Source organism: Geotrypetes seraphini, chromosome 3 (assembly GCF_902459505.1).
Source record: "Geotrypetes seraphini chromosome 3, aGeoSer1.1, whole genome shotgun sequence".
Classification (NCBI taxonomy): Eukaryota; Metazoa; Chordata; class Amphibia; order Gymnophiona; family Dermophiidae; genus Geotrypetes; species Geotrypetes seraphini.
Window position 1 is genome coordinate 50,515,902 of NC_047086.1, and position 124,421 is coordinate 50,640,322.

General features: G+C 47.7%; 1 protein-coding gene across 5 annotated transcripts; it reads left to right on the forward strand.

Annotated features, from left to right (window-relative positions):
- The first annotated feature begins 38,493 nt into the window (after positions 1-38,493).
- LOC117358224 (cyclic GMP-AMP synthase-like) lies at positions 38,494-104,691 on the forward strand. 5 transcript variants are annotated; one of them, XR_004538970.1, is made up of 5 exons: positions 38,494-39,278; positions 52,592-52,817; positions 72,513-72,685; positions 102,206-102,305; positions 103,640-104,691. XR_004538970.1 is itself a non-coding variant. In XM_033939898.1 (5 exons), the coding sequence occupies exons 1-5, from the start codon at positions 38,664-38,666 to the stop codon at positions 103,980-103,982; spliced, it is 1,512 nt and encodes a 503-aa protein (XP_033795789.1). In that variant the 5' UTR covers positions 38,499-38,663; the 3' UTR covers positions 103,983-104,691. The 5 variants fall into 5 exon arrangements, 4 of the variants coding, with proteins under 4 accessions (XP_033795790.1, XP_033795789.1, XP_033795792.1 ...); XM_033939898.1 differs by having other exon boundaries at positions 38,499-39,278; positions 72,513-72,740; XM_033939901.1 differs by lacking the exon at positions 38,494-39,278 and adding an exon at positions 39,688-39,923 and having other exon boundaries at positions 72,513-72,740.
- The last annotated feature ends 19,730 nt before the right edge of the window (positions 104,692-124,421 follow it).

Consider the following 124,421-nt stretch of genomic DNA (forward strand, 5'->3'; position numbering starts at 1 on the left):
CTCGATGGTCTCCGTACTCAAGGCCACTGGACCAGTACGGATCGTCAATGTCACATCAATCTGTTGGAACTCAAAGTGATTTTCAAGGATCTCAACGCTTTTCAACATCTTCGCAACCAGGTAGTCCTCATTCGGACGGACAACCAAGTCGCCATATATTATGTCAACAAACAGGGAGGGACGGGATTTGCCTCCCTTTGTCAAGAAGCTCTGAAGGTTTGGGACTGGGCAATCCGCCACAACACCTTCCTCAAAGCTGTCTACATTCAAGGGGTGAAGAATTGCTTGGCAGACAACTTGAGTCGTCTACTGCAACCTCACGAATGGACTCGACATTCCTCGCCTCTTCATCACATTTTTTCACGGTGGGGAATCCCCTCAGACCTCTTTGCGGCTCCCCACAACTTCAAACTGCCTCAGTTCTGCTCCAGGATATACTCTCCTCACCGCCTCGAGGCAGATGCTTTTCTTCTGGAATGGACAAATCTCATCCTCTACGCCAGGGGTGCCCACACTTTTTGGGCTTGTGAGCTACTTTTAAAATGACCAAGTCAAAATGATCTACCAACAATAAAATTTAAAAAAAACACAACGCACACTGTACGCATAGAAAATGTTAATTATCATTCCTATTCCAGGGTTTTTTAAAGAGGTCAAAGCAGATGACTCTATGCACTATCACCTCAGTAACAACCATACAAAAATAGACAAATATACCCCCCTCCCTTTTTACTAAACCACGATAGCAGTTTTTAGAGCGCAGGGAGCTGCGCTGAATGCCCAGCACTGCTCTCGACGCTCATAGACTCCCTGCGCTAAAAAAACTCTATTGCGGTTTAGTAAAAGGGGACCTTAGTGTAAAATATAGACAGCAGATATAAATTGAGACACATTTTGATCACTAAATTTAAAATAAAATCATTTTTCCTACCTTGTCTGGTGATTTCATGAGTCTCTGGTTGCACTTTCTTCTTCTGACTGTGCATCCAGTCTTTCTTCCCTTCTTTCAGCCTGTATGCTTCCTCTCCTCCACACCTCATTCCCTCCCCCAACTTTTCCTTCCTCTCTCCCTGCCCTTTCTTTCTCTCTGCCTCCCTTTCCTTTTTTTCTGTTTCTCTTCTTTCCTTCTGTCTCCCTGCCTGCCCTTTTTCTTTCTTTCTTTCTCCCTGCCCTCCCCCAAGACACTGCCATCGGGGACCCAAACTGCCATCGGGGACCAGGACCCAAACCGCCACCAATAACAGGCCCGAAAGCCGACGCCAATAACACGCCCAAAAGCCGCCGCCGCCCCAACCTCTCCCTGCTTCGGCCGACCAGCATCGCGAGGAACTGTTGGGGGAAATGCTGCCGGGTCCTGCCTTCGCGGAAACAGAAAGTAGGCAGGACCCGGCAGCAAGAAGAGGAAATGCTTCACTAACATGTCTCCCGCCTTAGCCCGTAGCGAACGCTTGCTTCAGGGCTCTCAACATGTGCGTGCAGGCTTCCCTTCTCCCCCCTCCCCCTCCCCGGGCATAACTTCCGGTTTCGGAGGGAAGAGAAGAGAAGCCTGCACGCACACGTTAGAGCCCGGAGCATAAGTTCGCTAGGGGCTGAAATCTCCAAGCCGGTTTTTTTGGGTTTTTTTTTAATGTTCAGCAGCGGCAGATGACAGCTGGGCGGACCGCCCAGCTAAAAGGCCCTAGGGAGAACACTGGAGAGGAAGGCTGATCGGCCCGTAGATCAGGACGGCAACACGAGTGCGATCGACTCGAGTTGCCTTCCTGAGCTACTGGTCGATCGCGATCGACGCGTTGGGCACCCCTGCTCTACGCATTCCCTCCTTTTCCTCTCATTCTCAAGCCTCTGGTCAAGTTGAAGAACGATCATGCCACCATGATTCTAATCGCTCCTCGGTGGCCAAGACAACCTTGGTACTCCCTTCTACTTCAACTCAGCACCAGGGAGCCATACCTTCTACCAGTTTTTCCTTCTCTGCTTACACAGAGTCGAGGATCTCTGCTTCATCCCAACCTGCAGTCTCTACACCTGACAGCTTGGTATCTCTCAACATAACTTCTTCAGTTTTCTCAATCTGTAAGAGATGTTTTAGAAGCTTCTAGGAAGCCTACCACTAGACAATGCTATCATCAAAAGAGGACTAGATTTTCTACGTGGTGTTTTTCTTATCATAAGGAGCCTCAGCATTCCTCCTTAGCTTCTGTTTTAGAATACCTATTGCACTTATCCAATTCTGGCCTCAAGTCTACATCTATCTGAGTCCATCTCAGTGCAATTGTGGCTTTCCATCAGTCTCATTCTCACCCTGGAGAATCAGCTCTTCAAACTCTGGACTGTAAATGTGCTTTGCCTTCTACTTGGAACGCACCAAACTACACAGAACTACTCAACTTTTTGTCTCCGATTCAAACAAGTTGGGGCGTCCGATTTCTAAGCGTACCATCTCCAACTGGATGGCGGCTTGTATCTCTTTCTGCTATGCCCAGGCTGGATTACCCCTTCATAGTAAAGTCACAGCCTATAAAGTCAGAGCAATGGCAGCTTAAGTAGCTTTCCTCAGATCTACACCTATTGAGGAAATTTGTAGAGCTGCTACTTGGTCCTCTGTTCATACCTTCACTTCTCACTATTGTCTGGATACTATCTCCAGATGGGATGGACAGTTTGGCCAACCAGTATTACAAAATTTATTCTCTTAAATTGCCAACACTCCCACCATCCCATTCTGAATAGCTTGGAGGTCACCCATATGTGAGAATACTTGCCTACCGTAACAGGTGTTATCCAGGGACAGCAGGAAGCTATTCTCGCAACCCACCCACCTCTCCTGGTTGGCTTCTCTGCTAGCTATCTGAACTGAGGAGATGCGCCCTGTGCTGGGCGGGAAGGCACTCGCGCATGCGCGGTGCGGGTGACTCAAAACGTCAAGTTTCTTCAAGCAAGTCTGCTTGCGAGACATCCGCATCCTAGCTCCGTCGATGATGTCACCCATATGTGAGAATAGCTGCCTGCTGTCCCTGGATAACAACCTGTTACGGTAAGTAACTGGTTTCTGGCACCTACCATTGATGTGAATTACACCTCTATAATAACTTTATTCTTCTATACTCCAATAATCAGATGACTTCTAGGCGGTTCACACCGAAGAGAGCTGGACAATCAGCGAATTACAATATGCATATTATTAAAATACAACATTTTACACAAGAGTGGACATAATAGCAGTATTAGATTTAGTGAAACTTCGGTTTAGGGGATAAATTTATTAAACAATGCAGTTTTCATTTATTTCCTAAAGGTGCCGTAGGTCAGTTTAGCTCTATTAATGTAGTTGCCTAACCAAAATTGCTGTTTACTTGCTTGGTACATAAGAGTCATCCAAAAAGGATTTGTATTTACAGCCATTAATGCTTGGGTATGGAAATGGGTTACAGTTTCCTTGGATATGCAAATTATTATAATTGCCTTGGTTATCCTTTTAGGACTATATAACACGAAATGAGATAGAAGGTGGTTGGGAGCTAGTCTCCAAACCAGCTTGAAACAGACGCAAGAAAACACTACTGTGGGCATGACAAGCGCTGGAAGTGACGTTAGGCAGACTAAAGTGCCTACGAAGCCTTGAAACTCAGTTAAAAATGTTTAAATGGTGTTTTTTTTTCTGAGTTTGGGTGCCTACCTGCTCCAGTGGCATAGTAAGGGGGGTGGTCCACCCCAGGCACCATGATGGTGGCACTGGCACCTCTCCTCCCCCTGCCTTTTCCCATTCCTTCCCACCATCTCCCCTTTTTTTATATCCAGCTTCTAATCTAACCTTCAAGATCATGAAGGGCATAGAAAAAGTGGATAGGGACAGATTTTTCAAAGTAAGGGGAACCACAGGTACAAGGGGGCACTCGGAGAAATTGAAAGGGGAAAGGTTTAGAACAAACGCCAGGAAGTTCTTTTTCACCCAGAGGGTGGTGGATACATGGAACGCGCTGCCGGAGGATGTGATAGGCAGAAGTACGCTACAGGGCTTCAAAGAAGGTCTGGACAGGTACCTAGAGGACAAAGGGATTGAGGGGTACAGATAGGAGTAGAGGTTAGGTTATAGGGACAGGATTAGAGATAAATTACAAAATTAGTCAGAGACCACTGTTCAGGCAGTGGACCGCTGGGCAGGATGGACCTCTGGTCTGCCCCAGCGGAGGCAACTTCTTATGTTCTTCTTAAGTTCTTTGATTTTTTTATACCAATTCATCCCAACAGGAGGGCTCGACTGGCTAACAAAAAATTAATAAAATTATACAGGAGATTAGAACAGAAACAACAGTATATCTTTTAGGCCAGAATTTTATCTTTAATGATTGATTATTTGAAAAAGAGGGATCATTAGTAAATTTCTGAAATAAATGTCTTCAATACTTTATGAAAAGTGGGTAGATGAGAGAGAACTCTAATTATAGAAGAAAGGTCATTCCAAACTTTTACGAATAAAAAAGAAAATGTTCAACAAAAATTGGCCATAGTTTTATCCTTTAACAGTGGAAAAGCCAAGTTTATATTTCTGAGCTCCTAGAATTAGAGATTTCTTGTGAATTAAATGAGACAGGAACCAAAGGAGAAAAAAATACCATATAGGATTTTGAAAATTACACTTGCACATTTAAATTGGATCCTCCAGTAAACAGGAAGCCAGTGAAGGGATCTCAGTAAAGGTGTTATCCCAGGACAAGCAGGCAGCATATTCTTGACTGATGGGTGACGGCACCGACGGAGCCCCGGTACGGACAATTTTAGAGTGATTGCACTCTAAGAACTTGGAAAGTTCTAGCAGGCCGCACGCGCGAGTGCCTTCCCGCCCGACGGAGGCGCGCGGTCCCCAGTTTCTTAGTTTCTGCGGAGCTAAGAAGACGCGTCCTTTTCAACGGCTGTTGAAAAGATCTTTTTCTATCGCCTTCCCACTCGCGAAAACCCTTCAGGAAATATAATTTCCTTTTTTTATTTTATTCTTTGTTGTTTTAAAAAAAAAACTATTTTTTACGGTTCGCCCCGGCGGGGCCTGTTGCCACCATCGAGGCCTCAACCTTCGATTTGGCAGAAGCCGTTTTTACATTCATGCCCCCCCAACCCGGGTTTAAGAAGTGCCAGCGGTGCGCACGGCCCATTTCTCTCACCGACCCGCATAACTGGTGCTTACAGTGCCTGGGTCCTGACCATCGGGCGTCCACCTGCACCCGCTGTGCCACTTTAAAAAAGAGAACCTTGAAAAACCGTCAGATCCAGCAACGGTTATTGTTTGGTGCCGATATGTCTGATTCTGCGGCACCGACATCGGCCCCGTCTCAGTTGGTACCCACCTCGTTGACACCGCGCCAGCGTCGCACCCTTCAGGTAAGCCGGTTAAGAAGCCTTCCCCGCTGGAGCGTCCTCCGGTCTCAGTAGCAGCGAGCCCAGTCCTGCCGACCTCGAGGCGCCCGCGGAAGCGCTCCACACCGATTGAGGTGAGCCCCTCGACCTCGGGTTCCTCCTCTTCGGAGTGTCGAGCGGCACCGAAGGTACCGCAGAAGAAAAAAACGGTACCGGTGCCTTCACTGGACGAGCGAATTGCTGCCGTCCTGCAGGTGCAACTCAAGGAGCAGTTGCAACAGCTCCTTCCCGCACTATTGAAACCGAGCCTTCCAGTCCCGGTCCGGCTGAGCCACCGGTACCGACAGTGGAGCAGCCCCTTTTATCTGCATCCACTTTGTCGGTACCGGTACATTCTGCTTCATCGGTATCCATGCCGATCTTAGCACCGGAACCGAGGTCCTTACACCAGGCTGTGCAAACTTCAGCACCGACACAGCCCTTAACATCTCCTGGTACCGCTTCTCTAAGGTCAGGTAAGTCGACACGCAAAACTCGACACCTGGAACCTTCCACACCGGAGTCCCAGGATCGCAGCTTCCAAGTTAGGGATCCTGATCTGTGGGGTGACTCCGAAGAGCCTCTTCTCTCTGAGGGGAGTGTTCATCGGCTGACGAGGATCCTTCTGTTTTAGATCCATCCTCTAAGCCAGATGCAACCTCTTTCACCTCATTTCTGAAAGAGATGTGTGACTCTCTCTCTATTCCCTTGGAGGCTGAGTCCAAAAAATCCAAAGCGTTTCTTGATGCACTGGATTTTGACCAGCCTCCAAGGGAATTTCTGAAATTACCCCTCCACGATATCTTGAAAGAGACTTTTTACAAGAATCTGGAGACACCTTTGACCATCCCAGGAGCCCCTTGTAAATTGGACTCCTTGTATAAAGTCATCCCCATTCCTGGCTTTGACAAACCGCAACTCCCACATGAGTCCCTCTTAGTGGAATCCACACTAAAAAAATCCACGGGAGCTAGTGTGTATGCCTCAGTCCCTCCTGGCAGAGAAGGTAAGGCCATGGATAAATTCGGCAAGAGGTTGTATCAGAATGCGATGTTGGCTAACAGGTCAGGGAATTATGCCTTTCATTTTTCTTTTTATCTAAAGCATCTCATTCAAAATCTGGCTGCTTTTGAAAAGTACCTCCCTGACCGCAAGAGAGCTGCGTTTCACCAAACTTCTTCATCTCTCCTACAGTTTCGCAAATTCATGGTCCGGTCGATCTACGACACATTTGAACTGACCTCTCTAGCCACGGCCATGTCGGTTGCCATGCGTCGTCTGGCATGGCTCAGAGTTTCAGAACTTGATGTCAACCAAGATCGACTAGCTAATGCGCCTTGCTTAGGCGATGAGCTCTTTGGAGAATCCATGGACTCCACTACACAAAAACTCTGCCCATGAGACTAGGTGGGATACTCTCCTCAAAACTAAAAAGAAGACCCCATCTACCAGGCCTTTTAGGCAGCAATCGGCCTACCAACGCCGCTATGTGGCTCGTCCTTTACCACCGGCTCAACAACGGCAGACTCCTAGGCCAGCACAGCAACAACAGGTAAAGCCTCCTCCACCTCAAAAGTCTACCCAACCCTTTTGACTTGGTTCTCCAGGGCATAGCCAGCGTTCTACCATCTGCCCATCTTCCACGACCCATAGGAGGACTTCTTGCATTTTACATCAGCCGTTGGGAAATCATCACCTCGGATCAGTGGGTCCTCAACATCATCCGCTACGGCTACTCTCTCAACTTTCAGACTCTTCCTACCCAAAGTCTGCCAAGAGAGTCTGCTTCGAACACTCCTCAGTCTTCCCTCCTTCTTCAAGACGTTCAATCCCTCCTCCTTCTGAACGCCATAGAGGAGGTTCCTCTGGATCAAAAGGGGCAGGGATTTTACTCCCGTTATTTTCTGGTCCCCAAAAAACAGGGGATCTCAGACCCATCCTAGAACTTCGCGATCTCAACAAATGCTTGGTCAAGGAGAAATTCAAGATGCTTTCTCTGGCAACTCTTTATCCTCTTCTCCATCAAAGCGACTGGCTATGCTCCCTCGATCTCAAAGAGGCATACACTCACATTCCGGTCAATCTGGCCTCCAGACAGTACCTCCGCTTCATGATCAATCATTGTCATTACCAATACAAGGTGCTGCCCTTCGGTCTTGCCTCCTCTCCAAGAGTGCTCACCAAATGTCTGATTGTGGTGGCTGCCTTTCTACGCTCTCACCACCTTCAGGTCTTTCCTTACCTGGACGAATGGTTAATCAAGGCCAATTCATCTCAGACAGTACTTCTGGCCACCAACCAGACCATCCTGTTTCTGCAGCTTCTGGGGTTCGAGATCAATCTACCCAAATCTCATCTCATCCCCACTCAGAGACTTCAATTCATTAGAGCGGTGCTGGACACAGTCCTCATGAGAACGTTCCTGCCGTCCAACCGTCTTCGAACTCTTCAATCTCTATTTCAGCAGGTGCTTCCACAACATTCCATCTCTGCCAAGCAAATGATGATACTCTTGGGTCACATGGCCTCCACAGTTCATGTCACACCATTCGCATGTCTCCACCTGCGCACTCCTCAATGGACCCTAGCTACCCAGTGGTCCCAAGCGACGGATCCTTGCTCACGACACATATTTGTGACATCATCTCTTCGTCAGTCTCTGCAATGGTGGTTGATGTCCTCAAATCTCTCCAGAGGTCTTCTGTTCCATCTATCTCCTCATCAACTTGTCATCACCACCGACGCCTCCCCTTATGCCTGGGGAGCTCATTTGAACGAATTCCAAACTCAAGGACTTTGGACAGCCCAGGAAATGAAACATCACATCAATTTCCTGGAACTCAGAGCGATGTTTTATGCCCTCAAGGCCTTCCAACATCTTCTCTTTCCTCAAGTCCTCCTACTGTGCACAGACAATCAAGTTGCGATGTACTACATCAACAAGCAGGGTGGGACAGGCTCTCGCCTCTTGTGCCAGGAAGCCAAGAAGATTTGGGCTTGGGCCACAGATCACCAATTATTCCTGAAAGCTATCTACATTCAGGGAGAACAGAATTCCTTAGCGGACAAACTCAGCAGAATTCTCCAGCCTCACGAATGGACTCTCGATCCTTTAACTCTACAGTCCATCTTCACTCAGTGGGGCACTCCTCAGATAGACCTCTTTGCAGCTCCTCACAATTACCAGCTGCCCCTCTTCTGCTCCAGACTCTACTCCTCACCGTCTGGCAGCGGATGCCTTTCTCCTCGATTGGTCCAATCTGTTCCTGTATGCTTTCCCTCCGCTACCTCTCATGTTACGAACCTTGTTCAAGCTCAAAAGGGAACAGGCCACCATGATTCTCATCGCTCCACGATGGCCCAGGCAACATTGGTTCTCCCTTCTACTTAACTCAGTTCCAGGGAACCTATACTTCTTCCACTGTTTCCTTCTCTGCTTACACAACATCAGCAGACCCTTCTACATCCCAACCTCCAGTCTCTGCACCTGACAGCTTGGTATCTCTCGGGCTGACTTCGAATGATACTCTTTTGTCTCAGCCCGTTCATTCTATTCTGATGCCTCTAGGAAACCGGCCACTGTGCAATGTTACCATCAAAAGTGGACAAGATTTTCTTCCTGGTGTCTTCTTCATCATCATGATCCTACGTCCCTTGCAGTGGAGACCTTGTTGGATTACCTTCTTTCTTTGTCTGACTCTGGTCTCAAGTCTACTTCCATCAGAGTCCACCTCAGTGCTATTGCTGCTTTTCATGAGCCAGTTCATGGAAAACTCCTTTCAGCTCATCCTTTGGTTTCCAGATTCATGCGGGGTCTTTTCAATGTGAAACCACCTCTTAAAGCTCCCCCTGTAGTCTGGGATCTCAATGTGGTTCTCTCCGCCTTAATGAAGCCTCCGTTTGAACCTTTGGCTACGACTCCTTTCAAGTTTCTCACTTGGAAAGTGGTCTTCCTTATTGCTCTAACCTCTGCCAGGAGGGTCAGTGAGCTACATGCACTAGTTGCGGATCCACCTTTTACAGTCTTTCATCATGACAAGGTGGTTCTGCGGACACATCCAAAGTTTCTCCCGAAGGTTGTCTCTGAATTCCATCTCAACCAATCCATTGTTCTGCCTGTCTTCTTTCCGAAACCTCACTCTCATTCTGGAGAACAGGCTCTGCATACTTTGGACTGTAAGCGGGCTTTAGCTTACTATTTAGACCGTACTAAGCCCCACAGATCATCTCCCCAACTCTTTCTGTCCTTTGATCCGCATAAATTGGGACGGCCTGTTTCTAAACGTACGTTGTCCAATTGGCTTGCAGCGTGCATTTCATTCTGTTTTTCTCAGTCCGGACTGACACTGGAAGGTTCTGTCACGGCCCATAGAGTTAGAGCTATGGCAGCATCTGTAGCTTTCCTCCGTTCCACTCCTATTGAGGAAATCTGCAAGGCTGCTACTTGGTCCTCAGTTCATACTTTTACATCTCATTATTGTCTGGATGCATTCTCCAGACGGGATGGACACTTTGGCCAATCTGTTTTGCAAAATTTGTTTTCCTAATGGCCAACCTTCCCTCCATCCCTCTTTTTGTTAGCTTGGAGGTCACCCATCAGTCAAGAATATGCTGCCTGCTTGTCCTGAGATAAAGCTCAGTTACTTACCGTAACAGGTGTTATCCAGGGACAGCAGGCAGATATTCTTGCGTCCCACCCACCTCCCCGGGTTGGCTTCTTAGCTGGCTTATCCTAACTGGGGACCGCGCGCCTCCGTCGGGCGGGAAGGCACTCGCGCGTGCGCGGTGCGGCCTGCTAGAACTTTCCAAGTTCTTAGAGTGCAATCACTCTAAAATTGTCCGTACCGGGGCTCCGTCGGTGCCGTCACCCATCAGTCAAGAATATCTCCCTGCTGTCCCTGGATAACACCTGTTATGGTTAGTAACTGTGCTTTACATGATCATATTTATGTTTACCATATATCAGTTTAGCCACCGTATTCTGGATAAGCTGTAACCCCCTCAAATTACATTTACTTAAACAAGCATAAAATGAGTTGCCATAGTCCCCTCTCTTTCTCCCTTACACCAATGTGTCTCTCACCCTCTTATCTTTCCTCCCTTTGTTGCCCCAGCCTTCACAGCACTTTGTCACTGGTTCATATATTGCTTTGTTTCTAAAATGTAGATTAGAACAGTGTTTCAACCTTTTCAAGCCAAGTACCCCCTAAGCCTAACAAATACCAACTGAGTACCCCTGCCCAAGCTCCAATCCAGACCCGCCCAAACTCCCCCATAATAGTACTAATTGTAATGCCATTTCTTCCATCAATTTTTCATATATACACACACAAAATATAATGTTAATACATAATAGCAACCACAAAGCACACTGTAGAGAAAATGTTAATTATATACATTTGGGGGTTTTTTCAAAGAGGTCAAAGCAGATGACTTTAAAATATGCAATATCACCTCAGTAACAACTATAGACAAATATAGTGCAAAATATAGACAGCACATTTTGATCACTAAATTTAAAATAAAATAATTTTTCCTATCTTTATTATCTGGTGATTTCATGAGTCTCTGGTTGCACTTCCTTCTGACTGTGCATCCAATCTTTCTTTCTCATGCATCCTTTCCTTCAGACCTCATTCAATTCCCCAACCAACATCTCTGTCCCTCCATGAGTCCAACTTTTCTTCCACTCTCATCCCCCCAGATCATGTGCACAGGGCCACCATCAGGGCAGTACTACCAGTCCTGCATTCAGGGGCCCGGTGCTGACAGGGGGCCCGGGCTTCCCCAGGGTCGCAAGCATAATCTCCTCTCCTCCTTACCTGCCCTGCTGCAGCACACAGCCGAACAGAAGTCTTCCCGATGTCAGCGCTGACGTCGGAGGGAGGGCTTAAGCAAAGCCCTCCCTTCCTCCGACGTCAGCGCTGACATCGGGAAGACTTCCGGTCGGCTGCTTGCGGCAGGACAGGTAGGGAAAAGGCAGTCGTGTTCCGAAGGGGGGGGGCGGTCCACCCCGGGTGCAGCCATGGGGTGTGTGTGCACAGCCAGTCAGGTCCCCTTAGCCTTGTGGTGCTTCCCCCAACCGACCGACAACAGGTCCGACCGACAAACCTCCCTGCCCTGTAGCAGCAAATCTAAATTATCTTCTTACAGCAGCTTCAATACTCCAGCTGCTGTAAGAAGGTAATTTAGATTCGCGGCTACAGGGCAGGGAGGTTTGTCCGACTGGGCCTGTTCTGTTGTCGGTCAGGTGGGGAAGTGCCACAAAGGTAAGGGGGCAGGGAGGGAGAAAGGAAGGAAAGGTGGAGTTGAGAAGAAAAGACGCTTAAGGGAAATGGGTAAAACTGAGGGGGGAGAAGGCCGCTGAAAGCACTGGGGAAGACAAAGGGGTGGAGAAGGACGCTGAAAGGACATGGGGAAGACAAAGGGGTGGAGAAGGACGCTGAAAGGACATGGGAAGATGGGGGGAGAAGGATGCTGACAGGACATGGGGAAGATGGGGGGGAGAAGGACGCTGAAAGGAAATGGGGAAGAGAGAGTGGGGAGAAGACACTGGCAGGGAAGAAGATAGAGATGCCAGACTATGGGGGGAGCGGAGAGAAGAAGATGGGTGCCAGACCAATTTGGGAGGGGGGAGAAAGGGAGAGGCACAGTAACAGAGCAAATGGAAGACGCAGAAAGAAGAGAGACAGTGGATGGAAGGAATTAAATGAGAACATGAGGAAAGCAGAAACCAGGCAAGAAAGGTAGGAAAAAAAATTCTTTTTTTTTTTTTTGCTTCAGGATAAAGTAATATATTAGTTGTGTTGATAAAAATTTATAAACATTAGAGGCTCTGGTAGAAACCCGTTTACAAAGTATGTATTCTTCCCAATTAATATTTCCAAATTAATAAAGTCTTTTTGCTTATTTTTAAATGGGTTTCTACCAGAGCCTTTAATTCAGTAGCATAATTAAATGAAATAACTATTTCTGTAGTTTACAGGGATGGGCGGGGACGGAGGGGACTCCTCGTGGGGATGGAGGGATTCCTCGCGGGGACGGGTGGGAGTCCTCAAGGGGACGGGTGGGATTTTTGTCCCCACGCAATTTAAACATGCACCTTTCTTCCTCCATCCCATAACACACACAGCCTGGTGGTGATGATTATCAGATTGATTCATTAATATATAATGATGTTATGAGTGTGCACCTCTTCCTTCCCATCCTCCTTAGCATGTCACTTACAGCATGTTACATTACACAAAGTCTGTGTAATGTAACATGCTGTATGTGACATGTTGAGGAGGATGGGAAGGAAGAGGTGCACACTCCTAACATCATTATATATTCATCCATAGGTGCATGTTAATGATATGCTCATATACACTTATTTATCATCATAACATATACATCATCATTAACATGCAGCTGTGGATGTGTAAGGACAGGCTGAGGAGGATGGATGGGAAGGAAGGAAGGTGCACATATCAACATATCGTACATTTTTAACATGCATGATGCAGCTATAGGCAAGCTGAGGTGGATGAGATCATACAGATGTATATGTTCAGATATGCGCTCAGATGTGTATGTTTAGATATGCGCTCAGATGTGTAGTTTTTTCTGATATATTTATTAAGCTTACAGTATTTATAAAAACACATTTAATAATTGTTACAAAAAATATTGTGCAATTGTGATCTACTTCTGGCCTACAAAGGTCAAAAGAAATCCTTAACTGAGATTTTACATTCAAAAGTGAATTATACCTACTAGCGCTATTATTTATTAGTTATTTATTATGCAGATGTTTGTTAGTTTGTTATTAGTTCAGTATTAGACATATGTTAGTTTAGAATAGATAGGTATAGATTAGTTTAGGTTATGTTAGGGCCCTGCTGAAAGAGTCTACCTTGACGTGGTTGCAGGCTTACAAATCTTTTGGTCAAAGAGTGCGGTGACATAGAAAAGTATGTGTGTATTCGGCCCATGGAAGAAGGGGGGTGGGGGGGAAGGGGTGCGTGGGGGGCCCAATAAGATTGCTCAGTAAGGGGCCCAGAAATTTCTGATGGCGGCTCTGCATGTACAGCATTTTTCACCACTGCCCATTTCTCCTCTCCAACACCATGCCACATTTCTCCCTCCATCACTATGCCCAACATTCCTCCCCCTTGCAGAGGAGAGCAGAGGAGAGGAGAAGACCAGCGCCAGGGTTCCCGTTGTCCCGGCCGAAGAGAGGAGCAGCGTCGGGCCAAGCACAGCAGGGGAAGCGGCGAGAAAGGAAGCAGTAGGCTTGGGGAAGCGGCGAGAGTTCGCTCCGCCCACCCCCACCGCGTCAGGCTGCGCCGGACTCCCCCTTGAAAGGGGAGGAGCCAGCGCGGCACACGCGGCAGAGGAGAGGAGAAGACCAGCGCCAGGGTTCCCGTTGTCCCGGCCGAAGAGAGGAGCAGCGTCGGGCCAAGCACAGCAGGGGAAGCGGCGAGAAAGGAAGCAGTAGGCTTGGGGAAGCGGCGAGAGTTCGCTCTGCCCACCCCCACCGCGTCAGAGGCTGCGCCGGACTCCCCCTTGAAAGGGGAGGAGCCAGCGCGGCACACGTGGCAGAGGAGAGCAGAGGAGAAGACCAGCGCCAGGGTTCCCGTTGTCCCGGTCGAAGAGAGGAGCAGCGTCGGGCCAAGCACAGCAGGGGAAGCGGCAAGAAAGGAAGCAGTAGGCTCGGGGAAGCGGCGAGAGTTTGCTCCGCCCACCCCCACCGCGTCAGAGGCTGTGCCGGACTCCCCCTTGAAAGGGGAGGAGCCAACGGCGCCCAGCCATTTGGCGCGCGGCGAAGGCTAGCGGCAAAGGCGCTCGCCTTAGCGAGAGCGCCTTTGCGAAGGGCCTCAAGAAGGGCCAAGTTACTACACCAAGAACATCAAGAAAGGACTGAAAGGTAAGGAAGAAGCGGGCGCAGAAGGAACAAACAAACACAAGCAACAGTAAGAAAATCTAGAGCAAAGGCAGCACACACAAGACAAAGGTAGCACACACAAGAAGGTAGAACACAGGCAGCACACACAAGAAGAAGGTAGAGTAAAGGCAGAACACACAGGAAGAAGGAAGCACACACAAGAAGAAGGTATTACAAAGGCAGCACACACAAGAAGAAGGCAGGAAACAGGTGCTGAGGGAAGCAGGCATAGGAGGAACAAACACATAAGCATAAGTAAGGTAAGGTATAGCAAAGGCTGCACACACAGGAAGAAGGCAGGAAGCAGGCACAGAAGAAACACGTATTATCCCAGGACAAGCAGGCAGGTATTCTCACTAGTGGGTGATGTCATCAGACAGAGCCCCGGTACGGACGTCTCACAAGCACGTGTTGCTTGTAGAAACTTAAAGTTTCTAGATGCCCGCACCGCGCATGCGCCGGTGCCTTCCTACCCGGAGATCCGGGCGTGTCTCCTCAGTTCTTTCTTTTCCGCGGAGCTGAGAAGTTCAACTTCATCATGCGCTAGCTGAATTCAGTTAAATTTGCCTTCCTTGTCCGCGTTTTTCGCTTTCTTTTAATTACAGTTAACAGTACTTTTCTTTTTCAGTAAAAAAAAAAAAAAAAGAAGATTATTTCCTCCGGCGGGTCGAACGGGCCGGCCACGTGGCTCAGGCCCACTGGCTTCGACCTCGCGGCGGAGATTTTCCGGCCTATGTCCCGGCCAATCACCGGGTTTAAAAAGTGCAGCAAGTGCCAACGCGCGATTTCACTCACGGACCCTCACTGGCGCTGTTTGCAGTGTTTGGGCCCTGACCACATCCCGAAATCGTGCAGGCCTTGCTCTACCCTTACGGCACGCTCATTCAAGCGGCGTTGCCTATTGTGGGAATCGATGTTCAAGATGGACGCAGCTAAGGATCCCTCAGCCTCCACTTCATCTGATACCTCCCCGGTTCGGGCGAAACCGGCATCGACCCCTCCTGCATCGAGTGTGGTGAAACCGGCATCGCTCGCCCCGACACCATCCACGAGCTCGACGTCGGTGCCTGCCCCGGTCTCCTCGGTTCAGGTACCTCTTCCTTCCACAGTGCCACCAATGGTCATCAAAGTGCCGAAAGCTACTAAGCAGAAGCACTCGGCCTCGAAGGAGCGCGATGTCCGTGCAGGAGGACCCCCTTTCGGTGCGGATCCCTCCTTATCGGCTTCGCTACGGTCCGTGCTGGAAGCTCAATTCGTTGAGCTCATGCAGACCATCGGACCCGGGCTCATCGCTGCCATACAGGGTGACCTCCCGGTACCGGTCCAAAGGGGCGGTCCGCCCCCTCCCCCTCCCCCACACCGTTCGACCTCGACAACCGACGAGGACGAACGGGGGAGGGCGGCGATGCCCACGCGGCAAGCCTCGCTTACCGACATGCCGCCATTAGAACCCATTACGCCTCCGCGCCAACATGGGACCAGACCTCCGATCGATACTCGAAGCCCTGGGCATAGTCAGGAAGAGTTCTGCCGTACTCCTTACCAGACTTGGGTAGCATCGCAAGAACCCGCATCGCAAACCCAGTTGCGATCCACCGCTTCCAGCCCTATCCACTTGGGGGCCTCGGGAGACCATGCGATGCACAGACGATCTCGATCCCCGTCCCGCCACCGAGACGGGCACCGATCGAGACACTCATCCTGGCACTCCTCACGCCATTCGGAGGTGTCACCGCAGAAAAAACTGCAACGTAGGGGATACTCCTCATCAGAGGTGTCCCCTCCGGGGGGCCCGGAGTACGAGGAGACATCGGTGCCCGATTCTCCTTGCCACTCCCCGATGTCCATGGACCTGGAGGCCTCCTCCTCCTCCAGCCCGTCCCACAGACCGACGCTGGCGGACCAATTGTCCTTCTCATCATTCCTCCGACAAATGGCGGATGATCTGGACGTGACCCTTGACACGGGCTCCCGATACTCCAAAGAGTATCTGGACACCATGCATTTACCTAACCCTCCAACGGAGTCGCTTCAGCTCCCCTTGCATAAATTACTGGACCAGACCTTCATGCAGTGCTTCGAAACACCGTATTCCATACCGGCGATCCCCAGCAAACTCGATGCTCGATACCGCATCGTGCACCATAAAGGGTTCGAGGGCCCTCAACTCTCCCACCAATCCCTACTGGTCGAGTCCTCCCTTAAACGCTCTCATCCCTCCCAGGTCTACGCCTCTGTACCGCCGGGCCGAGAGGGGAGAACGATGGACAAATTTGGTAGAAAATTCTACCAAAACTCCATGATGGCGTCAAGGGTGCTAAACTACAATTTCTTTTTCTCTTCCTATCTGGAGTTCTTCTTGCCGGTACTCCGCAAGTTCACTCCGTTCATAGACAACCAAGCTCGATTCGAGTTCGAGGAAGTGGTAGCCTCCCTCTCCCAATTACGCCTCCAGCTGATGCAATCCTCCTTCGATGCATTCGAACTCTCGGCACGCGCCGCCGCAAGCGTGGTAGCTATGCGTCGCCTGGCATGGCTCCGTACAATCGATATGGATCCCAACCTACAGGACAGACTCGCCAACGTACCATGTGCTGGAGCTGACCTGTTCGATGAGTCTATCGAAACTGTTACCAAGAAGCTGTCGGATCATGAAAAATCTTTTCAATCCATCCTGCGGCCCAAACCCAAACCTCAACAGTCTCGACCTTCCAGGCCACCCCTGATTTACCAGCGGCGTTACATGCCCAGACAATCGCCTGCTGCGAGACAGCCTGCGAAGAGACAACCTCCCCAGAAGTCTCAGCAAAAACCTCAGCCACCGGCTGTACCTAAGGCTCCCCAGCCCTTTTGACGCCCCTCCCGGGAGCATAACCTCGGCCTCTCCCATAGGGGGCCGCCTCCATCTTTTTTACCATCGATGGGAGGCCATAACCACGGACCTATGGGTCCTCACCATCATAAGAGAAGGATACTCTCTTCAATTCCACCGGGTCCCGACGCAGACCATCCTTCTTCTTCAGGAAGTCCAAACCTTACTTCAGCTTCGGGCTGTCGAGCCGGTCCCGTCAGACCAATTGAACCGAGGATTTTACTCCCGGTACTTCCTCGTCCCGAAGAAAACGGGCGACCTGCGACCCATTTTAGACCTTCGGGCCCTCAACAAGTTTCTGGTCAAAGAGAAGTTTCGCATGTTGACTTTGGCTTCTCTATACCCCCTCCTCGAGCAGAACGACTGGTTATGCTCCCTGGATCTCAAGGAGGCCTACACTCACATCCCCATTCACCCGGCCTCCCGAAAGTTCCTCAGATTTCGGGTGGGAAATCTGCACCTACAGTATCGAGTGCTACCATTCGGCCTATCTTCATCCCCCAGAGTCTTCACAAAGTGCCTGGTGGTAGTGGCCGCAGCACTCCGGGACAGGGGTCTACAGGTGTTCCCATACCTCGACGACTGGCTCATCAAGGCCCCGTCAGCCCCAGAGGTCACTTCGGTGGCCTTGGCTACAACCTACTTCCTCCAGAATTTGGGCTTCGAGATCAACTTCTCCAAGTCTCATCTACAACCCACCCAGTCCCTCCCCTTCATCGGAGCGGTCCTGGACACCACCCGACTCCGAGCATTCCTGCCTCTGCAACGCATGGAGTCTCTTCTTCATCTCTGCCAGTCGGTGTCTACTCGCCAAACCCTACCGGCGAGACAACTGATGGTGCTCCTGGGCCATATGGCCTCCACGGTACATGTGACACCCTTTGCCAGACTCCACCTCAGGATCCCCCAGTGGACCCTGGCATCACAGTGGAATCAGACGTCCGATCCACTATCCAAACACATCTTAGTCACACCTGCTCTTCGGCAGTCTCTACTTTGGTGGATGACCTCTTCGAATCTATCCAGAGGTTTGCTGATGCACTCTCCCCCCCATCAGAAAGTTCTCACAACCGATTCATCGAATTATGCATGGGGGGCCCACCTGGAGGGTCTCCGCACCCAAGGATTCTGGACCAGTGCGGAAAGACTACACCAAATCAATCTACTGGAACTCAGAGCCATCTTCAATGCGCTCCAAGCTTTCCAACACCTACTTCACGACATGGTAATCCTCATTCGAACAGACAATCAGGCCGCCATGTATTATATCAACAAGCAAGGAGGCACGGGCTCGGCCCTCCTTTGCCAGGAAGCTCTACGAGTCTGGGACTGGGCGGTGCGCCACAACGCCCTACTCAGAGCAGTATACATCCAGGGGGAGAACAACGTCTTAGCAGACAAACTAAGCCGTCTGCTACAACCGCACGAATGGACTCTCCATTCCAGCCCCCTTCACCAAATCTTCACGCAATGGGGGACGCCTCAGATAGACCTCTTTGCGGCTCCCCACAACTACAAACTGCCTCAGTTTTGCTCCAGGATCTACACTCCTCATCGCCTCGAGGCAGATGCTTTTCTACTGAACTGGGGGAAACGATTTCTATATGCGTTCCCACCATTCCCGCTGATCCAGAAGACTCTGGTCAAGCTGAAACTCGAACGGGCCACCATGATTCTAATAGCTCCTCGGTGGCCCAGACAACCTTGGTTCTCCCTCCTACTTCAACTCAGCAGCAGGGAACCGGTACCACTTCCAGTGTTTCCTTCACTACTTACTCAACATCAAGGATCACTACTTCATCCCAACCTGCAGTCTCTCCACCTGACAGCTTGGTTCCTCTCAACGTAACCCCTCACCAATTCTCACAAGAAGTGAGGGAGGTCTTGGAAGCTTCCAGGAAGCCCGCCACTCGACAATGCTACTCCCAGAAATGGACCAGATTCTCCTCATGGTGTGTTTCTAAGTCAAAGGAACCTCAGCGAGCTTCCTTATCCTCCGTGCTGGACTATCTCCTACACCTATCTCAATCTGGGCTCAAGTCCACATCCATACGAGTCCACCTGAGCGCTATTGCGGCGTTCCACCAGCCCCTACAAGGGAAACCCCTCTCGGCCCATCCGGTGGTCGCCAGATTTATGAAAGGACTCTTCCATGTTAACCCTCCTCTCAAACCACCCCCAGTAGTTTGGGACCTCAATGTAGTCCTTTCCCATCTCATGAAGCCCCCGTTTGAACCACTCAACAGGGCCCCTCTTAAGTATCTCACCTGGAAAGTGCTTTTCCTTGTAGCCCTTACGTCCGCTCGCAGAGTCAGCGAACTCCAGGCATTGATGGCGGATCCACCATTCACAGTATTCCATCATGACAAGGTGGTCCTCCGCACTCACCCGAAATTCCTGCCTAAGGTGGTCTCCGAATTTCATCTCAACCAATCCATTGTACTCCCAGTATTCTTCCCTAAGCCCCATTCTCACCACGGAGAATCGGCCCTTCACACTCTAGACTGTAAACGTGCCTTGGCTTTCTACCTGGATCGCACCAAGCCACACAGAACCACTCCTCAACTTTTTGTCTCCTTCGATCCTAACAAGTTGGGAAGACCCGTATCAAAGCGCACCATCTCTAATTGGATGGCGGCTTGTATCTCTTTCTGCTATGCCCAGGCTGGATTATCACTTCCTTGTAAGGTCACAACCCATAAGGTCAGAGCAATGGCAGCCTCAGTAGCATTCCTCAGATCAACACCAATCGAGGAAATTTGTAAGGCTGCCACCTGGTCCTCGGTTCACACATTCACCTCACATTATTGTCTGGATACCCTCTCCAGACGGGATGGACAGTTTGGCCAAACAGTATTGAAAAATTTATTCTCTTAAGTCGCCAACTCCCCCTCCATCCCACTGAGGTTAGCTTGGAGGTCACCCACTAGTGAGAATACCTGCCTGCTTGTCCTGGGATAAAGCAATGTTACTTACCGTAACAGTTGTTATCCAGGGACAGCAGGCAGCTATTCTCACGTCCCACCCACCTCCCCTGGGTTGGCTTCTCAGGCTAGCTACCTGAACTGAGGAGACACGCCCGGATCTCCGGGTAGGAAGGCACCGGCGCATGCGCGGTGCGGGCATCTAGAAACTTTAAGTTTCTACAAGCAACACGTGCTTGTGAGACGTCCGTACCGGGGCTCTGTCTGATGACATCACCCACTAGTGAGAATCTTAAAGCAGGAACGACAATGGAAGCAGAGGGGAACCAGAAGATGAGCTTTCCAGTGTTCTGCACGGACTGTCATATGTATGACTACCTCCCCTCGGGGAGACAGTCATACGTATGCGGTCGGTGCCAGGAGCTGAAAAGCTTGAAGAAGGAAGTCAAACGACTAGAGGACAAGATACAGGAGCTAGAAGAACTCTACACCATGGAGGACCCAGTCAAGACAGCTGAAGACTTCATGAGTGAGAGACACATCGAAGAGGAAGTTAGAGAACTCGAAAATTTCATTGAGGAGGCATACAGGAGGAGGGTGGAAGAGGATAAACTTCAGATGAAAGATGAAGATATACCAACACCAACACGGAAGGGAGAACAAGAAGCAGATGACCCCAAAGAAGACACCCACAGAGGAACACCACAAGAGGGGGAGAAATTGGCTAATCGATGCCCAGAAGAGGAAAGAGCAAAGCACACCGGGGACATTGACGTGAGACCGAAGCGAAAATTGAAGAAGGGAAAGTCAGCAATCCTAGTGGGAGACTCAATCCTAAGGCATGTGGACAGCCACATAGCAGGAGGGAGAGAGGATCGACTGGTGACCTGCCTCCCAGGAGCAAGAACCAAGGACATCGTGGACAAAATTGGGAAGATCCTGGAAGGAGCGGAGACGGAAGAGACCGCAGTGATGATCCACATCGGGACTAATAACTAAACTAAACTAAATCTTGGGTTTATATACCGCATCATCTCCACAGGTGGAGCTCGACACGGTTTACATGGTTAGGAAAGCAACGGAACTCCAGTGGATATATAGAAGTAAGTGAGAGAGAGGTTAGGTGTGATAATAATAGGGAGGGGACGGGTTACGTTTTGGAGAAGAGCCAAGTCTTCAGAAGCTTACGGAATGGTAGAAGGGGGCTCAAGATGCGGAGAGGGGAAGGGAGACTATTCCAGAGCTGAACGATTCTGAAGTGGAGGGAGGACCCGAGTTTACCGACGAGGGAGATACCCTTTGAGGAGGGGAAGGATAGTTTTAATTTTTGCGTGGATCTGGTGGAGAATGGAATTGAGGAATTCCAGGATAGAGGAATAAGAGGTGGAAGGATGCCGTGAAGCATCTTGAAGGTTAAGCAGGCACATTTAAAATGGACCCTGGAGATGACTAATGATGTCAGCAGGAGAGACTACAGAAGGAGCACACTGATAGAACAGTTCAAGATCCTGGGAATGAAGCTGAAGATGAGGACCCAGAAGATAGCGTTCTCAGAGATCCTACCGGTACCGAGGGCAGATGTGAAAAGGCAGGAGGAACTACAATCAATAAATGCATGGATGAGGAAATGGTGTGAGGAAGAAGGATTCCACTTCGTGAGGAACTGGACAACGTTCTGGGGCAAGAGCAAGCTCTACAGGAGAGATGGACTGCACCTGAGCGCGGAGGGAACAAGACTTCTATCAAACAATGTCAAGAGAGGAATAGAACAGGCTTTAAACTAAGAGGAAGGGGAAAGCCGACAGTCGACCTAGCGTCGATGATTCGGAAGAAGGTATCACGTGATGATACTAAGGGAATGCAAGGCTCGGAAGAAACAACGGACAAATTACAGGAGTCGACTAACCCAGAAGAGGTTAGAAGGAGTGTACCAAAAGAGAAGACATTAAAGACCAAAACACAGGGAAAGGAAATGAAGACACTTAAATGCCAGGATCTAAACTGCATATATACTAATGCAAGGAGCCTAGGAAACAAAATGGGGGAATTGGAAGCCGTGGCCAATGCAGAAGACTTAGACATCATTGGAATCTCTGAAACATGGTGGAATGAGGAAAGCAAATGGGATACAACACTGCCGGGATTTAAGCTCTATCGCCAGGACAGAAAGGAGGTGGAATAGCCCTATACATAAAAGAAACCATACAATCGACAGCGGAGACGACCAACAAGCTGGAATCGCTATGGGTTAAAATACCAGGTAGAAAGGGACATGAAATAAAAATGGACCTATACTATCGTCCACCCGGGCAAACCGGAGATATCGATAAAGAAATGGAAGCCGAGATGAAACAAGAATGCAAAAACGGTTGCACAGTTATTATGGGAGACTTCAACTACCCCGGGATAGACTGGAGTCTTGGAAACTCAAAATGCGCTAGGGAAACAGAATTCCTGGAGGCTACACAAGATTGCTTCATGGAGCAGCTTGTTAGAGAACCGACGAGAGGAAATGCCACTTTGGATCTAATCCTAAATGGGTTAATGGGACCTGCAAAGGAAGTGGAAGTAGTGGGACCGTTGGGAAACAGTGACCATAACATGATCAAGTTCAAGGTTGAAGCAGGAATACCAAAAGGAAAGAGAACCATGGCAACAACTTTCAACTTCAGAAAAGGAAACTATGAAGCAATGAGGAAAATGGTAAGGAAGAAACTTAGGAACACTTCCAAGAAATGGAGGATGGTAGAACATGCCTGGTCTTTTTTCAAGGACACGGTGAGCGAGGCGCAAAATCTGTACATCCCCAGATTCAGAAAGGGTAGCAAAAAGAGTCGAATAAAGGACCCGATATGGATGACTAAAATAGTGAAGGAAGCGATAAGTAATAAGAAAAATTCATTCAGGAGATGGAAAAAGGACAAAACTGAAGGGAACTGGATAGAGCACAGGAAGTATCAAAAACAATGTCACCGTGTGGTTCGAAAAGCCAAAAGAGAGTATGAAGAGAGGCTAGCTAGGGAGACTCGAAATTTCAAACCGTTCTTCAGATATGTTAAAGGGAAACAGCCAGCTAGGGAGGAGGTGGGACCGCTGAATGATGGAGTCAGGAAGGGAGTAGTGAAGGAGGAGAAAGAAGTCGCGGAAAGACTGAACATGTTCTTTTCGTCTGTATTTACGAACGAAGACACAACCAACATACCGGAACCTGAGCAATTCTTCATTGGAAATCAAGCAGAAAAATTAACATTCATGGAAGTGAGCCTTGAAGATGTGCGCAGGCAGATTGATAAACTAAAAATTGACAAATCTCCAGGTCCGGACGGAATCCATCCAAGGGTTCTGAAGGAACTAAAGGAGGAGATAGCAGAACTACTGCAGCAAATATGCAACCTATCCCTGGAAACAGGCGTGATCCTGGAGGATTGGAAGACGGCCAACATCACGCCCATCTTTAAAAAGGGATCAAGAGGTGACCCGGGAAACTACAGACCGGTGAGTCTGACCTCGGTTCCGGGAAAAATGGCGGAAGCACTGATAAAAGAAAACATCGATGATCACTTGGAAAGAAACAAACTTTTGATAACCAGCCAACATGGTTTCTGCAGGGGGAGATCGTGCCTAACCAACTTACTACACTTCTTCGAAGGAATTAACAAACAAATGGACAGAGGTGACCCCATAGACATCATATACCTTGATTTCCAAAAAGCCCTTGACAAGGTGCCTCATGAACGATTACTCCGGAAACTGAAGAACCATGGGGTGGACGGAGACATACATAGATGGATCAGAAACTGGTTGGCAGGTAGGAAACAAAGGGTAGGGTTGAAGGGCCACTACTCTGACTGGAGGAGGGTCACGAGTGGTGTTCCGCAGGGCTCGGTGCTCGGGCCGCTGTTATTTAATATATTCATAAATGATCTAGAAACAGGGACGAAGTGTGAGATAATAAAATTTGCAGATGACACCAAACTATTTAGGGGAGCTCAGACTAAAGAGGACTGTGAGGAATTGCAAAGAGACTTGAACAAACTAGGGGAATGGGCGACAAAATGGCAAATGAAGTTCAACGTTGAGAAATGTAAAGTATTGCATGTGGGAAGCAGAAACCCGAGGTACAACTATACGATGGGAGGGATGTTATTGAATGAGAGTACCCAAGAGAGGGACTTGGGGATAATGGTGGACAGGTCAATGAAGCCGACGGCACAGTGCGCAGCAGCTGCTAAGAGAGCGAATAGAATGCTAGGTATAATTAAGAAGGGTATTACAACCAGGACAAAAGAAGTTATCCTGCCGCTGTATCGGGCGATGGTGCTCCCACACCTGGAATACTGTGTCCAGTTTTGGTCGCCATACCTTAAGAAGGATATGGCGTTACTCGAGAGAGTTCAGAGAAGAGCGACACGTCTGATAAAAGGGATGGAAAACCTTTCATACGCTGAGAGATTGGAGAAACTGGGTCTCTTTTCCCTGGAGAAGAGGAGACTTAGAGGGGATATGATAGAGACTTATAAGATCATGAGGGGCATAGAGAGAGTAGAGAGGGACAGATTCTTCAAACTTTCAAAAAATAAAAGAACAAGAGGGCATTCGGAAAAGTTGAAAGGGGACAGATTCAATACGAATGCCAGGAAGTTCTTTTTTACCCAACGTGTGGTGGACACTTGGAATGCGCTTCCGGAGGACGTTATAGGGCAGAATACAGTACTGGGATTTAAGAAAGGATTGGACATTTTCCTGCTGGAAAAGGGAATAGAAGGGTATAAATAGAGGATTGCTACTCAGGTCCTGGACCTGTTGGGCCGCCGCGTGAGCGGACTGCTGGGCAAGATGGACCTCAGGTCTGACCCAGCAGAGGCATTGCTTATGTTCTTATATCCCCTATAATCTGTCCCTCTCCACATCCATATACATTTCACCATCTCATCCTTCTATTCCCCATGCATCTCTACCTCACTGCTCTCACTCTCCAAGCCCAATTTTCCTTTCCCCAAGTGTACCATCTCACACTCAACAAGTCTCCCTTTCTATTCCCTCTCCTCCATGACCCAAGTGCCCCCTTCCTCTCTCCATTCTGTGTCCCATGTTCATGCCCCCCTTTCTTTCTGTGTTGTTTGTGCCCCCTCCTGCCTTCCTGCCTTTGTCCCATAATTAAGTTGCACTGCCCACACACATCCTTCCTGCCCTGAAGCCAACCCGCATCAAAGCCTGTATGCCCCCCTGCTGAAGCCACCGCCGCCGACTCCTCCCTGCCACCTGCCACGCTCCATCCCACCACTGTTGCCACCCAACACGTTCCATCCATCCTGAAGCTTCCGATTTCTCCCTGACACCCGACACGCTCTATCCATCCCCCGCAACTCCAGGCAGGGACGGGCCAGCCGCGTGCAGCGATTGCATGTGGCCGGTCCACAAGCCTTCCCCCTGATGTTAATTCTGACGTCGGAGAGAAGGCTCCGGGCCAGTCAATCACTTCTCCAATGCCAGAATTGGGAAGGCTTGTGTGCTGGCTGCATGTAGTTGCTGCATGCACCTGTCCCGCCCGTGCCCGGAGTTGTGATTGGGGGGGGGGGGGGGGAATGGAGCATGTCGGGTGGCAGGGAAGAATCGGCAGCGATGGCTTCAGCAGAGAGAGATCACGGGTGGTGACCAGCCCGCATACCCCCTACAATATGTGTACCGCAGGTTGAGAAACATTGGATTAGAAGATCAAGATCATTTATTCAACTCAAAATATTCATATACATAATTCTGAAAATAAATTAGGAAATACAGTCCTATGAAATTAAACAATGTATCTGAAAAGATCTACCGTATTTTTCGCACTATAACACACCTGACCATAAGACACACCCTAGATTTAGAGGAAAACAAGAAAAAAACCATTCTGAACCAAATTGTGTACTAATATACCATCTCCCCTCACTCCCTGCCATGCTCTGCACCCAACCCCACACTCCTTACCAGGTTCTGCACCCTGTCCCCGCAACCTGCCAGGCTCTGCACCCTGTCCCCTCCTCCCTACAGGCTCTGCACCCAGCCCCCTTCCCTACCAGACTATGAACTAAACTAAACTAAACCTTAGGTTTGTATACCGCACCATCTCCGCGTGCGCAGAGCCCAGCCCCCTTCCCTCCCTGCCCTACCAGGCTATAGAAACATGATGGCAGATAAATGCCAAATGGCCCATCTAGTCTGCCCATCCACAGTAACCATTATCTTTTTCTCTCAGAGATCCCATGTGCCTAACCCAGGCCCTCTTGAATTCAGACAGTCTCTGTTCCCAACACCAATTCCATAAAAAAGTATTTCCTCAGATTACTCCACAGCCTATTCCACGCATCTACCACCCTTTCTGTAAAAAAGTATTTCCTCAGATTACTCTGGAGCCTATCACCTCTTAACTTCATCCTATGCCCTCTCATTGCAGTTTCCTTTCAAATGAAAGAGACTCGATTCATGCACATTTATATTATGTAGGTATTTAAACGACTCTCATATCTCCCCTCTCCCGCCTTTCCTCCAAAGTACAGTGGTGCCTCACACAACGAACTTAATCCGTTCCAGGAGCAAGTTTGTTATGTGAAACGTTCGTTGTGTGAAACGCGTTTTCCCATAAGAATACATGTAAAACAAAATAATTCGTTCTGCAGTATAAAATATGCTAAGATGACATAAAAAAAGATAAATTTTTGGTTATTATTTTTATTTAGATACATCTAAAAACATAATTGTTTTTTAAAACAACACACATTTTTTAAATTTAAAGACAGACTAAGTAGAGTCTAATTTTACAGTGAGAGGGCAGAGTCTCAGCGGCAAAAACTGGGACTTAACTGTTCATTTTTTTTTTTTTTTCTACCGTGTTTCCCCGATGATAAGGCAGGGCCATCAAATAAGACAGCCCCCCCTTTTTAGAAAAAAATGTAAAATAAGGCACCCCCCCGCAAATAAGCCACCCACCGATACCTGCGCTTACCCGAATCGGGTGGTACGGTGGGTGACTCCGTGTGGTCCCTGGCACCCCCGACACGATCGGGGCAAGAGGGAGCTCAAGCCCTCTGGCCCCCCCGACTCCCCGACACGATCGGGGCAAGAGGGAGCTCAAGCCCTCTTGCCCCCCCCGCCCCCCCGACACGATCGGGGCAAGAGGGAGCTCAAGCCCTCTTGCCCCCCCGACTCCCCGACACGATCGGGGCAAGAGGGAGCTCAAGCCCTCTTGCCCCCCCGACTCCCCGACACGATCGGGGCAAAAGGGAGCTCAAGCCCTCTTGCCCCCCCGACTCCCCGACACGATCGGGGCAAAAGGGAGCCCAAGCCCTCTTGCCCCGCCGATTCCCCAACTCCCCGACAATATCGGGCCAGGAGGGAGCCCAAGTCCTCCTGGCCACGGCGACCCCCTAACCCCACCCTGCACTACATTACGGGCAGGAGGGATCCCAGGCCCTCCTGCCCTCGACGCAAACCCCCCCTCCCCCCAACGACCGCCCCCCCCAAGAACCTCCGACCGCCCCCCCAGCCGACCCGCGACCCCCCTGGCCGACCCCCACGACACCCCCAACCCCCTTCCCCGTACCTTTCTGTAGTTGGCCGGACAGACGGGAGCCAAACCCGCCTGGGCCAATCAGAATATTCTGTCCGGCCAACTACAGAAAGGTACGGGGAAGGGGGTTGGGGGTGTCGTGGGGGTCGGCCAGGGGGGTCGCGGGTCGGCTGGGGGGGCGGTCGGAGGTTCTTGGGGGGGGCGGTCGTTGGGGGGGGGGGGGGTTTGCGTCGAGGGCAGGAGGGCCTGGGATCCCTCCTGCCCGTAATGTAGTGCAGGGTGGGGTTAGGGGGTCGCCGTGGCCAGGAGGACTTGGGCTCCCTCCTGGCCCGATATTGTCGGGGAGTTGGGGAATCGGCGGGGCAAGAGGGCTTGGGCTCCCTTTTGCCCCGATCGTGTCGGGGAGTCGGGGGGGCAAGAGGGCTTGAGCTCCCTTTTGCCCCGATCGTGTCGGGGAGTCGGGGGGGCAAGAGGGCTTGAGCTCCCTCTTGCCCCGATCGTGTCGGGGAGTCGGGGGGGCAAGAGGGCTTGAGCTCCCTCTTGCCCCGATCGTGTCGGGGAGTCGGGGGGGGCAAGAGGGCTTGAGCTCCCTCTTGCCCCGATCGTGTCGGGGAGTCGGGGGGGGCAAGAGGGCTTGAGCTCCCTCTTGCCCCGATCGTGTCGGGGAGTCGGGGGGGCAAGAGGGAACCAGGCGGAGAGAGGGCAGTTAAGCGCAGTGCCTGCGCGGAAGGATGCAGCTCGGGCGACTTCGTTGTGTGAAACGAAGTTCGTTGTACGGATCAAGACATAAAGTTCGTTGTGCGCAGCGTTCGCTGTGCGAGGCGTCCGTTATGCGAGGCACCACTGTATTCAGATTGAGATCTTTCATTCTGTCCCCATACGCCTTATCACGAAGACCACACACCATTTTAGTAGCCTTCTCTGGACCGACTCCATCCTTTTCATATCTTTTTGAATGTATGACCTCCAGAATTGTAAACAATATTCTAAATGAGGTCTCACCAGAGTCTTATACAGAGGCATCAATACCTCCTTTTTCCTACTAGCCATACCTCTCCCTATGCAATTTAGAATCCTTCTAGCTTTCGCCGTCACCTTTTCAACCTGTTTGGCCACCTTAAGATCATAAGAGTTAATCCAGAGAGCAATTATAGAGTTGATATTAGTCAAAACATTAATATAGAAATTATTAATTAAGTGAAGGAAAAGATCTCAGAGTTGCCACTCCTAGGATCATAATAATATCATCCAATGTGGAATAGTGGCGTGGATATCTTTCATAGATCATAAAAACCTTCACTCGTATTATATAATGATTTGACTAATTACGTCAACGTGATAATTAGAACTAAAACTCTCTACATCTTATTTAATAAAAAAGTACTTGAATAAAAACTATAAATAAAGTGACAAGCATTGGTTAAATATGTAAACTTTAAAGTGGCTGGTGCTATGACTGGCCTATTAAAGTGACTAATGCTATGATGGACCTAATTAAGGTGTCTAATGCTTTGTGCTACAAACTGTGCAAAAAAGGCTAATGCTGGCTTAAATACTTTCCTAATTATAAACTCTACAGTTGGAAAAGTGACTAGTGCGAAAATCTAACATAACCATACTGATAAACAAAGTGCAATAAGCTCATTCATTTAAAGTGAACTGATAAACACTTTGAAAAACTTGATAATATCAAATTTCACTAGCTGGAAATTAGGCTGTTGTTTAAACTGACACAATCCCTATGTTGAATCAAAGGTAACGAATATAATTGGAGCTTTTGCAAATGGCAAAAAATACAGTTTATCAAATGGAAGGCTATGCTTATAAGCGCCATTTTTCAGCTAGTAGAACCGTGTAAGAACGTCCTGATTTGCTTGTATTGAAGTAAGTTCGTTGTGCTTATATTTTAGATAAACTGTTTGTTGCATTTATGGTATGCACTACAATTCTTTTTTTGTGTCTTATTCTCTTTAGTGTGTTATCCAAAAAACCCTGATGAAGCCGCATGATAGCGGGATAAGATAAGATACACAGCGTTACACCGGCATTCAATCTTTTTGCCGTTTTTCTATCTTTAAAAGATAAGTGCCATTTTTGGCTTATACCGTTGGGCTGACTATCATATCAGCTTTTGGATTGATATTTGCTTCTACAGTTTTGGTTAGCTATTCTAGCAGCCTTCCATTTGATAAACTGTATTTTTTGCCATTTGCACAGTTTGTAGCACAAAGCATTAGTCACCTTAATTAGGTCCATCATAGCATTAGTCACTTTAATAGGCCAGTCATAGCACCAGCCACTTTAAAGTTTACATATTTAACCAATGCATCAGTCACTTTAACTTGTGGATTGCGCTTGTCACTTTATTTATAGGTTTTTATTCAAGTACTTTTTTATTAAATAAGATGTAGAGAGTTTTAGTTCTAATTATCACGTTGACGTAATTAGTCAAATCATTATATAATACGAGTGAAGGTTTTTATGATCTGTGAAAGATATCCACGCCACTATTCCACATTGGATGATATTATCATTATTATATGATCTTTTCCTTCACTTAATTAATTATTTCTATATTAATGTTTTGACTAATATCAACTCTATAATTGCTCTCTGGATCTTATGATTACCAGTTAATCTTTACTCTTTTTGAATCACCTTAAGATCATCACATACAATCACACCCAAGTCCTGATCTTCAGTTGTGCACATAAGTTCTTCACCCCTGTACCATTCCCTCTGGTTTTTGCAGCCCAAATGCATGACCTTGCATTTCTTTAATGTTAAATTTTAGTTGCCAAATTTCAGACCATTCTTCAAGCCCCTCTCCCTGCCAGCCTCTGCACCCTGTTCCCTCTCTGGTGGTCTAGTGGTAGGCCATGACAGTACAGGGCAGGTCTAAGTGGTAGGCAGTCCCGGCCCAGCCCCCCCCTTAACTTCTGGTGGTCCAGCAGTGTATCGGCAGGAGCAAGCTTTCCGCGTTCCTTCCCCTCTCTCGCTGGATGGCTGCCTCATTATCTGGGGGCCAGCGGCATACAAGGTTGGAGCAAGCTTTTCATGCTCCAGCCTGAGCCTGCACTGCTCCCTGAATGGCTGCCCTCAGTTCTCACGGGATCTCTGCCTGCACCCATGGGCTCTACTGCTGGTACGGTGGCATACTGTATAGCACTGCTTCAGCTTCCAAGGTTGCTTCCAGTTCACCTCCAGTTACTTTTGTTTCCCAGCCCTGACTTCCTGGCAGTTATGTGGGAGGCAGAGAGAAAAAGATTGAAATTGAATTGATCTCATAGAAAGATTGGGTTTGGTTTCCTTCAATTTTCTTTCGCAGCAATCCTATCAACTTTCAGGGCGACTGGGATAAGTGGTTGGAGCCCCTGGGCAATGGGCTAAGGCCTTCCTCCTCAACTCCCCTCTCGCCCCATGCCAATTTCACCTGTAGGAGCCTCAGCCACACCAGAAGAAGAGTGCATCAAGGTCTGCCTTCTGCCAAGTCCCTCTTTGATGTAACTTCCGGTTTTGCGATGGCTTTGGTGCAGGCCTATGAGGATTCACAGAGCGGTAAAGCACAGTTACTTACCGTAACAGGTGTTATCCAGGGACAGCAGACAGATATTCTCTACATGTGGGTGATGTCATCTACGGAGCCCCGATCGGACACTCTCGCAAGCAAACTTGCTTGAAGATCTTCAAGCTTACGAGTGTACCGCGCATGCGCGTGTGCCTTCCCGCCCGAGTCAGAGCACACGTCTCCTCAGCGTGGCCTCAGTTCAGATAGCTAGCAAAGAAGCCAACCCGGGGAGGTGGGTGGGTTGCAAGAATATCTGCCTGCTGTCCCTGGATAACACCTGTTATGGTAAGTAACTGTACTTTATCCCAGGACAAGCAGGCAGCATATTCTCTACATGTGGGTGACCTCCAAGCTAACCAAAAAGGGATGGAGGGAGAGTTGGCAATTTAGGAGAACAGATTACACAAAACAAACTGTCCGTCTCATCTGGAAAAAGTATCCAGACAGTAGTGAGAGGTGAAGGTATGAACCGAGGACTAGGTGGCGGCCTTCCAGATCTCCTCAATAGGAGTGGACCTGAGGAAAGCAACAGATGACGCCATCTGCTCTGACTTTATGCCCCGTAACCCGACTCTGCAGAGGGAGACCAGCTTGAGCATAGCAGAAAGAAATACAAGCAGCCAACCAGTTGGATAAGGTGCGCTTGGACATGGGACGCCCCAACCAATTCAGATCAAAAGATATGATAAGTTGAGGAGCCGTCCGATAAGCCTGGGTGCATTGCAGATAGAAAGCCAACACCCTCTTGCAGTCAAGAGTGTGGAGCGCCACTTCTCCAAGATGAGAATGGGGCTTAGGAAAAAACATAGGAAGAACAATGGATTGGTTGAGGTGACAATCCGAAACCACCTTAGGCAAGAATTTAGGATGGGTGCGGAGAACCACCTTATCATGATGAAAGATGGTGAAAGGGGGTTCCGCCACCAAAGCCTGCAGCTCACTGACCCTGCAGGCAGACATGAGAGCAATAAGAAATACTACTTTCCAAGTGAGATACTTCAGATGAGCCCAATCGATAGGTTAAAAGGGAGGCTTCAACTGGGTAAGGACAACATTAAGATCCCAAAACACCGGAGGTTTGAGAGGAGGATGAACATTGAAAAGGCCCTTCATTAACCGGGAAACTATCGGATGACAGAGAAGGTTTCCCCTGAAGCGGCAGGTAAAAAGCAGCAATGGCATTGAGGTAGACTCAAATAGAAGTCGGTTTGAGACCAGAACAAGACAAGTGCAACAGATAGTCCAGCACGGAAGACAAGGAAGCAGAATGCGTCTCCAGGCGCAGAGCCAAACACCAAGAGGAAAATCTGGTCCACTTCTGAGAATAACACTGTCATGTGGACCGCTTTATGGACGCCTCGAGAACATCCCAAACTGGAATGAGGCAGTCAGGTGCTGAGATATCAAGCTGTCAAATGCAGGGACTGCAAGTTGGGATGAAGAAGCGATCCTTGACTGAGAAAGCAGAAAAGGAAAAACTGGAAGAAGAGACTCCCTGGCACTGAGTTGTCTGGGCCACCGAGGAGCTATTATCATGGTGGAGTGAACAGACTTGAGAGTGACTAGAGCCTTCAGAATCAGAGGGAATGCATAGAGAAACAGATCCATCCAGTCCAGGAGGAACCCATCTGCCTCGAGTCGGTGCAGAGAATAAATCCTGGAGCAGAATCGGGGCAGCTTGTGGTTGAGGGGGAAGCAAACAAATTACTTGAGGGGTCCCCCACCGAGTGAACACCTGACGTAGAGTCAACGAACTGAGAGACCATTCGTGAGGTTGTAGAAAGCGACTGAGATTGTCCGGCAGGCAGTTCTGCTGGCCCTGAATGTAGACCGCTCTGAGAAAGATGTTGTGATGGATAGCCCAATCCCAAATCCTCAGAGATTCTTGGCAAAGGGAACCGGTAGCCCCCTGCTTGTTGACATAACACATGGCCACCTGGTTGTCCGTCCACACAAGGACCACCTGGTCGCGAAGCAGATGAAGGAAGGCCTTGAAAGGGTTGAAGATCGCCTGAAGCTCCAACAGATTGATGTGACAGCGTCGCTCCTCGCTGGACCAAGGGCCTTGTGTTCAGAGGCCGTCGAGGTGAGCCCCCCAAGCGTAGGCTGACGAGTCGGTTGTCAGTACCTTCTGCGCAGGGAGGGCGTGAAACAGAAAACCTCTGGAAAGATTGGAACAGTGCATCCACCAGCAGAGAGATTGTTTCAAGGAAGGAGTCACCACAATCCGGCAAGAGACTGGATTGTGGTCCTGAGGCCAGGGTCCACTGCGGAATGCTAAGGTGAAGTCTGGCAAATGGTGTCACATGAATGGTGGAGACCATGTGTCCTAACAGGATCATCATGTTGTAGGCCGAGATGGTTGAAAGAAGTGACACCCTCCTGCAAAGGCGGGTGAGAGTCTCCTGATGAGGTTGGGATAGGAATGAGCGGAGACGAAGTGTATTCAACACTGCTCCGATGAACTGGAGAGATTGGGACGGATATAACCATATTCCTCTCCTTTGACACACAAGACCCTACCACAACCGACATCCTGGAAAAAACTCTAGAAGCAGTGGAAAAATGGATGACAGAACACAAACTGAAGCTCAACCCAGATAAAACTAAATTTCTACTGCTTGAAAAGGACAAAACCCCTTCTATAACTGAACTAGAAATAAAAATCACCAAATATCCCATACAGCCCACTCTCAAACTCCTTGGAGTAACAGTAGACAGAGGTTGCACTCTTCAGGTGCAAATCAACAAAATCACACAAAAAGCATTCATCACTATGCGCAACCTTCGCAAAATTAGAAAATTCTTCGACAAAGAACAATTCAGACTCATAGTCTGGATTATTGCAATATCCTCTACCTTCCTTGTCCCACCTACTTAATAAAACAACTACACACCGTGCAGAACACTGCCCTCAGAATGATCTATTCCCTTGGAAAATTTGACCACATCACCAACGCCTTCCTAGATTCACACTGGCTTCCAATACAAGCCCGCATCCAATTCAAACTATACTGCATGTTATTCAAAACATTAAACGGAACGGCACCCACCCACCTAAACAACTGTCTAAACAGAAACCTCTCAACCAGACAGAGGAGAACCCAGTCCCCTTTCTCCTACCCCCCTTTTAAAGGAACTAAACGCAAAAAGATGTATGACAACTTACTAGCAACACATGCAGCTAAATTGGACCCCACCATCACCAACCTACTGACAGCTTCAACTGACCTCAAGGCTTTCCGCAAATAAATCAAGACCCTACTATTCAAGAAATTCACCCAAATGTCCTAACCCCTTCCTTTTCCCCTCTCGCCCCCTTTTAGCATCCTCACTTCAAAATTGTTTTAGACCTTACGCCTTTAATTGTATTCCTCTTCCTGGAAAAGTCCAGCTATCTTTTTGATGTACTAGGTCCAACTTCTAATTGTATTTTTCTTCCTGGAAATGTCCAATTATCTTTTTGATGTAATCCGCTTAGAACTGCAAGGTACAGGCGGAATATAAGCCATTAATGTAATGTAATGTAATAACTGGGATTTTGGGAAGCTGATCTCGAAACCCAGATGTTGAAGGAACAGAATAGTATGTTGGGTCGCTGAGATAACCTCCGATTGAAATGACGATTTGATGAGCCAGTCGTCGAGGTAAGGAAAGACCTGAAAACCCTGCGCCCACAGGGCTGCGGCAACCACCACCAGACACTTTGTGACACCCTCAGGGAAAACGCGAGGCTGAAGGGGAGAACACGATAATGTAGATGGAGATTCCCCACCCGAAATCTCAAGAACCGACGGGAGGCTGGATGAATCGGGATGTGCGTATAGGTCTCTTTCAGATCCAGGGAGCATAAGGGGGTACAAAGTCGGAAGAGAGCATGCAAATCTTTTCCTTGACCAGGCATTTGTTGAGAGCCTTCAGATCAAGAATGGGACACAAGTCTCCGGTTTTCTTGGGGACCAGGAAAAACCGGGAGTAGAACCTCGAGTCCCGCTGGCACACCGGGACCTCCTTGACCGCCCGGAGATGGAGGAGAGCCTGGGCCTCCTGAAGCAGGAGAGGAGGCTGCATTGGAGGCACATGCCGAAAGTGAAGAGAGTATCCTTCCCGAATAATGGTGAGAACCCAGGAGTCTGTTGTTATCAACTCCCACTGAGGATAAAAATGATGGAGCCTTCCCCCCGATGGGTAGGGGGAAGGCTGATGGACGAAGGTTTAGAGGGACGCTGCTGCTGCTGAGGCCGCCGAGGAGGCGGACGGGAGAGAGGCGGGGTGGACTTCTGTGGATAGCGCCACGGAGGAAGCTTATACTGCTTAGCAGGGGGGCTTTCGTCTTGGGCCCACCAGGGAGGCAAAGGATTGCTCGTGCTCCGAAAGGCGTTTCGTAGCCGCCTCGATCGAGTCATCAAAGAGCTCGTTCCCCACACAAGGGAGGTTTGCCAGGCGATCCTGCAAATTGGGGTCCATGTCCACGATGCGTAGCCAGACTAAGCGACGCTCGCCACCACAAAGGCCGTGACCCAGGATGACAGCTCAAAGGCATCGTACGCGGCTTGGAGCATGTAGAGATGGATCTAGGACAGTGTCTCCAGGAGACAGAATGCCGACTGACTGCAAGTCAGAAAGGAAAGACTGCAGAACCTTCAGGCAGTGCTTGAGATAGGAGGTGAAGGTAAAATTATAGTTAAGGACGCGGTTCGCCATCATCGAGTTCTGGTAGAGCTGGCGACCGAACTTGTCCAACGTCCGACCCTCCCTGCCCGGGGGACGGCTGCGTAAACTCTAGAGAGGTTAGACTTTTTCAGTGAAGACTCCACTACCAGGGACTAATGGGAAAGCTGCGCCTTCTGGAAACCTTTACACGGAACCGTGCAGTATCGAGATTCCATTTTGGAAGGGATGGCAGGAATGGCATAAGGGGTTCCAGGTTCTGGAAGAAGGTCCGTTTCAGAACCTGATTCAGAGGAAGCCGCAAGGACTCCCTAGGAGGATGGGGAGAGCTCTAACTCATCCAGATATTCCTGGGTGTACCGGGATTCAGACTGGAGGTCCAGCTGAAGAGCCTTACCCATGTCCAAGACAAACCTCGCAAAGGAGGAGGTCCAAGAGGAAGAAAGGACCTCGTGAGGCGAGGAAGACCCGGAATGTCAAGCCGCCGAAAATGACCGGGACGCTTCCCTAGAATACAGAGCAGGCATGTTCGAGTCTTGAGAAAAGGACAGAGAGGATGTCTTGCTCCAAAGTCCCGGGGAGGTAGAAGAGCGCCCATGACGTATCCTACCGGGGGGAAGAGCCTGGAGTATGAAGAATGGGAGAAGAGACCAACTTCCCCGATGGCTACGAGGGAGGGGTCCTCGACCTCGAACCCCCCCCGACCAGGGAAACCAACAGGGAGGGTCGCCTTTGAGAAGGAGAGGTGCATCTCAACCGCACTGAAGCCTCGAAGGGCCTCGAGGTCCGCGGGGCAGGAGACCTACCCCGGCAAGGCGAGTCCTTCGGCCGCTTCGAGGGCGGAAGCCTCAAAGAAGCAGATTCGGAGAGGTGCTTCGACCGAGGCGCGCGGGCCGGAGACCCAAGCCTCGAAGTAGCAGGGGTAGACCCACTAGAAGAGAGCCTGCAAGACCGTCGAGACCGCCCCCGAGGGTCGTCAAGCGGGCGCTTAGGCTGGCCTGCCGAGAGCGAGGTTGAGACAGGAGCAAGCTGGCTCAGAACCGAGGAGATCTGCGTTTTCAGGATGGCCTTGAACATGGCCTTGAACATCGGCACTGAGACCATTGGATCAGGCCTTACAGGTGCAGCAGTGCGCTCCGAGGGCGACTTCGATGAAGAGTATTCCTTAGGAGTTCTCGACGGGGCATGGCTCACCGCACTCCCCTGAGACCCCAGGGGAGGTTTCTTCGCTAGCGAACCTGAGGGAGGAAGAGGAGACTTACTCGAGGCCACAGGTTTCATTGGGGCAGCCACCGAAGACTTGGAGGAAGAGGCAACTTCGACGAAATCAAGGCCGATGTTGGAGTCGAGGCTGAGGTCGCCCCAGCCGCAGGATCCATGGCTACAAACAGTTTGAGGATCCATGCTCATCTCCTACGAAGCACCCACGGCTGGAGGGTAGCACAGCGCGGGCAGGATTCAGTCTGATGATTGACTCCAAGGCACTCAATGCACCAACGGTGGGGGTCAGTAATAGAAATCACTTTTTTAAATCCAGTGATAGGCAGGGACATAGGGTCGGAGCGTCGCTGCAGCCGCGCCCAGAGCTCCGGGTCAACAACGAACACAGTAAAGTTTTGGGTTTTTAAAAAAAAATTGAACCATGCCGCACAGCGACCCACCTGAAAATAAAAAAATTGAAGCAAGCCGCGGTGCAAGAGGCACTCCGATCTCGCAGAGCAGAGGAACAGGACTTCTGGCTCTGCGGAAAACGAAGAACTGAGGCCATGCTGAGGAGACGCGCACCCTGACTCGGGCAGGAAGACACATGTGTATGCGCGGTACACTCGCAAGCTTGAAGATCTTTAAGCAAGTTTGCTTGCGACAGTGTCCGATCGGTGCTCCGTAGATGACGTCACCCACATGTAGAGAATATGCTGCCTGCTTGTCCTGGGATAAAAGGCCTTGCTCCCATTCCTATAGTAAACCAGCTGCAATTTTTCCTGTTTCTGTGGATTTAATGTGGTTTGCTGCAATTTAAGGCAGGAGCCCACTCCCATGTCATTCTCTATTCAGAACAAATATTATGCAAATTAAATGCATGTTTTTTGTGTGCCCAGTAGCCCTATAAAAGAGGAAGGGAGCTGTGCCTGTACAGCTCCTGATTGCTGAAGCTCACAGTAGTTTATTGAAATGTTTTGTTTTACCACCCCACATGGACAAGTTGTTGTGCATCTGTTATGTGAGTGTGTATCTCACACCTAACAGATGTGTTCTGACCACAGTGCAGGACATACTCTTACATAATAAGCACAAACCAGCTTCAGATCTGCAGGAAAATTTGGGAGGTTATACAGTGTTTATTTTAATAATACGTTTATAAAAAGTTATCAGTAGCATCTACCATGATTGATAAAAGCACTCCCAATCCTACCCATAACCCCTTTAAGCACTGCTGGCAGAACCGTCCTGCAATTACAATTCGCTACTGTACAACCAGTCTTACTGGCACAGCAAGCCTAAAGCCTGTTTTAGAAAAGTTTCGTTTTCCCTGCCCAGGAACTGAAGTCAAGCTGTGGGCGGAGGAGCTCTCGGTTATAGGGACGACCGGCCGTCTCTGTCTCAGTAGGACGGGGGACAAGGCGCAGGGTAGGACTCGTGCACCGGATCCGGCGGGAAGGGGACAAGCGAGCACTGCCGGCAGGACTCGGGCACCGGAACCGGCGGGAAGGGGACAAGCGAGCACTGCCGGCTGGACTCGGGCACCGGAACCGGCGGGAAGGGTGATGGGGAGAGCTAACAGTACTCGAGCACCGGAACAGGCAGAAAAGAGAAGGGGGACGGGGAAAGCGAGCACTGCCGGCAAGACTCAGGCACCGGAACCGGCGGAAGGGGGGACGGGGAAAGCGAGCACTGCCGGCAGGACTCAGACACCGGAACCGGCGGGAAGGGTGATGGGGAGAGCTAACAGTACTCGAGCACCGGAACAGGCAGAAAAGAGAAGGGGGACGGGGAAAGCGAGCACTGCCGGCAGGGCTCGGGCACCGGAACCGGCGGAAGGGGGGACGGGGAAAGCGAGCACTGCCGGCAAGACTCAGGCACCGGAACAGGCAGAAAAGAGAAGGGGGACGGGGAAAGCGAGCACTGCCGGCAGTACTCGGGCACCGGAACCGGCGGAAGGGGGGACGGGGAAAGCGAGCACTGCCGGCAGGACTCAGACACCGGAACCGGCGGGAAGGGTGATGGGGAGAGCTAACAGTACTCGAACACCGGAACAGGCAGAAAAGAGAAGGGGGACGGGGAAAGCGAGCACTGCCGGCAAGACTCAGACACCGTGGCCGGAAGGAACGAAAGCCAGAAGGCGAGCGGGCGGGGACGCCGAGGACCGGGCTCAGTCACCGGTGAGAAGGAAAGGGAAAGGCGGCGATGGGGCGCCTGGGACTCCCTCGCAAGAACCAGGGGAAGAGAGAGGCAGAGCGGCGGGCGCTGGTGCTAAAACTCAGTCAGCGGAGCCGGGAGCGGCGGCGGCGGCCAAGGGCACAGAGGCCCCGGATCAGTCGCAGGCGGACGGCCGAAGGAAGGCAAGGGGGAAAGCGGCGCTCAACGGGGGCAGGACCCAGTCGTGCGAGCGAGACAGAGCGGGGCCGGCGGCGGCGATGTTGGGCAACATTCTTCCACAGCAACCTGGAGAGGAGAAAGGGAGGGGGGAGGAGGCGGGGGCAGGCGGGAGCCAGGACGCTGTGGACGCCGCTCAGTCAGTGAAGCCGGCGAGAGGGAGGAGGAAAGGGAGGGGGGAGGAGGCGGGGGCAGGCGGCAGCCAGGACGCTGTGGACGCCGCTCAGTCAGTGAAGCCGGCGAGAGGGAGGAGGAAAGGTGGGTCATGCCCTGCCCCGTGCTTCGCTGCTTTGGCCGAGACGCTCAGGCAGCACGCGGAGACCATTTCCCGCGAGGCGGCAGCTCGCGCGATCCCGCTGGTGAAAATGATAACGCACGACGCGTTCAGCCCCTTCGCGATAGTCTGCACCAGCTGGGAGGAGGAGATCCAGGTGAGACGCCGCCGTCTGTACAGTGCCTACAATAAGTTACTTCCCGCTAGCGGAATTCTGCCCACAGTGTTTCAAAATCCTGCAAAGTTTATTTGTAGTGTTTGTCACAGAAGTCCCCCCTCCCTCCCATCCTATCCTAAGGCCTCTTTCTCTCTCAGGCTCCAGCCTGTTCTGTTTCTTCGGGGGTAAAGCACGGACCTCGCGGATCTAAACCCGCACGCAGTGGCGTACCTAGGGTATGTGGCACCCGGGGCCCATCATTTTTTGACCCCCCCCTCCATGTAAAAAAATATTTTTTGTAATGACCATGAAACGGAATAAATGGTCAGAATAGAAACAGGCAGTGAAAATTTTCTTATATTCCAACATAACATAACATAACATAACATAAATTATGTCTGAATTGTCATGACATCAGAAGTACATATGGAGTAGTTGCAGGTGATGCTTGGGACAGTTCTGATTGTGTTAGTTCGGTTTTATGTGTTTTTTGAATAGAAGGGTTTTTATTTCTTTTTTAGTCAATGTTTATTTATTGAATTTTTACAAAATTACAAAGTATGGAATAAAACAATCCATAATAGTGGAAAACAAAAGATATGCCAATGAATGGAATCAACAAATACAGAAAATGAAATGCAGAACATGAACATGGATTCGTACATTCCTTAAGAAATTTTCTTCATAGCATATCTTTTTTTTTTTTAGTCAATGTTTATTTATTGAATTTTTACAAAATTACAAAGTATGGAATAAAATAATCCATAATAGTGGAAAACAAAAGATATGCCAATGAATGGAATCAACAAAAACAGAAAATGAAATGCAGGACATGAACATGGATTCATACATTCCTCAAGAAATTTTCTTCATAGCATATCTAATACAACAAACTGTATCCTAACTACCTAAACAAGCACGTTCCAGGTAAAATAAAGGGAGAGAGAGAAATAAGTGTGAGAAAGAAAGAGAAAAGAAAAGAAAATAAATAAACAAATGAATGAGTAAGTAGATAGACGAATAAGTAGATGAGTAAAAGAAAAGGGGGGAAGGGAGAAGAAAGACTAGAGAAGGGTCCACTCAAGGGAGAGAAGAGTGCAGGTAGAGTTTCAGTAGATTCCATCTGAACTGGAAACGAGGAAACCTATTGGAGGACTTCGCCAAATACGCTTCAGTTCTGTACATGAGACAAACGAGGTTCCACCAATGTGAGTGTGAAGCTTTGGATAAATCCTTCCAATAAGTGAGAATAGTCTTTAAGGCCAAGGTGAGTAAAATATCAAAGAGAAGATGATCGGAGTCTGAGAGATCACCAGATATTGCGGAAGATTTTAGTAAGAGCATTTGGTAAGTCAGTGGAATATTGATCTGGAAGACTGTGCAAACTGTAGCCCAAACTGAGGACCAGAAGGAGCTGATTGCTGGGCAAGAGAAAAGAAGGGGCTTAAGAGTACCAACTTCAGTTTGACAGGTCCAACATTTATTGGAGTAAGTGGGGTTGATTTTATGAGATTTGACTGGGGTCCACGGAGTTCTGTGAAGCAAGAAAAACATATGTTGAAGGATGGATGCAGAGCGGGACGTTCGAAAAGTGGATTTATAAACCATATTCCAGACTTCATCGGATATTTGAATCCCCAAGTCCACTTCCCATGAGGAGTGTAATGGGGTTAACGAGGAAGGAAGGAGGGATTTGAGAAGTTTATAAAAGTGTGATGCTGTATCTAATCTAATCTAATCTAAATCTTGGGTTTATATACCGCATCATCTCCGCAGATGGAGCTCGACACGGTTTACATGGTTAGGGAAGGAACGGAACTACAGTGGAATTATATAAGTATGAGAGAAGAGAGGTTGGTGTGAGAGTGCCAGGAGCGGGACGGGGTTACGTTCTGGAGAAGAGCCAGGTCTTCAGATGCTTACGGAATGGTAGAAGGGGGCTCAAATTGCGGAGAGGGGAAGGGAGACTGTTCCAGAGCTGAGTGATTCTGAAAGGGAGGGAAGAGCCAAGTTTACCAACAAGGGAGATGCCTTTTAAGGAGGGGTAGGATAGTTTTAATTTTTGAGTGGATCTAGTGGAGGTTGGATTTGAGGAATTCCAGGATAGAGGGATAAAAGGAGGAAGGATACCATGGAGGATCTTGAAGGTTAGGCAGGCACATTTAAAGTAGACCCTGGAAATAACGGGAAGCCAGTGGAGTTTGGATAGGAGCGGTGTGACATGGTCAAATTTACTTTTTGAGAAGATAAGTTTGGCCGCGGTGTTCTGGATTAGTTGGAGTCTGTGGAGGCTTTTCTTTGTTAAGCTTAGGTAAATGGAATTGCAATAATCCAATCTGGAGAGGATAATGGATTGTACGAGGACGGCAAAGTGTTTTTGGTGGAAGCAGGATCTCACTTTCCTCAGCATGTGAAGGCTGCAAAAGCATTTTTTTATCAGGGAGTTGAGGTGGTCGTTGAAGGATAATGATGAATCTATGGTGATGCCCAGAACTTTGCTAGAGAATTCCAGCTGTAGAGAGGAGCCTGTGGGCAGTGGGATGGAAGTGGGTAATTGATCAAGTTTAGGGCCGAGCCAAAGTAGTTTAGTTTTGGACTCGTTCAATTTCATTTGTACAGTGTGAGCCCAGGATTGAAGTTTGGTTATGCAAGAAGAAATGTTAGCTGCGAGATTGGTGAGGTTCGCGTCGGTCTCGATGAGGACCAGGATATCGTCGGCGTAAGTGTAGAGTGTTTCTAGGGGGGATAGGTGGAGAAGATTCAGGGAGGACATATAAATGTTGAAGAGGATGGGAGAAAGGGGGGAGCCTTGTGGGACTCCACAAGTCGGTTTCCATGGGGAGGAAGAGGAACCATGTTTGGTGACGGTGTAAGAGCGAGAACGTAAGAAGTTCGAGAACCAGTCAAGGACTGTAGAACTAATGCCTATCTCGGAGAGTAGGAAGATTAGAATGTCATGGTGGACAACGTCAAAGGCAGCAGAGAGGTCGAATTGAAGGAGAACGGCAAATTTTTTGTGAGAGTGAAATTGTTGGATCTTCGAGATTAGGGAGGCCAGGAGGGTTTCGGTACTGAAGTCGGGTCTGAAGCCGTATTGATAGGGTAGGAGGACAGAGAATCTTTCCAGGTAGGCTGAGAGTTGGGAGGAGACGATGGACTCTAGCAATTTGGTTAGGAGCGGAATGTTTGCTATTGGGCGATAATTGGATGGGGAGGAGGGGTCTAGGTCAGCTTTCTTCAGTAGGGGGGTCAGTGCAATGCGTCCCATTTCAGGGGAGAAGAGGCCCGATGATAGGGCAGAATTTATGAGTATGGTGAAAGAAGAGATGGCCTGTGTGGGTATTTTCTCAAATAGATAGGATGGGAATGGATCCAAGGTGCAGTTACAGGATTTCAGTTTCAGGCAGAGTTTGAGGACCTGCGAATCGAATACTTGCTCAAAGGTAGTCCAGGATCTGTTGACTGGGACGGGGGTGGGGACCTTTGTAGTAGGATCGGGGGAAGCGGGCACCAGAGGATTGTAGAAGACTACGGGAGGGAAGGAGCTTCTCAAGGCGGTGACCTTTTCATTGAAAAAGTTTGCTAGTAGGTCCACTGATGGGGAGGAGGGAGGTATAGAAGGGTTGGTGTTGGGAGTTAAGGAGCGCCAGATATTGAACAGCATACTGTTCTGGTTTTTTGAACTGGAGATCTTGTCACCATAGAAATTTTTCCTAGCTCTTTTGAGTGTATTGTTGTAGAGTTTAATGTTGACTCTCCAGATTTGTTTATCTGCGGGGGATTTAGATTTTTTCCAGATGCGTTCCAGGGATCGACATTTTTGTTTTAGCATCCTGTGTTGTGGAAGGTACCAGGGGGCCTTACGGGAGTAGGAGATGGTTTTGGTGGACAGCGGGGCGAGAGATTGGTAGGTGGATTCTGAGAGAGTGGTCCAATTGTGCCAGTTGGTTGCAGAATCTGATGGCTTAGGATTGGATGAGAGAGTGTCAAGAAATTTGGACCAGAACTGATCACTTGAAATTTTCTTGCGGAAAGTAATGGACTTAGAGGGCTGAGGAGAGGTTCCAAGGTGAGACATGAAGATGGGGAGACAGAAGGTTCCTAGGTAGTGGTCGGACCAGGGAACGTGGTCCCAACGGATGTCATCGGTTGAAGTTTTGTAATCCGTGAGATCGAGGAAGCTGATGAGGTCTAGTGTGTGGCCTTTTTCATGGGTTGGAGAGGGGGCAGGGGGGGAGAGGCCGAGAGAGATGAGGAAATTATTGAAATCGGATGCATCATTGCTGGAGGTGTCATCAAGGTGGAGATTGATATCTCCGATGATCAGTAGTCTTTGGAACTTAAGGAATGCGTTAGATATGGTCTCGTAAACAAGTTCGGAGGAATTGCTCCAGGGGGTGGGCGGGCGATAGAGTAATAAGATACCTAGTGGGTGTAGATGGAGCTCATCATTGATTGAGGCTAGCATATATTCTAGTGAGTGGTGGCTGCCTTTTTCGAGAAGTTCAACATTGAAGAAAGATTTGTAGAGGAGTGCCAATCCGCCTCCTTTTCGGTTTAGTCTAGGAGAAAAGAGGCCTTGGTAGCCCTGGGGGCAAATCTCGTTTTGTGTAAAATAATCATCTTTTTTGATCCAGGACTCTGTGATACAGAAGAATCCAGGATCGGAATCTGTGAGGAGATCTTTCATAATTTGGGTCTTGTTACATACGGATCTGGCGTTGCAGTAAAGTATCGGGACTGGGGTTAGAGAGTCAGGGGCATAGTTGGGAAGGTTGGCGGGGGGCACAGGCTTTAAATAGGCGAGGTTGGCTTTGCGGGGTTTATGTTTGTGAGAGTGACTTCTAGTGCGCAACAGCGTGGGGATTTTGAGGCTGGGGCAAGTATTAGTGACATTTGGGGAGTCTGGTAGATTGGGGGAAGGGGGTTTCAAGCAGAGGGTGATCTTAAGAGAAGAGCAGAGAAGGAGAAATAGGAGCCAAAAGGGAGGCTTCATGTTTGAGCTTGGGGAGCCTTTTTTGCTGGGAGGCAGGGCTTGTTTGAGTCGTGTGTGAAACAGTTTGCTAAGTAGGGAGAGTTTTTTTGTTTTTTTTTTTTTGGATAACACTGGGGGGAAAGAGTGGTTAAACCCGAATCCCAGCAGTGAGAGCGGATTTACCTCTGAAACTATTTATCTTTTGGAACCTGAGCAATAGGGTATTCCATGCGGAATCGTATGCAGAGGGGGCTTAATCGGAGGGGTTTAGCAAGGGGAGGCTGCACTGTCGGGAAGCCAGGACTGGGCGGGGACTTAAATGAGTTAGTGGGAGGAAGGGTGAGCGGGGAGGGGGTTCAGGTACTGATCACGGAAGGAGTACAGTTTAGCATCTAACAGTTTCCAGTAAAATACAGTACAGTTTAGCATCTAACAATTTCCAATAAAATATAATGAAATACAATGAGTTCCAATGAAATACAACTTTGGTGGTTGAACGGTATAGCGCTAAGGCAGGAACAAAGGGAAGAATACAGTTCGGTATAGTGGCTAGCTATTAATGTGAAGGGGACGGGCAAGGATCACAGTAATGGGTGCAATATAAGAACAGACGATTTGAGTCTAACAAAATTCAGAGAGGGAGGGGGAGGAGGAACTTAGAGCAATGAGGAGGGAGGGGGAGCAAGAAGGTGGAAAGCTACCTCTTTCCTCTGTTTTTGTAAAGTCGCTGGGGGAGGAGAGATTGTTCGGCGGACCTTGGGGGTTGAAGGAAAAGGTCAGGCGCAGTGGCAGGCAGATCCGCCCGAACCGAAACTGTAAAGGCAGGAAGGCTTTCGACGGTCACGCAGTGGGTTGGAAGGGCGCCTTCGTCGGCACGCCGAACGGCTGCACGCCGTTCGGAGGCTTGTTTTGTAGGTCCGAAGTCTCCCGGTGTTCAAGTAAGGGGCGGAGCAGTGCTCCCACGCACCTCACCTCTCTGGAGCCTGGAAACTAGCTGGTAAGGGCTGGGGGAAGATCTTATATGTCTGGCTGGATCGTGGCAAAGTAGTGGCGGCTGGTCCTATTGCTGCTTAGGTGTAAAAACAGTTGATCTTCTTATCGAATTGTAGGGGGGGCGGATCTCACATTCCTGGCAGGTTCTAGGTCCTGGCAGGTGACCTAGTGCTAAAAATTGATGGGAAAGGGAATATAAAGAGGGAGTAGAGTTTACTGGAATAGGTAAGAGGCCTGATTTATTGAGGGAAGATTTCAGCTGTAACCATTTATAGAAATGAGATTCTTTGATTGAGAAGGAATCCATGACCTCACTGAAGGTAAGAAAAGACCTATCTGGTCGACATAAGGATCCAAGGTCCCAAATTTGTTGTTGAAACCAGGAAGGCCAGCAGATGGGTTTTTTATCTATCAGAAGACATTTGTTATACCATAAAGGGCAAAAGGAAGATTTGTTCCAAGGTGTGTCCAAGTGGGCATCAAGGTCCATGAGGGTTTTGTGTGTGGTCGCCATGATGGGATTACGGGAAAGATTTGGGGAGTAGTTAGTACCCAGAAGTCTTATCAGCGGAAAGGGAGACATCAAAGACATTTCTAGGCGCAACCAATTGGGGTGATCATTGGGGGAAGGGGATACAAGCCATTCAGCCCCTTGTCTGAGGATAAAGGCTTTATGGTAACTGAAGAGATCTGGAAAGTTGACTCTGCCTTGTAAAGTAGGGGTTTTCAATTTTTTAAGAGAGATTCTATGGGGTTTGTCATTCCATAGAAAACTAAGCATTCTAGCTTCCAGTTTTTTGTATACAATAGGGGGGAGCAATAGAGGAAACATATTGAAGATATATGTTAATTTCGGAACCACAACCATTTTTAAAGAGTCGAGACGGCCCCACCAAGAGAGATGTAAGGGAGACCAAGATGACAGGGTGGTGGAAATCTGACTTAGAAGAGTGGAGCAGATTGCTTGAGTAGTGGAAGGTAGGTCCCTATCGAAAGTGATTCCAAGATATTTGATTCCCTTAGAGACCCATGTGAAAGGTTGAGAGGAGAAAATAAAGGGGATGCAAGAATCATTGAGGGGCATGAGTTCTGTTTTGTCCCAATTGATTTTATAGCCTGAGAGCGAAGAGAAGGAAGTAATCAATTGCATTAAAGAGGTCAGTGAGGGTTCCGGGTCAGACAAGTACAGGAGGACATCATCTGCATAAGCCGAGATTTTAAATTCGATATTGGCGATAGTTATGCCTTTGATGTCTGTGGACTGTCTGATGGCTGTTAGGAGAGGTTCGAGGGCTAAATTAAACAAAAGAGGGGACATTGGACAACCTTGACGGGTGCCTCTGTGGAGTGGAAACTGCGAGGAGGCTTCGTCATTAACTATTAATTTAGCAGTGGGAGACTGGTAAAGCAGTGAAATTAAATGAATGAAGGACGGAGGGAAACCATATTGAGCTAGGACAGCGAAAAGGTACTTCCACTCTACCCTGTCGAACGCTTTCTCAGCATCAAGTGAAGCAAGAACAGCTGGAGTAGTGCTCGTCCGGGCAAAGTGAAGTACATGGCATAGGAGTCTAGTGTTATCAGCTCCATAGCGACCCTTCATAAAACCAACTTGGTCTCTGTGAATTAAGGAAGACATAACTTTTTCTAAGCGAAACACAAGAATTTTAGCAAATATTTTATAATCTCTATTTAACAAAGATATAGGGCGATAATTCTTTACTAACTGAGGGTCTCTGTTCGGTTTTGGGAGAATGATGATATTGGCTTCTAGAAAGCGATTGAGTCCATGTGGAGTTGATTGTAGATCTTGAAAGTAGGAAAGTAAATGAGGCGTGAGGAGGGTAGAAAACGATTTGAAAAATTCTGATGAGAGGCCATCAGGACCAGGCGCTTTGGCTGAAGGTAGAGAGGCTATGGCCTGAATAACTTCATCCAACGATATTGGCTGTTGAAGGGATTGTTGCTGTGTTTCTGATAGTGCAGGTAGGTTCAGTCGACGAAGAAAATCAGTGATGGAACTATCAGATGAAATATTATCAGACGAGTAGAGCTCTTCATAGAAAGAGTGGAAATCATTTAGCATATCTTTGGTAGAAGTGTGAATGCTGCCATCAGAGGACTTGATGTGGGTGATCTGGTTTTTGAGCGTTTGCCTTTTAGGTAAGTAGCCAGGAGGTGACCAGTCTTGTTGGATGATGAGTAATATGTGGCAGATCGACGAAAGATGGAAGCTGATGCAAGGGAGCTGAAGATTTCGTTGTATTGAAATTTTAATTGTTGAAGTTTCTTATATAGAAGAGGATCATGTCGATTGTACAGTTGGGATTCACTTGCGTGCATATCAGTTTCAAGTTGATGCAAAGTTGATTTACGTTTTTTGAGTTGGAAAGCTGAAAAGCTGATTACTTCACCTCTAAGCCAGGCTTTATAGGATTCCCAAACGGTTGAGAAATGCGATACTGAGTTGAGGTTATTGGTAAAGAAAGTTTGAGATTCTGATTTGATATGAGAGAGGAAGGTCTCGTCATGTAGAAGAAAGTTGTTTAGTCGCCATTGTCGAAATGAAGGATTGGCGGACCAGTTGAGGGTGCAGGATACAGCAGCGTGATCTGAAATTGTGATATCATGAATTTGTGATGAGGTGACAAGGTTCACAATGTCTTTGGAGCCCAAAATATAGTCAATTATTGAATGGGACTGATGGGGAGCAGAGTAGAAGGTGTAGTCTCTAGTGGTGGGATGGAGGATTCTCCAAATGTCCGACCATCCATGGAGGTCCATGAGTTTGGTGAGAGCCGCTCGAACCCTCAGTTTGGCAGGACGGCAAGTAGAGGAGCGGTCGATGAAGGGATCTATCGGAAAGTTGAGGTCTCCTGCAAAGATGGTGTTGGTGGTCGAAGAAGAAGTATTGAGAGATTGAAAAGCTTGGAAGAAGGAAGGGTCATCCGCATTGGGGGCGTAGACATTGAAGAGGTTCAGAGGTTTGCCTAAAATGGATCCCGTGATTAGAGACCATCTACCATTAGGGTCAAAGCTGTGTGAGGATAGCTGGAAATTTAGATTTTTCTTTATCAAGGTGATAACTCCATTCTTTTTGTTCTGAGCTGGAGCGGCAAGGCAATGCTCTACCCAACCACCAGTTAGTTTCTGTGCTTCATCCAGAGTAAGGTGGGATTCTTGTATTAAGCAGATGTCCGCAGCAAGGTGCTTGAAGTAGTGTAGAATCTTCTTCCTTTTAATTGGATGATTGATTCCTTTAACATTGAGAGAGACAATATGAAGTTTAGTCATCAAGGCGACCTTGCAGCGGTGTAATCCAGATGATAATGGAGATAGGAGAGTGGAATACTGGTAGGAGCAATGGTGGGTATCTCATCCACGAGGGAGGAAGCAAAGAAGGAAAAAACTAAAACAACACAGGAAACATGCTTGTAGACCTTGAGAAGAATAAAACAAATGAAGATCCAAGAATGGGATCGCATGCTGGCAAGAGAGGCTCAGCAATCTCTCCGCAATCAGCCCCATTGTCAGAACAAATGCTGGGTGCGGCCCCGCAAAGTGAAAAGTGGGTTAAGCAGTTTAGTGCAGGAGATCAGGTCATGACTCCTATGGTTTCATCCAGATATTTTTGAAGATCCACTGGATTGTCAAAATTTTTGGTCTGGTTATGGTATGTCACTCTCATGCGGGCCGGGTAGAATAATCCATACTGCGCACCTATGGACTTTAGCTGAGGTCGCATGGAGAGAAAAGCTTTTCGCATCTGAGCAGTTGTTTTTGAGACATCAGGAACAAATAAAATGCGTTTGCCATCTGCCATTAAATTTGAGGCAGACCTTGCAGATTGGAGAATTTGGATGGCTTGAGGGTAGCGTAGTAATTTTATAACTACCAGCCTGGGAGGCTTAGCAGGCGATGGTGGGCCCGAGGGAACCCTGTGCGCTCTCTAGAGGTGGAGAAAACTGAAGTTTCAGTGTGTCAGGGATGAAAATATGTAAAAACGCCATCATATCAGATCCTTCTATTAATTCTGGTAATCCAATGAGGCGCACATTGCTCCGACGCATTCTATTAGATAAATCTTCCAGGTCAGACTGCAAGGAGGTGATCTTATGTAAGTCACGCTGGATTGCCTGGTATTGAGAATCATGTGCTGTAAGCCGTTCCTCAGCTAGATCTAGACGAGTATTATGGTGTTTTAGCTGGGACATTATGGTGCCCATCTCATTTTTAATTTCAGCAGTGGCAGCGAGATTCTCCTGCATTAGTTCGCGGAGAACTTGCAGGTCTTGTGAGATTGAGGAGTTAATTTCGGGCGTGCAGGAGGATGAGGCCTTGTCGGGAGATGGTGGCTGATGTTTAGATCGCTTTGAGGCAGAATGCGACGTGCTGGGAGCCGCGGCAGAGGAGGAATCTGTCTTACCCTGTTTAGAAGACATTCTGCGATGTTTTAAGAGCGATTTCCAGTCACTTTGAAAGCTTCGGGGGCCGAGCGTGGAATAAGTTTAACGGGGCTGAGCGGAGGAGAAGAGCTAAGCGGCCATCTTACAGGCAGGCACGTGATGCCTCCCAGGGTTTTTATTTCTTTTTGAAGGTTTTGCAGTCTGTGGTTGATGTCAATTGGTTGTAGGGTTGGGGGTCGAGTGTTGCAGCTCGAATGGCTAGGAGGTTGTCGAACAGTTTTTTTCTTTTGACGTTTTTGGTTCGAGGGTGTGTGAATGGTGCATGAGTTCTATGTCTGGTTGAGGTGGATTGAATTATTTAGCTGAAGAAATTAGTTACCCCCTCATCTCACACACATTAATTCTCTTCCATTTTTGTTCCCATTATAAAAAACACTGATAAGTTCCCAGAAAAAAAATACATTAAAATAAGAAGTGAAAACAAAGGCCCCTACAGATGAGAACATAACATAAGAATAGCCTAACTGGGTCAGACCAATGGTCCATCATGCCCAGTAGCCCATTCTCATGGTAGCCAATCCAGGTCACTAATACCTGGTCAAAACCCAAAGAGTAGCAACATTCCATGCTACCGATCCAGGGCAAGCAGACGCTTCCCCCATGTCTTAATAACAGACTATGGACTTTTCCTCCAGGAATTTGTCCAAATCTTTCTTAAAACCAGCTACACTATCTGCTTTTACCATAACTTCTGGCCACTTCATTTTTAAGTTTAGATCTTTCCTTTCAAACAGAGACCTTGCTAGATGTCAAATACAGCACAAGGTAACTTCACATGGACTTAGCTGTACAGGAAATGTGAATCTCCTCATACACCCACCATATAGTGCAAAAATGTGCAAAGGTCTGTTTTTTTCTTTCGATCACTACATAGCCTAATGCCACACAAGCAGCGCTGTTACAAACATATTCTGTAGGTCAATGCTAAGGATAACAAAGTTTCCTTCTTTGGACCAGAAGGAGATACTGATAAACCACTGGAAGAGATCCCAAAACAACACCCAAAGACCCACTCAGTGTGTGAACCAGTTGAGTGGAGTGGACTAACTGGGGGGTGGAAATGGGCCCGGAGTTTGCTCAGCAGAATTTCCCAGACCACCTCTTCCTCTCAACACATTGACACGGTGCCACCACCACCACTAGGAACACCTCACTGGGTAAGCCAGCTAAGCTATAAACTTTATAAAACACATTATTATATTTTCTTATAAAGCACATATTTTAACTGAACTCTCTGACATCCTCAGCCTTTCCATTCACAAAAATAGAAGAAAGAAAAGTTCCCATTTCCTGCTGTCTCATGTCCCCAGCCTATACAATATTTTTTTTCTGCAAACTCTTCAAAAGTCTGACCAAATCCTCGTTTTACTTGCATTATAAAGTACTGAGGATGCCATCTCTCCCCAATCCCAGGTCCTAAAGTCTAAGACAGTAGCGCAAACTAATGCTGCCAGATTCAGGAAAAAAAATTTCGATTCGATTCAGCCTATTGAATTGGTTTTTCAATTCGATTTTCCTGCCCAGTTGGGTGATTTTTTTCAAAACTCCTGATGGGTTTTATAGCTTTTTCACCTCCTTTGGCTTCTCCTAACCACACTGGCGCTGTGGTGTAAATAAAATAAAGAAACAAAAAGGACTTTTCCTCTCTCTGTTAAATCCTAGCTCAGGTTTGCAGTCCAACACCAGCTCTGGCAGGATACACATTTCAAATCTGACATATTATAATCACAAAACAGAAAATAAAATTAATTTTTCTACCTTTTGTTGTCTGGTTATATTTCAAATCTTGTTGGTCCAAGGCTCTGGTTTTCTTCTGATAACTTGCTTGCCAGGGTCTCCTTCTTTCTTCTTTCTGCATGCTAACCATCCATCTGCCAACTCTGTCCTCCCTTTCCATTTCCCTTCCCTTCTCTCCCCAGGAAGTCTGGTATCTCCCTCCACAGATCCACCTTTTCTTAACTACCCTTTCATCTGGCATCTCTCCCTCCTTCCCCACCACCCCAGAGTCCACCATCTCTCCTTTTCTTTTCCCAATTACCCTCCTATCCAGTATCTCTATCCCTCCTCCACACCATCCCTTGTGTCCAATTTCTCTCCCTTTCTGTTCCTTCCCTCCCTAAATCCCATGGTCCATCATCTCTCTCCCTCTCCTCTATTTTCAGACCCATTATTTCTTCCTCCCCCTCCAAAGTTTGGCGTCTTATTTGGCGTCTTATTTTTTTCTATTTCTGCAGATTTTAAAGGACAATGAGTTTAATATCATGCTGAAAATATCTTCTCTCCCAAGAGTTCAGTGCAACGAATTGGAATGTAGTGAACGTGATGTATATTCTGTGAAATTAAAAAGGGAATCAAATTCAAGAGATCTAAACATCTTTCTCAGTGAAAATGAGAATTTGTCATCCAGCAAGATGCTCTCTGAGTTGAAGGAAGTTATGGAAAAAATAATAGCAAAGCAAAGTAAGCAATTAGTATATTTAAAGAGCTTTAAAGATGAACTGTGATTAGATTTTTAAAAATATGTACAAATGTAAGGGGTCCTTTTACTAAAGCACGCGCTAAATGCTAATTTGTCCATTATATTCTATGGACGCTTTAGCGATGCAAATATTTGGCTTGTGCCAAATCGGCTAGCACACCTTAGTAAAACAGGGGGTAAATTAATACTATATTAAAGTCCATTTTTTAATTTCAGTTGTGGGATCACAACTTCTAATAATACTGCATTTCTATAGTGGCATAAGTATAGCTGTGTATACTAAGAAGCATTCCCGTAGTAATAGCACAAGCCAAATCACCACTAAATGCAGGACCACAGGTTTCCAAAATACAAGGGTAAATCAAAAACTAAAAGCAAAAATACATTTTAACAGCCGTAATAGAAGTAACTGCAAGCAATTGAACATATCACTTTCCCACATAGTCCCCATGCAAGACGACACATTTCTTGTATCATTCAACTTGCTTCTGCATTCCTGCATATAAGAAGTTTTTCAGCTGCTGTCAAAAGCCAGGTAAGCACCGCTTCCTTTACTTCATCATGGTTTGTCTTTTGTTCTCCGGGTTGCAGTGATGCATCCATGTCTCAACACTGGTAACAATTCTCTCCAAAATACTCGGATCTTCTTCATATCATCTCAGGATATGGTTTGCAACCTCCACATGCTGTTGCTTGTTCAGATCAGTAAGCTGTTTGGGAGCCCATCGTGTGCCGGCTTTAGTGTATCCCAAGTCATCATGCATTACGGCAAATGCAGATCCATAACCGATATCCAAATTTGCAGCCAATTGAGATATTATTTGTCGGTTTTCCCTAATCAAGACATCCGCCCTATCAATGTGCTCTGTGCAATGTTGATGAGCGACCGGAAGGACCTTATTCGGTTATACCTGTTCTTCCTGCTTTAAATCTTTTCACCCATACACAAACCGTTTGTTGATTCCTGAGTGGAGTAGAATGGGTACAAGTGGATCAATTTTTCACTCCGCCAAAAATTACAAAGACTAGGGCACACTCGATGAAGTTACAGGGAAATATTTTTTAAACCAATAGGAGGAAATTTTTTTTTTTTTACTTGGAGAATAATTAAGCTCTGGAATGCGTTATCAGAGGATGTGTGCAAATAGCGTAGCTGGTTTTAAGAAAGGTTTGGACAATTTCCTGGAGGAAAAGTCCATAGTCTGTTATTGAGAAAGACATGGGGGAAGCCACTGCTTAACCTGTATCAATAGCATGGAATATTGCTACTCCTTGGGATTTGGCCAGGTACTAATGACCTGGATTGGCCACCGTGAGAATGGGCTACTGGGCTTGATTGGCTATTGGTCTGACCCAGTAAGGCTATTCATAGGTTCTTATGTCCATACTGAGTCAATATGCAGTGGTGAATTTCCACATGTTTATTCCCTCTGCCCAAAGTATACTTCTGCACATTGTTCTTCGATGGTGTAATCTTGCAAAGGAGCGTCCATGTTTCTGACCTCATGACTGCCATATGACTAAAGGCCGAGTACTGCACTGTGCGTGGATGAACTACCCAACAGACAATGTATAAGTACATATGTTGCATTTCACTAGCTCTGCTCCAGTTCCATAATTTAATAATTGCCTTTAATTTTTGATTTGCCCTTGTCAAAGGTTTTATGTAATCTGTGACCACCTTTCTCATTTTGCTTGTGTTCTTCCATCAGGCTGGCTATATTTCATTAGTTGTTTTATTTTTGATTACTTTGGTGAGCCGTAGTAATTTTTTTTTCCCACCAACAAAAAGATCAAATCAGCTGGAAGTGGTTTAGCAGCCTCATGAGGACAGACATTTCAGCTAGCATTCTGGATATACCTAAGTTCCCCCCCAAAATCCAAGACCTAGAAACCCTAGGCAATATAACACCTGGCAAGCATTGAACCAGGCCATGTGTTCAACAAGTGACAGCTACAGTGCTAGACAGTGCAATGCAGATATGAGATTTAGGCACTAAATATGCTAGGATGCTTAGGGAATACACAATAACCCACTATTGCATAAATCCCTTAGGGAGTAAACACATAGTTCCCTATAGGCTGCCTCCTGTCTTATCCCAGGATACAAAAGAGGTGAAACATAGAAACATGATGACAGATAAAGGCCAAATGGCCCATCTAGTCTGCCCTGTTAGTGCAGAAGAGGATTCTGTCAGGTGATGCTTAGCTTCTGGAGCAATGCCTGCACACAGATGAGGAGGAGCCCCGCACAGTTAGTGTGGAAGACATCTCTCAGGTCGCAGAAGGGCTGGAACAATGCCTGACACCTGGAGCGATGCCCAGCAGATTGAGTATAGGAGAGATTTGGTTGGGGAGATAATGAGACAAGAACACTGGAATAGTTACAGCCAGGGCTGCCCTCTGGTTCAGGCCTCTGCAATCAGATATGAGTTGCAGGCAGGATCTGACTCAAGTTGTAGGCCTCAGGAACACCTCTGTTTCATAGAAGGCACAGCCATAGAGCAGATTAGCCAGTCCCCAGAGCAGAGCAGAACCTTTGGGACCTCCAAGAATGCTTCTTTATACCCTCTGGTCCCAGGGCTTATGTTAGAAATTACCATGCAGCTGTGGTCATAAAGTGCTCTTCCCCAAAGAAAACTTAAAAACTCAGAGTCTTTATCAATAATAGTAATTTTTTATTGTACTTTTTTCTTTGTTAAATCAAAACGTTAGGGCGAATACAAATTAATATAAGGCACATAAATAGTGCCTCTTAAAATAAAAGAGATACAAAGAATTCACATACAATAGAAAAATGGCTCCTGAGGGCCAGAGAGCAAAGAGTCTAAGGGCTAGATGCACTAAAGCCTCCGATCGTCGCTAAACCTGTTTAACTGGTTTAGCGACTGATTGTATTTGCTGACCTGATGCTCTAAATAGGCTTACTGTATGGTTTTCCGTATGATCCTACATTCTCCAATTCTGGCATACGAATGAGATCATTAATATTAAAACCAGGCATTCAATTGATGACCTAACCTTGCATGCCAGAATCAGGTCAGTAGGACTGACCCCAAAAACCTGACAGGTCTATTAGACCTGTTGGTCTGCCTGTTTTTTTTTCATATTTTTCTACAGCCCATAAAAAAAAAAATGCTGTGCCACCCTCCCCTGACGACCCCCTTCTGAAATGGAGGCAGGAGGAATGCCCACTGCCTCCTGCCACCATGACCCCTCCCGTGCCAGCCAAAATTGGCAGGAGGGATGCCCACTTCCTCCTGCCACTGTGAAACCGCCTTGCACTGATCCCCCCTCACAGGGCCCCCTGAACTGACCTCTCCACTCCCCTGCTCTCCTTCCTTAAAAAAAAATGGGCAGGAGGGATGCTACTCTGGAAGATCTGGATGTCAGCTTTCTACCTAAGAGCCTAAATTTGGCTTCCAGAACTGCTCTCCCACATTTTCCTATGTCATTAGTACCTACATGTATTAAGACGGCCGGCTCCTCCCCAGCACTATCTAATATCCTATATAAGTGATGCATGAGATCTGACACCTTCGCACCAGGTGGGCAAGTGACCAGACGGTCCTCATGTCCACCAGCCACTCAGCTATCTACATGCCTAATGATTGAATTTCCCACTACAATGACTGTCCTAACTCCTCCCTTCTGGGCAGAAGCTCCTGGAGATAGATCATCAGTGCAAGAGGGTATTGTGTCTCCTGGTGGACAGGTCCTGGCTATGGGATCATTTCTTGCATCATCAGGATGTTCTCCTTTTAGGAAACCTCCCTCCTCCAAGGCAGCACAGGGGCTGAAGGTCTCCTCTATGTACCTCTTTGTCTCCCTCAGCTTCTTCAAGTCTAGCCTCAAGGGAATGGACTCATTCTCTGAGAGCCGGGAGTTCTTTGCAGTGAGCGCACACATATAATTTCTCACCAACTGGGAGATAATCATACATGTGACACTTGGTGCAAAAGACTAGATAGCTTCCCTCTTTCTGCTGGACTATTGTCTGTATCTTATTATTGAGCTGCTTAATTAAATCCTATTAAGATACTGGGAATGTTAGACTGGTATAGAGAGCCTTAAGATAATTTGTATGCTTTATTTAGTGTTTGAGTCTTAGCAAGTAATGAAATATATTAAGAATATGTAATAACCAGTTCGCCTGTTGTCCTAAGTAGGATAATTGACTATTTAAATTAAGACTAAGTAAAGGAAATGAGCTAAGGATGGGTGAGTGGGAGGGAATTCAGACTAAACCAGACCCTGCCTACCAGAGACTGTCTAGCAGAAAGTTCAAGTTTAAAAACTATGGGCTAGATTCACCAACCACTTAGCGACCCCTTTGCGGCCTGATTTTCCTCCGACCCGATTCACTAATCTCTGTTCCGATCATCTTCCGATCCGATCCACGCATGCAAATGAGGGGGAATGGAATTCAAATGTAGGCAGGCAGCAATTCACTAAACAAATCGAGCACTGACTGGGATGGCTGATCAACAAAAGAAGTGACTGCTGGGGACCAGTCGCTCATTGCTTTCCGACTGCATCTCCTACCTGGATTCTCATAGAAACATAGAAGATGACGGCAGAAAAGGGCTACAGCCCATCAAATCTGCCCACTCTGCTTACCCACCCCCTGTCTATGCCCTAATGACCCAATTTCCTTATCTTGACCCTCAGGGTCGCTATCAGAAATTTCTGGGCCCCTTACTGAGCAATCCTATTGGGCCCCCCACGCACCCCTTTCCCCCCCCCCCCGACCCCCTTTCTTCCATGGGCCGAATACAAACATACTTTTCTCTGTCACCGCACTCTTTGACCAAAAGATTTGTAAGCCTGCAACCACGTCAAGGTAGACTCTTTCAGCAGGGCCCTAACCTAAACTAATCTATACCTACCTATTCTAAACTAACATATGTCTAATACTGAACTAATAACAAACTAACAAACATCTGCATAATAAATAACTAATAAATAATAGTGCTAGTAGCTATAATTCACTTTTGAATGTAAAATCTCAGTTAAGGATTTCTTTTGACCTTTGTAGGCCAGAAGTAGATCACAATTGCACAATATTTTTTGTAACAAGTGTTAAATGTGTTTTTATAAATACTGTAAGCTTAATAAATATATCAGAAAAAACTACACATCTGAGCGCATATCTGAACATACACATCTATATGATCCCATCCTCCTCAGCTTGCCTATAGCTGCATCATGCATGTTAAAAATGTACGATATGTTGATATGTGCACCTTCCTTCCTTCCCATCCATCCTCCTCAGCCTGTCCTTACACATCCACAGCTGCATGTTAATGATGATGTATATGTTATGATGATAAATAAGTGCATATGAGCACATCATTAACATGCAGCTATGGATGAATATAAAAAAGAAACAATATTCTGTACAATTGTCAATTTATAAATCAGCATCTTCTCCCACTCTCTTCCCCATTTCCCTTCAGCGTCCTCAGCCCACTCTCTCTCCACTTTCCTTCAGCGCACGCACATAAAAACAAGCAAGTAATTTATATCATTTTCATTCTATTCATTCATAGAAATTAAAGTCTAAATAATGCCAGTCACATAACAAAACATGATTTTACAAAAATAATTCCCTGCACAGTCAAGCCTGCAAGGATTATTAGATGTCTTTAAGCAGCTCCCCTCCCTCCCTCCCCCTTACCTTTGTGGCCAAGTCAAAATGATCTACCAACAATAAAATTTTAAAAACACAAAGCATGCTGTACGCAGAGAAAATGTTAATTATCATTTATGTTCCGCGGGTTTTCAAAGAGGTCAAGGCAGATAACTTTATGCAATGTCACCTCAGTAACAACTATACAAAAATAGACAAATATTCCCCCTCCCTTTTTACTAAAACGCGATAGCGATTTTTAGCGCAGGGAGCTGCGCTGAATGTCCCACGCTGCTCTCAACGCTCATAGGCTCCCTGCGCTAAAAAACGCTATTGCGGTTTAGTAAAAGGGGGCCATAGTGCAAAATATAGACAGCATATATAAATTCTCAAAGCAGATACATTTTGATCACTAAATTGAAAATAAAATCATTTTTCCTACCTTTGGTAATTTCATTAGTCTCTGGTTGCACTTTATTCTTCTGACTGTGCATCCAATATTTCTTCCCTTCTTTCAGCCTCCTGTATGCTTCCTCTCCTCCAGACCTCATTCCCTCCCCAAACTTTTCTTTGTTTCACCCTGCCCCTTCTTTCTTTTTCTCTCTCTCCATACCCCCTTTCTTTCTGTATGTCTGTTTTTCTCTCTCTCTCACCCTGCCCCCTTCTTTCTTTCTCTCTCCACACCCTCTTTCGTTCTGTATGTCTGTCTTTCTCTCTCTCTCTCCGTGCCCCATTTTTCTTTGTTTCACCCTGCCCCCTTTCTTTCTTTCTGGCTTCCTGTCCCCTCATTTCTTTCTTTCTCCCTGCCCTCCACTATGTCACCACCATTGGGAAAATGCTGCCACCGCCACTGGGGAATAGGCTGCCACTGCCGCCATCAGGAACAGGCCGGCGCCGAGTTCGCCCTGCTTCTCTTCCCCGCGGGGCCGACCAACTCTCGCCACCCGACGTCAATTCTAACATCGGAGAGGACGTTCTAGGCCAGCCAGGCAGCGATTGGCTGGCCCAGAACGTACTATCCGATGTCAGAACTGACGCGAGTGGCGAGAGTTGGTCGGCCCCACAGGGAAAAGCAGGGAGAACTTGGCGCCGGCCTGTTCCCGATGGCGGCGGTAGCACTCAAGTGGCTAAAGAGCCGCAGTTTGCCGGCCTAGGGAGAACACTGGAGGGTGGCCAGCTGTGCACCCTCTTGGGATATAAACCCGGCGCGGGGCGGACCGCCCCTCTCCCACCTTGGTATGCCACTATCTGTACCTCACTCCCTATGACCAAAAATTCTCCTTTCTTCTATTCCCCGTGTACACAACCATCTCTTTCCTTCCCTTCCTCTCTCCCAAGTCCATGCCTTCTGTGTCCAAAAACACATTCCCTCCCCCACCTCAGCATCTCTTTTCCTCCCTTCCTCTCTCCCAAGTCCATGCCTTCTGTGTCCAAAAACCCATTATCCCAGGACAAGCAGGCATGATAGTCTCACTTGTGGGTGACGTCATCTACGGAGCCCCAGCGCGGACAGCTTTTCAAGCAAACTTGATTGAAGTTTCAAGTTTGCTACACTGCACCACGCATGTGCATGCCTTCTTGCCCACTAGAGGGCGCATCCCCACCTCGTGGTCCTCAGTTCAGTTTTTTCCGCGGAGCCAGAAACCCTGTGGAAATTGTGCTCTATAGCTTTTGCCTTCCGACACCGCGGCTGAGTGTATTCGCTCGGTCGCTGTGCTTGCTTTGTTGTTTTTATTAGTTCGTCTGTTAGTTTTCGTCGTTAAAAAAAAAAAAAAAAAAATTTGTTCCGTTCGGCTCCGGGGGCTCCCAGTAGCCGCGGCCGCGGAACCTCGTTCGTTCCCGGCCCTTTCGGTTTTCATGTCCCGTCCCTTGACGGGCTTTAAAAAGTGCACCCGGTGTGATCGGTTGCTCTCTATTACCGATCCACACCGGTGGTGCTTGATCTGTCTTGGTCCTGAGCATCCTACGGATTCCTGTGATAGGTGCTCTACTTTTCAGTCTAGAGCTCTCCGCCGACGCCGTGCCCGAATGGCGGAGCTCTTCGCTGTGGACTCCGCGGCGGGGAAGGCCTCGACGTCGGCCTCGGCTTCATCCCCGGCATTGACCTCGGCCTCGGGTCCCTCGACCTCGCCGTGGACACCGGCTTCATCCAAGCCTACTACCTCGAAGCCTGCCCAGGGTAAGTCCTCGCTTCCTTCCTCGACTCCAGGGTCTGCGACGAAGCCATCCTCGGGCTCCTCGACGGCGGGTGGGTCGTCCTTGGCCCCGCCCCGAGCGTCGAAGTCGGGTGCCCCGAGGGAATACTCGAGACCGAGGTCGCCCTCCAGGGAGCACCCGCCGGCCCCGGACCTACCGGCCATGATGGCGGTTCCGATCTTCCAGGACTTGTTCCGAGCGCTTATTGCCTTGGAGCTGTCCAGGGCCCTCGCGCACCTGCAGCCGGCTTCGGCCTCGACTGCCCCGGCGTCGGCGGCCTCGGTCTCGGTACCCTCGGCTTCGGCCCCCGGGGCCCTCCCGGCCTCGACCACGACCTTGCCCTCGACCTCGGTCTCGGTTGACCAGCCTGAGCGGAGCGTGCGGCCTTGGGACAAGGTGCGTCGGGTTAGGAGGATCTCTTCCACTTCCTCTTCATCGAGGTCCTCCCGGGGCTCCTCGCTCTCGGGCCGGCCTCGGGCAAGGCGTCGGCCAAGGAAGCCCAAGCGTTCTCGGGGTTCTCCTTGGAGACGTGGTCGCTCCTCGCCGACCGGGGGTGAGACGTTACGTGTCTCGGAGCTCTGCCTCGAAAATCCGAGGCTTTTCCGTTCCTCCGAGGGAGGGGGTTCGAGAGACTCCTCGCCCAGACGGAGGGTGCAGGCCTCGGTGCCTCGTACCCCGGGGACTTCCCACAGGGGCTCCTCAGGGCAAAGGCGGTCCCCGACCTCCTCGAAGTCACTAGGTGTGGCCTCGTGGGGATCGGGGTCTGGTACTGGTAGGGAGCCTCGGTATTCCCGCGAGGCTTCCCCTTCTTTTTTGGCGGCTTGGGCTTCTCGAACTCCTTCCCCGCCTTCCAAGCCCTCATCCTTTTCAAAATTCGTGCTGGATATGGGACGTGCTTTGGACCTGGACTTAGTCTCCGGTTCTCAGTATACGAAGGAGTTTTTGGAGGAGCAAGACTTGCCCTCTCCCCCGAGAGAAACTCCTCGTTTGCCTCTCAATAAGGTCCTCCATCAGACCTTCCTGAGAAATTTGGACTCCCCTCTTACAGTCACAGCGGTGCCGTCTAAGATGGAATCCAAGTACCGGACCATCCCATGTAAGGGCTTCGATAAAGCACAACTGTCTCACCATTCATTGCTCGTCGAGTCGGCGCTAAAGAAATCACAGCCCTCGAGGGTCTCGGCGGCGGTTCCTCCCGGATGGGAAGGGCGGACCCTGGACAAGTTTGGTCGCCGCCTCTATTCCAATTCATTGATGGCTACCAGGGTCCTCAATTATGCTTTCACATTTTCGTCCTATCTTCGACACATGGTGAAAGACTTGCCCCGTTATCATGGGGTCATGCCAGATTCCCATAAGGAAAGTTTTGGTACTTTTGTGGCCAACTTGTCCCAATTGCATCTGTACCTGTTTCACGCAGTTTACGACGCATTTGAGTTGGCCTCGAGGGTCTCCGCCTTTGCAGTGGCGATGCGCCTGCTGGCATGGCTCCGTACGGTTGATATGGACCCGAACTTGCAGGAGCGTCTGGCCAATCTACCGTGTGTTGGATCGGAATTGTTCGACGAGTCCCTGGAAGCGGCGACCAAACGACTGTCGGAACATGAGCGCTCCATCGCCTCCTTGGTCCGTCCTAAACCTCGGTCCCCGCCGCAGAAACCATTCAGACCTCCCCCGCGGCGATACCCGCAAAAGTCCACGCCGGTATTCTCTAGGCCTCCGCCCCGGCGCCCCCGCAACAGGGTAGAGCGGGCCAACCAAAACCTCAGGCGCAGGGGGCGTCCAAGCCGGCGCCGTCTTTTTGACGTGATGTGCGGATGGGGGCGGGCCCCCTCTGCACTCTCGCCGGACCCCCTTCCCTTCGGGGGTCGGCTGCGGGCCTTTCATGCGGCCTGGACCGGGATCACCTCAGATGCTTGGGTGCTCCGGATCATCTCCGAGGGCTACTCGCTAAATTTCTCAGCCACGCCGCCGGAACATCCACCGGGGGCTTCTCCGTGCAATCGAGCCCAGCTTCCTCTTCTCCTCGCGGAAGCCAGGGCCTTGTTGAGCCTTCGGGCGGTGGAGCCGGTACCCCCCGACCAGCGGGGGGCGGGTTTTTACTCCCGTTACTTTTTGGTCCCAAAGAAGACCGGGGACTTACGCCCCATTTTGGACCTCCGGAAGCTCAACAAGTTCCTGGTCCGGGAGAAGTTCCGTATGTTGTCGCTTCCGGTTTTATACCCTCTTTTGGAGGAAGGGATGTGCTCCCTGGACTTGAAGGAAGCATATACTCATGTTCCGGTGCATCCCGCCTTCCGCAAGTTCTTACGGTTTCAGGTGGGGGAGTTGCACCTTCAATATCGGGTCCTCCCCTTCGGACTGGCTTCGTCCCCTCGAGTCTTCACGAAGTGTATGGTGGTAGTCGCTGCAGCCCTGAGATCTCGGGGGGCTACATGTCTTTTCCTACCTGGACGATTGGCTGATCAAGGCATCGACCAGGGAGGGGGTTATCTCAGCGACCCAACAGACTATCATCTTCCTTCAACGTCTGAGGTTCGAAGTGAACTTTCCCAAGTCTCAGTTGTGCCCGGCTCAATCCCTTCAGTTTATTGGAGCCGTGCTGGACACGGTTCGCCTCAGTTCGTTCCTCCCCCCCCCCTCGGTTGGAGGCCCTGCTTTGATTGAGTCGCCAGTTTTCGCTGATGCCCGTAGTATCGGCTCAGCGCATGATGATTCTTCTGGGCCACATGGCATCGACGGTCCACGTCACTCCGTTCGCCCGCTTGCATCTGAGGCTTCCTCATTGGACCTTGGCCTCGCAGTGGCGTCAGGACCGCGACCCAGTCTCTTGTCCGATAATGGTGACTCCTTCTTTGAGACGCTCGCTCCATTGGTGGACCAACTCTTCCAATCTTTCCGGGGGTTTGCTCTTTCTCGTTCCTCCGCATCGCAAGGTCCTGACCACGGACTCCTCGGAGTACGCGTGGGGGGCTCATCTTGACGGTCTGCGGACTCAGGGTCTATGGTCGGCAGAGGACCGTCTTTGTCACATCAATGTGTTGGAGCTTCGTGCCATTTTTCTGGCGGCTCGAGCGTTCTGCCACTTGCTACACGATCAGGTAGTCCTCGTGCGGACGGACAACCAGGTGGCAATGTATTATGTGAACAAGCAGGGGGGAACGGGCTCTTGGTCCCTGTGCCGGGAAGCCCTGCGCCTTTGGGAATGGGCGGTCTCCCAGAACATCTTCCTATGTGCGGTTTACATTCAGGGAGAGAGGAACTGTCTGGCAGACAAACTCAGTCGTCTTCTCCAGCCGCACGAGTGGTCGCTGAACTCCCGGGTTCTGCGCGAGGTCTTCGACCGCTGGGGAACTCCTCAGGTGGATCTGTTTGCCTCCCCGGAGACTCGCAAACTGCCCCTCTATTGTTCTCGGATGTACTCCCGGGACCGTCTCGAGGCCGATGCCTTCCTTCTCGACTGGGGGGGGGAGGTTCCTTTATGCGTTCCCTCCTTTTCCTCTGATCTTGAGAACGTTGGTACATCTCAAATCGACCAGAGCCACTATGATTCTCATTGCGCCTCGTTGGCCGCGGCAGCCCTGGTTCTCCCTGCTCCTTCAACTCAGTGTCAGGGAGCCTCTGCTTCTGCCTGTTTTTCCCTCTCTGCTGTCTCAGAGTCGGGGTTCGCTGTTACATCCCAATCTTCAGTCTTTACATCTGACCGCTTGGTTCCTTTCCCCTTGACTTCGGTTCCTGTTTCTCAGTCTGTGAGGGAGATTTTGGAAGCCTCGCGCAAGGTCTCGACTAGGCTTTGTTATTCCCAGAAGTGGACCAGATTTTCATCCTGGTGTTCCTCGAACCATCTGGACCCGAGTTCGGTTTCAGTGTCTTCGGTGCTGGAATATTTGTTGCATCTGTCTAAGTCTGGACTGAAGACGACTTCCATTCGGGTGCATCTCAGTGCCATTGCGGCGTTCCATCGGCATCTCGAGGGTCGGTCTCTTTCTCTTCATCCTCTGGTAACTCGTTTCATGAGGGGTCTCGTGAATGTTCATCCTCCTCTGAAACCTCCTCCTGTAGTTTGGAATCTTAATGTGGTCTTAGCTCAACTGATGAAGCCTCCTTTTGTGCCTATCGACAAATCTCATCTTAAGTTTCTCACTTGGAAGGTGGTCTTTTTGCTTGCGCTCACGTCCGCTCGTCGGATTAGTGAGCTGCAGGCTTTGATTGCGGATCCACCTTTTACTGTGTTTCATCATGACAAGGTGGTTCTTCGCACCCATCCTAAATTTTTGCCTAAGGTTGTGTCTGATTTCCACCTCAATCAGTCCATTGTTCTTCCGGTGTTCTTCCCGAAGCCCCACTCTCATCCTGGTGAGGCGGCGCTTCACACGCTTGACTGTAAGAGGGCGTTGGCCTTTTATCTCCAACATACCAAGTCTCATCGGAAGGTTCCTCAATTGTTTTTGTCCTTTGATCCTAATCGGTTGGGACATCCTGTTTCCAAGCGCACCTTGTCCAACTGGTTGGCTGCTTGTATTTCTTTTTGCTACGCTCAGGCTGGTCTCACGCTCCATGGTCGAGTCATGGGGCATAAGGTCCGGGCGATGGCAGCTTCTGTTGCTTTCCTCCGGTCTACTCCTATGGAGGACATATGTAAAGCTGCCACTTGGTCTTTGGTTCATACGTTCACCTCCCACTACTGTCTGGACACTTTGTCCAGAAGCGACGGCCGGTTTGGCCAGTCGGTGTTACGTAACCTGTTTTCCTAAATTGCCATCCTCCCACCTGCCCTTTTTTGGTTGGCTTGGAGGTCACCCACATGTGAGAATATCATGCCTGCTTGTCCTGGGATAAAGCACAGTTACTTACCGTAACAGGTGTTATCCAGGGACAGCAGGCATATATTCTCACAACCCGCCCTCCTCCCCGGGGATGGCTTCTTTGCTGGTTATGGAACTGAGGACCACGAGGTGGGGATGCGCACTCTAGTGGGCAAGAAGGCATGCACATGCGTGGTGCAGTGTAGCAAACTTGAAACTTCAATCAAGTTTGCTTGAAAAGCTGTCCGCGCTGGGGCTCCGTAGATGACGTCACCCACATGTGAGAATATATGCCTGCTGTCCCTGGATAACACCTGTTACAGTAAGTAACTGTGCTTTCTCTCCCCCACCTCAGCATCTCTTTCCCTCCCTTCCTCTCTCCCAAGTCCATGCCTTCTGTGTCCAAAAACCCATTCCCTCCCCCACCTCAGCATCTCTTTCCCTCCCTTCCTCTCTCCCAAGTTCATGCCTTGTGTCCAAAAACCCATTCCCTCCCCCACCTCAGCATCTCTTTCCCTCCCTTCCTCTCTCCCAAGTCCATGCCTTGTGTCCAAAAACCCATTCCCTCCCCCACCTCAGCATCTCTTTCCCTGCCTTCCTCTCTCCCAAGTCCATGCCTTCTGTGTCCAAAAACCCATTCCCTCCCCCACCTCAGCATCTCTTTCCCTCCCTTCCTCTCTCCCAAGTCCATGCTTTCTGTGTCCAAAAACCCATTCCATCCCCCACCTCAGCATCTCTTTCCCTCCCTTCCTCTCTCCCAAGTTCATGCCTTGTGTCCAAAATCCCATTCCCTCCCCCACCTCAGCATCTCTTTCCCTCCCTTCCTCTCTCCCAAGTCCATGCCTTCTGTGTCCAAAAACCCATTCCCTCCCCCACCTCAGCATCTCTTTCCCTCCCTTCCTCTCTCCCAAGTTCATGCCTTGTGTCCAAAACGCACTCCCTCCCCCCTTTTGTGTTCCGCGTTTGCCTCCCATCCCATCTTTGCAACTTTCTCAGCAAAACGGAGCTCGAGCCGAGAGGCTTGTTTCCTGTTTCCTGCCTGTCCTGCCGCGCATAAATAGCCGACCGGAAGTATTCTCCGACGTCAGCGCTGATGTCGGAGGGCAGGCTTTGCTTAAGCCCTCCCTCCGACGTCAGCGCTGACATCGGAGAACACTTCCAATCGGCTAAATGTGAGCGGCAGGGCAGGTAGGAACAGAAGACGAGCCTCTCGGCTCGAGATGTATTGAACTCCGAGGGTGCCCCGTCCAGCTCTCTCCTGTGCATCTGGGGCGGACTGCCCCCTCCCTAGACTGTGGCCTAGGACCCTGGGGGAGCCCGGGCCCCCTGTCAGCTCCGGGTCCCTGATTGCAGGACTGGTAGTACTGCCCTGATGGCGGCCCTGTTGACCCTCATAGGGATCCCACATGAGTATCCCATTTATTCTTAAAGTCTGGCACGCTGTCTGCCTCGATCACCTGCACTGGAAGCTTGTTCCAAAGATCAACCACTCTCTCTGTGAAGAAATACTTTCTGGTGTCGCCATTAAATTTTCCGCCCCTGAGTTTGAGCGGGTGCCCTCTTGTGGCCGAGGGTCCCTTGAGAAAGAAAATATCTTCTTCCACTTCGACACGTCCCGTGAGGTACTTAAATGTTTCGATCATGTCTCCCCTCTCCCTACGCTCCTCGAGAGTATAGAGCTGCAATTTGTTCAGCCTCTCTTCGTACGAGAGACCCTTGAGCCCCGAGATCATCCTGGTGGCCGTCCGCTGAACCGATTCAATTCTGCGCACATCTTTACTGTAATGTGGCCTCCAGAATTGCACACAGTACTCCAGATGAGGTCTCACCATGGCCCTGTACAACGGCATTATGACTTCAGGCTTTCGGCTGACGAAACTTCTATTGATACAACCCAATATCTGCCTTGCCTTAGATGAAGCCTTCTCCACTTGATTGGCAGTTTTCATGTCTGCACTGATGATTACTCCTAAATCTCGTTCTGCTGAAGTCCTAGTTAAAGTTTCTCCATTCAAGAAGTATGTCCTGCATGGATTTCCGCTTCCGAGGTGCATGACCTTACATTTCTTAGCATTGAAGCCTAGCTGCCAGGTTGAGGACCAACTTTCCAATGTAAGCAGGTTCTGCGCCATATAATTCTGTAAACTGCATTCACTTACTATATTACATAGTTTGGCGTCATCAGCGAATAGTGTTATTTTGCCTTGAAGCCCTAGAGTCAGATTCTCCTGCCCTGACTCGCCGCCCTGCTCTTGCTCTGAATCTCCTCCTCTTGCCGCCCTGCTCTTGCCCCGAATCTCTCCTGCCACCCCGACTTTCTGCCCTGCTCTTGCCTCGAATCTCTCCTGCTGCTCCAAATCTCCTCCTCTTGCTGCCTCGACTCTCCTGCCCTTCCCTGCACTGCGAGCCCGTGGCTTTAACCCGTGGGTTTAAAGCGGGTTAAAACTACGGGCTCGTGAAGAAAAAGAAGTAAAAAAAAGGCTGCTCTGTAAGTATGCGCAGATCATCTACCATCTGCAGTTGGTTGGGGGCGTGATTCCGATTGTCCTCATTTGCATGAGGACGCATTGTGAATCAGCCCCCCCGGATCAGATCGGTAGGTCTGTTTAGTGAATCTAGCCCTATAACAGGCTTTTATTTTATGGAAACTAGCTAAGCAAAGCTTGCTCTTTTAAGATCTAAACTATCTTTATAAAGGAACTTACAGTTTAGTTTTTATCCCCCAGAGTAAAATAATGTACAGTGGTGCCTCGCATAACGGACGCCTCGCACAGCGAACGCTGCGCATAACGAACTTTTTGTCTTGCTCCCTATAACGAACTTCGTTTCACACAACGAAGTCGCCCGAGGGGCCCGGGGGGGGGGGGGGCGGAACTACTCTCGCCGCTTCCTAATGTGAGCCGGGAACAGCAGCACCCTCACCTTACCTCGGATGCCGAGTTTTCCGGCTTTCTTTTTCGGCCAGCCACACGCTTTCAGGGAGCAGCACATGCGCGCATGCTCTGTTGTTCAATCTTCTCCTCTGACGCAACCGGAAACCGGAAGTTGCAGGAGAGGAGAACATTGATCAACTCCAGCAGCTGCGCGTGCACAGCTTTTTGAGATCGTGCCGGGAGCCAGACCTGCTGATGCACAGCAGCAGTGAATATTGTGCAGACAAACTAACCTGCTGGTACAGCCGAAGAGGGAGGAAGGAAAACTGTTGAATTTCTTGGGGGAAAGATGAGGAGTTCTGGCCAGCAGGGGAGGGAAAGCTGGACAGTACGGGGGAGGAGCAGTAGGGAAGGCAAGAGATCACTGCCCTCTCCAGCCAAAATTTTCCTTTTCAGAGGGACCCCGACATGGCAGCCATTCTCACAAACTGCCTGCGGCTGCCCCGAAGTTTTCCCTCTACTGCAACTTCCCGTTTCTGATAGGGCAGATCGCCGCAAAGGGAAAGCTTCGGGGCAGCTACCGGCAGTTTATGAGAACAGCTGCCATGTCGGGGTCCCTCTGAAAAGGAAAATTTAGGTGTTTAATAAAGAAGTTTGGATCGCAGGGCCCCTTAGATCTATGCTCCCCCCTCTTACGCCAGCCCTGGGACCCTTCTGACAGTTTCGGGCCCTAGGCAAGTGCAGAGCTGCACTCAAGTGGCTAAAGAGCCACATGCGGCTCGCGAGCCACGGTTTGCCGACCACTGACCTAGGACAACTGGAGGGTCAGGTGATTTGCCTAGAGTCACATGGAGCTGCAGTGGGAACTGACCCAGTTCCCGAAGTTCTTAGCCTCCTGCAGATCGTGCGGCTGGGTGAGGGAGAAGGCTGGCAGGCTCTGCATGTGAGGTGAGGTGGAGGGAGGGAAATGTAGGGCTGCAGAACGAATTATTTTGTTTTACAGGTATTCTTATGGGACAACAGGGCTGCAGAACGAATTATTTTGTTTTACATGTATTCTTATGGGAAAACGCGTTTCACACAACGAACGTTTCACATAACAAACTTGCTCCTGGAACGGATTAAGTTCGTTGTGTGAGGCACCACTGTATACTTACCCAGAGAAATATCATGTCTCCTATCCTCTCTGAAAGATATGTTCTCTCCTTTCCTTTTAGAGATAAATATGTCCTCTGGTCCTTTCCTCTCAGAAAGACTTACCTTGGACTATTTCTCTCTCTCTCTCTAGATCTGAATTGTAAGGGACTGCAACAACAGCTAGATGTAGCTCTGGAATGGTATTTCAATCCTATCTCACAAACAGACAATGGTACTAATTTTCAAAGTACTTAGACATATAAATAGGGGCATAATAAAAAAACAATGAAAACATTTTTTAAAAAACCCGGCCTAAGTCAACACTTGGATGTCCTAATTGCTGAGACTTCCAAATGCTGATAATCGAAACCGTTTTCTGGATGTCTAGCAAGATGCTTCCTCCACTGTGCATGTGTGTTATAGGCAGGCTGTGGATGTGCTAGACTTGGACATCTTGTGGGGATAATCAAACCTTTCCCAAGACATCCTGGATGGAACTTAGATGTTTTAGACTACACCTCTTTTGGAAGCATCTACAGTAAGTGCCAGAAAGGTACTCAAATTGACTAGATGACCACTGGAAGGATTAAGTAATGTCCCACACTAATCCAATGGTTACTGATCCCCTCCCACCCCCAAAACGGAATAAAACAAGTACATACCTGTCTCTGGAACTGCAGCTTCTGGTATAGGACATCTTGGTAGAGTATCACACAGGTGACTGAAGTAGCCAGATGGGTAGGCTAGTGAATCATAGAGAGGAGTAGCCAGACCCTTAAGCCACTAACCACAACATTATGGTTTAACTATGAGCACATTAAAACCCACCCAAACCCCACTATATTGCCATTTAGGTACTGCCAAACAGTCATAGAGGGTATTGGAGTAGCAGACAAGTGGGTATAGTAGGTTTTGGGAGGCTTGCCACAAATTATAAGTAGTATATGATGAGATGTATATCTGACACCCTTTATGTCACATTCAGAGCCAGTGCCCTCTACGGTGCCCACTGTTCTGTTGGCATGTCTATGTGGTCAGTCCATTAGAATGGAGGCCCTTCCCACATCTAAATGGTTCTGATTTGGACATTTCTAACTTGGATGTTTTTGTGATCAAAAATGGTGAAAAAAGTTTGATGTTTTGGTGGCCAAGATTGGATATCCCTTTTGAAAATTGATGTTTCTGTGCTTCTGAATTTGGACATTTAGTGGGAAACATCCAAATCGGACTTAGATTTCCTTTTCGAAATGGCCTTCAAACTACCATAGGTTACTTTGGTACTTTCTGTGTCTAAGTGCTTTGAAAATGAGCCCCAATATGTGGTAAATTGGCCTCGCATCAGATTTTTCTTACCTTTTGAATCCCCCACTCACTATGTTTAACATTTTCCTTGCAGCTCTTCTTTTATTAAATTCTTCATTTGATTTTCTAAACTTCAAAAGTGCAATACACAAATCTGTATCATATAATAAGTTAATAAAAGCACATTCAACTTACAAATATGCATAACCAACCATTTTCTCCCCCCCCCCCACACACAGAAACATTCACAATATTCTAAATGAGGTCTCACCAAAGTCTGTGCTGCCTAGACTATCCTATAATATTAGCTGTATGCAAACTGCTCAGATGGTCCTCCCTGGACAGTATAACAAGAATCAAATAAACTTATGGAGGGACATGGGCAGCTCAGAGGCATGCCATGTTATAGAATATTGGTAGGTATGCATCTCACTGCTAGCAGGGAAGGGGTAAAACGCGGACCTCACGGATCTGATGGACCTCGTGGATCTAAACCCGTACGGCCTTAAAAATCTGAGATCCGTGTCGGTCCGTGTCCGTGGCGCTTGTATTTTCTATCGCTGACAGACCTTGATGAGATTTTAGTGCTGACGGATCTGTCTCAGCATAGGGAGGGAAACGTGTTAGGATCCATCAGCGCTAAAAATCTCTTCGAGGTCTGTCAGAGCCAGAGACTAGCTCTGGAGTCTGGAGACTTCTTTTCCATAATGCACGTCCAAAACCTATGTCCCTGCTCTCTTGGCTTCTGCTCTGCCGCTCCAGCACTAATCTCTGGCTCTGACAGACCTCGAAGAGATTTTTAGCACTGACGGATCCTAACACTTTTCCCTCCCTATGCTGAGACGGATCCGTCAGCGCTAAAATCTCATCAAGGTCTGTCAGCGACAGAAACACGGACCGACACGAACCTTAGATTTTTAAGGCCGTACGGGTTTAGATCCGCGAGGTCCGTCAGGTCCACGTTTTACCCCTTCCCCTGCCAGCAGTTAGGTGCAAGCATTTATATTAGCTGTTGAGCTAGCTTAGATGCGTGTGCATAAAGTTAGATGAACTCTGGGCTTAAGCTAGTATTCTGTAATAGCAATTGCTGATACAGATTTGTGCTTAGAGTACATCATCCTAGTGCCTCATTTTAGGTGATCTATAGAGTAGGCGATAGGGATGATTCTGGAGAAGAGAAACAAGATGTTGCTGCTAGGTTTGTTGAATGACGTTTAGCATTCCCTCACTCCTGAGAGAATATGTAGATGCTCCCAAAAGGTAGAAACTTATGTATAATATGATTTGGATATCCTGCACTGTAGGATAATTAAAACCCCTAATATATATTTTTAAAAAAAGGGAAATTAAAAAATAATTTTGTGATGAAAAATACATTTGTCTAAGTTCTGCCTAAATATTTTGTTACAATGCAGATTCATTTAGAAAACTGTATACTACTAAAACCTTTTCATGAAGATGCTAGAATTTTTACTGCTTGTATCCACAGAATTATATCACTGATGCAACATTTTTGGTATGCACATTTTAAAACAATAATTGTAGATGCAGCACTTTTACAAGTGATTGCACAGCTCCAGCTTCCTTTGACTGTTTTACAATATTACTTTTTATTGCTTGACGTATATATATTCTCAAAAAAATTCAGCTACAGGTAGAACATTATAAAGAAATGTTGCAAAAATGAAGAAATTTTAATGATTTACTTTAAAAAAAAATTTTTTTTCTTAGAAATGCATGTTGCAGTTGAAATGAAGATATCTGGAAGCCCAGCAATTACCCTTCAATCAAAAGAGCATGACCCACAAATAACAGTGAATGTTATTTTGGCTTTAGAAGTAAAGCAGAGCTGGCCACTAGCTACTAAAGATGGTCTATGTATTAAGCATTGGCTAGGAAACAAAGTAAGAGGCAGCTTTAGATTCAAATCGTTTTACTTGGTACCTGGACCAACTAAAGGTACTGCTCAAATTATTGAAATTATTCTGTAGTTAATGCAAAGATGCTTTTTGTGGAAATGATTTAAGTGACAATATGAAACTACAGTCAGTTACTGGTCTCAGTATTTGTAACAAAAATGCAATAAGTACTCGATAATCTGTTTCAGTTTAATATAAGAAAAATCAGAATAGCCTTACTGGGTCAGACCTGTTGGTTTATCTAGCCCAGCCCAGCGTTCTGTCTTCATGGTGGCCAATCCAGGTCCACAAGTTCCTGTCAAAAACCCAAATAGTAGAAACATTCCATGCTACCGATCCAAGGCAAGTAGCGACTTCCCCATGTCTGTTTCAATAACAGACTATGGGCTTTTCCTTCAGGAACTTTGTTAAAGCCAACTATGTTAACCGCTCTTACCACATCCTCTGGTAATGCAGTCCAGAGCTTAACTATTCTAAGTGAAAAAAATATTTCCTTCTATTGGTTTTAAAAGTATTTCCATGTAACTTCGAGTGTCCCCCCTAGTCTTTGTAATTTTTGATGAAGTAAAAAAATTGATCCACTTGTACCTGTTCTACACCACTCAAGATTTTGTAGACTTCAATCATATCTCCCCTTAGCTGTCTCTTTTCCAAGCTGAAGAGTCCTAACCCCTTTAGTCTTTCCTCATAAGAGAGGAGTTCCATCTCCTTTATCAACTTGGTCGCTCTTCTTTGAACCTCTTCTAGTTCCGCTATATCTTTTTCCCAGAATTATAGTGATGTTGGTCTTAGATTTGACATACTTCATTTCTGTAGTAAAACAAAAATGGTGAACATTTATTATCCCAGGACAAGCAGGCAGCATATTCTCACATGTGGGTGACGTCATCTACGGAGCCCCAGCGCGGACAGCTTTTCAAGCAAACTTGAAAGAAGTTTCAAGTTTGCTATGCTGCACCACGCATGTGCATGCCTTCTTGCCCACTAGAGGGCGCATCCCCACCTCGTGGTCCTCAGTTCTGTTTTTTCCGCGGAGCCAGAAGCCCTGTTCATTTTGTGCTCCGTGCATTTTGGCCTTCTGCCACCGCGACTGATTTTTTTTCTCGGTCGCTGTGTTTTATTTGTTATTTTCTTCGTTCGCGTGTGCGGATTAGTAAAAAAAAAATGTTTTTCGTTCGGCTCCGGGGGCTCCCGGGAGCCGCGGCCGCGGGACCTCGTTCGTTCCCGGCCGGTTTTTTAATTCATGTCCCGCCCCTTGACGGGCTTTAAAAAGTGCACCCGGTGTGATCGGTTGCTTTCCATAACCGATCCCCACCGGTGGTGCTTGCTTTGCCTGGGTGCCGAGCACCTGACTGACTCCTGCACTCGGTGCTCTACATTTCAGCCGAGAGCTCTTCGCCGCCGTCGCGCTCGAATGGCGGAGCTCTTTGCTGTGGACCCCGCGGCGGGGAAGGCCTCGACGTCGGCTTCGGCCCCGGCCTTGACCTCGACTCCCTCGACCTCGCCGCGTCAGCCTTCCTTGTCGAAGCCGGCGTCCTCGACCCCGAAGTCGACGGTGGGTAAGTCCTCACTTCCATCTTCTGTTCCAGGGTCATCGAAGAAGCCATCCTCGGGCTTCTCAACGGGGGCGGGTGGGTCGTCCTCGGCCCCACCCCGAGCGTCGAAGGCGGGTGCCCCGCGGGAATACTCGAGACCGAGGTCGCCCTCGAGGGAGCACCCGTCGGCCCCGGACTTACCGTCCATGTTTGCCATGCCTGTGTTTCAGGACTTGCTCCGAGCGCTTATTGCCTCGGAGCTCTCCTGCGCCCTCGCGCATCTGCAGCCGGCTTCCACCTCGACGGCCTCGGCCCCGACCTCGACCCCCGGGGTAGTCCCGGCCTCGAACCCGTCCGGGCCCTCGACCTCGGTAGTAGACCAGCCTGAGCGGAGTGTGCGGCCTCGGGACAAGGTGCATAGGGTTCGTCGGATTTCCTCCACCTCTTCCTCGTCGAGGTCCTCCCGGGGCTCCTTGCCCTCGGGTCGGCCTCGGGCGAAGCGTCGGGCGAGAAAGCCCAAATGCCTTCGGGGCTCTCCTCGGCGACGCGGTCGCTCCTTGCCGACCCGGACGGAGACCCTGCGTGTCTCGGAGCTCCATCTCGATAATCCGAGGCTTTTCCGTTCTTCTGAGGGTGGGTTATCGAGAGACCCCTCGCCAAGGGGGAGGGAGCTTGCCTCGGTGCCTTGTACCCCGGGGACTTCCCTGAGGGGGTCCTCGGGGCATCGGAGGTCTCCGACCCCACCGAAGTCCTTGGGTGTGGCTTCCTACGGCACTGGTCGACCCCGGTATTCCCGTGAGGCTTCCCCTTCCTTCTTGGCGGAGCGGGCCTCTCGTTCTCCTTCCCCGCCTTCAAGGCCCTCGTCCTTTTCAAAATTTGTTTTGGACATGGGGAGGGCATTGGATCTCGATCTTTTGTCGGGATCTCAATATACGAAGGAATTTTTGGAGGAACAAGATCTGCCATCTCCTCCTCGGGAGTCTCTGCGTCTGCCTTTGAATAAGGTGCTTCACCAGACGTTTCTGCGGAACTTGGATTCCTCTCTGACGGTCACGGCAGTTCCTTCAAAAATGGAGTCGAAATACCGTACGATCCCCTGTAAGGGGTTCGAGAAGGCGCAGTTGTCCCACCAATCTTTGTTGGTGGAGTCGGCGTTGAAAAAGTCGCAGCCTTCTCGGGTCTCTGCTGCGGTCCCGCCTGGGCGGGAGGGGCGGACCCTGGACAAGTTTGGTCATCGCCTCTACCACAATTCAATGATGGCAAACAGGGTCCTTAATTATGCCTTCACCTTCTCATCCTATTTGCGGCACATGGTGAAGGTGATGCCCCGTTATCACGGGGTCATGCCGGATTCCCATAAGAGGGACTTTAGCAAGTTTATGGACTCCTTGTCTCAACTGCGTCTGTACCTTTTTCCATGCTATTTACAATGCCTTTGAGTTGTCCTCCCGGGTCGCTGCATTTGCGGTGGCCATGCGCCGTCTCGAGTGGCTCCGCACGGTTGATATGGACCCAAATTTGCAGGAGCGCCTGGCCAATTTGCCATGTGTCGGCTCTGAATTGTTTGATGAATCTCTTGAGGCGGCGACCAAACGTCTGTCGGAACATGAGCGCTCCATCGCCTCTTTGGTCCGTCCCAAACCCCGGGTGGCGACTCCGAAGCCGTTCAGACCGCCACCGCGCCGCTACCCACAGAAGTCGACGCCGGCGTTTTCCAGGCCTCCGCCTCGGCGTCCCACTCAGCAGAGCGTCCAACCAGAAGCCTCAGGCGCAAGGGGCGTCTAAGCCCGCGCTGTCTTTTTGACGTGCTGCGCGGATGGGGGCAGGCCCCCTCCGCATTGACGCAGAACCCGCTTCCCATCGGGGGACGATTACGGGCCTTTCATTCAACCTGGGCTCGGATAACTTCAGACGCTTGGGTACTCCGTGTCATCTCCGAGGGTTACTCTCTCAACTTCTTGACGCCGACGCCAGACGCGGCTCCTTCCAATCGAACCCAGCTTCCTCTTCTCCTCTCGGAAGCCAGGGCCTTGTTGAGACTTCGGGCGGTGGAGCCGGTGCCCCCCTCACAACGGGGACGGGGGTTTTACTCCCGTTATTTTTTGGTCCCGAAGAAGACCGGGGACTTGCGTCCCATTTTGGACCTCCGGAAGCTCAACAAGTTCCTGGTCCGAGAGAAGTTCCGTATGTTGTTGCTTCCGGTCCTGTACCCTCTGTTGGAAGCAGGGGACTGGATGTGCTCCCTGGACCTGAAGAAGGCTTATACTCATGTTCCGGTGCATCCCGCCTTCCGCAAGTTTCTTCGGTTCCAGGTGGGAGAGTTGCACCTTCAATATCGGGTCCTCCCCTTTGGGCTGGCTTCATCCCCTCGAGTCTTCACGAAGTGTATGGTGGTTGTCGCGGCGGCCCTGCGATCTCAGGGTCTCCAGGTCTTTCCCTACCTGGACGATTGGCTGATCAAGGCCCCTTCCAGGGAGGGGGTTATCTCAGCGACCCAACAGACTATCATCTTCCTTCAACGTCTGGGGTTCGAAGTGAACTTTCCCAAGTCTCAGTTGTGCCCGGCTCAATCCCTTCAGTTTATCGGGGCCGTGCTGGACACGGTTCGCCTACGGGCGTTCCTCCCGCCTCCGCGGTTGGAGGGCCTACTTCGCCTGAGTTCCCAGATTTCGCTGCAGACTTCGGTGTCGGCACAGCGTCTTATGGTTCTACTCGGCCATATGGCGTCGACGGTGCATGTCACGCTGTTCGCCCGCTTGCACCTGAGGCTTCCTCAGTGGACCTTGGCCTCCCAGTGGCGTCAGGATCGGGACCCGCTCTCATTTCCTGTAGCAGTGACTCCTTCCTTGAGACGCTCGCTCCGTTGGTGGACCAACTCTTCCAATCTTTCCGGGGGTTTGCTCTTTCTCGTCCCTCCACATCGCAAGGTCCTGACCACGGACTCGTCAGAGTACGCGTGGGGGGCTCATCTCGACGGTCTGCGGACCCAAGGTCTATGGTCAGCGGAGGACCGTCTTTGTCACATAAATGTGTTGGAACTTAGTGCCATTTTTCTGGCCGCTCGAGCGTTCTGCCACCTGCTGCACGATCAGGTAGTCCTCGTGCGGACGGACAACCAAGTGGCTATGTACTATGTGAACAAGCAAGGGGGGACGGGCTCTTGGGCCCTGTGCCGGGAAGCCCTGCGCCTTTGGGAATGGGCGGTCTCCCAGAACATCTTCCTTCGGGCGGTTTATATTCAGGGAGAGAAGAATTGTCTGGCCGACAAACTCAGTCGTCTTCTCCAGCCGCATGAGTGGTCGCTGAACTCCCGAGTTCTGCAAGAGGTCTTCGACCGCTGGGGGACGCCTCAGGTGGATCTGTTTGCCTCCCCGGAGATTCACAAACTGCCCCTCTATTGTTCTCGGATGTACTCCCCGGACCGTCTCGAGGCCGATGCCTTTCTTCTCAACTGGGGAGGGAGGTTCCTGTATGTGTTCCCTCCTTTTCCTCTGATCTTGAGGATGTTGGTTCATCTCAAATCGTCCAGAGCCACTATGATTCTCATTGCGCCTCGTTGGCCTCGTCAACACTGGTTCTCCCTGCTCCTTCAACTCAGTGTCAGGGAGCCTCTGCTTCTGCCTGTTTTTCCTTCTCTGCTGTCTCAGAGTCGGGGGTCGCTGTTGCATCCCAATCTTCAGTCCTTACATCTGACGGCTTGGCTCCTTTCCCCTTGACTTCGGTTTCTGTTTCTCAGTCTGTCAGGGAGGTTTTGGAAGCCTCGCGCAAGGTCTCGACTCGGCTTTTTTATTCCCAGAAGTGGACCAGATTTTCATCCTGGTGTTCCTCGCACCATCTGGATCCGAGTTCGGTTCCGGTGTCTTCGGTTCTGGAATATTTGTTGCATTTGTCCAAGTCTGGGCTGAAGACGACTTCCATTCAAGTGCATCTTAGTGCTATTGCTGCTTTCCATCGGCATCTTGAGGGTCGGTCTCTCTCTCTTCATCCTCTGGTGACTCGTTTCATGTGGGGTCTGGTGAATGTTCATCCCCCTATGAAACCTCCTCCTGTAGTTTGGGATCTCAATGTGGTTTTGGCTCAGCTGATGAAACCTCCTTTTGAGCCTATTGACAAATCTCATCTTAAGTTTCTCACTTGGAAGGTGGTCTTTCTGATTGCGCTCACCTCAGCTAGGCGGGTTAGTGAGTTGCAGGCTTTGGTTGCGGACCCACCTTTTACTGTGTTTCATCATGACAAGGTGGTTCTTCGCACCCATCCTAAATTTTTGCCAAAGGTTGTGTCTGATTTCCACCTCAATCAGTCCATTGTTCTTCCCGAAGCCCCACTCGCATCCTGGCGAGGTGCTTCACACGCTTGACTGTAAGAGGGCGTTGGCTTTTTATCTTCAACGCACTCAGTCTCATCGGAAGGTTCCTCAATTGTTTTTGTCCTTCGACCCTAATCGGTTAGGACTTCCTGTTTCCAAGCGCACCTTGTCTAACTGGTTGGCTGCTTGTATTTCTTTTTGCTATGCTCAGGCTGGTCTCGCGCTGCATGGTCGGGTCACGGGACATAAAGTCCGAGCAATGGCAGCTTCTGTTGCTTTCCTCCGGTCTACTCCAGTGGAGGACATCTGCAAGGCTGCCACTTGGTCTTCGGTTCATACTTTCACCTCCCACTACTGTCTGGATACGTTGTCCAGAAGCGACGGCCGGTTTGGCCAGTCGGTTTTGCGTAACCTGTTTTCCTAATTTGCCATCCTCCCACCTGCCCTTTTTTGGTTGGCTTGGAGGTCACCCACATGTGAGAATATGCTGCCTGCTTGTCCTGGGATAAAGCACAGTTACTTACCGTAACAGGTGTTATCCAGGGACAGCAGGCAGATATTCTCACAACCCGCCCTCCTCCCCGGGGATGGCTTCTTTGCTGGCTATGGAACTGAGGACCACGAGGTGGGGATGCGCCCTCTAGTGGGCAAGAAGGCATGCACATGCGTGGTGCAGCATAGCAAACTTGAAACTTCTTCAAGTTTGCTTGAAAAGCTGTCCGCGCTGGGGCTCCGTAGATGACGTCACCCACATGTGAGACTATCTGCCTGCTGTCCCTGGATAACACCTGTTACGGTAAGTAACTGTGCTTTATATGCAGGTACCCTTTTCTTTTCCTAGTGGGCTCACAGTCTTAAGCTTTTGCACCTGAGCCAATGGAGGATAAAGTGGCATTGGCAAACCAAGGGTGGGGCGGGGGTGGTCCACACTGGGTGCAGGGAGCTCTGGGGTAGAGAATGACACGGGGAAAAATCTGTCCCCGTCACTGCCCTGTCCCTGGACCACTGTCCCCTTCACCGCCCCGTCTCTGCCCCACCATCCCCTTCACCGCCCCGTTCCCTTCACCGCCCCTTCCCCGCAGCATCCATACAAGCCTTAGTACTGCAATATTTAGCTTATTCCTTCCTTATAAATTAAAGTTCTAGCTGCTGAACTAGAGAAAGAGATGTTCAGCTGGCAGGGCTTTGTTTATAAATTTTTATCAACACAACTAATATACTACTTTATCCTAAAGCAAAAAAAATAAAAAATAAATAAATACATTTTTTTTTTCCCAACCTTTGTTGTCTGGTTTCTGCTTTCCTCATCTTCTCATTCAATTCCTTCCATCCACTGTCTGTCTTCTCTCTGCGCCTTACATTTGCTCTGTTACTGTGCTTCTACCTTCACCCCCCCCCAATTGGTCTGGCACCCATCTTCTTTCCTCCGCTCCCCCATAGTCTGGCATCTCTGTCTTCTTCCCTTCCAGCGTCTTCTCCCCACTCTCTTTGCCCCATTTCCCTTCCAACGTCTTCCTAACTCTCTCTGCCCCATTTCCCTTCCAGTGTCTTCTCCCCACTCTCTCTGCTCCATTTCCCTTCCAACGTCTTCTCCCTACTCTCTCTGCCCCAGTTCCCTTCCAGTGCCCTCTCCCCACTCTCTTTGCCCCAGTTCCCTTCAGGCTGCTTCAGCGTCTTTTCCTCTCCATCCCCCTGTCCTGCAGCTCCCTCCCGCCGGCCAGCCATGCTTCTCCCTCCCTCTCTTCCCCTTACCTTCTCTTTGTGGCAAACTGGCGATTTCTATAAGGCTATGCGTTGGCTGCTAGAAAAGTCTCCTCCAATGCAACCGGAAACAGGAAGTTGCGTCAGAGGAGTCTTTTTCCAGCAGCCACACGCGATGCGACTTCAAGGCTCCGGCTGCAATACAAGGCATAGCTTTATAGAAATCGCCAGTTTGCCATGAAGAGAAGGTAAGGGGAAGGGGAGGGAGGGAGATGCACGGCCGGCGGGAGAGAGGGGGCTGCCGGACCGCACGCTTGTTCGCCCCGCGTGCTCACCCCTTTAACTGCTGAGACATGGGGCGGTAAATGGCCTTGTCCCCGTACTCGTGGTGACCTTTTTTTCTTTATCACCGTTTCGGCAGGTTACCCGCGGCTAGCCGCGGGTAACAACCACCGTGTCATTCTCTACTCTGGGGTACTGGAGTGGTCATGGGGGAAGCCACTGCTTGTCTTGGATCGGTAGCATAGAATGTTGCTACTTTTTGGGTTTTAGCCAGATACTAGTGACCTGGATTGGCCATTGTGAGAACAAGCTACTGGACATGATGGACCATTGGTTTGAAATCTGCCTGTGTGCAGCCACCAGCCCTTGCCTCTGATGTTAACTTCCAGGGCAGAGGACCAGCAGAGCTGATGGCCAAGCATAGGCAGCCTGTGACCCTGCAACCAATCCACGCACCTTCCCACTGCCTGGAAGAGGGGGTGCTCCATCCCAGGTTTCCGTCCTGCCGGGTACGCCACTGTTAAGTGGCTTGCCTAGGGTCACAAGGAGCCACAGTGAGAATCGAAACCAGTTCCCCAGGTTTTCAGTATGCACATACACTCTTACTTTTCATGCATCTGCCTCATCCCCCTGCCGAGTCTCTTCGCCTGCCTCTGCACAAGCTCCTCGACCAAACTTTCATGCGCTGTTTTGAAACACCGTACTCTATTCCTGCCATCCCTGGCAAACTGGATGCCAGGTACCGCACGGTGCATCATAAGGGATTTGAGGGCTCCCAGCTCTCCCATCAGTCCCTGTTGGTCGAGACCTCCCTCAAACGTTCTCATCCGTCCCAGGTGTATGCCTCGGTGCCACCGGGCAGAGAGGGTCGAACCATGGATAAGTTCTGGCGGCGCATCTACCAGAACTCGATGATGGCGTTCCGAGTTCTCAATTACACCTTCCATTTTGCCACCTATTTGGAGTTCTTCCTGCCCGTGCTTCGGAAGTTTACACCTTACATCGAATCTCAGGCTCGTTTTGAGTTCGAGGAGGTCGTCGCCTCGCTGTCCCAGCTGTGTCTTCAACTGATGCAATCCTCCTATGATGCCTTTGAGCTTTCGGCACGGGCTGCCGCCTGTTCCGTGGCCATGCGTCGCTTAGCCTGGCTTCGTACCATTGACATGGACCCGAACCTCCAGGACAGGCTTGCCAACATCCCCTGTGCGGGTGCTGATTTGTTTGATGAATCTGTGACAAAGAAGCTGTCGGACCATGAAAAATCTTTCCAGTCCATCCTTCGTCCCAAGCCTAAACCTGCTCAGTCTTGACCTTCTCGACCGCCCTTGATCTATCAGCGGCGTTATATTCCCAGGCAGGCTCCTGCTGCGAGACAACCAGCGAAGAGACAGCCACCACAGAAGGCTCAGCAAAAACCTCAGCCTTCTGCTGTTCCTAAGGCTCCTCAGCCTTTTTGACTCTCTGGTAGGGAGCATAACCAACACCGTTCTGCTATCCCCTGTCTTTCCAATTGGGGGTCGTCTCCATCATTTTTATCATCGATGGACGGCTATTACCACTGACCTTTGGGTCCTTACCATCATCAGGGAAGGATATTCTCTTCAGTTCCATCGGGTCCCCCCGGACCATCCTCCAAGAGAGTATCCTTCCAACTTGACCCAGACCGCCCTTCTTCTTCAGGAAGCTCAGGCTTTGCTCCGGCTTCGGGCCGTCGAGCCGGTCCCTGTGGACCAACACAACCGGGGGTTTTACTCCCGGTACTTCCTTGTTCCGAAGAAGACGGGCGACCTGCGTCCTATTCTGGACCTCAGGGTCCTCAACAAGTTCCTAGTCAAGGAGAGATTTCGCATGCTGATCCTTGCTTCTCTCTACACCCTCCTCGAGCAGAAAGACTGGTTATGCTCTCTGGATCTCAAGGAGGCCTACACTCACATTCCCATTCTTCCGGCCTCTCGCAAGTTCCTCAGATTTCGGGTGGGACATCTACATCTGCAGTATTGAGTGCTTCCATTCGGCCTGTCCTCGTCTCCCAGAGTCTTCACAAAGCGTCTGGTGGTGGTGGCCGCTGCACTCCGGAACCAGGGTCTTCAGGTATTTCCCTACCTCGACGACTGGCTCATCAAGGCCACCTCGGCTCCTGGGGTCATCTCGGCGACCCTAACAACGATTTGGTTCCTGCAGAGTTTGGGCTTCGAGATCAACTTCCCAAAATCTCATCTGCAGCCTACCCAGTCTCTTCCCTTCATCGGGGCGGTTCTGGATACTATTCAACTCAGAGCATTCCTTCCTCCACAGCGCCTGGATGCTCTTCTTCATCTCTGCCAGTCAGTGTCTTCTCGCCAGTCCATCTCAGCGAGACACATGATGGTTCTCCTGGGCCACATAGAAACATAGAAACAAGCAGCAGAAAAGGGCTATAGCCCACCAAGTCTGCCCATTCCAAGTATCCCCTCCCCTGAATTTACTCCCTTAAAGATCCCACGTGAGTATCCCATTTTCTCTTAAAATCCGTCACGCTGCTGGCCTTTATCACCTGGAGTGGGAGTCTGTTCCAATGATCCACTACTCTTTCGGTGAAGAAGTACTTCCTGGAGTCGTCATGAAACTTCCCTCCGCTGATCTTCAGCGGATGCCCTCTGGTGGTCGAGGGTCCCATGAGCCAGAAGATATCATCTTCTGACTCGATGCGTCCAGTGATGTACTTATATGTTTCAATCATATCTCCCCGTTCTCTTCTTTCCTCAAGTGAGTACAGCCGCAATTTTTTAAATCTTTCTTCATACGTGAGATCCTTGAGCCCCAAGACCATCCTGGTGGCCGTTCGCTGAACCGACTTGATCCTCAGCACGTCCTTTCGGTAGTGTGGTCTCCAAAACTGAACACAGTACTCCAAGTGAGGCCTCACCATGGCTCTGTACAACGGCATCATAACTTCAGGTCTCCTGCTGACGAAACCTTTGCGGATACACCCCATCATTTGTCTTGCCCTGGAGGAAGCCTTCTCCACTTGATTGGCAATCTTCATGTCCTCACTAATGATCACCCCTAGGTCGCGTTCCGCCGTGGTCCTAACCAAGGTCTCACCATTTAGTACATAAGTTCTACGCGGGTTTCTCTTACCCAGGTGCATTATCTTGCATTTTTTAGCATTGAAGCCTAGCTGCCAAGTAGTTGACCATTGTTCCAGCAACAGTAGGTCGTGTGTCATATTATCAGGTAATAAGCTTTTGCCTACTATGTTGCAAAGTTTGGAGTCGTCGGCGAACAGTGATACCCTTCCTCTAAGTCCTTGCGTCATATCTCTTATGAATAAGTTAAATAGAATCGGGCCCAGGACCGAGCCCTGCGGCACTCCACTGATCACGTCCGATGCTTCGGATGGGGTACCGTTCACCACCACCTTCTGAAGTCTACTGCTCAGCCAATCCCCAACCCATGTAGTTAGAGTGTCTCCTAATCCTATCGATTTCAGCTTGTTCAGTAATCTTCGATGAGGGACGCTATGAAATGCTTTACTGAAGTCCAAATATACCACGTCCAGTGACTCTCCGGCGTCCAGTTGTCTAGTAACCCAGTCAAAAAAGCTAATCAGATTAGATTGGCAGGATCTACCCTGGGTGAACCCGTGTTGGTGTGGATCACGCAGTTTTTCTTCGACTAGGATTGTGTCAAGATTCTGTTTGATCAGTGTTTCCATGAGTTTACACACTATAGACATGAGACTCACTGGTCTGTAGTTTGCTGTCTCTGTCCTGCAGCCCTTTTTGTGGAGTGGGATTACGTTGGCGGTTTTCCAGTCCAAGGGGACCCTTCCTGTGCTTAGGGAAAGATTGAAAAGAACAGATAATGATCCCTGCTCATGCGCACACCCTGACAGTAGTGACAGGAGAAGCAGCCTCCTGTCACTGCTGTCAGGGCTTAGCCCAGCCCAGATCTCTCTTGCCTGCTCCCAGACTCTCCTGCTCTCTGCTGCCGTTCCCTGAAGTGCAAGCCCGTGGTTTTAAAGCAGGCCTGCACTTCAGGGAACGGCTGCAGAGAGCATGAGAGTCTGGCTAGTAGGGAAGAGAGATCGGGCACTGGCACGACACACCGGCCCTGCCCGACACCCCCCTGCAGGCTCTGATCTCTCCTTCCTGTCCTGCTCTGCCCAGATCTCTCTTGCCTGCTCCCGGATTCTCCTGCTCTCTACTGCCATTCCCTGCAGTGCAAGCCCATGGTTTTAAAGCAGGCCTGCACTGCGGAGAACGGCAGTAGAGAGCAGGAGAGTCCGGGAGCAGGCAAGGGAGATCTGACACCCCCCAGGCCCCGATTTCTCCAGCCTGCCCTGCTCTGATGTTCCCGCCCCCACCCCTGAGAAAAAAGCAGGAGGGATACCAATTCCCTCCTGCCATCAGCGGTTAAAAAAATATGCTGCATGCATGCAACACAGCCCTCGGGCCCCCCCCTCCCCTGACCGGCATGGCCCACACCCCCCGGCACCAAAAATTTGGGAGCAGGAAGGGTGTTCAGTCCCTCCTGCTCCTAGGCCAACCACCCCGGGTTGGCCCAGGCGGTCGGGCCCAGACAACCCACCCAGTACCCGTAAAACAGTTGGGAGCAGGAGGGGTGCCCTGTCCCTCCTGCTCCTTGGACAAGGCTCCCCCAACATCTTCAGGAGCAGGAGGAAAGTCCATCTTCTTCAAATTTATTAACAATACCGTCTTTGAAAATCATTGGTACACGAAGAAATGATATGTTCTCTGTTATGGCCCCTAAATTGTGGAATTCACTCCCTCATTATATTAGAAATGAAAAAGATCTCTCATCTTTTAAAAGATTATTAAAAACTTTTCTGTTTCAAGATGCTTTTGATGTTTAACAAGTTTTATCTTGACCCTTTTCATTTTTGTCATGGATATCAAATTCATTAACCCCTTTCCCTCCCTATCGTTTTTTTTCCTTTTATGTAATTTCCAATATAGAATGAATATGTAACTTTCCCCCCCTTTCCTTCTTCAATCATGTTTGTCCGTATTATGACTGCAAAAATGTTAGTTGATTTATTTAATTTGTATGTCCAATTGTATGTGAGACCACTATCTAGTGGCTTTTAAATTGTACATCGCTTAGAAAATTTGTATAAGCGATTCATCAAATGATAATAAAACTTGAAACTTAAACTTGAAACTTGAAAACTATTCTTCGGCTGGCAGCCGCCCAATAGCAGACTTAGACCCCACCCCGGCGCATCATCTGATGCACGGGGAGAGGCCTAAGGCCCTGATTGGCTGAGGCACCTCAGCCAATCAGGGACTTCTTAGGGAGGAGTCTAAGGAAGTCCCTGATTGGCCATTGGTGTTGGATTATCTGCTTCATTTCTCTAACTCTGGCCTCAAATCTACATCTGTCAGAGTCCATCTCGGCACTATTACAGCTTTTCACGTGCCAGTTGAGGGTAAACCTCTTACTGCTCCTCCTTTGGTCTCCAGATTCATGAAGAGACTTTTCAATGTGAAACCACCTCTCAAACCTCCACCTGTCATCTGGGACCTTACTGTAGTCCTTTCCAGTTTAATGAAGCCACCATTTGACCAATGGCCACAGCTCATTTTAAGTTTCTTACCTGGAAAGTGGTTTTCCTTATTGCTCTCACCTCTGCCAGAAGGGTCAGTGAGTAACAAGCATTAGTAGCAGATCCAAAAGTTTCTTCCAAAAGTTGTTACTGACTTTCACCTCATAGAAACATAGAATATGACTGCAGAAAAGGGCCAACTGCCCAACAAGTCTGCCCACTCAAGAACTCTCCCTCACAACTAGTCTGCCTACTCAAGAACCCTTCTTCCCTGGAGTATCTGTCATTTGAGCATAACTCTGTAGTACTCCCACCTGTTTGTCCCATCGACTCTTGAAGTCAAGCACGCTACTGGCCTCGACCACCTGGCGTGGAAGATCATTCCATTGATCAATCACCCGTTCGGTGAAGAAGTATTTCCTGGTGTCACCATGAAATCTTCCTCCCTTAAGTTTTAGTGATGCCCTCTTGTCGCCGTGGGACCCTTTAGAAAAAAGATTTCCTCCTCCACTTTGATGTGACCCATGATGTATTTAAATGTTTCTATCATGTCCCCTCTTTCTCTGCGCTCCTCGAGAGAATATAAGCGCAGTCTGATCAGGCGTTCTTCATATGGGATGTCTTTAAATCCTGAGACTATCCTAGTGGCCATTCTCCGTATCGACTCCATTCTCTTCACATCCTTTTGATAATGTGGCCTCCAAAATTGGACACAGTACTCCAGGTGAGGTCTCACCATGGATCTGTATAACGGTAGTATGACTTCCGGCTTTCGGCTGATAAAGCTCCTTCTGATGCAACCCAGCATTTGTCTGGCCTTTGCTGAAGCTTTCTCCACCTGATTAGCAGCTTTCATATCTTCCCGGTTGAGAACTCCCAAGTCCCTTTCTGCAGTAATTCTTGTTAAGTTTTCACCGTTCAAGGTGTATGTTTTGCATGGATTTCTGCTCCCAAGGTATATTACTTTACATTTCTTGGCATTAAAGTTTAGTTGCCAAGTACTGGACCATTTTTCCAATAAAAGTAGGTCCTGCTCCATAGTGTTGGGCCTGGTTGCGCTGTCAGATTCTGATGCCCTGCCCACAACGTTGCATAGTTTAGCGTTGTCGGCAAATAGTGTAATTTTGCCTCGAAGTCCCTGAGTCAGATCCCCTACAAAGATATTAAATAGCATCGGGCCCAAGACCGAGCCCTGTGGCACTCCACTGGTCACTCTCGATGTTTTTGAGGTGATATCGTTTACCACTACTTTTTGAAGCCTGCCGCTAAGACAGTCTTGTACCCATGCTGTCAGTGTTCATCTTGTTTAATAACCTACGGTGTGGAACACTATCAAAAGCCTTACTAAAGTCCAAATACACTATGTCCAGGGACTCACCCTCATCCAGTTTTTTTGTTACCCAATCAAAGAAGCTTATCAGATTGGATTGACAAGACCTTCCCTTTGTAAAGCCATGCTGGTTTGGATCTCTTAATCTTTCATCATCCAGGAATGTGTCTAATCTGTTCTTAATCAATTTTTCCATGAGTTTACTCACTATTGATGTGAGACCCACCGGTCTATAATTTTCAGCCTCAATCTTTCCGCTACGACCAGCGGCAGCAGGAAGCTATTAACCTCTATAAAGGGAGAGAGACTCAGACAAATGGTATTAGAACCCACTAAGGATCAGACGATACTAGACCTAATACTCACCAACGGAGAAAGTGTCACAGAGGTCTCGGTAGGCGATATGTTGGCCTCCAGTGACCACAACATGATAAGGTTCAACTTCAGGAAAGGTTTCACTAAGTCAAGCACATCAACCAAGGTCCTCAACTTTAAGGGCACAAACTTCGAAAGCATGGGAGATTTCGTCCATCGGGCACTGCAAAATCATGCCGAAACAGATAATGTAGAGGTAATGTGGTCAACTCTGAAATCAACCTTACACGAAGCAACCATCCGCTACGTCAAATCAGTAAGTAAATGGCGAAGAAACAATAGACCACAGTGGTTCTCTGCGGAGATCTCAGACCTCATAAAAAAGAAGAAAAGAGCGTTCATCCTCTACAAACAATCAGGGAAGCGAGAATCCAAGGAAGACTATCTGGCAAAGTCAAAAGCGTTCAAAACGGCAGTCAGGAGGCCAAACTCCGAATGGAGGAGAACCTTGCGAAGAACATCAAGAAGGGTGATAAATCCTTCTTCCGGTATATTAGTGACAGAAAAAGAAACACAGATGGGATAGTACGCCTTAGGAAACCCGACAGGAACTATGTAGAATCGGACTCCGACAAAGCCAAACTTTTAAATGAATACTTCTGCTCGGTCTTCACTTGCGAGGCGCCGGGATCCGGCCCTCAGCTGCCGACGAGGGAAAACTCGGAAGACCCGTTTCGAAATTTCAAGTTTACACCCAACAGTGTCTACGAGGAGCTATCAAGACTCAAGGTGAACAAAGCTATGGGACCGGACAAACTACACCCCAGGGTGCTCAGGGAGTTGAGTGACATCCTGGCGGAACCATTATCCGCGCTCTTCAATCTTTCCCTAAGTACAGGAAGAGTCCCGTTGGATTGGAAAATGGCTAACGTCATTCCACTCCACAAAAAGGGATGCAGGACGGAGGCTGAGAATTATAGACCGGTGAGTCTCACATCGATAGTGAGTAAACTTATGGAAACTCTAATCAAACACCAATTGGATACGATCCTGAACGAGGAGAATCTACGAGATCCCCATCAACATGGTTTTACGAAGGGAAGGTCCTGCCAATCAAATCTGATCAGCTTTTTTGACTGGATAACAAGAAAGCTGGATATAGGGGAGTCCCTGGACGTCATGTACTTGGACTTCAGCAAAGCGTTTGATAGCGTCCCACACCGCAGGTTATTGAGCAAGATGGGTTCGATGGGACTGGGTGAAATATTAACCTCATGGGTTAGGGACTGGCTTAGAGGTAGACTTCAGAGGGTAGTGGTAAACGGTACCCTCTCCGATATGACGGAGGTGATCAGCGGAGTGCCGCAGGGCTCAGTCTTAGGCCCGATCCTATTTAACATCTTCGTAAGAGACTTGGCTGAGGGGCTTCGAGGTAAAATTACATTATTCGCCGATGACGCCAAACTATGCAACATAGTAGGCAACTGCACAACAGATGAAAGCACAGTGCCCAACAAAAGCTCAATGCCCGACAGTATGACGCAGGACCTACTCCTGCTGGAGCATTGGTCAAAGACTTGGCAACTAAGTTTCAATGCCAAAAAATGCAAGGTCATGCACCTTGGCGGCAAAAATCCATGCAGGACTTACACCCTAAATGGTGAGATCCTAGCAAGGACTGTAACAGAACGTGACTTGGGGGTGATCATTAGTGAAGACATGGAGACTGCCAATCAAGTGGAGAAAGCTTCATCCAGGGCTAGACAAATCATGGTCTGTATCCGTAGAAGTTTCGTGAGCCGTAAGCCCGAGGTCATAATGCCGTTGTACAGATCCATGGTGAGACTCCATCTGGAATACTGTGTACAATTCTGGAGGCCGCATTATCAAAAAGATGTGCGGAGAGTTGAGTCGGTTCAGCGAATGGCCACTAGGATGGTCTCAAGGATCTCCCATATGAGGAACGACTGGGTAAGTTGCAGCTGTCTAAGGGGAGTACACATTGTAATTCAGGGTCTAAGGGGAGTACACATTGTAATTCTGGATCCAGCGAGAGAACACACATTGCAAATTGTACTAAAGGAGTTCAAGTAGCCCAAGCGGGAATACCCCCACAGGATACACACATTTCTGAGTCTGGGATAGGAACACACTGTAGTTCTGGGTCTGGGGAGTCCGGGATAGGTGCACATTGTAACTCTGGGTCTAGGGAAAGTACAAAACATGCGAATAATGCTAAAGTGTCCAAGTAGCTCAAGCGGGAACATCCCCACTGAGACGTAACAAACATACAACATGGAGGGCTATGTACGTAAATGCCCATAGTCTGGGAAACAAGATCCTGGAATTAGAAACAGAAATGAGGAATGCCGACCTGGATGTGGTGGCGATATCTGAGACCTGGCTCACGGATTCCCACGGGTGGGACATGGTCATACCGGGTTACAACTTGCTTCGCCGGGACAGGGAGGGCAAAATGGGAGGAGGTGTAGCATTATATACTAAAGATGACATTAAGGTCACCAGAATAACAGATGTCTACTACACTGGGGAATCCCTTTGGGTAAATTTGTCCAGAGGGAAGGACAAATGCCTGTATCTTGGCGTAATATACAGACCCCCAAGACAACAGGATGACCTAGATATGGAATTAATCGGAGCTATAGAGAATATCACCTTACGTGGGGACACAGTATTGTTAGGTGACTTCAACATGCCTGATGTGGATTGGGACACGCTTTTCTCTGCTTCCGGCAGCAGCAGGAGGCTATTAAACTCTATGAAGGGAGCAAGACTCAGGCAACTGGTGTTAGAACCAACAAGGGATCAGGCAATACTGGACCTGATACTTACCAATGGAGAAAGTGTCACAGAGGTCTCGGTGGGCGACACATTGGCCTCAAGTGACCACAATATGGTATGGTTCAATCTCAGGAAAGGTTTCACTAAATCTACCACACTGACCAAGGTCCTCAAATTCAAGGACACAAACTTCAAAGAAATGGGAGACTTCGTTCACCAAGCGCTACAAAGCCAAGCGGAAATCGATAACATGGAAGAAATGTGGTCGACTTTGAAAGCCACCATACAAGAAGCAACAAACTGCTATGTTAAATCAGTAAGTAAATGGCGAAGGAACAATAAGCCACAGTGGTTTCTCTGCGGAGATTTCGGACCTCATCAAGGAGAAGAAAAAAGCATTCATCTCTTACAAACAATCAGGGAAGCAGGACTCTAGGGAAGTCTATCTGGCCAAGTCAAAAGCCGTCAAAACAGCAGTTAGGGAGGCTAAATTCCGCATGGAGGAGTCTCTAGCGAAGAACATCCAGAAAGGAGATAAATCCTTCTTCAGGTATATCAGTGACAGAAATAAGAACTCAGGCGGGATAGTACGTCTTAGGAAACCAGACGGAGACTATGTAGAAGCGGACTTGGAAAAAGCCCAACTGTTAAATGAATACTTCTGCTCAGTCTTCACCCGCGAGGCGCCAGGACTCGGCCCTTAGCTACAGACAAGGGTTGACGCAGATGACCCGTTTAGGAATTTCGAGTTTACACCCAGTGGTGTCTACTGCGAGCTGTCAAAGCTTAAGGTTAACAAGGCAATGGGGCCTGACAACCTATACCCCAGGGTGCTCAGGGAGTTGTGTGATGTCTTGGCGGAACCGCTATCCGCGCTCTTCAATCTCTCTCTTAGTACGGGTAACGTCCCGATGGACTGGAAGACGGCTAACGTCATTCCACTCCACAAGAAAGGCTGCAAGATGGAGACAGCAAGTGAGTCTCACATCAATAGTGTGCAAACTAATGGAAACTCTAATCAAACGCCAATTGGATACGATCCTGAACGAGGAGAATCTACGGGATCCCCGTCAACATGGATTTACTAAGGGGAGATCCTGCCAATCCAACCTGATCAGCTTCTTTGACTGGGTGACGAGGAAGCTGGATGTTGGGGAGTCCCTGGACATCGTGTACCTGGACTTCAGTAAAGCATTCGATAGCGTACCACACCGCAGGTTGCTGAGCAAGATGAGTTCTAAAGGATTGGGCGACACATTGACGAAATGGGTTGGGAACTGGCTTGGAGGTAGGCTTCAGAAGGTAGTGGTGAACGGCACCCCCTCCGAAATGACGGAGGTAATCAGTGGAGTGCAACAGGGCTCGGTCCTGGGCCTGATCCTATTCAACATCCAAACTAAGCAATGTAGTGGGCAAAAGCACAACAGTCATTCAATGTCTGACAACATGATGCACGACCTACTCCTACTGGAGCGCTGGTCTAGGTCCTGGCAACTCAGCTTCAATGCCAAAAAATGCAAAGTCATGCACCTGGGCAGCCAAAATCCATGCAAGACTTACACCCTTAATGGCGAGATCCTAACAAGAACTGAAGCAGAACGAGACTTAGGGGTGATCGTCAGTGAGAACATGAAGACCGCCAATCAAGTGGAGCAAGCTTCATCCAAGGCAAGGCAAATCATAGGTTGCATACGCAGGAGTTTCGTCAGCCGTAAGCCTGAAATCATTATGCCATTGTATAGATCCATGGTGAGGCCCCACCTGGAATACTGTGTGCAAATCTGGAGGCCGCATTACCGTCAGGATGTGCTGAGACTGGAGTCGGTCCAGAGAATGGCCACCCAGATGGTCTCGGGACTCAAGGATCTCCCGTACGAGGAACGGCTGGATAAGTTGCAGCTGTACTCACTCGAGGAATGCAGAGAGAGGGGTGACATGATCAAGACATTCAAGTATCTCACGGGCCGCATCGAGGTGGAAGAAGATATCTTCTTTTTCAAGGGTCCCGCGGCAACAAGGGGGCATCCGTGGAAAATCAGGGGCGGGAAACTGCACGGGGACACCAGGAAATTATTTTTCACTGAAAGGGTGGTTAATCGCTGGAATAGTCTTCCACTTCAGGTTATTGATGCCAGCACCGTGCCTGATTTTAAGGCCAAATGGGATAGACATGTGGGATCTATTCACAGAGAAAGGTAGGGGAGGGTCATTGGGGTGGGCAGACTAGATGGGCCGTGGCCCTTATCTGCCATCTATTTCTATGTTTCTATGAGGTTGAAGAGGATCTTCTTTAAAGGACCCAAGGCAACAAGAGGGCATCCGTTGAAAATCAGGGGTGGGAAATTTCATGGCGACACCAGAAAATATTTCTTCACCGAAAGGGTGGTTGATCGCTGGAATAATCTTCCACAACAGGTAATTGAGGCCAGCAGCGTGCCAGATTTTAAGAAAAGATTTTAAGGATTGGCATGTGGGATCTCTTGATGGAGGTAGTTAGGGGGTGGGCCATTAGTGTGGGCAGACTAGATGGGCCGTGGCCCTTTTCTGCCATCATGTTCTATGTTTCTATGACCTACCTCCCTTTTTGTGGAGCGAGATAACGTTGGCAGTTTTCCAGTCTAGGGGTACTTTTCCCTTGGTCAGGGAAAGATTGAAGAGCATGGCCAACGGCTCTGCTAGGACATCGCTCAATTCTCGAAGTACTCTAGGGTGTAGATTATCCGGGCCCATAGCTTTGTTCACTTTTATTTTTGATAGCTCATGGTAGACTTCGCTTGCAGTAAATTCCATGTCCCAGAATAGGTCTTCCGAACCCCCCCTTGTCTGTAGCTGAGGACTGGATCCTAGTGCTTCGCAGGTGAAGACTGAACAGAAGTAGTTATTGAGTATTTCTGCTTTGTCTGCGTCCGAGTCTGTAAAATTGCCGTCAGGTTTCTTTAGGTGCCCAATACCACTTGTGTTCTTCTTCCTGTTGCTAACGTATTTAAAAAAGGAATTTCTCCCCTTTCTATACCTGCCTAGCTATGTTTTCTTCCATCCGGAGTTTAGCCTCTCAGACTGTCGTTTTAACTTTTCTGGATTTAGCCATATAGGTTTCTTTGCTGTGATTGTTTGTAGGTAACAAACGCTTTTTTTTTTTTTTAACTAGTTCTGAGATCTCCGCGAAGAACCACTGTGGTCTGTTGTTCCTGCATCGTTTGCTCACGGTTTTTATGTATATGTTGGTTGCTTCTAGCAGGGTAGATTTCAGAGTCGACCATAGTTCCTCTACATTGTCCGTTGTGCTTTGATTTTGCAGCACTTTGTAGACGTAGTCCCCCATGCCCTGAAAGTTAGTTTCTTTAAAATTTAGTACCTAAGTTGACATATTTGACCTAGTGGTTCCTTTCATGAGGTGGAACCACACCATGTTGTGATCGCTGGATGCCAAGGTGTCTCCCACCGATACCTCTGTGACACTGTCACCGTTGGTGAGCAATAGGTCCAGGATTGCCTGCTCCCTGGTGGGTTCCAATACCATCTGCTTGAGGCATGCTTCTCGCATGGAGGCTAGTATCCTCTTGCTGCCGCTGGTTGTAGCGGAAGGTTTGTTCCAGTCTACAACGGGCATATTGAAGTCTCCCACCAGCACTGTATCTCCACGCAGTGTGATGGTCTCAATGTCTTCGATTAGCTCATCGTCTGCTTGCTCCTTTGTCTAGGTGGTCTGTATACAACACCAAGATACAGTCATTTGTTATTGCCCCTGGCAAGGTTCACCCAGAGGGACTCTCCCGTATATTTGATGTCTGTGATTTTAGTAACTTTGATGTCTTCTCTAATGTACAGTGCTTTCCTTCCTGATTTGCCCTCTCTGTCTCGACGGAGTAAGTTATATCCTGGTATGACCATATCCCATCCGTGGGACTCAGAGAACCATGTTTCTGATATCGCCACTACATCAAGGTCGGCGTTTCTCATTTCATTTCCAGTTCTAATATTTTGTTGCCTAAGCTATGGGCATTAGCATACATGGCTGTCCATTCTTTCTTTTTGTATGGAGTGTTTTCTGACTGAGATAGTTTGTCCCCTTCAATCTTGCCTTTGTCACTCCTTCTGATGCCTCGGTCTCCTTCAGTGTCCAAGCGATTTCTCCCCCCCCGACCTCCTGTCCATGCGAGTTTTCCCCACTGACCCCAAGATGGAGTCTCCATCTCTTCCTTTGTCCCCCACTCTACCGACTTGATTACTTACCTCAGATACTAAGTCCCTGTCTTTCGCTCTGCCTTCTTCCCTCCTTCTGTCCCCTTTAGTATTCGCGCGATTTCTTACCTCCGAGTTACTTACCCAACTCACCAAGTGAGCCAGGCGTCATCCCAGGACATTCTTCCCTCTTCTGGTTAGGTGTAGGCCATTGGGCCCCTGCAGTCCTTGAAGTGCCCCTCTGTGGTATAGGAAACCGAAGTTCATCTCCTTGCACCATCCCCTTACCACTCGTTAGTCCTCTTGATCCTTTCTTCTCTGGCTCTCCCTTTGTCTGTTACCAGTAGGATGGAGGAGAAGACCACTTGCGCTTCCATTTGCTTCAGTTTCTCTCCTAGGGCTCTGAAGTCTTCCTGTATGTTCTCCAGGGAGTTCCTGGCAGTATAGTCCAAAGTGGATGAGGAGCATTGGGTAGTAGTCTTGGGGCTTGATTATTTTTCCTATGCAGGTATTCACATCCCGGATCTTGGCTTTTGGTAGACAGCAGACCTCTCTTGCTTGTAGATCAGGTCTGCATACCGGTCCCTCGGTTCCCCGCAGCATAGAGTCTCCAATGACAACTACTCTGTGCTTCTTGGGAGGGTACTGATTTGTTACTTCTTGATTTGGGGTCGTCTGCTGGGTTTCGAGATTGCACTCCTGGATGTCTTCCTGAATGTCCATCTGAGTTCTGCTGGCGAGACTTTCTTGTAGGAGCTGAAATCTGTTGCTTAGGGTGATCTGCGGAGTTGATGTAATGTTGCTGTGCTTGCTTGAAGATAATCTAGAGGAGGAGGACTGCCTTCTGTGTTTGCTTGCAGAGGTGACTAGTTGCCAGGTGTCTTCATCTCTTATCTCTTCTTGTACCCCAACCGATACTTCCAATGCTGTGGGCCTGTCTTCTTGCCCTTGCTCGGAGACCTGAGATAGTTCTAGGAGGATTCCATCGATGAATACCTCGCTCTCTCGGATACTTCTTAGCCGCTGCACTTCTTCCCTCAGACTTGTCAGTTCCTGTAGGATGTCTCCATTGAGCTGTTGCTGGGCGTCCTCTTCCATCTGCACAGAGACTGAAGTCTTCAGGTGGGGGTCAGCTTCGGTCTGTATAGAGATCTCCACCGTCCATTGGGGGGGGTCTTCCTTAATCTGCACGGAGACTGTGGCCTTCATCTGGATCTCTTTGGCAGCCGGGGGGTTGATCTTGATTGTAGTCTTGGTGCTTCTCGTATTCCCTGCCATTCTTGTGGGTTTTTGGGGTTTTTTTTAATACCTGGGTTTGTATTTCGTTTGTTGGTGTGAGTTGGTTGGTTTGCCTGCAAGTGTTGGTTGTTGTTTTGCCTGATGGGTGTTGTTTAGTCTGTTCGCTATGCATTAGCTAGCTATGTGTTATTTGTTGCTGAATCACCGGAGTACTGCACTACCGGCAAATGATTTGTCGCGCAGTAGTTAGGTATACTTCTAGCTATATGTTTGGTCTTATCACTAGCTTGGTTTGTTGTGCAGTATACTTTTGGCCTTAACACTGGCTAGATTTGTCATGCAGTATCTAGTTAAACATATCGTGCAGTAACGTTCTGATTAATGGTAACTTTTGTTCAGCAGTAGGTTTTACAATAGGCTATACTTTCTGATTAAAGGCTATACGTTCTGATTAATGGTAACTTTTTGTTTAGCAATAGGTTTTACAATAAACAATACAATAGTTTTACAGTAAACAATACAATAGGTTATACTATTAGTTCTTAATAACAGATAGCCCCCCCCCTTTTTTTTTTTTTTGTTCATTTAGCAATAGGCTATACTTTTGGTCTTATTACTAGTTTGATTTCTCATGCAGTAGCTAGATTATACTTATCGTGCAGTGTAAGGACCAGTTTTACAGAGAGGTGCAAACTACTGTAATGGATGTCCGGTCTGCAACAGATCCGATCAGCTTCCCAGCAGGCACTTCACAAAGGCGCTCACTAAAGCGCTCACTACCAGTGTTTTTTCCTAAGCCTCATTCTCATGCTGAGGAAGCCGTTTGCATACTTTGGACTGTAAACTAGCTTTAGCCTATTACATTGACCAGACAAAGCCTCATCGCACACCTCCTCAATTGTTCATATCTTTTGATTCAAACAAGTTGGGACATCCTGTTTCCAAGAGAACAATTTTCAACTGGCTGGCTGCCTGTATCTTGTTCTGCTATGCTCAGACTGGTCTGGCACTGGAGAGTCATGTCACAGCCCATAAAATTAGAGCTATGGCAGCTTCTGTAGCTTTCCTCAGATCTACTCCTATTGAGGAAATCTGTAAAGCTGCCACTAGTCCTCAGTTCATACCTTCACTTCTCACTACTGTCTGGAGACTTTCTCCAGACAGGATGGGCACTTTGGCCAATCTGTGTTTATAAAATTTATTTTCCTAAAGGCCAACTCTCCCACCATCCCATAGCTTGGAGATCACCTATACGTGAGAATATGCTGCCTGCTTGTCCTGGGATAAAGCACAGTTACTTACCTTAATGGGTGTTATCTAGGGACAACAGGCAGATATTCTCACAACCCACTCACCTCCCTGGTTGGCTTCTTAGCTGGCTTATCTTAACTGAGGGACTGCGTGCCCTACATCAGGCAGGAAGGCACTTGTACATGCGCGGTTTGGGCTATTGCAAACTTTCTTAAAGTAGAGATGCACTTTTAAAGTGGTCCGTACCGGGGCTCCATCGGTGATATCACCCATACGTGAGAATATCTGCCTGTTGTCCCTGGATAACCCCTGTTACGGTAAGTAACTGCTATATTTGCTTGATCTGGGTGTAGTAAAACCTGTTCTATTTGAGGAGCAGAGACTAGGTCGATAGTCTCTTTATTTCATGGCCCAAGGAAGGGCAACTCTCTTTTTGGCCATTCTGGATAGAAACAGAGAAATATGATGGCAGATAAAGACCAAATGGTCTATTCAGTCTGCTCATCCACAGCATCCAGTATCTTCTCCTCTCCCTAAGAGAGCCCACATGCCTGTCTTGTGCTTTCTTGAATTCAGACACAGTCTTTGTCTCCACCACCTCTACCGGGAGCCTATTCTATGCATTTACTACCCTTTCTGTAAACAAGATTACACTTTTTAAGTTCATCCTGTGTTTTCTCATTCTGGTACTTCCTTTCAAATGAAAGAGACTCATGCGCATTTATGCCATGTTTGTATTTAAAAGTCTCTGTAATATCTCCCCTCTTTCGCCTTTCCTCCAAAGTATACATATTAAGATCTATAAGTCTGTCCCCATACGCCTTATGACAAAAATCACTGACCATTGTATTAACCTTCCTCTGGACCGACTCCATCCTGTGTATATCTTTTTGAAGGTGCGGTCTCCAGAATTGTACATAATATTCTAAATAGGTCTCACCAGAGTTTTATACAGGGGCATCAATACCTCCTTTTTCCTGGCCATACCTCTCCATATGCACCTTAGAATACTTCTATCTTTTTATTTTAGATATTTATTTATTTATTCAATTTTCTATACCATTCTCCCAGGAGAGCTCAGAGCGGTTTTCATGAGTTTATTCAAGTACTCAAGCATTTTTCCCTGTCTGTCCTGGCTGGCTCACAATCTATCTAATGTACCTGTGGCTATGGGGGGATTAAGTCACTTGCCCAGGTCACAAGGAGTAGTGTCGGTTTGAACCCACAACCCCAGGGTGCTGAAGTTGTAGCTTTAACCACTGTGCAACACTCTCCCCAGCACCTTTTCGACCTGTTTGACCACCTTAAGATCATTACATACTATCACTCCAAGTTTTGCTCCCTTTTTCGTGCACAAAAATTCTTCACTCCCTAAACTGTACCATTCCCTCGGGTTTTTGCAGCCAAATCTAAAAGAAGTGAATGCCTACATTCAAGATCAGCATTTTAATACGGACATGTTCTGGTCTGTGATTGTTTTGGTTAACTGGGCAAGTTCTTAACATCCTTGGACCTCAAGGAAGTTTACCTGTGCATTCCTATTGTGGACACCACAAGCAATATCTCTACTTTTGTGTACTTGGGTGCCATTTCCAGTTAAGAGCTTTTGCCATTTGGACTGGCCACAGCCTCATAAGAACATAAGAATTGCCACTGCTGGGTCAGACTAGTGGTCCATTGTGCCCAGTAGTCTGCTCCCACGGCGGCCCTTAGGTCAAAGACCAGTGCTCTAACTGAGACCAGCCCTACCTGTGTACGTTCTGGTTCAGCAGGAACTTGTCTAACTTTGTCTTGAATCCCTGGAGGGTGTTTTCCCCTATAACAGCCTCCGGAAGAGCATTCCAGTTTTCCTCCATACTTTTTCTAACGTGGTGGCGGCCCTTCTGAGACCACCCCACTTCAGAGTGTCCAGTATAAGAAAGAGGGCTAAAGGGTCTCCAAAACCCGCTTGATTAAACACTAAAAGTGTAATTTCAAAACTTCATGGGTGATGATGTCAATCCTTAGCCCTTATTATCACCTCATCCTTAATGTTTTGCTTAACACTTGCTGTTGTTCCCTAGTTATATAAACCACTTTAAATAAAACATTAGAACAGAAAGTATTTTCACTTATCTTTAATGTGCAGAATCACTAGCCTGCCCCTACGGTTCACGTTTTGCCATATAAAATCTTTGTCAAGGGTTCTAAAGGACGCTTGACAGGCTGTTTCCAGTTAACCTCACTTCACCATCTTCCGTATCTTGTTAGTGGCCCATCTGAGACTCCAGGGCATTTGGGTGCATCCCAACCTAGGTGATTGGCTGATTCAGGCTAACTCCAAGGCAGAGGACAGGGGAGCAACCTCTCAGGTCATTGCTCTCCTAGAGGAACTGCGCTGAGTGGATCTCCACATTGGGCGGTAGTTGCCACCAATATGTGAGTCTCCTCAATTAGGGAGCCTATTGTTTGGGCAGAGTGATACAGGAGACCTGATCCCTGCTGGAGGCAGTGTGGTTGATCAGTCGTCTGGAGATTCAAGTGGTGCATCTGGCTTTGGTGGATTTCCTGCCGCTGCTTTGAGGGAAGGCAGTCTGGATGATGATGGACAATACTACAGCACTAGCCTACATAAACAAGGTGGTATCAGGAGCTAGGCAGTGGCTTTGGAAGTTGTAATTCTCCGATGATGACAACTACAGACCATGTTAACAGTTCATACAGTGAGAAGGACAACGTTCAGGTAGACTTTCTCAGCTTCTACAGGTTGGATCCCAGGGAATGAGGAAGTAAAGTTAGAGGTCTCTCAGCTTATTCAGAACTGGTGGATCAACTAGTGTTTGACCTGATGTGAAGAAGTGCTTCTTCAGCTGCTGAATGGAGGCAGCCTCACAGGGAATAAATGCCCTGTCCAGCTATGGCAGGCAGAGGAGCCCTCTATACTTTCCCTTCATGGCATCTAATAGGCTGCCTCTTGCGTAGAATAGCTTGCCACCTTCATCTTGTTCTGGTGACTCCAGATTGGTCCTGTCACTCAATGATAGGAAGACATGCAAAAGTGGCATTGTGAGACTCAAAAGTGAAGGGGAGAAATATGTAGAAGCTGATAAAGAAAAGGATGAATTGCTTAACAAATATTTCTATTCTGTGTTCAGGGCTGAAGTGCCAGGAGCAGGACTGCAGAAGACAAACGCAAATAGGGATGGAGGAGTGGTAGACCCTGATTGATTTTCAGAGGGCTGTGTTTGTGAGGAGCTATCTAAATTAAAGGCAGCCAAAGTGATGGGGCTGGATGATGTACACTCAAGTGCTGGGAATGCAAACTGTAAAACAATGCTAGTAGAAAAGCCCAAAAATCAAACAACAGGGAGACCTGGGGGGCCAAAACATGGACTGTGCTGGGTCATTAACTGGATCCTTTCACTACGAGGACATCACATTTATTGGACTTTTTATACGTACATAGTAACATAGTAGAATACGGCAGATAAAGACCCGAATGGTCCATCCAGTCTGCCCAACCTGATTCAATTTAAATGTTTTCTTCTTAGCTATTTCTGGGCAAGAATCCAATGTGTTTTTATTCATGTGTTTCTGTATTTATTTTGAGTTTATAGAAATAAAAGATTGTTTGTTTCAAGGTTGACGTGTTCTATCCTACTCCCCACTTGTTCTTTCTCTACAATTTTGGAGACCGCACCTTCAAAAAGATGTAAAAAGGATAGAGATGGTCCAGAGGAAGGCTACTAAAATGGTGTGTGATCTTTGTCATAAGGCATATGGGGACACACTTGTAGATCTCAATATGTAATATTTTGGAGGAAAGGCGGGAGAGGGGAGATATGATAGAGAGGTTTAAATAACTACGTGGAGTAAAAGCGTATGAATTGAGTCTCTCTTATTTGAAAGGAAGCTCTGGAATGAGAGGGCATAGGATCAAGTTAATAGGTGATAGGCTCAGGAGTAATCTAAGGAAATATCTTTTTTACAGAAAGGGTGGTAGATATGTGGAGCAGTCTCCTGGAAGAGGTGATGAAGACAGAGACTGTGTCTGAATTCAAGAAAACGTGGGATAGGCACATTGGATCTCTTAGAGAGAGGAAGAGATAATGGTTACTGCAGATGGGCAGACTGGATAAGCCATTTGGCATTTATCTGCCATCATATTTCTATGTTTTTATGTTTCTATGGGTTAAGTCCCGGGCAGTTACACATAAGGAGATTTGTAGGGTGACTAAATAGTTCACCCTTCATGAAATTATATGGGGTGTATATAGTGGCATGACTGGACACCGCTTTGGGTCCTCAGTGCTAGCAGCAGGCTCATATGCCCTGCCCCAAACTTAGGGGATTGCTTTGGTGCATCCCACTGGTTCAAGACTCGTATGCCTTTTGTACTAGAAGGAAAGATTAGGTTCTTACCTCGATAATATTTTTTATAGTAGAAAGGCATACGAGTCTTGAAGGCCCGCCCTGTCAGATTTAAATTAGCTTGCTTACTGTCTCAGATATGTATGTTTTCTAGATGCTTGACCATTTCTGTCAAACAGGTCTGATAAGAGATGAAATTACTCTCTGTTGCAAAAGGACAGATGAGAGACTTTGCAGAACTGCATAAGTATTAGTGCCACCTTGTTTATTTTAGGTACTTATTGGTGATTGATTTCTTTAATGGTATTCATTTACGAGCAGCAAAATCTTGGCTGTGCCATGGAGTACCCCATGCCCCTCTTCTTTATTTCTCCTCTTATAGTTGTTATCAACTGCTTTGGTATGAACTGAGGAGAAACAGCACAGCCCAGTGATGCAGGAAGGAGCCGAAAAACGTAGATGACGCTGTCTATACAAACTCGTGAGTAGAGGTGAATAACCCATTGGTTTAAGACACATGCCTTTTTACTAAAAAGAAGATTATCGAGGTAAGAACCTAATCTTTCCTTATGATATATATGATAAGAGGCATTTCACAACGGTTATAAACAAATCAGTGGAAATATTATGATTTTTTTGTTTTTATTCTGTTTCCAATCAGAGACTTGGTGCCTTTCTTTCCCACACATTGAAAAAGAAATGTTAAACAATCATGGCAAATTAAAAACTTGTTGTGAATTAAATGGACCAAAATGCTGCAGGTCAGTATTGTTTGCTTTGCAAATAATCAGTTTTCAATTGTATGACTTACGGCCTCTTTTACAAAGCCGCGCTAAAGGCCCTGAAGCCCATAGAGATTTAAAGGGCTTCGGGGCTGTTGCTGCGCAGCAGCTGCTATTGTGGCTTTGTAAAAGAGGCCGTTAGCTATTATGATAAACATTATTTTAAAGAGAATACATGTTTTGTTTTTAATTTATAATTTGTGATTGTCTACCTCTCTAGTGTGGACTCTTAGATGACATAACTATTAATTTGGGAATTATAAGGTCACTTTTGATCTGTCTCTGGGCTTTTAAAACTATTCCATTATGTCTTTTACTGAAGACAGCATTGCATTTTGAATATATAAAAAAAACATGCAATTAAACTGTGGGCCCCTTTTACAAAGCCACAGTAGTGATTCTCCCACAGCAAATGCACTGACACCCATAGGAATTGAATGGGCTTCACTGCATTTGTCGAGGAGGAATCACTACCACAGCTTTGCAAAAGGAGTCCTATCATATATTGGACAATTGTTATGTTCTGTTTTGACATCATAACATTTCAGCTTTAAGATATTTTGTCAGTACTGAAATAGGGATACAGAATTTCTCAGGCTGAATTTTATGTCTTATGAAAAATTTTTTAAAAACCCACATGTAAGTAAATAATTTATACATCCATGATGATTGCTGTTCAGGTCTTGTCTGCGGACTACCGCAACCATCATGGATGCATAAATTATTTACTTAATCATGATGCCAGCTGCAGAAGTCTAAGAGAACAAATTTATACATCCCTTTATTATTTTGACTTTGAAAGGAAGAGCAACATGTAGGGTAACATATAGGGTACATATAGAGTAACATAAAATAGAATTTAGAGTTTTGGGGAAGGCTATTTGATTTAAAGGTCAGAAATAAATTGGTAAATTCAGAGGGGCAGTTAAACATCTTCATTTCCAGTCATATTTCCTGAGCTCTCTAGCTGCTGATGTGTGGGGTGTGTGGGCAAAATATTGGTGGGGCCATGGCCCCTATAGCTTACCCCATTCTGCTGCTTATACAAAAAAAAAAAAACATATATAATATCAGGTACTCTTAAAAGCACCAATTCAGATTTTCTAACAAGACGACTTATGAGAAAAGACCAAACGTTTTTCATAGCATATTTTTTTTATTGGTAGAAATAATTAAGACTTAAACGATATACAGTATAACCCAATGTCATATTTTAAAGTGATTTTGTGCCATAATTATTGATAGTCTTACTTTTAGTTGTTTGGTTTTTTTGCCTCCTACAACTTTTTCTTTATCCTTTTTCCTTTTAACAGGAAAGCATGTTTGAGACTTTTGCAATATCTTCTACAAAAACTTCAGCATAAAAATGAAAGAAACCAGAAACTGGTCAAATTCTCTTCCTATCATGTTAAAACCGCATACTTCCATGCATGTGTTAGTCGACCTGATGACACAAATTGGAAACTTGAAGACCTTGATAATTGTTTTGAGATACTGGTGAATGACTTTGTAAATCATCTTCAGATTAAAGAACTTCTTCATTTTTTTATTCCTAGCATGAATCTTTTTGGTCTTTTTGATCAGAGCAGCTTAACATTCCTTTCAGATGAAATTGAATATCAAAGAAACAATGGCTTTCCCATTTTTATACCTTGAATTTATTCTTTTCATATTTTGAATTTTATTTTCATTAAATTACAAAAACAAGGCAGTAATTCAATTTCTGAAACTTTGTTCTTATGTTTATTACATAATAGAATATTTTGAGTGTAATTTTGAAGGGATGCAGTAGTTCTGAACCAGGGCAAGGTCAGCACACTGATCTAAGGCCCTGTGTAAGGATCTGAGACCCTGTGAAAGAAGTATGAATCCTTTCTCATTCCTTCTCCCCTCCTGCCACGTATACATTCTAAAGCAAGGAAAATGTTAATACCTTGCTGAGGCATTCCCCCCTCCCTTTTTGTCACAAGACTCTTGTCACATATTAACCTGACACAAGTTTACCCTTATCTTATCCCTTATCTTGTTTAAGAATTCCTTATATGGGCAATAATCAGACTTTGCCTATGTGCAAAAGCAGGCCTCTGTCACATGCTGAGTTTAAGGAGCATGCATTATAACCTTTGGACTGTCACATGCTATAGTAAGATTTTAGATATATTAGAAGGTACACAAGGGAATCACTTTATTGTAACTGTTATGATGTATTCAGATGTCACGTGAGATAGTAGCTTTGAGAATCGCATTAGATATGTAAACAAGGAGTTACCTTGGTATAATACACACTGTATATGCATGATGAAATTGTAACCTGAAAAGCATTAGCTAAGTAATTAAGAGAGTTAAGATTCTCAATAAAAGGGTGAGAGGCAATTCATTAGAGTCGCCTCATCCCGACCTGAGTCCTGTGTGAAGCCTCATTCTTACATAATTTTATAAAGTATCACCTGTAATATGTATTTTCCGTAGACAGCAAAATTAATCAGACACACAAGTGGGGTAACGTCATTGCTCATCACCAGGAAGGAACAGTTCAATGAGAACGCTGAACTTTGTTTTATAGATCCTGGTTAGGGTGCCATACCCAAGATATTGTAAGACTAGGGTTACATATGCTCAAATTTTACATTAAGTTCTGATTTTTGAGCTGGATACAGGCAGGGGCCAGTCTAAATTCTGGTAGGCCAAAGGATACGCTTTTGTTTTACTTTCATCAAATAAGCAGTCAGTCTTGGTGATTAATTTCAACTTGCTTTACTAACAGGAACTTTACAACTGGTAACTTATAACTTGATCTATACAGTTCAAAATGTCCAAATAGTCACTTTGATATTGAAGGGGAATGAGTTTAGAAACAAAGTCAAAAAGGGAAGGAAAACAGTCTCATTCCAGTCCAGTCTCTGCATATAATCCACTAGAGTGTAAGGAAACAACATGTGGACAAACAGAGCAATTGCCCTAGGCCCCCATGTCACTGAGGGCCCCAAACTTGCCTGAAGTTGAAAGAGAACCTGTAAGCAAGCTTTGGGGGTCCCCTCCCTAGCATCTGCCCTGAGCCCCATGTCTAGCACCGGTCCTGCATGTGGTAAATGCCATCCTATTCCTTTACATTCCAGAGTCGTCATCTTCTCAAAGTACTTAGTATTTCTGTCCCATCCCAGAACAGGGGATTTCCACTGGCACAATGAAAGAATGTCATAATGCCTCTGTATCGCTCTATGGTGTGACCTCACCTGGAGTATTATGTTCAGTTTTGGTCTCCTTTTCTCAAGAAAGATATAGCAGCACTAGAAAAGGTTCAAGAAAGCGACCAAGATGATAAAGGGGATGGAACTCTTCTCGTATGAGGAAAGACTAAAATGGTTAGGGCTCTTCAGCATGAAAAAGAGACAGCTGAGGGGAGATATGATTGAAGTCTACAAAATCCCGAGTGGAGTAGAACGGGTAAAAAGTGGATTGATTTTTCTCTATTGTCAAAAATTACAAAGACTAGAAGACACTCTATGAAGTTACAGGGAAATACTTTTAAAACCAATAGGAGGAAATATTTTTTCACTCAGAATAGTTAAGCTCTGGAACACATTGCCAGAGGTTGTGGTAAGAGCGGATAGCATAGCTGGTTTTAAGAAGGGAAAGTCCATATGCTGTGTTATTGAGAAAAACATGGGGAAAGCCACTTCTTGTCCTGGATCGGTACCATGGAATGTTGCTACTCTTTGGGTTTTAGCCAGGTACTAGTGACTTGGATTGGCCACTGTGAGAATGGGCTACTGGGCTTGATGGACCTTTGGTCTGACCCTGTAAGGCTATTCTTGTTCTTATGTAAAGTCCTACCAGAAGTGAGGCACTCCCACTCCTCCTACCTGGGGTGTTCTTCCTTATTGCCAAGTAGAGACTACGCCACAGGCAACCTCTGCTGTGTGGCAGGGGCTTCATACACCATGCACAGCAAATTTATCCTGTCATGACTCCCAGAACTTCTCCCTCAGTTCTAGGATCTCAGCTGGGGTGTGCAATCAACGACCTTTGTTTCACAAACACAGGCCCTAATGCACAATGCTCTGATGCCACAGTAAAAATTACTGTGGCAGGAGCGATTTTTCCCCAACGAGTAATGCTCAGCACGAATAGCATACAAATTCTATGCACGTTATTCGTGTAGAGCAACACTGGTAAAAGGGGGAGGAATTGTGCCTGGTGCCTGCTCAGAAGATCAATTGCTAGGCACAGCTCCTCCCTATCACTCCTGTCAAATATTTTTTGCTGCTCTCCCTGACGGCCGATCAGCTGAACTGCCAAGATTCACTGAAGCTGCCAATTGGTGGCTTCCCTTGCTCCTCAGCTGTTTGGGGTTTCCCCTGCCAGCTCAGAGCTGAGCTGAAAGGGGAAATCGTCAATACAAATACAAAAATGGGTGTTGAAAAACTATATTCAGGAATCAAAAAACATCCTCCAACTTACTGCACCTCAAGTGTCAATTTTAACTATGGAGATGGGCCTCAGAGATCTAGAGATCAGGCAGTTGACTGCTGTTGGTTATTGCAGGTCAGTATCTCAATCATCGGCCCAAACTCCAGTGGGAAGATTTTTATATATGTTTTAATATATTTAATTATTTAACTTCATCTTCAACATTTAAATTCATTTTCTTATTCAACATAAAAAATAGTGCCTGTAATTTTTTTAAAAAGCACTTATCTTAATGAACCCCGCTAGAAGTGATGGCACTGCTTAGTGAAACCCGTTTCACCCCAATAGGCTTCGTCAGGGGATGCTATTCAGCAGTACGCAATACAACTTGCTATCATGCTCAGAATGTTTTTCAAAATGGCGCCATTGAGGCAAGGAGGGTACAGATGGGGATCACTCCCTGTTTATTTTTTTTATTTTTATGGGCACAGCCACTGTGCATGTGTTGTGTGCTAGATCAACACGTGCACAGCAGCTACCTCCTGGAAAACTTTGTGCCCAATTTTTTTCATTAAAAATTCCTTTAGTGTATCACAAGAAATATTATTAAAATACTAATGAACAGCTTGTAATACATTTGCTTTAGGGTTCTAGGTGGATACTACGATGATCGGTAGGAACCACTGAGAACCCTTTTGTGCATCAGGCAGGGAACTTTCCGTGTCAGTAAGAATGCTTTAACGACTTACTGCCATGGAAAGTTTTAGAGCATCAAGACCACAGTCCCTTTTATTATCTCCTATCCCTGATCACATGGGCTGGCTCTTTCCAAAACAAAAAAATAGTTCAGTGCTCTTTCCAAAATAAAAAAAATAGTCCAGTGCAACCATTATAACAGAGTACTGCTATTTTAATAAATGACACATTTTTAATCACTTTAGTTGTATTGGACTATTTTTTATCCTGCTGCATTCATCCAGGCACGTTACATCTTTTTGCTATACTGTTTTTCATGCCCTTTGTTTTGTGAACTTTCCCTCCTCCCCTTTTTTTTGTGTTGTCAATCCAAAACTACCCACCAGGCTAGGGATTCTAGCCTTCCTTGGTTTAGTGATTGCCCTGAAAATCTTTCCTCCCACCATCCAAGGCAAGGACATTGTCAGAGGGGGTCTCACACACATACATGGCCCTTGTCATGCGCAGTGGTCTTCTCAGCGTCATCTAGTTTCTTAGCCAAGAAATTATTGCAACACTCCAAGAGGTGAAAGGGATCATGCAACATCTTGTACCTACCCAGCATCAATGTTAAAACAGTTGCAAACTATACAAAATACAGCACCAGGCACATATAACTAACTAATTAACTTTCAAGCTATCTTTTAAACTTTCCATCTATCTTTCAAAACTTTCCATCTATCTTTCAAAACTTTCAAACAGCAGACCTTTCTATCTCACTAACAAGCGGGCAGACCTTACCAGTCACCCTAATCTAATCTTTCAAGCTCTCAAACTATCTACAGGCAGACTTTTCTAACTAACTAACTAACAAGCAGGCAGACCTAAATAACAAGCAGGCTGACTAACTAACAGGCAGTCCTCTCCGACTAACTGACAGGCAGACCTTACCAGACGTTGACTGACTAACTAACAGGCAATCCTCTTCGACTAACTAACAGGCAGACCTCAGGAAAGGTTTCACTAGTTCAAACACAGCAACAAAGGTCCTCAATTTTCAGGGAACTGACTTCAAAAGCATGGGAGATTTCATCCATCGGGCACTGCAAAACCAAGCTGAAACCGATAATGTAGAGGCTATGTGGTCAACTCTGAAATCTACCCTAAACGAAGCAACTAACCACTATATAAAAACAGTAAGTAAACGGCGGAGAAACAATAAATCTCAGTGGTTCACTGCGGAGATCTCGGACCTCGTTAAAAAGAAGAAAAAAGCATTTATCTCCTGCAAACAATCTGGAAAAAGGGAGACAAAAGAAGACTATCTGGCCAAGTCTAAAGCTGTCAAAACATCAGTCAGAGAGGCCAAACTCCGAATAGAAGAGAATCTAGCAAATAACATTAAGAAGGGGGATAAATCCTTCTTCAGGTATATTAGTGACAGAAAAAGAAACACAGATGGGATAGTACGCCTTAGGAAACCAGATGGGAATTATGTAGAATCAGATTCCGATACTACTAAATGAATAATTCTGCTCCGTTTTTACCTGCGAGGCGCTGGGGTCCGGTCCACAGTTGCAGACAAGGGAAAGCTCAGAAGACCTGTTTCGGAATTTCGAGTTTACGCCCGGCAGTGTCTACTGTGAACTATCAAGACTCAAAGTGAACAAAGTCATGGGACCAATCTATACCCCAGGGTGCTTAGAGAGTTGAATGATGTCCTGGCGGAACCGTTATCCGCGTTCTTCAATCTTTCCCTAAATACAGGAAGAGTCCCGTTGGACTGGAAAACAACTAACATCATTCTACTCCACAAAAAGGGATGCAGGACGGAGGCTGCAAATTACAGACAGGTGAGTCTCACATCAATAGTGAGTAAACTTATGGAAACACTAATTAAACATAAATTAGATACGATCCTGAACGAGGAGAATCTACGTGATCCCCATCAACATGGATTTACAAAGGGAAGGTCCTGCCAATCCAATCTAATCAGCTTCTTTGACTGGGTAACAAGAAAGCTGGATATGGGAGAGTTCCTGGACGTCGTATACTTGGACTTCAGTAAAGCTTTTGATAGCGTCCCACACCACAGGTTATTGAGCAAGATGAGTTCGATGGGATTAGGAGAAACATTAACTGCATGGGTCAAAGACTGGCTAAGCGGTCAACTTCAGAGGGTGGTGGTTAACGGTACCCTCTCCGAGATGATCAGTGGAGTGCCACAGGGCTTGGTCTTGGGCCCGATCCTATTTAACATATTCGTTCGGGACCTGACTCAGGGGTTTCAAGGTAAAATAACATTATTCGCTGATGACGCCAAACTATGCAACATAGTAGGCAAAAGCACATTGCCCGACAGTATGATGCGGGACCTACTCTTACTGGAACATTGGTCCTCGACTTGGCAACTAAGCTTCAATGCCAAAAAGTGTAAGGTCATGCACCTTGGCAGCAGAAATCCGTGCAGAACTTACATCCTAAATGGTGAGATCTTAGCTAGGACTGCAGCAGAATGTGACTTAGGAGTGATCATTAGTGAAGACATGAAAACTGCCAATCAAGTGGAGAATGCTTCATCCAAGGCTAGACAAATGATGGGTTATATCCGTAGAAGTTTCGTCAGCCGGAAGCCCGAAGTCATAATGCCGTTGTACAGATCCATGGTGAGACCTCATCTGGAATATTGTGTACAATTCTGGAGGCCACATTACCAAAAAGATGTGCTGAGAGCTGAATCGGTTCAGCGAATGGCCACTAGGATGGTCTCGGGTCTCAAGGATCTCCCTTATGAGGAAAGGCTGAGTAAATTGCAGCTATACTCACTCGAGGAATGTAGAGAGAGGGGAGACATGATTGAGACGTTCAAATATATCACGGGCTGTATCGAGGTGGAAGATGATATCTTTTTTCTTAAAAGACTCACAGCCACAAGAGGGCATCCGCTGAAAATCAGGGTCGGGAAATTTCATGGCCACACCAGGAAGTATTTCTTCACCGAAAGAGTGGTTGATCATTGGAATGAACTTCCACTGCAGGTAATTGAGGCCAGTAGCGTGCAAGATTTTAAGAAAAAATGGGATAGGCATGTGGGATCTCTTAGGGGAAGAAGTTAGGGGGGTGGGTCATTAGAGTGGGCAGACTTGATGGGCCGTGGCCCTTTTCTGCCGTCATTTTCTATGTTTCTATTAATCATGAAAAAATTTTTCATTGAACATATATGACCACATAATACCAGCCTACCTAAAAACACACTGGCTCCTAGTGAAAGACTGAATCTTATTCAAATTCTATTGCCTGTTATTTATCTGAATAGTAGACTCGCACTGAAAAAAGCAAAATGGCCTCAGAGAAAAATGAATCCCTTTTCTTACCCTTTAACAAAAAAAATCCAAAATAAACAAACGCTAAATAAGTTAGAAGATCTACTGTCATTCCAAGCAGCAAAACTAGATAAAGATGTCATCAGAATCTTAGATGCCATATCGGATTATAGAATATTCCAGAAAGAAATCAAAACAATGTTATTTAGGATATAGTGTATATGTTGCAATGCTAATCCAACGTCTCTCTAATAATAAGCTTTGAAATGTAATTCCTGGAAATGTCCAGATATTTCATATTGTAATCTTCCCTAGTACCTCTTTCCAAGCCTTCCCTATAGCCTCCAGATCCCCCACCCCCCCCAGCACCTCTCTCCCTTCCCTCCAGCCCCTAACCCCTTTTAGGTCCAGCACTGTGAGGGTCACCCCGTGACTGGTTTAACTGGAATGAACTATAAATATGGTTTAGCTTCATAAAAGAGGAAGTTAGGAAGTTACTTCTGCCTAGTAACAGTTCTGTTGTTGAGCAGGATTGTTCAGTTTATAGAGCTGAGGTAATATGTGTAATATAACCCATGCTGAGCTCTTTGGGGAGAATGGGATATAAAACCAAATAAATAATAGAGGATATGAAGAATCTGTTTGAGCTTGGAAGTATGGCCTGAATATAGAACCAATGATGTGCCAACTGAGATGGACGCTCAGGAAAGAGATGATACTCTTCTTGAGATACAGAATCTTGGAGATATTTGCTATTTTTAAGGTGAAGCAGAGAACTTAAATCTCCTGGAGAGCACAGATACTTACCGTAACAGGTGTTACTCAGGGAGAGCAGGCAGCTATTCTCACATATGGGTGATGTCACCGACGGAGACTCGATGCGGAAATCTCGCAAGCAGACTTGCTTGTAGAAACTAGAAGTTTTGAGTCAGCCGCACCGCACATGCGTGAGTGCCTTCCCACCCAGCACAGGGCGCGTCTCCTCAGTTCAGATAGCTAGCAGAGAAGCCAATCAGGGGAGGTGAGTGGGTTGTGAGAATAGCTGCCTGCTGTTTCTGGATAACACCTGTTATGGTAAGTAACTGTGCTTTATCCCAGGACAAGCAGGCAGCCTATTTTCACATATGGGTGACCTCCAAGCTAACCAGAATGAGATGGTGGGAGTGTTGGCAATTTAGGAAAATACATTTTGTAATACTGTCTGGCCAAAATGGCCATCCCGTCTGGAGAAAGTATCCAGATAATAGTGAGAAGTGAAGGTATGAACCGAGGACCAAGTAGCAGCCTTACAAATTTCCTCAATAGATGTAGGAAGGCTACTGAAGCTGCCATTGCTCTGACTTTATGGGCTGTGATTTTACTGTGAAGGGGTAATCTAGCCTGGGCATAGCAGAAAGGGATAAAAGCCGCCATCCAATTGGAAATGGTACTCTTAGAAATAGGATGGCCCAACTTATTTGGATCGAAGGAAACAAAAAGTTGAGGAGCATTTCTGTGTGGTTTAGTGCGGTCCAAGTAGAAAGCCAAAGCACGTTTACAGTCCAGAGTATGAAGAGCTGATTCTCCAGGGTGAGAATGAGGCTTTGGAAAAAGACACTGGAAGTACGATGGATTGGTTAAGATGAAATTCTGAGACCACTTTAGGTAGGAATTTCAGACGAGTACGAAGAACAACTTTGTCATGATGGAACACCGTGAATTGTGGGTCAGTAACTAAAGCCTGCAGCTCACTGACTCATCGAGCTGAAGTGAGGGCAATGAGAAACACCACTTTCCAAGTGAGATACTTCAGATGAGCCTTATCAATTGGTTCCAATGGAGGCTTCATGAGTTGAGTAAGGACAACATTGAGGTCCCAAACCACAGGAGGCGGTTTGAAAGGAGGTTTGACATTGAAAAGTCCTTTCATGAATCTGGAAACCACTGGATGAGCAGAGAGGGGTTTCCCTTCAATAGGCTGATGGAAAGCCGCAATTGCACTGAGATGGACTCGTATAGATGTAGACTTGAGGCCAGAATTGGATAAGTGCAAAAGATAGTCCAAAACAGAAGATAAGGAGGAATGCTGAGGCTGCTTATGATGGAGAAAAACACCATGTTGAAAATCTAGTCCATTTTTGGTGATAGCATTGTCTAGTTGTAAGCTTTCTAGAAGCTTCTAAAATGTCTCTTACAGATTGAGAAAACTGAAGAGGGATTATGTTGAGAGGTACCAAGCTGTCAGGTGTAGAGACTGCAGGTTGGGATGAAGCAGAGATCCTTGACTCTGTGTAAGCAGAGAAGGAAAAACTGGTTGAAGGTATGGCTCCCTGCTGCTGAGTTGAAGTAGAAGGGAGTACCATGGTTGTCTCAGCCACCGAGGAGCGATTAGAATCATGGTGGCATGATCGTTCTTCAATTTGACCAGAGTTTTGAGAATGAGAGAAAATGGAGGAAATGTGTAAAGGAAAAGATTCCGCCATTCCAGGAGAAAAGCATCTGCTTTGAGGCGGTGAGGAGAGTATATCCTGCAGCAGAACTGAGGCAGCTTGTAGTTGTAGGGAGTTGCAAAGAGGTCTATCTGTGGCATTCCCCATTGTGAAAAAATGTGAAGAAGAGGCGAGGAATGGAGAGTCCATTCGTGAGGTTGCAGTAGACGACTCAAGTTGTCCGCCAAGCAATTCTTTGCCCCTTGAATGTAGACAGCTTTGAGGAAGGTGTTGTGGCGGATTGCCCAGTCCCAAACCTTCAGAGTTACTTGACAAAGGGAGGCAGACTCTATCCCTCCTTGTTTGTTGAAATAATACATGGCAACTTGGTTGTACGTTCGAACGAGGACTACTGTGTCGTGAAGTAGATGTTGAAAAGCATAGAGAGCTTTGAGGATCGCTCTGAGTTCCAACTGATTGATATGACACTGATGATCCATACTGGTCCAGAGGCCTTGAATACGGAGACCATTGAGATGAGTTCCCCAAGCGTAGGTCGAAGAGTCTGTCGTGAAGATTTTCTGATGAGGGGGGTGTTTCAAAAAGCAAGCCTCTGGAAAGATTGGAAGAGAGCATCCACCAACGGAGAGACTTCTTCAAGGAAGGAGTGACTGAAATGTGTCGAGAAGGAGGTTGCAAACTTACGTCCATTAAGATGCCAGTGTCCACTGAGGAATTCTGAGGTGAAGTTTGGCAAAAGGAGTCACGTGTACTGTGGAGGCCATGTGACCCAGAAGTACCATCATGTGTCTCGCTGAGATGGAAGAGCAGGAAGACACTGTGTGACAGAGCTGAAGAAGAGCTTCCAGACGTTGTTGTGGAAGGAATGCTCTGAATTGGACAGTGTCCAGAACAGCTCCAATGAATTGTAGATTCTGTGAGGGCTGAAGTTGAGATTTGGGAAAGTTGATTTCGAATCCCAAACTTTGTAAGAACCAGGTAGTTCATTGGGTCGCTACAATAACCCCTTGAGATGTGGAATCTTTGATGAGCCAGTCATCGAGGTAAGGAAATACCTGAAGACCATGATTCCTTAGAGCTGCTGCTACCACTACCAGGCACTTGGTTAACACTCTGGGAGACGAGGCCAGGCCGAAGGGTAGTACTCTGTATTGATAGTGCAGATTCCCCACCCGAAATCTGAGGTATTGACGGAAGGCCGGATGAATGGGAATATGAGCGTAGGCCTCCTTGAGATCCAGAGAGCATAACCAGTCGTTTTGCTCGAGAAGGGGATAAAGGGATGCCAGGGACAACATTCAAAACTTTTCTTTGACTAGAAATTTGTTGAGAGCCCTGAGATCCAGAATGCGTCGAGATTGCCTGTCTTCTTTGGAACAAGGAAGTAACGGGAGTAAAAAACCCTGTTTTGCTGTTCCAAGGGAACTGGTTCGATGGTATGGAGATGAAGCAGAGCTTGAGCTTCCTGAAGAAGAAGGGCGGTCTGGGATGGACTGGAAGGATACTCTCTTGGAGGAAGCTCTGGTGGAATCTGAGTGAAATGAAGAGAGTATTCTTCCCTGATGATGGTAAACACCCAGAGGTCGGATGTAATTAACGTCCATCGTTGGTAAAAATGATGGAGATGACCTCCTATATGGGGAAAAGGAGACAGAGACAAACAGTGGATGTTATGCTCTGTTGTAAACAGTCAAAAAGGCTGAGAAGCCTTAGGTGCAGCAGAAGGTTGGGGTTTCTGTTGCTTCTGAGGTTGCTGTTTTTTCAGAGGAGGGCGAGTATAAGGAGCTGGCTTTGGAGCAAAACGCATTTGATGGATAACAGCAAGGCGTGCAGGCTTGGCAGGAGCTGGCTTTGGTTTAGGTCTGACTATAGAAGCAGATGATTTTTCATGGTAAGATAATTTCTTGGTAGCTGCCTTGATGGATTCATCAAAGAGGTCGTTGCCCTGACAAGGAATGCTATCTAAGCAGTCTTGAATTTTAGAGTCCATGTCAATAGTATTAAGCCAGGCAAGATGACGCAGAGCTACAGAGCAAGCAGCCGCTCGGGCACATAACTCGAAGGCATCTTAAGATGATTGGAGGAGATGCAGACGTAATTGAGAGAAAGAAGCAATGACTTCTTGAAACTCAAAATGCATTTGGTTATCCAAATAAGCCAAAAACTTTGGTAGAAGAGAAAGAAGAAATTCAAAATAAGTGATGAAATAAAAATTATAATTGAGGACTTTAGAGGACATCATAGCATTCTGGTAGATGCGACGTCCAAATTTGTCCATAGTTTTCCCCTCCCTTCCAGGAGGAACTGTGGCATAGACCTTGGAAGGATGGGATCTCTTCAAGGAGGATTCAACAAGCAGTTATTGATGAGATAACTGTGAGTTGTCAAACCCTTTGCGTGCACAGTTTTATACCTAGAGTCCAATTTTCCTGGAACTGCTGGTATGGAAAAAGGTGTCTCCATGCATCGAGCAAAAGTCTGATTCAAAAGCTTATAAAGTGGAAGTTTAAGACACTCTGCCGGAGGTTGAGGAAGATGCATGACTTCTAGATACTCCTTAGAATATTTGGAGCCAGTATCCAATTGAACATCCAAGTCTACAGCCATCTGTCGCAGGAAAGATGAGAAAGATAGCTGATCTGCCAATGCTTTGCCTCGAGAAGGACTCGAGGCAGCCTGTGTCGAAGAAGAAGCTTTGGCATGGAAAAAGGCATCAAAGGAACCTGGTGATTTGGACAAGGCAATCGAGACCAGAACATCCTCGAGGTCCGGCATCGGAGACCTCGAATGAGGAGTCGGTGGTCTGATCGAGGTTGGAGTAGATCGAGGCTTCGAGGAAGATGGTCTATCCTGAGAAGATAAACGATGCCTCGATGAAGGCCTCGAATGGTGATGAGAACTGTGTCTAGAACCAGATCTCGAGGATCGAGGAGATTTTGCCTCGTAAATGTAAGCAGCCGATGCCGATGTATGAACAGGGCTAGAGGCTGTAGATCAAAGCTCCAGAGGCTTGGAGGAGGAACCTCGATGCACTCTCAAAGACTCTGCTCCTTGTTTAGAGTGTGAGGATTCTTGTCGATGCACTCGCAAAGAATCTGCTCCTTGCTTTTCGTGCTTGTATGGCAGACCAGACACTCGCAAAGACTCTGCTCCCTGCAAAGAGTGTGGAAGCTCAGACTGGGGCATAGGAAGTGACTCGACCTCGTGGGAGTCTGCTGAATGCCCAGATTGGAAAAGAGGAAGCAGTTTAGGTCCCATGTTAGTAAGGAACTGAATAAACTGCTTCTCTAACATGGTCTGGAAAGAAGCCGGCAAAGATGGATCCGCATCTGAAACCGGACCACCTGCTTTGGCTGGAGGTTCCTTCGAGGTAGTGTGAGTGGGTTTCGACTTAGAAGTCTTGGACACTTTAATCACCACTGGTGGAACTGACTGCTGAGCTATCTGACCTGAGGAAACAGGGGAAGATACAGCAGATGACGTTGAAGCAAGAGCCGCTGCAAACGATGAAGGTCTGATGAGGCTCGAGGTGGAAGCAGAAGGCGCTGAAGGAGCCTTGATGGAAGTCGAGGCCGAAGACGCCTTCGAAGTTGAGGGATCAGTAGGAGACTCCATCTTGAAAATCTTGTTCACCAGAATGCAACGACGCTTGAAAGCACGAGGCTGAAGTGTTTGGCAAGGCAAGCACGACCTAGGATGATGTTTCGGCCCAAGGCACTTGAGGCAGCGTCCGTGAGGGTCCTTGAGAGAGATCGCGCGCTGACACTTGCTACACCTCTTAAAGCCTGTAGCAGGCTGGGACATAGACGGAAAAATAGCCGCCGCAAAGTCGAAGCCCTCGGGCTGCGGCCCGGCCCAGAAAATGAACGGAAGAAGAAAAATTTTTTTTTTAACTAAATAAAATAAAATAAAACAGTGATTCATGAATAAAAAAACACAAACCGTGGTTGAGAGAAGGCAAAAAGTGAACGAAGTTAAACACAGAGAGTCAAAGATGGACTTCTTGGCTCCACGGAAAATTGAGAACTGAGGAGACGTGCCCTGTGCTGGGCGGGAAGGCACTCACCGCATGCGCGGTGTGGGCAACTCGAAACTTCGAGTTTCTTCAAGCAAGTCTGCTTGTGAGGCGTCCGCATCTGGGCTTCGTCGATGACGTCACCCATATGTAAGAATACCTGTTTGCTTGTCCTGGGATAATATCTCTTACAGGTTGAGAAAACTGAAGAGGAGTTATGTTGAGAGGTACCAAGCTGTCAAGTGTAGAGACTGCAGGTTGGGATGAAGCAGAGATCCCTGACTTTGTGTAAGCAGAGATGGAAAGGTATGGCTTCCTGCTGTTGAGTTGAAGTAGAAGGGAGTACCGAGGTTGTCTCGGCCACCGAGGAGCAATTAGAATCATGGTGGCATGGTCGTTCTTCAACTTGCATACAGGAAGAGATTCATCCATTCCAGAAGAAAAGCATCTGCCTCAAGGCGATGAGAATATAACCTGGAGGAGAACTGAGGCAGTTTGTGGTTGTGGGGAGCTGTAGTTTGTGGTTGTGGGCAGCTGCAAAGAGATCTACCTGAGGTGTTCCCCACTGTGAAAAAAATGTGATGAAGAGGCAAGGAACGGAATGTCCATTTGTGAGATTGCAGAAGATGACTCAAGTTGTCCACCAAGCAATTTTTTGCCCCTTGGATGTAGACAGCTTTGAGGAAGGTGTTGTGGCGGATTGCCCAGTCCCAAACCTTCAGAGCTTCTTGACAAAGGGAGGAAGATCCCGCCCCTCCCTGTTTGTTGACATAGTACATGGTGACTTGGTTGTCCGTCCGAATGAGGACTACCTGGTCGTGAAGAAGATGTTGAAAAGCATCTAGAGCCTTGAAGATCGCTCTGAGTTCCAACAGATTGATGCGACACTGACGGTCCGTACTGGTCCAGTAGCCTTGAGCATGGAGACCATTGAGATGAGCGCCCCAAGCGTAGCTCGAAGAATCTGTTGTGAGGACCTACTGATGGGGGGGGGGCTTTTGAAACAGCAAGCCTCTGGAGAGATTGGAAGAGCATCCATCAGCATAGAGACTGTCTTAATGAAGGAATGACTGCAATGTGTCGAGAAAGTGGGTCGCATACCTGCATCCACTGAGATGCCAGGGTCCACTGAGGAATTCTGAGGTGAAGTCTGGCAATAGGAGTCACTTGTACTGTGGAGGCCATGTGACTTAGTCGCTGAGATGGAAGAGCGGGAAGACACTATACGACAGAGTTGAAGGAGAGCTTCCAGACGTTGTTGTGGAAGGAATGCTCTGAGTTGGATAGTGTCAAAACAGCTCCCATGAATTGTAGATTCTGAGAGGGTTGAAGGTGTGATTTGGGAAAGTTGATTTCGAATACCAAACTTTGTTGGAACCACGTAGTCCGTTGGGTCGCTACAATAACCTCCTGAGATGCTGAATCTTTGATGAGCCAGATAGGTTCCTGAGAGCTGCTGCTACCACTACAAGGCACTTGGTGAACACTCTAGGAGATGAAGCCAGGCCAAAGGGCAGCACTCTGTATTGATAATGCAGATTCCCCACCCGAAATCTGAGATATTGGCGGGAGACAGGATGAATGGGAATATGAGTGTATGCCTCCTTGAGATCCAGAGAGCATAACCAATCGTTCTGATCTAGAAGGGGATAAAGGGATGCTAGGGACAACATGCAGAATTTTTCTTTGACTAAAAATTTGTTGAGAGCCCTGAGGTCACAGATCGCCCGTCTTCTTCAGAACAAGGAAGTAACTGGAGTAAACACCCCTGTTTTGCTGTTCCAAAGGAACTGGTTCGATAGCATGGAGAGTAAGCAGAGCTTGAGCTTCCTGAAGAAGGGCAGTCTGGGATGGATTGGAAGGATACTCTCTTGGAGGAAGCTCTGGTGGAACCTGAGTGAAATGAAGAGAGTATCCTTCCCTGATGATGGTAAGCACCCAGAGGTCGGATGTGATTGTCTCCCATCGGTGGTAAAAATGATGGAGATGACCTCCAATAGGGGGAAGATAGGACAGAGACAGAATGGTGGAGGTTATGCTCTGTTTTGAACAGTCAAAAAGGCTGTGTAGCCTTAGGTGCAGCAGAAGGTTGAGGTTTCTGTTGCTTCTGAATCTGCTGTTTCTTAAGAGGAGGGTGAGTATAAGGAGCCGCTCTCGGAGCAAAACGCCTCTGGTAAATAGGAGGAGGACGTGCAGGTTTGGCAGGAACTGGCTTTGGCTTAGGTCTGACAATAGAAGCAAATGATTTTTCATGCTCAGACAGATTCATCGAAGAGGTCATTGCCTGCATAAGGAATATTAGCCAAGCGGTCCTGAAGGTTAGGATCCATGTCAGTGGTATGAAGCCAAGCAAGGCAGCGCATTGCTACAGAACAAGCAGCCGCCCTGGCAGACAACTCAAAGGCATCGTAAGAAGAATGAAGTAGATGTAATCTGAGCTGTGATAGAGAAGCTATGACTTCTTGAAATTCAAAGTGCTTTTGAGTATCTAAATAACTGATAAATTTAGGCAAAAGAGCAATGAGGAACTCAAAATAAGTGATAAAATGAAAATTGTAATTAAGGACTTTAGAGGACATCATGGCATTTTGATAGATGCGATGTCCGAATTTGTCCATAGTTTTCCCTTCCCTTCCAGGAGGGACGGTAGCATAAACCTTGGAAGAATGGGACCTCTTCAAAGATGACTCCACAAGAAGGGATTGGTGAGATAATTGTGAATTCTCAAATCCTTTGCAATGGAGAGTTTTATATTTGGAGTCTAATTTGCCTGGAACAGCTGGAATTGCATAAGGAGTCTCCAGGCATCTGGTAAAAGTCTGAGACAAAAGCTTGTGAAGAGGAAGCTTATGTGACTCTGCTGGAGGTTGAGGAAGATGCATGACTTCGAGATACTCCTTAGAGTCTTTGGAACCAGCATCCAATTGAAGGTCCAAGTCTATAGCCATCTGAGGAAGAAAAGAGGAGAAAAATAGCTGATTCACCAATGCCTTGCCGCGAGAAGGACTCGAGGTCGTCGAGGCAGCCTGGGTCGAAGATGAAGCTTCGGACGGAAAAAAGGCATCAAAAGACTAGGGAGACTTGGACGAAGCAATCGAAACCGCTGAATCCTTGAGGTTTGGAAATGGAGACCTTGATCGAAGAGTCGGTGGTCTAGTAGAACTGGAAGGTGTAGATCGAGGCTTAGTTGAAGTATGTAGGGGTGTTTGATTTTGTGCCAAGACCTAATTAGATGGTGAGAATACGGAATTCTATTATCTTATCAGCTGGGGTTAGATAAGTGAATCCTATTGTGGTTCAGGATAAGGAGAAGTGAAGCTACTCTTGGTGATAATCTGTAATAGTTGCAGCTAATCAGGAATTATTATTATAAGGAATTATTTAGAGTGTAAGAATTAGTTTTACTTATTTATCTAGCAAGTGTATTGTAATAATTGTGTACTGAGTTTCATATATGTAATCGGATATTTTGTGAACAATATTTAGTTATTGCTGCTGGCTTTTGAATTATATTTTTCTATTTTCATAATAAAAGTATTTCTCATTAGCCTGGGACTGGTGTCGTGTAAGTAGGCAAAGAAAGCTGAACCTGGATGAGATATGGTCTTCCCTAGAAACTAACAGGCACGTATTTGTTTATGTAACTGATTAGTGGACCATAAATCTGTCTACAAGAAGGATGCTCTTTGGAAGAAGAGCTATGCCTGGAAGTATGCCTCGATGAAGGCCTTGAACGTTGGTGAGAATGGTGTTTGGAAGCAGATCTCGAAGTTTGAGGAGACTTCGCCCCGGAGATGGAAGCAGTCAATGGCACCCAGGAATGGATGGGGCTGGAAGCTGTGGATCGAAGCTCCAGAGGCTTGATGGAGGAACCTTGATGCACTCCCAAAGACTCTGCTCCTTGTATGGAGTGTGAGGATTCCTGTCGAGGCACTTGCAAAGAATCTGCTCCTTGCTTTACGTGCATAGATACCAGACCAGACACTCGCAGAGACTCTGCTCCCTGCGTAGAGTGTGTAGGCTCAGTCTGAGGAATAGGAAGAGGCTCGACCTTGTGGGAGTCTGCAGAATGCCCAGGCTGGATTCGAGTAACAAGCTTCGGTCCCATATTAGTGAGGAACTGAATGAATTGCTGCTCTAACACGGTCTGGAAAGAAGCCAGCAAGGATGGATCCGCGTCTGAAACCGGACCACCTGCTTTGGCTGGAGGTTCCACAGAGGCAGTGGAAATGTGCTTCGACTTAGAAGTCTTAGGCACATTAAGCACCACCGCTGGAACTTTCTGCTGAGTTATCTGACCTGAGGATACAGGAGAAGATACAGCAGACGTCATTGAGGAAAGAGCCGCTGCAAATGAAGGTCTGATGAGGCTCGAGGTGAAAGCAGGAGGAATCTCAGTCGAAGACAAGACCGAGGTCAGCTTTGGAGTCGAGGAAGTGGTCGAATCCATCCCGAAGAGCTTCTCCAATGAAAGTAGACAACATTTAAGGGCTCGAGGTTGAAGAATAGCACAGTGCTATTCGGGTGATGGTTTGGCCCAAAGCACTTGTGTGGGTCCGTGAGAGAAATCGAACGCTGACACTGGCTACACTTCTTGAATCCTGTTGTTGGCCGGGACATAGGAGGAAAAACAGCCGCTGCAAGGTTGAAGCCCCTGGGCTGCGGCCAAGCGGCCTGCCCCGGCAGCTGAACAGAAGAAATAATTTTTTTATTATTTTTTTTAAAACAAGAAATAAAAGAAATAAACTAAACACAGCGATTCGTGAAGAAAAATAACACAAACTGTGGTGAGAGAAGGAACGAAGTAAGTAAGTTGAACACAGAGAGTCAAAGAGGGACTTCTTGGCTCTGCGGAAAACTGAGAACTGAAGAGACGCGCCCTGTGCTGGGCGGGAAGGCACTCGCGCATGTGCGGTGCGACTGACTCGAAACTTCTAGTTTCTACAAGCAAGTCTGCTTGTGAGGCTTCCGCATCGAGGCTCCATCGGTGACGTCACCCATATGTGAGAATAGGCTTCCTGCTTGTCCTGGGATAATTTAAACTGCACTATGTAACTTTTTATGTTCCCAGGTAACAAATATTCTTAATTGCCTATGCCACAAAAGTGGCTATCATTCCCCTCAAACTGTGCTTTTGTGACTAGGATTGATATTCTGAAAATTACCTTTTTTATAGAACATTCCAGATTGATTCCAAGCTGGGTAAACTTAGGGGCATTTATACCAAGGTGCAGTGGCGTAATGCCGCAGATCAGAGAAAGTGTCACCAAGCTTTTTCCACCTTCACCCATCAAGATGGATTCTGCTTCTGCCACAATGTGACCAGACTGAGGCAATTGGAATTGCCTGTAACTTGAAAGAGTGGCATCTCTTCATTTACAGTTCATCCAGGAGCATCAAAGCCATGCAACTGCATAACGGGTCCAGTACCCGTCTTTTTCACTGGCTCACTCAGTGCACCTCAAAGAAGATTACAACAGCATCAAGACCTTATTAGGTGCCTTGAAGTATGATGAGTATGACTAGGAAGTCATTGGAGACTTCAAAATGGAGGCATTCCTAATGGGTCTCCAAGGCGGTTTTACCAAGTTTCCCTGTTATCTATGGCTTTGGAACAGCAGGGACACACAGGCACACCAGCAAATGTGGGACTGGCCACAACAGACCGAGAAGATCCTGGAGTGCAAGGAACTTCCCAAGAAACTAACTGGGAAGGAGAAAGTGGCTTGGAACTGCTTTGTTCCAATGGTTCAGGGTTTCCTGGGCAATCACAAGGCCAAAAACTACATGGAGTTGGTTGAGAATCTAGTGAAAAATTACAGTAAAATGGGCTGTAGGATGTCTCTCAAAGTACATGTCCCTGATGCTCATCTTGAGACACTGAAGTAGAACAGGGGAGTAGAGAATGACACGGGGAAGATTCTTGTGGTTAGTCCACGGGAATGGGGAAAAATATGACCAGTTTACAGCAGGAACGGGAACAAGGCCTTCTACTGCCCTCCAGGAGCAGTAAACAAACTTGTTCCCATGGCAAAAAAAAAAAAAATGCACTATGGTCAGCGTGGCAACACACCCATCTCACCATGGCTCAGCAACTACTCAGCTCCGCTCACTCCTACCTTACCCGAATGAGGCAGCCGCTACGCTGAAAAATCTTCAGAGCCCTGCTCCGAGGCCTTCAGCTGATGAGCCTGTCCTTGATGTAACTTCTAGTTTCACGAAAGCGGAAGTTACACCAAGGAGTGACTCATTGGCTGAAGGAAGGCCTCTGAAGATTTTTTGGTCGGATAGAAGGTGCGAGTGGAACTGGAGAGGAGATACTGCCTGTGGTGGGGGATTTTGCCTGCCAATATCGATATACTTGCGGGAGTGCTGGCTAGCTTCAGAGCTGCAGGACAGTGCTAGATCTGGGCTTGGGGGAAGAGAAGTGTTGGACCCATAGGAGGGAGAGAGGTACTGGACTTATGTGAAGGGGGAATGAAGCTAAAGCTGGGAGCTGGAGGATTGGGCTCCCTCCTGCCCCGAACGTAATCGGGGGTTCGGGGATGGGCCGTGGGACAGGAGGGCTTGGGCTCCCTCCTGCCCTGATCTTCATTGGAGGTGCTGTGGGGCAAGAGGGCTTGGACTCCCTCTTGCCCCGAAGTCGTCGGGGAGATCGGGGGTGCCGTGGGGCAAGAGGGCTTGGACTCCCTCTTGCCCCAATGTCATGGGGGGGGGGGGGGTGGATTTTGTAACCGGTGTTGTTTTTGACAGACACTGGTTACAGAATCCCGCTTTTAGGCGAAGGACTGGGTCCTCCTTCGCCTAAAAGCTCTTGTTTTGGACATTTGGGGCTTAGGCCTTTTTTTGGTTGATTATATGGTATAAGTTTAGAAGTAGTGGTGGTCTGGGCATTTAAACAGCTGAACGTAGACGCAGGCCATTATCAAAAAAAACCCTCCTTTTGGACGTTTTTTTTGATAATGGACATTTTCCCTGTTTTTACTTTCAACGTTTAAGGCCTTAGGCCAAAAGGGGACTTAGATGTTTGTTTTTTTTATTATGCCCCTCCATGTGTAATTTCTGAAATGCTCATACCTAAAAACTATCAAAAAGATTTATTTCCATAAAACTTTGCTTTTGTGACTAGGACAGTCAAAATTTGCAATTTACCTATTTAAAATGTGAAAACATCAAATTTTTATCTTTTCATTTATATAAAGTCATAAAAAGCAACATATGAATCATAATTAACATGTATCTA

Coding starts and splice junctions, on each gene's coding strand:
- LOC117358224 (XM_033939898.1), top strand. CDS start 38,664: ATGGGGAGAGCTAACAGTACTCGAGCACCGGAACAGGCAGAAAAGAGA. Junction 72,741..102,205: donor GGTACCTGGACCAACTAAAG/GTACTGCTCAAA, acceptor GTTTCCAATCAG/AGACTTGGTGCCTTTCTTTC. Junction 102,306..103,639: donor AATGGACCAAAATGCTGCAG/GTCAGTATTGTT, acceptor TCCTTTTAACAG/GAAAGCATGTTTGAGACTTT.